Source organism: Peromyscus californicus, unplaced genomic scaffold, assembly GCF_007827085.1.
Source record: "Peromyscus californicus insignis strain IS unplaced genomic scaffold, ASM782708v3 Scaffold_11__1_contigs__length_118956290, whole genome shotgun sequence".
NCBI classification, from domain to species: Eukaryota; Metazoa; Chordata; class Mammalia; order Rodentia; family Cricetidae; genus Peromyscus; species Peromyscus californicus.
The window spans coordinates 67170580-67314758 of NW_026294402.1; the positions used below are offsets into that span (position 1 = coordinate 67170580).

The following is a 144179-nucleotide window of genomic DNA, read 5'->3' on the forward strand; positions in this document are numbered from 1 at the left end:
TAGATCCTAAATAAATAAGAATTAAAGACAATAAAAAGACACAGGGAAAAATGCATCAGTCACACTTCTGAGACAATAGTATTTGTAGGGAAAAATCTGATGGCATTCGATACAGAGTATAGTATGTTGGAGTCATTACAAGTTCTAAAAGTTTTTAACTGGACAAATGATTTTACTACCTTAATGCTTGGCTTGGTTATAGGTAAAAATCCTCAGAGAAACAGAACTCAGAGCAGCATGTGTATGACTGTACATATTGGTGAATATTCTTTCTCTTCATGCATAATGTATATATATATAATCTATAATGCATATCTATGTATATATACACATACTGTCTGTATGTCTGTATATATATTATATATATACACAGTGTATATCTACTATGTGTATAGTCTATATATTCTTTTTATCTTCTCCCTCTCAGCTTACTTACATTATGAAAGACAATGTGTTTTACTCAAAGGCTACTAATTTTAATGTTAATCTCATCTGAAAACCTATCTTCAAAGGGACATGTAGATTGGCATGAACTGAATGTCTAGATGGTATGCTTGTATTAGGATTTTCTAAAGCAGTGGTTCTCAACCTTCCTAATGCTGTGACCCTTTAATATGGTCCATCATGTTGTGATGACCCCCAACCATAAAACTGTTTTTGTTGCTACTTCATAACTGTAATTTTGCTACTGTTATGAATTGTAATGTAAATATCTGATGTGCAAGATATCTTATATGTGACCTCCAAAGGAATAGTAACACTCAGGTTGAGAACCACTGTGATACAAATAAATAAATAAAACAAAAAGAAGTTTTGAATCTAAAGGAACAGAACTGATAGAATATATAAATTCTTATATATGTATATATATATATATGTATGAGATTTATTTGAATGGCTTACAGGCTATATGGTCCAGCTAGTCCAACAATGGCTGTCTCCTAATGGAAAGTCCAAGAATCTAATTTTGACCTTGTTATTATTTTCATTTAGAAAAGAAGCTTGACATAAGGAGATATGATTGTGGTCTACTATTTCAGGATGGTGGGAAACACGGTAAGACCAATGGAGTGTCTTAGCCAAATTAATATATAACATTAACCATTACAATTAGCAATGTGTTCATCCAGCTAATTTTTTTCTCATTCCAGTTTGTCTCTAAGCAAAGAAAATGCTGTGTTCAGACAAGTTCTTTATTTCTCATCTTGGAATTATTTTTTTATGGAAGAAAAATTGATGTATGTTTACTACTATGTATTTGGAAAAACATCAAAAAAAATAAATAAAACAGAAATTGCCCTGGCCCTACCATTTTCAGTTACCCTTTTCAATTAAGGTTCATCTATGTTGTAGCATGTATCAGTATATTAGGACAGGTGTATAGGGTCTAGAAAATTGGCTCAAACCAGTTGCCCAGGCATGCACATAACATACTTCCTTATGAGCCAACCTGGAGTTTGCCTGAGGGCCTAGCAACAGGTGCTGTCAGAGTTCCTGATCGTGCCCAGTCAATGAAGGACAACCTTGCAATGTCACCAGATTGGGACACAGCTTGGGTGCTGGGAGGAAGGTATATAAGGTCTTCCCCATTATTGAATAAATGAGTCTGCTGTCTGCCTTCAGCTGACGCCTGGTGTCTGTGTCGTCGACACCAGGCTTTCTCACCCCCTCCCCCAAGGATCCAAGCTGTTAGGATCCAGCAACATCTGGTGCCTGAATGTTGGACTTCTGTTATTTTCTCTTTCTTGGTGCAGATTCTGATCTTCTCCCTCCCTTCGCTCACAGTTCTTGACAGCACCCCCAAGATGGTGTGTTTCAGTGAGAAGGCCCCCCAGTGTTGTTTCTTTTGGTTCCTCTGGCAGGTAAGCATTGGGATCCCCACTTCTTTCCTTCTTTTGTGTTGTCTGTCATGTTTGTCTGCCTGTCCTGTTAGGAAGGCACATTTTTTTTTCTGTTTTGGTTTGCCCAGCACCTCCACATAAGGATTGACCCCCAAAGAGGCAGAACCAAGGCTCAGCTCCCAAACGCCACCCTTCAGCCGGCGATACCATGTGGGCATACAGCCGTGGCCTAAAAAAAACCACAGAAGTCCCCCACTAAGCACATCTCCCACTAAGCACAAGACATAGGGGTACAATACAAACTTCAACCCCTGTTGGCTGTCATCTCTCTGACTGTTGTTTGCTTGCTGTTTCCCTCTAAAAGATGGGTAATCTTTTCATCACCCCCACCATTTCCATGTCAGACATCTCTATAATATCCGATGAGGAGGAGACAGACAGTTTGGGCCCTGCGAAATCTGTCAAGGAGAAGGCAGCTGTCAATAAGTCATGTGCTGCTCCCCGCTCTGCTCCACCACCACCATGGGTGGCTATGCCTCGGCTGTGGTATTCTTGGGGCAATCTATCCCAGTACCTGCCTGCCTCCAGAGGTGGCTACTCTCCCATGGCGCCAGGTATCCTATAATCCTCATAGCCTGTGCCACGTTCAGTCCATAGACCAATAGAAGCCTTTGCAGTCAATATGGGTCCAAATGCTGATGCCCAGCCCTAGATTCCCACACCCACAGCTGAACTCTCCCTCATCCGGAAGGAAGCCATTGAATCAGGCCCAGATTCCCCCTACTTTCAGCAGGTTCTTGCTCAATGCTCCATGCAGTTACAAACTTATTTCGATTGGTACCATTTGCTTAAAGCTGTGCTGGAGCCTGCAGTCTTACTCAGTTGGAGATTGGCCTATGATGATCAGGCAGAATCCCAGGCCCGGATGGACAACTTACTAACATCCTGGTGACCTATATGATATGCTCACAGGGTGTGGGGAATATGTCCATCCTGTGCACCAGACACAGATTGGCTTGAATGCCTATTTTCAACAGGTTTTGGACCTGGCCCTCAAGGCCCTCAGAGCCTGTACTCCCTGGGACCCCTCGGGTTACTTTCACAATCTCATCCAACAGCCAGGGGAGTTCTTTACTGACTTCCTGGCCTGTCAATGAGGCAGGCGAGCACAGAGTAGATGCTGGCCCCACTAGAGATACGTTGATTAAACAGTTAACTTGGGAGGGGCTCAACACCCAAACCCATAATGCAGTTGCAGCCATGCAAAATGAGGACACACATAAATGGGTTCAGGCAACCAGAGATCTCAACCCCCGCACCGCTCCCATTGCTGCTCTTACTGCCTCCCTGGATGCTCTCCTCGCTGTCAGGCAGCGTGCTAATGACACTCCCAAGGGTCCCCAAGTAGATAGAACTTGCTGGGCATGTGGCAAACCAGGCCATTTGCGGTGTGACTGCCCCCAGGCAAAACCTAGGACCCTATGCCCCAGATGCAATGAGGAATTTCATTGGGCAAAGGATTGCAGGTCACAGCCTGCCAAAACACCAGCCCTTTTAAACTCCAGGAGGGAGTGCTCCTCAGCCCCACCCATAAGAGGAGGCTCTGGTAATCCAAAAAATCTATTGGACAATGCCCATTTTTCCTCACTTCCCAATGCTGACCATCTATCTTGATGGACAAGCTGTCAAAGGCTTGACTGACATGGGTGTGGACACCATTTTAGCTGAGACTGAGGCACTTCGCTTTCCTCATTAGAAGTTTAAACTCGCTTCCCCCATCAGTGGTGTGGGAGGCCAACAAGATTCTAAGATGACCACCTGTCCAGTCCATTGGAAGGACCTTGATGGCAATCAGGGAGCCATCCACTCTATCATTTCCACTGTACCTAGGAACCTGCGGGGCAGAGATATTTTGCAGGATATGAGTGTAGTCCTAACTACAGATGACAAGGCCTTTTTTGATGACATTGGGGTCCATGAAAAGGTGGGTCTTGCAGTCCACAACCCTACATGAGATCCACACCCCCAATTCTAAGGGCCACTGTCCCCATAAGATCTACCACAATCGAGCCCCCTAGCCCCATTCCATTGATGTGGCTCTCAGATCAAGAAGTATGGGTGGAACAGTGACCTATAATTGAACCCAAGCTGTCAAGCCTAAAGGAATTAATTGCAGAACAGCTAAAGATGGGGGCACATAGAACCATCCACAAGTAAACACAATACCCCTATATTTGTTATCCCCAAGAATTTGGGATGCTACCCCCTCCTTCAGGATCTTTGTGTAGTTAATGGTCTAACGGAAAAAAAGGGGTCTACACAGCCAGGCCTCCTCCATTATAGCACTATTCTTCCATCTTATTATATATTAGCTTTAGATATTAAAGATTGCTTTTTTTCAGCCGGGCGGTGGTGGCGGCGCACGCCTTTAATCCCAGCACTCGGGAGGCAGAGGCAGGCGGATCTCTGTGAGTTCGAGGCCAGCCTGTTCTACAGAGCGAGATCCAGGAAAGGCGCAAAGATACACAGAGAAACCCTGTCTCGAAAAACCAAAAAAAAAAAAAAAAAACCAAAAAAAAGATTGCTTTTTTTCAAATTCCTCTGGCCCCATAGGATCAAGATCATTTTGCCTTTACTGTGTGGGAACCTAATATGCATAAACCAGCTACGAGATATCAATGGACTGTTTGCCCCAAGGAATGAAGAATAGCCCCACTATCTGCCAGTTATATGTTTCTCGAGCTTTGGTCAATGTCTCCAGGGATGTTCTTTTGATCCATTATATGGATGATCTCCTCCTGAAACACCCAGATGCAGCCTACCTGTAAAAGACTGCCAAGGGAGTATTAGAAGATCTTGCATCATTGCATCTGATGGTGGCTCCAGATAAGGTCCAAGTGGTACCCTTCTTTGCCTTTTTAGGATTTCCCGTTGCTAAGCAGGTCTGCCCCCTTTCTTTTAAATTGGAAATGAAGGAATTGTACTTACTATCAGAACTACAACAATTGTGTGGCACAGTTGATTGGCTTAAACCTTTCTTACTCATCCATGACCAAGAGATGAGACACCTCTTTTCACTGTTGGAGGGCCTCACCTGTCCTTCCACTAAGGTTAGACTTATCTGAGAAGCTAAAGATTTCCTACCAAAGGTTTTGGCCATTGTAGCCACCTCCAGCCTCAACACCATGATCCCCAAAGATCCTTATTGGCAATGATCCTCTGGACACCCAGGGGATTCTTGGGAGTGTTATGGCAATCTGGACCCCTTCTATGGATACATCAAGCACATTCTGACCTGCACAAGGTCACTTCTAAGTTTGACCAATCCTTCCAACTTGGCCTTAAGGCACAGATGCTGGCACAGAGAACATATGGATGAGAGCCAGAAAAGTTTGTCTCCCCCCCCCCTTTTTTAAAAGAATACCCAGTCCCTCTGCGCAGATTTTATCTCATTCCAGGAAATGGTTGCAGGATTCATAGGAACTATTGGCAATCATTTGCCAAAAAACAAGGTCTTAGCAGAACTCCCCACACTTCAAATATAGATACAGTCCCATGCAGTCCCCTCCTTCACTCCCATCCCTCACACCACCCTGGCCTTTTCAGATTCTAGTAAAAACACATATGGTATTCTTATCCAGTGTCCTGACTCCAAAGGTGTTACATATGTCATCCCTAACCCTGGTTCTGTTCATTTGGGTGAGTTATTGGCCCTCCTCAAGGTTCTAGTGGAGCGCCAGACCGAACCCATTAATATTTTTTTCTGACAGCCAGTACACTGTTTAGGCAGTTTGTGGGCTGGCCTTTTCTTGAGTCAAAGACTCACCGACCCCCATCGCCAGCACCATGGTGCTCATACAAGATGTCCTAAATCAGAGGACTGAGCATTGGTACCTGTCACATATTAGATCTCACTCCAAATTATCTGGAATATTAGCTCGAGGAAATGAGGTCACAGACACCATCATATTAACAGCCAGTATGGATCTCCTAGAGCAAGCCAGGGCTCTTCACCAGCAGTTTCATCAATCTTCACAGAATTTGCATAGACTTCTTCCAGAATTACCAGTTTCCCAATGCAAACATTTGTCCCAGGCATGTGCCACTTGTACTCCTCTGGCCCCCTTATCTTAGGACTGCTTCAACGTGCAGGGGTTAATCCCTGGGGCTTGTTGCCTAACGCCATCTGGCAGATGGATGTCACACATCATGCCCCCTTTGGCAGTCTTAAATATGTGCATGTGATAATAGATACATGTTCCTCCTTTATTTATTTCCTCACCCTTTCTGGGGAGAAGCTATCAATGTTATCAAGGCTCTTAAGTCAGCCGTGGTAGTTATGGGGGTACCTTGATCACTTAAGACTGACAATGGCCCTGCTTATGCCTCTCAACAATTCAATGACTTTCTTGGGTTCTGGAAGATTTCCCATACCACTGGCATCCCCTGCATGAATTGTGGAGAGGTACAAGCCATTGTGGAAAGGACCAACAGAGTTCTTAAGCAGCTGTTGACAAGGACTATCTTGACAAAGAATAGGAGAGATCCTCATCTGGCCTTAACAGGGGTCCTTTTCCATATGAACTTTCTCAGTTTTGATTACAAGGGGCTCAGCCTGGCTATAAGCACTGGGCATCTCTGCCAAAGAACATACCCCTGCCCCAACGAGATACAGAGATCCTGTCTCCCTCCAGTGGCAGCCACCAGCCCTCCTGCTAATCAGTGGAAAAGAGTATGCTTGTGTTTTCCCTCAGAGTGCCACTAAACCAATATGGGTCCCAACAAGAGATGTATGCCTGGCCACAGATCAGCCTGCTTCTACCAAGGAGGAAATAACCCAGGATGGGTAATGTGTGTTCTTCCCTTTCTTGTTCTCATTGCCCCTCTAAAGGCTGAAGACTTGTGGACCCTCACTTTTCCTCGTTTTGTATGATACCTTTTTTTTTTTTTTTTTTTGGTTTTTTTTGTTTTGGTTTTTCGAGACAGGGTTTCTCTGTGTAGCTTTGCGCCTTTCCTGGGACTCACTTGGTAGCCCAGGCTGGCCTCGAACTCACAGAGATCCGCCTGGCTCTGCCTCCCGAGTGCTGGGATTAAAGGCGTGCGCCACCACCGCCCGGCCTGTATGATGCCTTTTGAGATGAGGAGCATTGGCTTAGGAGGCTGGGAGCTACCTAAGTATATTAAGGTCCCACAGTCAGCTAAGTTTCTATATTATTCATTATGGCTAACACACAAAATTTTCCAATTAAATTAGAAAAGGGCAGAGGTTATGACCTTCGACTTTACTTTTTGAAAAGGTTTGGCATGATATAAAGAGGCTGTTTGATCCCTCCTAGATTTTCAGTTATGTTTTGATTGGCAGGGTGGTGCTTTTAATCTTTCTCCTTTTTAAGTGTCTCCTACATCACATCCAGCAACAACACGTGGCCACTAAGGTGACTCTACAGGTGTTAATGGCTCTTAGCATCCAATTCATAGCCCTTCACAGGAGGTTGTGCATGTATGGCTTTCTGAAATTCAAAAGGCTACTGCCTGGTCCTCCCTACCAGGGGTGACTCCCCAGGGATGAACACTCTTCAAGGGCTGATGGTCAATGACGGGTAAGATCTTGTTTGGCAAATCAACCTAAGACAGGCTACAATCCAGTTGCTGAGACTCCCTGAGGCTGGATCAACAAGGCCAGAGCAAAGAACTCCGACTCCCATGCTGAGTGCCCATGTAATAAAATAAAAGGGTGGATATATAGTACGACAGGTGTGGGGCGTTTACCCACCAACCCCACAGTTCCCTAGAGTTTTCTTGAGTGTGAGCAGCAGGAAATATTAGATAGAAGGATTTATTGTGGAGAATATTTCGGAGATAAACAGATAGAAAATAAAGGATAGCCTCGAGAGGGCCTGGAACCTTTTCCAATGGGCCCAGACTGTCTCTGCCCCAGGGTATTTATAGAGATGCCAAGGGGTGGAGCAAAAGACCTCCCCCCCAACACAGCCAAGTGCAGACCATCTCAGACACCTGCACTCAAGCTCGTGGTCCTAATCATCCTCTATGTGGACCTGCTGGGTAAAGCCATGAGGAACCCCAAAAACGGGCTCTCACAGACAGGTGTATAGGGTCAAGGAAATTGGCTCAAACCAGTTGCCCAGGCATGCACATAATGTACTTCCTTATGAGCCAACCCAGAGTCTGCCTGAGGGCCTAGCAACAGGCACTGTCAGAGTTCCTGATCATGCCCATCCAATGAGGGATGACCATGTTGTGCCACCAGATTGGGACACATCCTGGGTGCTGGGAGGAGGGTATAAAAGGCCTTCCCCATTATTGAATAAATGAATCTGCTGTTTGCTTTCAACTGACTCCTGATGTCTGTGTCATTGACGCCATGCCTTCTCACCCCCTCCTCCAAGGGAGCCGTTAGGATCTAGCAACATATCAGTACTTTGTTTCTTTTTGTTGCCAAGTATTATTCCATTGTATGACTATATCTCAGTTTATATCTGTCACCAGGTGATGGCCATCACATCTTTCTGAATTTGGTCACAGTTAATACTGCTGCTGGGAACATTCTCATACAAATGTTGGTATAGACACCATCATTTCATTTTTCTTGAGTATGTAGCCAATTTCAGGGGTCCTTGTAATCTCTTCTGATGTCAGGGAAATGATCTACATAAAGTAAGAAAGAAAATTCGGTTCAGCCTGACTTAGCTCGTTCTGAGTAAGAAACTTCTGGAATTTGACACCAGGCAGTTTACTATAAGCATATTTAAACACAGTACAATTTTGGAAAAAAGCTTCCTGGTGTAATACAGTCCCTGGTGCACAAGAAGGTATAATTACATTGAAACTAAACTCAAAAGTACATGTGACCATGAAAATGGGTTCAATAGCTTAAGGGCCTAGGATCTGGTATGGTCTCTGACTGCGATAGTGTAAAGGTCAACAAGCTATAAAGTACATGTGATTCTTCCCCTAAGGATGGGTTATTTTGACTAAGAAACAACGCTAAAAGCTGGGCAGTGGATCTCTAGGAGTTCGAGACCAGCCTGCTCTACAGAGTGAGTTCCAGGACAGCCAGGGCTACTCAGAGAAACCCTGTCTTGAAAAACAAAACAAAACAAAAAGAAACAAAGCTAAACACAAAGGTCTAATAGAGGAGAGTCTGGGATGAACATTACAGCAGATTTGAATGAGGTCTGGCTGGACAGATAGCCAAGGTCACCAGGTCATTAATAACATCCACTCCCAGCTTTCTGGGTGGAAAACAGGTATTTATATCCTACTTTGAGGAGAAAACCCTGTATGATTAACATTTCTACTTTGTCCAATGTGTATCTGTGAGCACTTGTGCCTCTTACAGCCAGTAGAGGAATTGATGAATTTTGTGGCAATTCTATGTTTAACTTTGAACAATGGCCAGATCATTTTCTTTTTCTGCCTTTGAAAAAATTATTTAGTGTGTGTGCACACCACAGTGGATGTATGGAGCTCAGAGGATAACCTAAAGAAATTAGTTCTTTCTTTCCATCATGTGGGTTCCAAAAATCACACTCAGGCCTTGGAGGACAGTACCTTTACCTGCTGGGCCACCTCGCTTGCCCTTGTTTTACTTTTTCTGAGTCAAGATCTCTCACAGCCTAGGCTGGCCTTAAACTCATTATGTAGTAGGGGCTTGCTTTGAACTCCTCCATTCCTGAGTACTGGAATTTTAGGCCTGTGCCATCCCACCCAGCCTAGAAGTTATATGTGGACTCTTAATTCTGATCCACTGGTCTACACGTCTATTTCCCATCAGTCCTCTGCTCCCTCCAGTGGATGTCTGTTTACTCATGTCTTAGTGTGCTCATTTCACTGCATGAACTCATGTTTTACCCAAAGCCATTTTATTTGCACGTGTTTATTCTAAAACTAACAAAATACAGCCATTTTCTCCATTTTGGATGAGGGAAGAGAATGTCTACAACTTCAAGTGAATGGAAACTCTTCTGAATACCAAAAGAAGAAACCGGATGGTTTCAACCAGAGGAACAGTCATACTGTAACTGTGACTGCTTCGTGTGGATCCCAGATCTCCTGCGAGGAAGAGGACAGGGAAAGTGAGACAAAGGGGTAAGAGTACTGGCTGTTCTTCCAGAAGACTAGAGTTCAATTCCCAGCATCCACACAGTGACTCACAACCCTCTGTGACTCCAGATCCAGGGGATTTGATGCTCCTTTCTGACACCCCTGGGCACTAGGCACACAAGTAGGTGTATAGACATCATGCAAGCAAAACATCCACCTACATAAAATGAAGTGAAATTAAATTAAATTTAAAAAATCCTGACCTGAGTTAGGGCAGAAGGAGGAGGCCACAGGCACAATATAACTAAAGTATTTAGAGACACATTACTTGGCAATATTAGTGAAAGGCTTTAATGCTTTGGTGAGAATCCAGCTCACTCATCTTCCTGCCTTTCCTACAGAATACTTCTTCCTGGGGATTGTTGTGCCCCATTTCACCAACACTCCTCCCACCCCCCCGACCATTCTCATATCGAAGGTCCCATATTAAAAATTTACAGTGATGAAAACAATTGCTTTCTGTTTTATCCAAAGAACATGATAAATCCTACACTTTTTTTTTTTTTTTTTTTTTTTGGTTTTTCGAGACAGGGTTTCTCTGTGTAGCTTTGCGCCTCTCCTGGAACTCACTCGGTAGCCCAGGCTGGCCTCGAACTCACAGAGATCCGCCTGGCTCTGCCTCCCGAGTGCTGGGATTAAAGGCGTGCGCCACCACCGCCCGGCTAATCCTACACTTTTTGAAACAGGAACGCCAAAAGTCCAATTAGATGCAGCCTTAGATATCATCCTAAATTTTATCAATCAATCAATGAATAAAAGTGAGTCTCACAGGAAATGCTGTGGCCATCCAGGGAGAACTCAACGGAGAGTCACCTGTCTTCTGAACAGGACCTGCCTCATTTCAGGAAGGACCATTCCTGTGTTCTGATTCAATAGTACACACTGTCTTCTAAACAGGACCTGCCTCATTTCAGGAAGGGCCATTCCTGTGTTCTGATTCAATAGTACATAAGAGATAATTTTTTCCAACTATATTTTCAGTTTTCAAAACCATGTGTTATTTACAGAAAATAGAATTCATGTGTTTTTGATTCATTTACACTTAACTCATTAAAAAATTCCTGCTAAACCACTTGGTATTCAAGGACTTTTCAGTTTTCTAAATAAGTTTCCAAAAGGATTCTTAAAGATATGAAATGGTGTTAAATAAATATGTACATGAGTTTCCAAATCATGTTCATAATTTTTCTTTAGAAGTCTGTGCCTTTAATTAGTAAGATGTGTATTTCTCTTAGCCAGAAAAAGATTAATGTGTGAAAATTAGCATTTGTCAATGCAAGAAAAACCTAAATTTATATCTAGGAAATAAAAAATATCATCAATAATTTTATTTACATATGTGCTACAAAATAAATGCCAGACAAACACCACAATTTTTAAAAAGATATTATTTTACTTTTATTAATGTGTATGTGCAACTGACAGGCTGTGTGTATGTTCAGGAGAGTGCCGGTGCCTGGGAGGCCAGAAGAGGGCATCAGATGCCTGGAGCTGGGCTTATAACTGCTTGGCAGCCACTGGACATGGATCTGGAACTGAATCCATGTCTTCTAGAAGAGCAGAAAATACTCTTAACTGCTGAGTTGTTCCACCAGCCCTAACAACGTAACTTCTTTTAGGAAGAAAGAAATGCATTTACTGAGCACATCTTGGGGATCATGTGACAAGCTTTGCTCTACATATATGTAGGATTCACTATTAGGGGATAGGTATTTTTTTTAAACCATGTTTTCATAGAAGAGAAATTGAGGTTCAGACAAGCTCAATGAATTTCTTAAAGTCACACAACTTACTTACAGACAAAGTCAGAATTGAAGATCATTATGATTCTTAAGTTCAAGTTATTTCTGCCTCCTCATAAGTCCCACTGGATTTGAACTAAAGAGACCTAGTTCAAAATTGTTTGTTACATAATACTAGTTGCACAGAAGTGAGTGAGCCTTCACTTCCTTAAGTATATGATAGAGACAGCAGTGCCACTGTATAACGCTTCTGCTAGAAGGAATGAGAAGATGTGGACTCAACTGAGTTATTTGCAGCTTCTAGCCTGCTCCCACTTCAACATATTTGATACAGTACAGCTCAGTTCTTTCAAATTACATGTTTCACTTGTATTTCACTTTGCAAATTTTCAATGATTCTCCAAGACCTTAGAATATAAAATTTTGCTGGGCGGTGGGGCGCACACTTTAATCCCAGCACTCGGGAGGCAGAGCCAGGTGGATCTATGTGAGTTCGAGGTCAGCCTGGTCTACAGAGCAAGATCTAGGACAGGCACCAAAACTACAGAGAAACCCTGTCTCAAAAAAAAAAAAGAATATAAAATTGTATATCAGTTTTGTTTTAAATTTACATATTCAGCTTCTCATAATAAAACTTTAGCTTTAGTCAAATTAATTTACTTCCATACCCACAAATCAACATGCACAATGTCTTGCTTTTAATTAAAATAAAATATGTATGTTACTATTTTAACTATTTTTATTTACAATTCAGTGACATTAGCTAGTAATACACTTACATTGCTGAATGACCATCATCCCACTTTTCCAAGCAACATTTCACAACGTATGTTGAACGTTTCTCACAACTTCTGCTTATGACTCTTGGTCTTGTCCTAGATCTGACTCAGAATTCCGCATCAATGAAATCTTCTTCTTCTTCTTCTTCTTTTTTTTTTTTAGCTGAGGATCGAACCCAGGGCCTTATGCTTGCTAGGCAAGCGCTCTACCACTGAGCTAAATCCCCAACCTGAAATCTTCCCATTTTTGTATCACAAGTAGAGAGGCAGTTTCCTACGGGTACAAGTACAGACTCTGGGTCAGGTTGTTGGAGTTCAGGTTCTATATAAGTTACTTCCTGGTTATATCACCTTGGTCAAGTGAATCAAACTTGTGGAGACCTAGGTATTTCTACAAGGGATTTTTAAAGTGTGTGTCCCCACACACACTTGCACATGAATGCTTACAGCAATTTTTTTCATAACCACCCCAGACTATTAGCAAACAAGATGTCTTCAATTGGTAACTAAGCAAACTATGGCACAATCATATAATAAAATGCTACTCAGTGATGACAATAAATGATCTTTCAAGCTATGAAAAAACATGAAGGAAACTCAAATGCATATTGTTGAGTGTATTAGTTACTTTTCTGTTGCTGTGTTAAAATGCCCTGACCAAAGCAAATTAAAGAAGAAAGGGTTTATTTTGGCTTACGGTTGCAGAAGGATGGTCCACGACAGTAGCAGGAACAGGGCAATGGCCCATCACATTTTCATTTGTACACAGGAACAGGAAATTCAATGAAGTTATAGGCCCTCAAAGCCTGCTCTGCAGTGAAGCAGTCTTTTAGTAAGGCTAGTCTAACTCCTAAAGCAGTGGTCCTCAACCTTCCTAATGCTGCGACCCTTCAATACAGTTCCTCATGTTGTCGTGACACCCCAACCATAAGATTATTTTTGTTGCTACTTCATAACTGTAATTTTGCTACAGTTATGAATCATGATGTAATATCTGTGTTTTCCAGTGGTCTTACATGACCCCTGTGAAAAGGTCATTTGATTCCCAAAGAGGTCATGACCCACAGGTTGAGAATCGTTGTCCTAAAGCTTCCATAACCTCCTCAAACAGTGCCATTAACTGGGGACAGTGTTCAAATACCCTATAGGGACATTTCTCATCTATACAACCACACTAAAGTACACGGGCCTGCCGGGCAGTGGTGGCGCATGCCTTTAATCCCAGCACTCGGGAGGCAGAGCCAGGTGGATCTCTGTGAGTTCGAGGCCAGCCTGGTCTACAGAGCGAGATCCAGGAAAGGTGCAAAGCTACACAGAGAAACCCTGTCTCGAAAAACCAAAAAAAAAAAAAAAAAAATAGTACACGGGCCTAAAAAGGCTGTAGTGCACATGACTCTAAGTATATCACATTCTGAAAAAGGCAAGACAATGAGATCAGTGGGTCCCAGAAGTTAAACTGGTTGGAGGGAGGAATGGCTAAATAGAGGAGAGGGAGGTTTTAGTATAAACCAGTCTTACTGACACTATAATGTTACATATAGGACCTTGTCCTGTGCTATTAATTACTAAGCCATTTCTCAGGTCCAAACTATTATGTTTTTAAAACACTAATATCTTCATGTTCTGAAAATAAGATTCATTTATGTGTTATTATCTGCCATTAAAAATGTCACTTTTGATGGGGCTGGAGAGATGGCTCAGTAGTTAAGAGCACTGGCTGCTCTTCCAGAGGTCCTGAGTTCAATCCCCAGCAACCATGTGGTGGCTCACAACCATCTGTAATGAGATCTGATGCCCTCTTCTGGCTGAAGGCATACATGCAGATAGAGCTCTCATATACATAAAATAATAGCCAGGCAGTGGTGGTACACACCTTTAATCCCAGCACTTGGAAGGCAGAGGCAGGTGGATCTCTGTGAGTTCAAGGCCAACTTGGTCTACAGAGCGAGATATAGGACAGGCACCAAAACTACACAGAGAAACCCTGTCTCGAAAAAAAAAAAGTCACTTTTGCCTGTGTATACAGAGTGTTAAACATGAACTTAACTCTGAACACTGGGTTCAACCCTTGGCTCAAAATGTGTGTGTGTGTGTGTGTGTGTGTGTGTGTGTGTGTGTGTGTGTGTGTGTGTAGTACTTTCACACTTGATAAATTGTATCCATAGCTCTCATTGGTTTCAGGTGGGTCACTCCAAAATAAATCTTGATCATCTTGATGCTCCATGGATACTTCTGGCATACAGACTTTAATGGAAAAGTATTATTTGATAGTTTCTAGACTAAACAATTGCTGCTCTGGTTTATGGTATTGAACTCTAGAACACTGGCAGCCTATTTGTAGTTTACAGTGGAACACAACTGACTCTCTGAAGACAACCTCATCCTTATTCCTAGCTTGACTACTCTGGCATGACTCCAAGCACCAGGTGGAGTGATTTTCTATCCAGCTAGCTTTTTGCATGTTTTAATATTCAGTAGAAAATGTCAGTGCTTCCTCTAGTTCTGCTGATTATTAGAACATAAAGCACTATATTCAATTAACAATAATGAATCTTTGTATTCTAGATTTTGGAGGGGGTGAATTTCAAATTCACAGCTGCTCACTATTTTCTCAACACTCAGTTAAAAGTAACCCTGAGGAGGGCTGCCTGCAGGATGGCAGTCATCCACTTGTCTGGTACACTAAAATCTACCTCTATGCGAAGAAACCACATAGAGACTCTTACCTAGAAAGGCCCACATTCAAGCAGCCGTGCCCCCCAAGAAATAGACAATAGGCCTGTATCTATGACCCAGTACCTGCACCTGCTTCGGGTGAGATTGTACTCAGGAAAGCAAAATGTAGGCATAGCTTTAATTCTGTTTTTGAAAAGATTTGCTTAATTTTTATTTTATGCATTTGGATGTTTTGCCAGCCTGTGCACCACATGTGTGCAGTACCTGTAGAGGCCAGAAGGGGGCGTTGGATCCCCTGGAACTGGTGTTAATAGCTGGTTATGAGATAGCCTATGTGGTGTTCTCTGGCCTCCAGACTTGTACACACACACACACACAAATATATACACTTCCCCCAACCCTGCCATATACAAATAAATACATTTTTAAAAGATATGGAATGCAAACGAGGCGGCCGAGCAGCAGACGCCAACATGCAGATCTTTGTGAAGACCCTGACGGGCAAGACCATCACTCGAGGTCGAGCCCAGTGACACCATTGAGAATGTCAAGGCCAAGATCCAAGATAAGGAAGGCATCCCGCCAGACCAGCAGAGGCTGATATTTGCCGGCAAGCAGCTGGAGGATGGCCGCACCCTGTCGGACTACAACATCCAGAAAGAGTCCACCTTGCACCTGGTGCTGCGCCTGCGTGGTGGAATCATCGAGCCGTCCCTTCGTCAGCTCGCCCAGTACAACTGTGACAAGACGATCTGCCGCAAGTGCTATGCACGCCTGCACCCCCGTGCGGTCAACTGCCGCAAGAAGGGCGGCCATACCATCAACCTGCGCCCCAAGAAGGTCAAATAAAGCTGGGGCCATACCTGGCCCGTGACCCCGGGACCAAATAAAGTCCCCTTCCATCGACTGGAGCAGTATAAATAAATAAATAAATAAATAAATAAATAAATAAATAAGTAAGTAAGTAAGTAAGTAAGTAAGTAAGTAAGTAAATAAATAAATAAATAAATAAATAAATAAATAAATAAATAAATAAATAAAATAAAAAATATGGAATGCTTTGTGCAAATCTGGTTTTCAGCCTTATACAAGGGCTAGGTTAGTCTTCTCTGTTTCATTTCAATTTTAGTATATGTGCTGTTGTACAGAACACCAACATCCACTATTCTGAACTTTATCTTTGGAGTTATACTTTACCAAGAGGGATATCTGCCTTCTGAGGTAGTGTAAGTAACAGGTTAGCCACTGCTTAATATCAGTCTTCAGTTGCCCAGTCTGCCACACCTGCTCTGAAGTCAGTGGGCTGCTATGTTGTGTTTATGTTGTGTGTGCACCACTTTTATCATTTACCAGGATTAGTAATTGTAGCTATCATAAAAAACAACTCTTAAATCTCAGTCTTATAAGCCAATAAGGATTATTTTTTGCTCTAGTAAATCCAATGAGGGTAAGTGATATGTTCAGTGTAATCATTCAGAGACCTAATGTCCTTCCATCTAGTGTTGCTAATGAGAAGGCCAGGCAAATACCATAACAGGCTCCTAATAACTCAGTTAAAAAGTAGGTCTCAGCTCCTGCCTCTTGAAATGAGGGGAACTGACTTACTAGGCTTGGGCCACCCCCACCTCTCACTCTCCCCCCCCCCCACAGGTAATAACTAAATAAGGACATAGCCTGAGACTTATTCAGACTTGCCCAAGAATGGAAAAGCTACAGCCTTAGCCCACCCCTCCTAGTCCTAACCAATTAGAAACGTACTAATATGATTGCCACTTGCATAAGCCAATCCTAGATAGAAAGATCTCATTGCCTTAGAAATTCCTTCAGCTGTATGTAAAAGGAGCCTGGGAGCTTCTCTCAGGGTTGCCATTTGCCAGTTTGTCAGATGGTTAGATCCCCAACAGGCTGGTAATTTTTAATAAATGCTCATGCTGATTGCATTGTGACTAGTGGTCTTTTATGGAACTTTTCATGGATACTAACACTGCCACCCCCCTAGCTTCCCAGGCTTTTTATCCTAGCTACATTAAAAAACAAACAGCAACTCTAAATAGGTTTACATTGGGTGAACCCTATATTTTTTGTTTGTTTGTTTTGAGACAGGGTTTCTCTGTGTAGCTTTGGTGCCTTTCCTGGAACTCACTCTGTAGCTCAGGCTGGCCTTGAACTCACAGAGATCTGCCTGGCTCTGCCTCCCGAGTGCTGGGATTAAAGGCGTGCACCACAACCACTGCCCGGAACCCTACATTTTTACTAGCTACATAGAGTCATAAGGCCTGAGATGGATCCAAGAGTAGTAGGGAATGAGTTTCATGGATGGAAGGAGGAAATAAGGTAGCCAAAATACACCATTGTCTTTGCTTTTCAGTTGCTGATGACAACTCAAAGTGGCTTTGTTGAAAGGAAAACCTTATTCTTTACCCTCTTAGGTTCAGTTATTGAGGGCATGAGTATTAGCCTGAAGGTTAGCAGGAGAAGATGCATATTTAAATTACTGTCTGTAAAGGAGTCCGAAAGAACTTGGGTCTTAGATAGTTCCCTAAGGGGAGGGAGAGAACAAATTGGAAAACAAAGGACTTCTTAGAGTTGGGGCACTGAAAGGGCACTTACAGGAGATAGATGATGTGATATGCAGGAAGGCTATGCTGGCCCTTTGGGAACAGAGACAGTATGAAGGTTTTGCCTTGATGTCTGTTTTGGTGTGGGGTCAATTCTCATGGTCTCTGATAACAGGAGCCAACCTTTTCCGTTGCTCTCTGGAAGGGACTCATAATGTGGGAGCCCCAAAATAGCTTGACACAGCTGCCATGACAGGCTTACTGGCAGGTACCACCTGGTCCCCAGAAAAAGCCATAAGCTAACCTCACCCCGGGAGGGCCAGCATCTAAGGGGAAATACCTGACATTCCAAACATTCCCAGCACACACCCCTAGGCAAATGTCAGCCAATCCTGAACCCTGGAAATGCCCTCACCCCAGCCTCTGTTATGATAAAAACCCCACCCCACGCCTGTTTGGGTCTCTCTGCTCTCTCTGACCATGCAGAGTCCAAGCTCAAGCTTGAATAAAGGCTTTTTGCTTTTGCATATGGTTGGTCTCTGTGGTGGTCTTTTGAGGGGTCCCCGAGATCTGGGCATAACAATAACAATTGGATTATTTGGGATTATTTTGAAAGGTTCCACTTTGGGATAGATACAAGATTCTGGGAGCTCAAATGCATTCAATTAAATACATGACAGCAACTTCTCTTGGAATTCTTCAGTCTGAATAACAGGGAGAATTTAACCCATATAACAAAGAACTCTAGAGGTATCACAGGATTTGCCTAACCATCCAGGGTATCGGTTAAATCACATGACTAAGAAGTCCAACGAGAGCAAGGGGTTCAGGCTGTGTTTGATCTTGAGGTTTATGAGGCTCTTTGGAATTGACTTCCTTTCCTTGATCTTTCTGGTCCTTCCCACTCCCTGTGCTAGCTTTATCAGCAGCTGGCTCTCTTCAGTGGCAGAAGAATAAACAAAGATTACACTGCTTCCTGTGCTCATCCTCTAATACTACACTATCCAGAGGAAGAAAAAAAAATCTTGTTTCCCTGCATTCAGACAAGAGTCCTGAGCTTCATGTTGACAGACTTCCATGTTAGGTCCAAAGGAAACTCCAGTTCCCCAAACTCTAAAAGGCAGTCCAGTGAGCTCAACCTGGGCTATAGGAAGATCTCTCATGGTTAGAAAAAAGCCAGCATTCCTCAGGAACTTGTCTAACCAGTTAGTTCCCATCTATCAAAAAACAGTCACTTCCCTTACTTCTGGCAGAAGGGACAATGCAACCCGAGGTGCCTATTAGCATATCAAAGCTCACTCTGGCCTCCAGGATCCTTCAGTATCACAAGTACCTGTTACACACTTCAAAGTCCATACAAGGGGTCTAGCCCTTCCCATCTCCTCCCCCACGCTAAACTCCCTCCTGTTCACAGCTTCCCTTCCCCCAGCTGCTCACTCTCCATATAACCCTGCTATTCTCGCTCTCTGCTCTGCTTGGCTTCTCTCTCTCTCTCTCTCTCTCTCTCTCTCTCTCTCTCTCTCTCTCTCTCTCTCCCCTTCTCTGTTTATGTTCTCTCTATTCTCTATCCCCTGCTGTTCTCCCCTCTCTCACAGTTAGCCCCGGCCAGGTCCAGTCTGCTGGCCATGTTCATTCTACTTCTTTCTCTCTCTGCTCTGGACTCTTCTAGATGCCTCTGGCTGTTCTCTCTCATGTCTACAATGAAACAATCCCCTTCACCATACCATGGAGTGGTCACGTTTCAACACCCTGAAACAAGAACTGTCATTGGCAGAGTGCCAGGTCAGTCTGACTCAAACAGGCACCCAGAAACTGCTAAAAAGCATGGATTTCTCACTTCTGTGCACAAGGAAACTAAATTCAGGGAAAAACCTAGCACCTTTGCCTTAATTTTGTGTGCTTGATTTATTTGGGGTCAACTGTTTACCTACCTGCAGGTCAGCTTGTTAACTACTTAAGGAGTATCTGTGTAACCTGGCTCATCCTTCTGTTAGAAATAATTCCAGAGTCACAAAGAAGGAGACTACTGTAATAGGCTCCAAGACCTAACATGGCTCAACTGATGCCATGTGAGAGGTACCATTCTGGCCTTAGAACCCAGCACATAGGCCCCAACACCTAAAGACCTATTCCATAGTTCCAGAAGTCTCTAAACGTACTCATCTCACTTCTCCATAACTGTTCTTGCTAACCTAAGTATGTCAACAAGATGTGGAATTTGTGCATAAAGGACACAGAATTGTGAGGCTCCGGACTGCATGATGTGGGCAAGTTCTCCATGCAGCTGCCAGCCGGCAATACAGATTTTCTGTTCAGCTTTAAGAGTGTCTGTGTGTTTTCTATCGCTCCCATCCTCCCACCCCACCCCACCCCCCTTTCCCCTGATTTATGTGTTTCAACAGGCAAAGCTTTACATCTCATCAGAAGGGTACACTCTGCTCTGCTCACAGAAAACAAACAACCAAACAAACAAAACAGGGGGCACTCTGGGACGGGAAGTTTACATGGTTTTTATTCTAATCCAAGTGGTAACTGTCTTTTTCCCACTGACTGGAGTACAACTTCACAGTCTTCCATGATTGGTTAGTTTTAGAAGAATCAGGGAAAAGAAAAAGAAGGAGAGTAGAAAGCAGTCCCTTACAAAAGTCACTTCAGTTAGGAGAACGCAGTAAACAAAAGTTTTAGCAGGTGGGGCAGAATTCAAACATTTGCACAAAGGTTTTACTAGGTGGGGGAAGATGAAAAGATTTGATTTGAAAAGTTTCATAGTGTTTCACAGAGACAGAAGAAAAACCCTAATGTTTACTGTTTCTTACTCTCCTTAAGGCTGAAGTCAGAGAGGTAAGTCATCGTTAAATTTCAGGGAGAACAAAGCCTCATTGGATGGACCCTCTGTAGATGACGATCATCTCCTGGAAAGTCAGCTTTTCCCTGCAAGCACTAAGAACTTCCTCAGACCAATTTACAGGAACTAGACAATGGTTCTCAACCTGTGTGTTTTGACCCCTTTGGGGTCAATTTAGGATATCTTGCATATCAGATATTTACATTACTATTCATAACAGCAGCAAAATTAAAGCTATGAAGTAGCAATGAAATTTAAAATAAATTTTTTTTTAAAGATTTATTTATTTATTACGTATCTCATTAAAGATGTTTGTGAGCTACCATGTGGGTGCTGGGAATTGAACTCAGGACCTCTGGAAGAACAGCCAGTGTTCTTAACCTCTGAGCCATCTCTCCAGCCCTAAAATAAACTGTTTTAAATGCATTGGTGTTTTGTGTGCATGTATGTCTGTATGAAAATGTTGGATCCACTGGAACTTGAGTTACAGACAGTTGTGAGGGGCCATGTGGGTGTTGGGAATTGAACCTGAGTCCTCTGGAAGAGCAGCCAGTGCTCTTAACTGATGAGCCATCTCTCCAGCTCACAACAAAATAATTTTATGGTTGGGGGCTGTGATAGCTATTCATCGTTGTCAACTTGACTCTATCTGGAATGAACTACAGTACAAAAATAGAGGGCACACTTGCGATCCGGAACTTGAGGCAGATAGACAACATGGCTTTTGTTCAGATCTTGATGCCGGAAGGCATACCTTTAATCTGGGCCACATCTTCTGCTGGAAGCCTATAGAAGGACAAAGGAAGAGGAAGGGATTATTAGTCTTCACCTGCTTGCCTGCCTTCCCCTTGTCAACACATCCATTCCTTCACTGGCACTGAAGACTACCTCTTTGGGATTCCAGCATATATAGAAGACCAGCTGAGACACCAGCCTTGTGGGACTAAGAAACTACTAGATTCTTGGATTTTCATTCATAGCTAGCCATTGTTGAACTGCAGCCTGTAAGTCATTATATGTATGTGTGTATTGTTAGTTATTTGGTGGCGCTCTTACCCTGTGAGGAAATGTCACAAAACACGACAGAATCCACTAAGGAGAGTTTTATTAAGATGAAAGGACAGACAAGTGCTCAGGCCTGCGGAAGAGACATGTGTGTGGAGAAGAAGAAGGAAGCCGGGAATATGGCGCCAGCTTATAAAGGCTGGGTGGCACACGCATACACAGGTCGATGTGGCTACTCTACGTATGTGCGTAGATCACATGGTTGCGTTATGTGCTCTTACGCAACCATGCAAAGCCATGAGGTCCTGGTCATGTGAGACGCCTTGGCCGGGAAATGGCTATTTTGACCCAGAACTGGCTAGGCGGAAGTGTCTAGGTCCGCTGGACGTGCCCAAATGTGGGGGCGTGTTGTGAATCTATCATATATATATATATATATATATATATATATATATATATATATACACACACATATATATTCATTCTATGCTATATATATACTATATATATATTCATTCTATAAGTTCCATGACTCTAGAGAACCCTGACTAATACAGGGGTCATGATAAAGTTAGGAACTGTATTAAAGGGTCACAGCATTAGGAAGGTTGAGACCCATTGAGCTAGACGGAACAGGACCAGTAAGACCATACCTAGGGCTGCTTAATTATGTATACACCTTGTCCTTGCTACAGTTCTTCCTCTATTTAAGAGTTCAAATTGTGAGACCAAAATGAGCCATCTTAGAAATAAGACCAAAATGCTTTCACCCTAAAATTAAGGCCTAAGATTTCTCCTTTTAGGAATAGGCCATTAGTTACTGAAACCAGTCAGTTCAGATTCCAGAAACCAGGAAGTGTAAAAGTATAGAGTCACAAGATAGTCATGAGGTAATGCCTGCCGGACTATGGAATGTCCTCTCCCTGGTTTCCAGGGTAACTGACCATAAAAATGCCCCCACCTGAGGGCAGCCAATGAGAAATGGTGGCGGGCAACCACTCCCTTAGAAGTAAGATTAAGTCATGATTTCTAGAAAGCCCCTAGAAGCAAGCCAATCAGAATTGCACCCATACTAGCACCCCTAAACGAAGTAACCTTGTGATTTTTCCCTTTAAAAGCTGAGCTTGCAGATAGGTGGGCACTCCTCCAGCCTCCACTGCGTTGGATGTATTGGACGAAGTCCCTGCCTAGGCTTGTATTGCTTTCAGATATCCAGAATTAAACCTTGCTTTTGCATTCCGGCATGCTCGTCTTTGGTGGTCTCTCTGGGGGTTGTGATCTGGGCACAACAAAATCATTTCAGTTCTACAAAGATAGACGTGGGGTTGGGTCACTGGACTCCTCCATCTGCTCCTCTTCCCAATGTGGCCACACAACAAATCTTTCTCAGTTTTTTTTCTCATCTCTTTGGTTGGCGTACTAGAGTGGGTGATTCAGCCTACCTTGTTGGGGTTACTAGATCCCAGCCAGGTTTTTACCCTAAAGACAGCAGGGCCATCTTTGAACCTGCTTTAGGAGGATATTAATTAATTCTGCCCCCAAACTACATGGGTAAAGACAGAAGAATTGTGGGATGGAAGCTGGAAAACTGTATCTGTCACAATCAGTTAGGGACCAGTGATCGGCATGACCTCATGCAAGGAGAGTGGGTAGTATGATGGTACCCAGAGCTGAATACATAGCATGTAAGAGAGGTTAGAGGAAGCAAAGCACTTAAAAACAAAAGGAAGGTGTGGGAAGTGAGTCAAGAGAGCCAAGAGAGAGATATTCTAGTGAAGCAAGATATAGGGGCATGAGGGGTGGGGAAGGACTTCAGAGTCTGAAGCTTCTCACCAACTGAGAATCAAGAATTCCACAAAATCAACAAAATTTTCTGTGAAGGCTGTCAACATAAATACAACATTCCTCTTATAGTAAGACATTTTCAGGTTAGGAATGTTGAAGTAGGAATTAGCCATACTCAAGGTCAAAGGCTGTTTGACCTTCGAGTGAGGGCTTACTCCTTTCCTAGGGATTTTCTGGCATCTCACAAACAAGTGTCATCCTTTATTTACAGTAAAAATATTTCAGCTTCCTACAAACCTGATGACCTGCTCACCTTATCAGCTGTGGTCCCACCCAATGTCTATTAGAAACGAAAAGAAGAAAGGTTCCTTAGCAAGCAAGCTCTTGAAAGCAACTTCACCAAAAATGGTACATATGGCTTCTGTAAAATGCTCATTGTCTGTGTGTTAGGAACAGAGGACTGTATAAGCCAGTTTATGTTTAGACCAAATAGCGCTGGTATAGATATTCAGTATGGGCCAAGATGGTGAATGCTACACTTTGGCAAGGGGTGTGAGGTGTGGGTGGTAGTGAGTCAGCACAAGATGACTCAAGTCGGATGTATGGGGAGCCCAAATGTAAACAGTACTGCAGTGATGTAATCTGTCATAACTATTCCTGGCAGAATGCCATTTTTGTGTGATTCTGCATAAATATTGTCTTGGTGTCTAAGCACTGGCCTTTGCCTAGACCAGCCTGTCTTCTGTCTTGTAGGCCTTTATGTAAGTCTGTGTGTGTGTGTGTGTGTGTGTGTGTGTGTGTGTCTGTCTGTCTGTCTGTGCTTGGCTCATATGTGCATTTGTGTGCCTGAGGGTTTGATGTATCTGCATATCTAGAGACCTGTGTGTTGGTAAACAAGCTGTCTTATTTGCCTGCAACTCCTCCTTTCAACCTCCCAGCTTCCAATAACACCCTTCCTTTCCTAGCATTGGAGTGTGGGGCTCATGAACATACATATTATGATACATACTACTGTAAGAAAGAGATTGTTATAGTCCGTTTCCAATATTACCCTCCTTCCATAGCTGCTGTTGTTTGTTTATTCTCTTTTGAAAGGCCCGCCACCCAGCTCCCAAATAAATTCACACACGGAGGCTTATTCTTAGTTAATGAATGCCTGGCCTCAGCTAGCCAGCTTTTCTTTATTTCTTTTTTTCGTCTTGACACAGAGTTTCTCTGTGTAGCTTTGGAGCCTTTCCTGGAACTCTCTCTGTAGACCAGGCTGGCCTCGAACTCACAGAGATCCACCTGCTTCTGCCTCCCAAGTGCTGGGATTAAAGGTGTGCCTTACCACTACCCCACTGTGGCAGGAAGATAAATAATTTATACATGCAAGTAAGAAGGCATCTCCATAGCTGGGCGGTGGTGGCCCACTCTTTTAATCCCAGCACTCGGGAGGCAGAGGCAGGTTCATCTCTGTGAGTTTGAGGCCAGCCTGGTCTACAGAGTGAGTTCCACGACAGCCAGAGCTGCACAGAGAAACCCTGTCTCAAAAAACCAACCAACCAAACAAACAAACAAACAAAAAAAGGCAGCTCCTATAAATTGGATTAGGAACATGTGGACAGATGAGCATATTAAAAGTCAAGAAAAAAAATACCAGTCCTGAGAATTTGTGGAACACAATCATGTCAATCGGAAGCAATATGGATCATGAAAGGAGGCAAACTGTGATGGCTTTCTTGGTTGTCAACTTGACTACATCTGTAATTAACTAAAACCTCTAAATGGAGGGCACATTTGTGAGGGGTTTTTGCTTAACTTCTACTCTGTATCTTTGAGATAGGAAGACACACCTTTAATCCAGATCATTTGAGTTGGAGAACCCCACCTCTACCCTGATCACATCTTCTGCTGGAAGCCTACGTAAGGACATGGAAGAAAAAAGCTTTTGCTCTTGGCCTGCTTGCCCTTGCCTTGCTAGCAATTCCATTCCTTCACTGGCATTAGAGTCTGCTTCTTCAGGGTATACCAAAGACCATCTGAGACATCCGGCCTGGACTGAATTCTTGGACTTTCTGTTCATAGCCAGCCATTGTTGGATTAGTTGGATTAGTATTAGATTCTATTAAAACCCCTTTCTTTGTACATAGATTCATTCTATAAGTTCTTTACTCTAGAGAACCCGGATTAATACAGGCACCTAACACTGAGATAGTGACTGCATTGGACACCTGTCACCTGACCACTTGGTGTCTGTTTCCAGGAAGTGACAGGCAGTCAACTCCTAACTATTCACACTGCTTGACTTCAAATGTCATCCTTATGTCTTTCTGATGGGTCTTGCTCCTTGCTTGCCTCTATGCCTCTGCAGACTGGTTCTGCAGCCCCGGCTCTGCGGGGTTCCTGCGGGGTTCCCAGATACCTTTTCTAACCACCGGCAGTGACTCAATTTGCATCGGTATCAGCTTTCTGCTTTTGTCTCCTTTGAAATCTGCTGTGGCCTCGTTAAACCTTCTGTAGCCATTCTCTATGTGTGAAATGTAATGTGTTAGTAATTAAGACCGGAATAAAAGAAGTTGTGATTGCCAACAGACCCCTACCTACGGAGAAATATAGGCTGCTTGGCAGAAAATAGCTAATGAAACCCTCATAGTATTTGCGTTTATGTGTGTTTGTGTTTTGCCTGCATAATGGTCTGTGCGCCACTCTAGTGCCTGGTGCCTGCCGAGGCCAGAAGAGGGCGTCAGATCCTCTGGAACGGGAGCTCCGGACAGTTGTGAGCAGCCACGTGGGTGCTGAGAACCCAACCTGGGCCCTCTGGAAGAGCAACAAGAGCAACACGGGCTCTTAACCCCTGAGCCTATCTCCAGCTCTCACGAATCTAGTGTTGTGTTAAAAAACGGACAGCGTGGAAACACACAGACGTCCATCTACGTTTCTGACAAGCTCGGAGTCAGTTTCCTCACAGATCTGACTTGCAAAGTGTCATAATAAATGCATCGGCCATTTTTTTTTTTTCTCTCTCTTTTCCAATCACAGGCTACCATTCCTACGACAGGAATGAAGAAGATATCCAAACAAAAGCGTACGTTAAAAAAAAAAAAATCTGTCAGCATCACAGAAACTGAATTCCTGTTCCTCTCAGGTTCCCTCTTCCGTGCCCTTTGAGCCTCGCTCGCCCACGGGCGTCCGGAATCCACGGCTGAGTGCCCACCGCTTCCAGGCCTGAGGTGGCCGAAGAGCGAGCAAGCACCACGGCCTACCTCAGCCCGCTCGCTCCCGGAGTGGCCTCTCCGGCTGCCCGGGTGGCCCGGCCGGCCCCGTGGCCTTCGAGGGCCCGCGACGCGGCGCCCACGCCCGCGCTCGCCTCCCGCCTCGGCGGGAACCCGGCGGGGAGCGCGGACGCGCGAGGCCGGCTCGGAGCCTACCCATGAGGCAGCGCGCCGCGGCTCGCGACGCCCCCTCCCCCCCGCTCGCGGCGCCCGGCAGCCAGCTCCGCCATGGGAGCCGCCGCGGCTGCGGCGCCCGGCCCCGCGCTCCTCCCTCGCCTCCTCCTCTTTCTCCTCCTCCTCAGGGCTCCAGTCAGGCCGAGCCGCTCCGCTCACGGTAAGCGCCCCCCGCCCCGCGCGGCCGCCCGCCCGCCCGCGAAGGCCCTCCCGCGCGGCCGCGCCGCCGCACTCCGGGGGCGCGGGGTGGGGGTCTCGGGCCGCGGCGCGTCGGCGGGAGCGCCCGGGCCGGGCAGGGGCCGGCTGCGCGTGGGGCCGGCCCGCCATCTTGCCGGGCCTGGCTGGCGCGGGAGGGATCCCGGCGCGACGAGGCGAGGCGGACGGCTGAGCGGCGCGGCCCACCGTCCAGGCCCGGCCGGCCTGCGCCTCGGCTCGCCCGCCGCCGCCGCCGCCGCGCAGCGCAGGCCCCCCGCGCGTCGCGCTCTCCTCAGCCGGGCTTGGCTCTCCGGAGACGGCTCCCCTCGGTCCTTTGTACCTTGTCCGCGGGGGTGTGTGTGGCGGAGACCCGAGCTCCTCACAGAAACAGTCCCCTCGACTCCTCACGCAAGAGCCGAACCCCCACGGCGTCCGCAGTAACAGCCGCCGAGGGCCGGCCTGGGCAGGCTCACAGCCTTCTCTGTTGTCAAAGGGATGTCCCCGCTCTGTCACCCAACTCCCGTTATTGTCTGCACGAGAAGGGCGCTGAGGAGCGAGTCGGACAGATTCCCCCACCCCACCCCCCCAGCCGAGCTTTGCAGGTTCCACTTGATAAACCACAAACGAGTGATTGCATTTTGAGGTTTTTAGGCTGCTCAAGAGATGGTGTTTTCACCACTCACCTGCAGTGCTTAAAACATTAGGAAATACTCTAGAGAGAAAAAAATGGACGTTAACCTGCTGCGAGCATGGAGACCTTTGACTTCGCCAAGATCAGGTTTTCCATTAAGTCTGCCATACTTAAACATTCGGCTTTGTTGTTTCCAAGTTTGGAATGAATCCTCTAAATAACGGGACGTCTTTTAGTGCCCTTAAGCAGAAAATCACGCGAGGGAAATAGAAAGTACAAAAGCCCCCTCTTGGCATTTGTAAGGTAGCCTGCTTTGGGAGATGGCTGTACCAACTCAGGCTGCTGGGATGTAAAGAATAGGACCGTGAAGGGATTGGTTTGAGCACCTTGTGCTTTTGATTGTCCAACGTCTGCACTAACGTCATTGTAATTTTTTCTTGCATTGGTATCTGCCATTGATGTCACTTGATGTATTCCTTTGGGCCCCTTTCCAATGGGGAGAGCTGTTTTGAAGGTCAGCCTCAGAGATGACTTCAATGGAAAACCTTGGCTCCCGGGGCCAATTTCAGTGCTCACCTCACTATTTGTGTGCCCCATTTTCGTTACAATGAGATGGGTGAGAATAGGCGAGGAGGCATAGGCCTCCATATTGAAGACATTCTCTTCACTTTACCATTCTTTCACATTTTAATTTTTGAGATCGTATATATCTTTGGATGTTACTAGTGATCATGTTGTTTCAAATGTAATGGAAATTTGAATATAGTGCATTCAGATGCCTACCACCTAGTGTGACTATTTGTAACCATCTTGCTACAGTTGCTTTGTCTGTCTGCTGAATATGTGAATGTTTGCAGATGTGACAGTTCACCCCTAAGTACTGGATGTGTATATCAGTGAATAAAAGATAAAAGCCATTTTCCTGTATACTATAACACAGTATGATCGTCATACCCAAGAAGGATAAGAATATTTGCTGTAATTTGATAAATGTTTGTAGTACATATTTTTTACACTGTTTCATAAATTATGAGGGATACTTAACGTGGGAGACTATTAGTAATCCTAGCTTTGGTCTCTTAGTTAAAATGTTGACTCTTGAAACTTTTTCTTTTGCAATTAGCATGTAATCTGTTTTAGTGCTTAGCATGAATTTACCTGCATCTGTCTGATAAAATGGAGACGTTCTCTAGGAATGAGGAGGCTCATGAAGAAGAGGAACAGTTTTGAAGAGTAGAATGTGCTCAGTTTAAGAAACTTGGAATTGGCTGGGCATGGTGGTGCAAGCCCTTAATCCCAGCACCCGGGAGGCAGAGGCAGGCGGATCTCTGAGTTCCAGGATAGGCTCCAAAGCTACACAGAGAAACCCTGTCTCAAAAAAACCAAAAAAAAAAAAGAAAAGAAAGAAAGAAAGAAACTTGAAATTGGCCAGATGTGGTGCGGCATGCTTTTAATCCCAGCACTCTGGGAAGCAGAAACAAGTGGATCTTCCTATGTGGACTAGGCCAGCACTGTGGTGTAGTGAGACATTCTCTCAAACAAACAAAATCCCTTGGAATTGTTTCTACCCTGTAAGAGGTAAGGAGAGAACAGTTGGAAAACATCTTTGAGAGTTTGGAGTTTTGAAGCAATAGTGAGCTATGATGAGTTAAAATCTAAGGAGATTTGTTGTGAGTGAACTATAGATCTTAGTATCTCATTTCTCTAGTTTAAGCCTAGTATGCACACCATTAGTGGAGTGTTTTTCTTCTCAACGTTACCTTGTTACCTTTTTTAGTAAAGAAGTGTAAGTAGAAGAATAAATAATTAGCATGCCTCTTGTATTTACTCAATAGAAAATTTATAACTATACATTTTTGTTGTTGTTTTTTGAGACAGGGTTTCCCTATAACAGCTCTGGCTGTCCTGGAACTGGTCCTGTAGACCAGGCTGGCCTTGAACTCACAGAGATCTGTCTGCCTCTGCCTCCCCAGTGCTGGGATTAAAGGCATTCACTACCAGCTCTTGGCATATTCTCCCTCGCTTAAAAACAAAAACAAGCTGGAGAGATGGCTCAGTGGTTAAGAGCACAGCTGCTCTTCCAGAGGACCCTGGTTCAATTCCCAGCACTCACATGGCAGCTCACAACTGTCTGTAACTCCAGTTCCAGGAGATCTGGCATCCTCACACAGACATACACGCAGGCAAAACACCAGTGCACATAAAATAAAAATAATTAAAAAACAAAACAAAACAACAAAAACAAGCCAGGTGGCAGTGGCACATGCCTTTGAGAAAAGAGACAAAACAAAAACAAATACTAACTTACTCATTGATAGTTAAGAGTTTGAGAAAGTTTATCTTGGATACCTCTTAAGAAGCCTCCAAGATTCCTTTATAAGGCACACTTACATATCATGGTCAGATTCTGTCTTGCTGCTATCTTTTCATTCATCTTCTGGTTTATGTAATTGTGAATTGTCAGTTTTTTCCCCATTATATAGACAAAGTAATAAAAAAAATCTGCAAATATTAACCACATTCAGTGAAAACTAAAAGCAGATGAAGTTCGAGACATACCATCACAAAATATGTCACTTTGATATAAAGAGTGTTTTGAGTTAAAGGCAATTGAGAATCAACAGATGGAGGAAGAATTCTTCTCTCTTTGCCTTAGGGCAGGACTTGAATTTCGCTATCTGAAAGAGGTTAATTTGCATAAACATACCTTGCTAAAATAGCTCTTTTTCTTTGTTAGTCTCCTTTCAGTCTTTTAGTTTTAGTTTTTGTTTTGTTTGACAGAATTTTATGTATCTCAGGCTGGTCTAGTACTGGTACTATGGCCAAGATGACCTTGCTTCCTGAGTTCTGAAATTTAAGGCATATGACTCCATATCCAGTTTCTAGTACTTTATTCTTGCTCAGATCCTAAGCTCGTTTCTGTTAAAATGATACGCAAATCTCCAAATTTAGCCACATTTGTGTGCCTTTTCTTTAAGTTTAATTCACAGGCCACTAGGTACTGAGTGTGAGTAGAAGGTTTGTGTTCCCTGACACAGACTACAAGGATGTCTGTCTTCTATACTGTTAAAAATCAGTGTAACATTTTGTGAAAACCCATAAGAAAGCTGGAAAGATCTTGCATTAGTCAGATTTACTTCACTCCTGTGTCCTTTTTCTAGGCAGTTGAATCATTCTTCAACTTTGGTTTTGTTTTTAGCATAGTTGAGAGTGAGCAATGGTAACCTAGAATGGTGGAAGTGGCGGGAAAAATTTCAGATGTAGGAATGATGGAAATCAGTAAGGTCCCACGATGTGTTTTAATATGTGAAAGGATACTTCTGCAGAGCCATGTAAGCTAGAGTGAGTTTGATTCTGTTTAAAGCAGTAAGGGCGATGAGATGGCTCAGGGGTAAAAGTGTTTGTTGCCAGGCCTGTTGATGTGAGTTGGATTCGTTGGGCCAACATGGTGGAAGGAGAGATCTGACCCTACACGTTGTCTTCTTGTATAATTTTAGCAGGACCAGACTTAATATTATACATCCCAGGGGCTCAGGAGAGAGAACTACTCACAGCAAGGACTATTTTAGGGAAATAGAATCTCAGCACACCGAGATCTCTAGTCTACTTGCTTTAATTCCTCTGGTATAACATCCTATATACACAGCTTCAGTTCTATTTTCGTGCCTAGCTCCTTTCTTGCCTGATTTCTCTCTGTTTATCTACCGCTCCCTCTTAAGTTCTATCTTAATTCTCTCATCTTAATTCTGCCTCATCTAGTTTTCACCTTGTTCTTACCCAGCTAGGACTTTCCTATCTGACTCTTCCTCATCTTTCATCTCGTTCCTCTAGTCCTCTCTTCTAGCCCTTCAATCTAGTTCTTCCCCATCTCAGTTGGTTCCCCTCAAGTTCTTACCCATCTAGTTCTTCCATTCTCTTTTCTCTGTGCCATGCCCTGGAAGTCCCAGTATATAAAGGGAGGGTCCGAGCTAAATTGTATAAAGCTATTACTTAATGTCCACCTCACCTAGGCGGTGTCTCCTTGTGGAATTTACCTTAAGTCAGGAGACTTGCATGTGGGCTGCTATCACTGTTAGTCATTGAAACTTGGGCGCCCACCTGGGCAATGTCTCCTGTTAGTCCTTGAAAGTGGCCAAGGGAGATAATCTGATTCCAGAGAAAGCCTTTCCTGAGGCTGTTCTCCAAATTCCTGGAATGTGTATGTCCAGAGAGTGATCAGTCCACACTGTTAGCCCTTCTAACGGAAAGGTCAATTGGGAAAACTATGAAGGCACACATGATTTTTATAACAGAATACAACTGATATATATCAAGCCAAATAACACCAAAAACTCCTTGGAATTTGGCTTCCTCTGGAGGAATTCCCTGATCCCTCCAGGTAGTGACTTTGCCATAACCATCTGAGTTCTTAGGATATATTCCTGCGGCCTGCAGCATCTTCTGACTTCCATGTGTGTGTTGTGATGCATGTACACAAACAATGTAATCAATTTTATTTTAAATCAGTAAGCAAATGTCCCCTGCTTGTTTGAAAATCTCTAGGAAACAGCAAAAGTCATGAATTGAAATGCTTGAAGAAGGAAAAAAATTAAAAGTGTTGTGTGGACACTAATAGTATGGGAATAATTAGTCGTTAGTTGTACAGAGTTCTACCTCTAATGCATGAATTAAACTTTAATTTAGTGAATTAAACTGTCTGACATTCTGTGTTAGCTTTTTTTTTTTTTTTAACTTACTGTCTTACATCTGTTAAATTTAGGCAGTATTAGAAAGTTGTTCTTGAGAGATCTGTTCTGAAGTATTTTTCTTGTTAGCAGTTCTTCCTTCCCTTCAGAGGTCCTCCATAGTGAAAGATGATTAACTGAAATCTTAGAATCAAGATGTTATATTTAGGTTTTTTGATTAATGAGACTAAGCCAAAATATCTTAAAAGTCATTTTTAGTTTAAACAATACTGTTCTTTGACTTAACATAAATGATGAACACAAGTGATTTGAATACACACACAGTTTTACACAGAAAATACTCAGTAAAGAGTATTGCTCTTACCATTTGAATGTCTTTGTTTATTTGAGAATTAACTAAATTTATGTACCCTTCTAATATTTAACAACTTTGTTGTTTTATTCCTTGGATTTTTGACCACTAACTACAGTAACTTAGCTCACTCTCTATTTCACAAAGGCTTTGACTTGTGTTTACATGGAGCAGGTGTGCAAGCTTGAGGCACTTGGAAGGGATTTGCTTTGTTTTCCTTTTCCTACTTGTATCTGTGACCAAACATTCAACAAGAACAAGACAGGAACGGTTGATTGTGGCTTACAGTTTCAGAGAGTTCAGTCCATCATGGCAGGGAGTGTAGCAGAGACTAACATTTCACTTCATGGCAGGCCAGGAAATTGTTCAAGTTCTCTTGCTCTGCTTTCCCCTTTTCTTCCCAGCACCTGGAATGTTGCCACCCACATCTTGGATAGGTCTTCCCTACTCTGCTAGTCCTGTCCGACACCAGACATACTTGGAGATTCTGAATCCAGTCAAGTTGACAATGAAGATTAACCATCATGCCCTCCATCTGTTTTATGAGGCTGGATTTTCTGCATTTCATCAGAACAGTCTAGTGGTCTAGTATAAATCACCTTTGAAAGTTTGGTCTTTTGGAGTTTGTGGTCTGTCCTTCCTCTCACTGCGCTCAGGAGACTTTATCTGTAAGATAGCCCAGCTGTGCCTGGGTTGGTGTAAAGTTATTCATGTTTGATACTGGTTAAGATTCTGTATTGAATGGCTGAAAGCTACACAGAGTGATCTGTATGTCAAGAGACAAAGTATAAAGTGAATCGTAGAAAGTAAATCCTGTTTACTTTTGATATAAAGATTCTAAGCACCTGAATATGACTGAGTGAATACAGATTTTGAAGGAAAGCTATGAGATTGAAGAATTGAAGCTGGGGGGCACACTTCTTTAATCCCAGCATTCAGAGGCAGGTGGATCTCTGAGTTCGAGGACAGCCAGGGTTACACAGGTTAAACCCTGTCTAAAAATAGAAAAATTACTAGATAGGCATAAAAGAGATACTTTGAGAAAAAGTAAAACTTCAGAGATTCATCATGACGTAGTAGTAGAAAAAGGGAAATGCAGAGGTGAAACTAACTGCTGCCAAGTGTAGTTAGATTCGCATAATACAAAACTAACCATTCTAAAACATGCAGGTCAGTGGCATTTAGTGTAGTCTTTATGTTATCCAGCAATTAATGCTATCTGATTCCAGAATATTTTCAAGTCCTCAAAAGGAAACTTGCTTCCCATTAAGCAATCTCCTTATTTCCCTCCCTCCCCCCATTTCCCCCCCCTTCTCCCATTCTTGAAAACCATTAATTGGCTTTTTGTCTCTGAAATTTCCCTAGTTTGAATATTTTAGGTAAATGGAATATATATCTCTGATAACTTTACTTAGTATGTTTTTTTTTCTTTTCTGTTCTCTGAAAATTCTTAGAGTATATTTTGATCGTATTCTTTTCCCTCCTCCAACTCCTCCTCGATTCTCCACCACGTCCTACCCAGCTACCTTCATGTTCTTTCTCTTATGGAAACAACCCCCACAAAAAAATTACATAAACACAAGGAGTCTGATTTTTGTTGGTTAATTACTGATCAGAGGGTCTTCCCAGGGGTGTTGATGATACACTGTGTCACTCCATTGATGAAAACTGATATTCCCTCTCCTAGTATCTATCAATTGCAATTCCTCGGTAGGACTCAGTCTTTAGTTCCCTTTCTCCAAGCTGGGATTTTGTTGGGTTTGCGTTTGTGTAGATCTTGTGAAAATTGTTGTTTCTGGAAAATGCTGTTTCTTGACATAGTCCGCTGCCTTTGGCTTTTACAGTCTTTCTGCCTCCTTTCCTCTTCTGCATAGATCCCTGAGCCTTAAGGGGAAAGGTGTGATAAAGATATCCCATTTACCACTGAGTATTGTAAAAGTTTCATTCTGTACAGTGTCAGCTATGGGTCTCTGTTAACTATCATCTACTAGAAGAAAAACCTCTGAGGGTTGAGCAATGCACTGATGTATGGGTATAGCAATATGTCCTTAGGAATCCTTTTATTCCTTAGCATGTTTTCAAAGTTTCATGTAGCCTATACCAGTACTTTTAAAAAAATTGCTGAGTGATAATAGATTGTATGGAATGCCACAGTTTTAGAAATCATCAGTTGAAAATTGGAGTTATCACTTATTTGATTATTATGAGTAAATAATGCAACAACAATAAAATTGACCTCAGACCTCAATTTTGAGGGAAGGATTTAGAAATATGGAATTCAAGTGAATTTAAATATCCAGATAACAAACCAGCAGGTGGTGGCATATGCCTTTAATCCCAGCACTTTAGGCAGAGGTAGGCGGATCTCTGAGTTCAAGGCCAGCCTGGTCTACAGAGTGTTCCAGAACAACACAGAGAAACTCTGAAACAAACAAACCAACAAAATCTAGATGGCATTTTTCAGTAGGGACTAAACCACAGGTGAGATGCCAGGGCTAGAGGTTCATACTTGATAATTTTTTTTTTTTTTTTTTTTTTTTTTTTGGTTTTTTTCGAGACAGGGTTTCTCTGTGTAGCTTTGCGCCTTTCCTGGAACTCGCTTTGGAGACCAGGCTGGCCTCGAACTCACAGAGATCCGCCTGGCTCTGCCTCCCGAGTGCTGGGATTAAAGGCGTGCGCCACCACCGCCTGGCCATACTTGATAATTTTATAGCTGAAGGTGTGGAATTTATTCACTGTCTTTTGGGGATCAGTCCGAGGTCTCAAATGTGACAGAAAACCCATTTCTACATGACATAAGAGGGGAAAGATATGGAGAATCTGTAAAGAGCTCAAAAGGAACAGCTGAATGAGAGCTGAGTACACTGTTTTCAAGAAATGGAGCTAAACTAGCTACAGATAAGACATGAGCATTAAAAGGTGGTTTGGCTGTTAGAGTTTTGGAGGTCTTCAGGTGGCTACTTTTAGCAGAGTAGTGTGCAGCAGAAAGCAGTGTTCAGTTCAGCTTGGCTGATAAGTGAGGAGCAATAAAGAACAAAATGGCTTATAGCCTAGATCAAGTTTGCGAGATTTTTTGTTGTTGTTGATGAGGTGATACAAAGATTTCCTGTTCTGTTGTGAAGAAGTTCCTGTGTAAAGCTTTGTTTTGGTTTGGTTTGGTTTTTTCCAGACAGGGTTTCTCTGTGTAGCTCTGGCTGTCCTGGAACTCTTAAAGACCAGGCTGGTATTGAATTCATAGAGATCTACCTACCTCTGCCTCCCGAGTGCTGGGATTAAAGGTGTGTGCCACCATGCCTGGCCTGATCTACCCTTGATGAAATAGATTATATATATAAAAAAAAGATAATTGGGTCTAATGTTACAATCCTGGAGTAGGTTATAGGCAGAGTATACTGCGAAGATGTGTCCCAGACCAGCCTGTCAAACTAAGACATAGCCTGCTTATATAGTTAGGGAAAGGGCATAGCTCAGATTGTAAGTTCATCAGATACAGTCTTGCATGTGCATTGATGCCAGTTCCACTAGGCACAAACCTCATGTTGCACCAACGATAGGCTTTTTATTGAATCACAGGAGTAGTACATCTCCATCCCAAGTGAGAATAACTGCAGAACAAGCAAGGTCTTCTAAAGCACACTGAGGTTTCTCTTTTCTGCAGTAGAAAATTCTAAATCTAGAGCAAATACCTGGGGTAGTCATGGCTGGAGCAAGTCTTAACATGAAGCACGTGTGGCTTCAGCAGCATTGAGACCTTGGTTATTGCTCTAGAATAGTTTTCTGTAAAGTGACTCAGGTTCAGATGGTTCACAGCCCTTAGAAGGGTCTTAGCACTTAACAACAAAAAAGGGGATGGGTGGCAGTAGAGAAGCATAAAGGAAGGATATGATGGCTGTCAGTAAGGGCTTAAGAGCTAACAGTTTTACTTGGAACCCCTACTTCCAACTCCCAAGTGGTACTTGCATCAGGACCTCGGAAACTAATATTCTGAAGTGTTTAATAAAGCCATTAATCCTAGCCACATGCCCTATGGAAGAATTCTCTGATCTACCTCTGTTTCTTTTGGGAGTTCTAATTTAAACCATCATGGAGCTTTGCTAAAATGAAATCTGTGCTGCTTATTTAAGATTGTGGATTATTGCCAGGTGGTGGAGTGCATGCCTTTAATCTTGGGAGGCAGAGGTAGGCGGATATCTGTGATACCAGCCTGATCTACAGAGCAAGTTCCAGGACAGATTCCAAAGCTACACAGAAAAACCCTGTCTCAAAACAAAAACAAAAACAAACAAACAAACAAAAAAGGATTATGAATTATTATTCTTTCCTCTTCACTAGGAATTTGCTTGTTTTGAATAGACTTAGGTATAGTGTTGGACTTCAACCCAACTTCTTCATTCATTATATTGTACCTAGAAGCTTCTAGAAAAAAAAAAAATTGAAGGTAATAGCTTGATAACCAAAATGTTTAAGTTCTAAGTAAGTATGGCATTAAAAAAAGTGATCAGGGGTTGGAGAGGTGGCTCAGAGGTTAAGAGCACTGCTTGCTCTTCCAAAGGTCCTGAGTTCAATTCCCAGCAACCACTTGGTGGCTCACAACCATCTGTAATGAGATTTGGTGCAGGGCCTGCCGGGATATGTGCAGACAGAACAATGTATACATAACAAATAAATAAATCTTTTTTTTAAAAAAAGTGTTCAAGCCAGGCGGTGGTGGCGCACGCCTTTAATCCCAGCACTCGGGAGGCAGAGGCCAGCGGATCTCTGTGAGTTCGAGGCTAGCCTGGGCTACCAAGTGAGTTCCAGGAAAGGCGCAAAGCTACACAGAGAAACCCTGTCTCGGAAAAAAAAAAAAAAAAAAAGTGTTCAAATGAAAGATCCTCCCTCATCTCCCAATTTAGGCAGAAATTTCTATTCCTGTAGGAGATTAGAATTGGCATGTTCCTTGAGGGGATCTTGAAAATGGCAATTTCCAATTCCATAATGGCTGAAATTTTCCATTTCTTTTCATTTGGTGATGTGTGTTCTTTAGAATTCATCTTTTTTGAAACCTCTTACATTTTGAAACTGTTACATTAGGATGAAATCTGCTTCCTTCCTGTAATTTTGGTCTTTTATTCCTCGTGAATATTGAAATAGTGCTGTGTTTGACATCTCTAGCCTCTGAAATGAATGGGCTTGAATTTTGTTTGTTTGTTTTTATTTATTTATTTGTGTGTGTGTGTGTGAGGGTCTATGTATACTCAGATGTATACTGAGGTTGATGTTGGTAATCTTCTAGCTTGCTCATCCACCTTATTTTCTGAGGAAGAGTCTCCCAACCAAACCAAGAGCTCATTGATTAAGCTAGTCCATGGTCAGCTTACTCAAAAATTACTGGTATGGGTTCTGGTGATTGGAATTCAGTTCTCCTGATTGCAAGACAAGTAAGTACCTTAACCACTGAGCAATTTCCCCAACCCTTCAATTTTCCCCCCATCACTTAGTTGTATTACTTTAGAGCAAATACTTACCTACCTGCCTCTATAACTCACTTTTCACAGTGATATGGTTTGAGCATTAGATGAAATGTTTTAATTAGGGCAACTCTAATTGTATAATGATTATAATTATTTTATAACTATTAATTACGATGATAATTTGTAGTAAAATATAATGAATGGAAGTAGTGTTGAAACTTGACATTAAGAATGTTGAAACTTGACATTAAGAATGAAACTGTATAGTTTACTCAAAGATGATAATGGTTTGTTGTTGAGATAGGACCTTCCTCTGTAGCTCAGGCTTGGCATTGAACTTAATTTGTAATTGTCTCAATCACATTTGAGAAATAAGAACAAATGACCCTCTCCTTTTTTCCCTCATACTGAATTTTAGAATACAGTGACTGTGGGGGTCATTCTGAGGAGTTTTATCGAGGCTGTTTGACCACTACTGTCAGTTATTTGATATGACTTTCCATGCACTTAAGGGATTTTTGTCAACACAGTTGCCGAACATTGGATGCTGTTTCATTCATGGCAAGTTTTTTGTTTTTTAAATAATAAGTAGAATATTCTAAAATAATGATTAAAAAAAGTCCATGTAGTAAATATACAAATGTACAAAAAGCCCATGCTGTAAATATATACAAATAAATATAACAGTGTTGCTTATTGTCATTGTCAAGTATTATGATAGTATATAATTGTATATATATGTATTCTGTCAGGACTAAGAATGTATAATCTTTTTAAAATGACATTTGTTTTTGGTTTGTTTAAAAATTTAAAACTATGATATTCTTTTTTTTTTTTAAATCAGTTTCTGTCTCCCATTTATTTGTTTGAAGCAGAGAGCAAGAGGACTCTGACAGCTTTTTTTTTTTTTTTTTTTTTTTTTGGTTTTTCAAGACAGGGTTTCTCTATAGTTTTGGAGCCTGTCCTGTAGACCAGGCTAGCCTCAAACTCACAGAGATCCGCCTGGCTCTGCCTCCTGAGTGCTGGGATTAAAGGCGTGCGCCACCGCAGCCCAGCGATATTCTTTTTTTTTTTTTTAATTAGTTGTTAGTGTGTGTGTACGATGTGTGCCTGCATGCCATAGCATGCATGTACTTTGTAGAGTCAGTTCTCTCTTTCACCTTTACATGAGTTCAAGGGTTTTAACTCAGGTTGCCAGTATTACATAGCAAGCACTCTGCTTTCTGAGGCACCTTGGAGGTTTAAAACTGTATTGAAGTGTACGGATTTCAAAATTTATCTTGCTATTAAAAGCTGAGAAGAAAGGAGGATGCAGGAGATCAAACACGAGGTCTTAAATATGCTAAGCATGCACTCTACCCTAAAGCTTTACTCTCAGCTACAATCAATAAAATTTTTCGTAACTCAATGTTTTTGGTAATTTTTCATAGTTAAGAGATTTGGTATTTTGATTTGATTGTATCCAGAACCACCTGCATGGTAGGCGAACATTCTACCCCTGAGCTATCTCTCTAGTTCAGAATTTCATAAATTGCCAAACATTAATAAGAAATTATATGTATTTAAATTTTCCATTGATTTCTAATAAAAAACTCTTTTAAGGTATAGTTTAATCTTATTTAGGTAAAAGCTAAAAATATTAATAAAATAGAAATTATGATTGTTTTTAATCTACAAAAGGTTAGATTGTATTTTGAAATCCTAGCTTTTATTTTATATTTTATTTATTTACGTGTGTGTGTGTGTGTGTGTGTGTGTGTGTGCGTGCCAGTGCACACATGTTGTTGAGGTAGGAGGACAACTTGTAGGACTCAGTTCTTTTCTTTGGGCATGTGGATTCCAGGGATCAAGTTCAAGTTTTTAGGCTCGCTCCAAGTCCCTTTATGCACCAAACCATCTACCACTTTGATGGCTACTGAAGGGTCTTCACTAAAACAGTTATTTGAATTCATTTTCCCAATAGAAACACTGTAATCAACATGAGCATGAAATCTGTGCCTGACTCAGTAGCTGAAGTAGAGTTTTCTTTTTCTGGCTATTTTAGAATCAGCTTGAAGAGGCAAGAAAACTTTTGGAGCTGTGAAATGCAAGCTGATCTCTTTGCTGAATATTTTGTTTCTCTTTCAGGTGATTTAGTTATTCATTGAATTATATACCTTCACTCCGAAGTTGTGAAGCATTTTTTCATGGAATTCATATGACCACTTAATATTAGTATATTAATCTGATAGTTGTAGCATACTTTCTTTTGGGCTGCCAATCAGCTCCCAACTCATGACATGGAGACTTAGTTTTAGTTATGAATGCTTGGCCTTAGCTTAGGCTTGTCCCACTAGCTCTTATAACTTAATTTAACCTGTTTTTTTAATCTACATTTTGCCTCAAGGCTTTTTGCCTTTCTTTCATTCTATGTCTGGCTTGTTGGCTGCTGCTTGGCAGGCCCTGGCATCATCATCTCTTTTCTCTTTCTCCCTTGTTCTCTTCCTGTTCTCCTCGTTCTAGATCCTCCTACTTATTCTCTCTGCCTGCTGGCCCCACCTATCCCTTTACTGCCTAGCTTTTGGCTGTTCAGTGTTTTATTAGACCAGTCAGGTGCCTTGTGCAGACAAAGCAACATATCTTTACATTGTAAACAAATGCAGCATAAACAAATGTAACACATCTTTGCCTAGCTAAAGTAATATTCCACAACAGATAGTAAAATTGTGATACTTAATATTAGTAAGTCCTTAATGTTGAACAAGAATTATCATGAGCATTACATAGATTGTAAGTGAGGGGCAAACTGCAACTATTTAAGTAATTGAGTTAGAGCCCAGGGTGCTGGTACACACCTTTGATCACAGCACCTAGTAGGGAGAGGTAGGTGGATCTCTGTGAGTTTGAGGCCAGCCTGGTCTACAGAGCTAGTTACAGGACAGATAGGGCTGGCTATACAGAGAAATCCTGTCTCAAAAACCAATAAATAATTGAATTAAAGAAGTTAAGAAACCATTCAGTTGTTTGTTCGGTTTTGATTTTATGAAACAGGTCTTGAAATGTTTGAAGTCCAAGCTAGTTGGAAATTTCTGTGTAATCCAGGGTGGCCTTGAACTTGATCTTCTTTTTGCCTTAGCCTTCTACACTTGATCTTAGCCAAAAGGCCAAGAAATGATTTGCCTTAGCCTTCTAAATGCTAGGATTATAAGCATGTGCTATCATTCCTGGCTAATTATGAATTTTTGGTAATGCTTCTTGTAACTTTTTTCTTGAAGACCAATGAGTTATAAAGTGTGGTTAATTATAAACTTCTTACAAATCTTTGTTTTCACCTAAAACTTCAACATATTGCCTTTCATGTAGCTGGCCAAGACTACCTATATTCTGAATGAATAAATCTCTGAGAAGCTATATCCAACTGTTTTTCTGTCTCTTTTTCGTTAGTTGATAAAATCAGAAAAATAATGAATTAAAATGTTGCAGGATATTTGATTGCATTGTGACACTCTGAGACTGTTAATAAAGTTAACCTTGAATCGGGGTGGAGCCAGTGACTAGCTGACCAGAATTAGCCATAGAAAACCCAGGAATTTGGATAGAAAAGGAAGGAAAGGGCAGGACTAGAGTTTGTCACTCTTAGTTTTTGGGATGAGTGAAGAGATGTGTCTCTTGCTGTCTCTCCAGCCAAAAATCACAGTCAGCTGGTTGCCTCTCAGCTTCTCTGATCTAGCAGGTTTTCACCCCAACATCTGACTCCCGAGTCTTTGTTGGTAAATAAAATGATAGAGACTTAGTTTACTGGGGCTGCCAGACTGGAAGGCCTTCCAGGCCATGGTCTGAGTGGCCTGTGGGTGCTGACTGGTGCTCAATCTGCTGATAAGTAAAATATCAGTAGATTCATGTACAGCCACTAAGTGGACAGAAAAACATCATTTGGTGCCCAAAATGGGGTGACAGATGTAGCAGGTCTTTCTTGTTGGACTTTTTTTGGAGTGCCAGCCCCCAAATAATGACACAGAGACCTTTTTATTATGAAAGATTGGCCTTTAGCTTAGGCTTGTTCCCAACTAGCTCTTATAACTTAAGATTATAAATTAACCTGCTTCTATTCTACATTCTGACATGTGGCTTTTTACCTTTCTTGCATTCTGTATGTCCAGCTTCCTCCGCATCTTGCTGGTGTCTCCTCTCTTCCTCCCAGTGTTCCTATCTCTGCCTGGAAGACCTGCCTATTTTCTTCTGCCTAGCCATTGGACATTCAGCTCTTTATTAAACCAATCACAACACATCTTCACACAGTGCACAAATATCCTGCAGCACAAAAATATATTTTAAATTATGTCTTAGTACTGAAATATATTTTTGAGTGTGAATAGGTAACAGATTAGTGTCATTTAGCATTTGAGAAGTGACATTTACTAAAACAGTGCATTATGAGGAAATTATTCCTTTTTATGAAAGGATGTTACTTGTGCATATATTTTGTTGTGTGTTTGTTTGAGATATTGTCTCACTGTGTATTCTAGGCATCAAACTTTGCCTCAGCCTCCCAAGCTTCTGGATTACAGATATGTTTCACATGCTTGTCACAAATAACTTAGTTTAATTTACTAATTTATCGGATTTATTGAAATTGGAAGTACTTGATATAATTTTATTTCTGAAATTTGAAATTATTCAGGAATGAACCTGTTATTTTAAATAAATTATATGCATAACAGACATCCATCTTAAACTTTTTTATTAAAAAGGGTAAATTGTATATACATTGATAAAATTTGCCCTAATAGTTGATATCTTTATTTTGTAGAAAGGCAAACTGAGATATAACTTGCTGCTTTTTGTGGTCACATGGTAAGTTTAAATATTTAAATTTGATTCAAGAATTACTTCTTTTTTCTGTATTTTTTTGTGTTGTGTGAGTGCAGGTGCATGCTCTGTACATTTGGGCAGAGGTCAGAGACTGACATGTGATCCTGTTCTGTCACTCTCTGCCCTACTCCCTGTGTACAGGGCCTCACTGGCCCTGAAGCTCACTGTTTTGGCTAGACTGCCTGGCTAGCAAGCTACTGGGATATACCTGTCTTTGTCCCCTAACACTGAGGGTACAAGCACATACTTCCATGCCTGGCTTTCTGTGTAAGTGCTGGGGATCCAAACTGATGTCTTCCTGTTTGTGCAACAAATGTTCTTAGCCATTGTTCCATCTCCTTCATCAAGAATTTCTTTCTTTCTTTTTTTTTTTTTTTTTTTAGGGGTGGGAGTATATGTGGTGGCTTTTCAAGACAGGGTTTCTCTGTGTAGCTCTGGCTATCCTGGAACTCACTTTAGACCAGGCTGGCTTCAAACTCAGAGATCCACCTGCCTCTGCCTCCTGAGTGCTGGGATTAAAGGTGTGTGCCATTACTGCCTGGCTAAGAGTTTCTTAATTCCAAGTTTTATATCTCAATATTTGCAGTTAAAATGACTAAAAATTGACTGATGTCATATATCAATACTTAGGTGACAACTTATAGAAAGTCAGATCTGCAACTTGATGGGTGACAGTTCCTTTCAACCAACAGGTAAGCATTGCTTCAATAACTGATACTCATATGCAGCTGATGTATAATTCTACTTTATGATAAAGGGTGAGAAGTGGGGCACATCTTAAAACCTTGGAATGGTTGAAGTAGCAGATGAACTAACAAGTCAAGTAGAAATGAAGTATTTTATCTCTACTAACAGAAATAGCTACTATTTATCAGTTTGGTGTACATTATCACATATTTCTTCTATGCTTTTATGAGCATTTATAAAAAATTATATAAAAGAATTATAGCTTTTTCTTAACAATCTTTCATATTAACAATGGCAGAGCCTTGTTATTTATACACACACACACACACACACACACGTATATATATGCTTGCATGTGCTGTATACTCTTAGTTTACAAGGGCTGTCATAACAAAATATTATAAACTAGCTGGTTCAATTTCGTAGAAATTTATTTTTGGACATTTTTTTAAAGGTTTATTTATTTATTATGTATATAGTGTTCTGCTTGCATGTATGCCTTCAGGCCAGAAGAGGGCACCAGATCTCATTACAGATGGTTGTGAGCCACCATGTAGTTGCTGGGAATTGAACTCAGGACCTTTGGAAGATTAGCCAGTGCTCTTAACCTCTGAGCCATCTCTCCAGCCCAAAAATTTTTGAGTGTAGAAAGTCAGGACCAGAGTATTGGTAGACTTGATGTCTTCTGAGAGTGGTGGGAGAAAAGCTCCAGGCCTCTTACAAATGGCCACATTAAATTTGTGACTGATTATGACCCTATTATTAAGAACATGGTAGAATATTGTCCTAATATTGAGTTAAAAGTAGAAATGACACTTTTTTGGTATAATAGAAAAAAATACTTAGAAATGATAAAGATTCTATTTAAAGTATAACCTCAGATTATTACTGTCTTCATGTCTGGACAAGCTCCACTGATGTTCATGTACATAGCTGTTCTATTAGTTGAGGCTCTTAATACTGTTTTCCTTCCCCACCTTGCCTCCCTCTGTTCTTGGCATTCCATCTTTCTCCATTACAATGTGAATCAATATGCATGTATGTAATTTAAAGAGTCAAACAGTCTGAAAAAGGCTTTAATTGACTCTGCCAAAGTTTCATGAAGTTTTGTGTGCATGTATGTGTGTATACTATTGCATCAATTTTACTAACAATGTTAGATAATTCAAGATGGATGTTTTAGCTTTTTAAAAAAAGTATCCTTTTCATTTCTTATTTATGTGTATGTGTGTGTCTGAGTTTATATCTTGTGTATGTAGTGCTTGTAGAGACCAAAAGAGGACATTGAATTTTCCTGGAGCTGGAGTTACAGGGAATTGTGAGCCACCCAGTGTGGATATTCAGAATAGAGCTTGGAGTACTCTGGAAGAGCAGCAAGTGCTCTTAACTATAGAGCCATTTCTCCAGCCCCTGATTTAGCTTTCTTTTTATATATGTACTTATTTTATTGTTTTTAATTATGTGTAGTGTGTGTGTGTGAGGGGGGTTATGTTCATGTGTGAATGTAGGTGCTCACAAATTCCAGAGGAAGGTGCCAGATCTGTTGGGCCATCTTCAAGAGCAGTACATGCTGCTCTTAACTGCTGAACAACCTCTCCAGCCTGTTTTATTTTTTATATTTTTCGTTTTGTTTTCCAGAGACAGGGTTTGTCTATGTAGCCCTGGCTGTCATGAAACTTGCTCTCTAGACCAGGTGGGCCTTGAATTCAAAGATCACCTGCTTCTGCCTCTGGGATTAAAGTTGTGTACCACTACCACCTGGCCTGTGAGGTGATCTTGAAGTTAACTTTTGTTGTTGTTGTTTTTTTGAGACAGGATTTCTCAGTGTAGTTTTGGTGCCTGTCCAGGATCTCACTCTGTAGCCCAGGCTGGCCTCGAACTCACAGAGATCTGCCTGCCTCTGTCTACAGAGTGCTGGGATTAAAGGCGTGCGCCACCACTGCCCGGCTTGAAGTTAACTTTTTAATCCTGTCATTTCCTGGAGAAGTCCTCTTAAAGTGCTGCTGTCCTGCATCTATCCTATTAGTTGTTGTTCTCTAGACCTACTGACTTACTGTCTTCTGGGACTTCCTTTTGTATCCAGTGCTATGTCCTGTGCTCCTTATGTCTTACTTTTTGTTCAGTATGTGTGTGTGTGTCTGTGTCTGTGTGTGTACGTGTGTGCATGTTCACGACTGTGCATATGTACTGAGATGTATGGGGAGGGAAGTCAGAGGACATTTGTGGGAGTTGGTTCTATTCCACTACTTAGGGACTGGGGATCAAACTCAGGTCATCAGACTTGACAGCAAGCGTCTTTACCCACTAAGCCCTATCGGTTTTATTTCTATTCAAACATTAATTTCTTTGTTTGGTACCTCTGTTTCTTTTCTCTACTTTTCTTGCTTTTTTTTTTTTTTTTTTTTGGTTTTTCGAGACAGGGTTTCTCTATGTAGCTTTGCGCCTTTCCTGGAACTCACTTGGTAGCCCAGGCTGGCCTCGAACTCACAGAGATCCGCCTGGCTCTACCTCCCGAGTGCTGGGATTAAAGGCGTGCGCCACCACCGCCCGGCTCTTTTTCTTGCTTTTTGTTATCTCTTTCTTAGAATCCTTTTAGTTTGTTTTACTATCTTTTGATCTTTTACATAGGAAATTTTCCTTCCTAAAATTCCTGGTGCTTATCCATCCACCTTTAAGAGAGAGGTGTTACTTGGTCAGAATTTCTAAGTAGTTTTTTCTGTATGCATTGCTTTATTGAATTTCTTTAGGGAGAAATGTGTAATTTATTCTACTTGAGATAAGCTTCAGGCCTTTCCTCTGTTTTTCTCTAGCACCATATCCCTTTTTTTTTGCTCTTATGCCTTGCATTTGTAAGTCTGGCTCATTAATTATAATTTGTTTCCCATCTGTGGCTTCTTATTACAGTCTACCTCCCTTTTGTTAAGTCTTTTTTTTTTTTTAGGCAATGGATAGGATATAATCCTTTTTGTGGAGATAATCATTCTATATGTATGACTGAAACTCATTTTGACTGGATTTTCTAGCTGCTGTAAATAAATAACCATTGTCTGTCTGAAGTCTACTAGTTTATTAGAGCTTAGAAAGTAAGATCTCAGTTTCTTACTGTTATCATGTACTCATCACAAACACCAATTTAGAAATTGTTACTAGGGTTATTAAAGTAGATTTCTAATATGTTATGTATAGCAAATAACTTTTTTAATTAAAAGAAAATTGCTTCTTTTAAAAATTAGATTATTTAAAAATGGCAGAACTCTTCATGGAGTGTGAAGAAGAGGAGCTAGAACCGTGGCAGAGGAAAGTGAAGGAAGTCGAAGAGGATGACGACGACGAGCCCATCTTTGTTGCAGAGATAGCAAGTTCAAAACCAGCAATTTCAAGTAAGTATTTGCTTTGAGTAAAGGCAGCTGGATAAGGTCATTTCTTAGGGTTGTTGTGAAAATGTCCTCATCCCACCGTTAGAAGTTAGGAATGAGATACCTCCTGAAGACTGGTCAGGGTTGACTCTGACTGGAGCTTTAAGAAGGGGTAGATGCCAAGTACCAGCAGAGCAAACAGGGAAATGCACGGGATTTGCTGGTGGCATTGGAGCTCTTCTGAGAGCAGGAATTAAAATTTTAGTGGTGCTGAATAAACTAGTTTATCTGCTTCTTTTTCTTTTTTCTCTCTTAAACCCAGAGTAGCTTAAAGAGAAAATTTAGAATGCTTAGCTTTAATTTTTGAGTTGTACTAAATAAATAAATTTTGTGTTAATTTGAGATGAGAATCTCATGTCCAGGCCCCACTGTACTGTCATCTCCACTCGGCTACAAAATGCAGAGAGAGTGTGTGATAGCGGCTTATGGCTTCTGACCACAGCTGTCTTTCAGCAGCACCTTATGTATGTGATACTGAGGGTGTTGCCTCCAGCCATTGTGGTTTTCTTGTGTCACAGTTAGTACACTCCCATCTCAGGCTTTTTAGTAGAATAGCCTTTGGATTATTAGCTTTCAGTTAGAATGTTTGGACCTAACATTGTCACAGTGTTAAGGTAAGAAACTGATAGTTGTTAAGCTGTCTACTCCGAAATGTCTAAACGGAGCCAGGCATGGTAGCTTCACAGCACTAGGGAGATACTTGGGGAGGCAGGTGAATCTCTATGGCTTTCAGGCCAGCCAGGGCTAGATGGTGAGACCTGTCTCAATGGAAAAAAATCCAAAATGTATAAACTTCAAAGATAAAAAGATTCTTTCTCATTTTAATTACATGTTTAAGCCAGAAAAATTGATCAAAGATTGCTAATGTGTCCACATGTTAGTATTTCTTATTTTACCTTAGTTAACAGTGAGAGAGTACTATGAAATTTTCTGAAAGCGTACTTCTTGCTTCTCTTGGATAGGATTGGATTGGTACTTTTATACAGTTTTATAATAGAATAATTTAACCAAATGAAATGTCAGTATCATTTCCTGTGATAGATAGGTAATTTCCCATGGAATGCTAAGTGAGATGCTATTTGGATTATAAAATAAGTTTAGTATGATAGTGTGCATGTGACTAATATCAGAATGGTCTGTTTTCTTATTTATCGTTTCCTAGGTATTGATTGTCTTACACTTGAATGTTACTATATTGCAAAATTATTATTCAAAATCTCAATGAAAATATGACAGGATTCAAGTTGAATTTATACTGATTAGAGATGACTGTTAACTGTACTCAACTATAACAATGTATATTAGTTTTAAGATGATTCTGTAAGAAAGAGATTGACATTAAATTTTTTTTCTGAACTGTGAAGATGAAAAATTAAAATGATTGTATTATTTTATCTGGAGGCCATAGGAGTTTCAACATATGAAATATGAATTAGATGTGTAAGAATTTGTCTTTTATAGATCACAACCACTAAAATAGTATAGCAATAGTTATTTGATAGTTTTTTTTGTTTGTTTGTTTTGTTTTTTTTTTAAGTTTTGGGTTTTTTGAGACAGGGTTTTTCTGTATAGCTTTGGAGCCTGACCTGGAATTTGCTCTGTAGACCAGACTAGCCTTAAACTCACAGGGATCCACCTGCATCTGCCTTCCGAGTGCTGGGATTAAAGGTGTGCCACCACTGACTGGTGATAGTTTAAATATTAATCTTGGTTTTCTGATTGAAAAAAGTCAAGTTGTTTGAGTAGCTTCTTTTTCTTATAAATTAATGTAGTACTTGATTAGTAAGCACTGTGTTAACATTACTGAAAAAATACTAGCTAGTTTAACTATTTTAAAAAGATCTGTTTAGTTTTATTCTATATGTATATGTATTTGCCTGCATGTATGTATGTATTTAATGAGTACCTGATGCTCACAGAGGTCAGAAGAGGTTATTGTATCCCTTCAAACTGACATTACAGGTGGTTGTGAGATACCATGTCAGTGCTGGGACTTGAATCTGTGTACTGTGCAAGAGCAAATTTTCATTCTTTCAAGTTTTTGTTTAGTTACTGAGTAAGCTAGATATTAAAAACTTTGCACATTCATATGTATGTAAGAGTACAAACTGTAAATCAGTCCCTCAAAGTCATGTCAATTTTAACTTCTGATATGATGATAGATTTGAATCCTCTTAACTTATAAGATATTCCGGTAAACTTTAGATTCATTTTAGTCTGTAACTTCTAGTAGTTTCCCTTTTGGAACTCAAAGATAATGATAAATAGTCCATGGAAATTTTCCTTTATACAACTTCAGTGCTTTTAGAACTGCGAATAGAATATGGAGAATGGATCGGGGTTTAATTTTAAGTCATTGGAACCCAAATATATATATAATTCTGTCACCATACCAAGGAAAGTATAGACTTCAACTCCATGCAACCATATTTAAATATGTTTTTAGATGGTTGGTTTTTTGTTTTGTTTTGTTTTTTGTTTGTTTGTTTGTTTTTGGCTTTTTGAGACAAGTTTTCTCTGTGACATCCCTGGCTGTCCTGGAACTCTAGATCAGGCTGGCCTCAAATTCACAGAGATCAGCTTGCTTCTGCTTCCCGAGTGCTGGGATTAAAGGCGTGTACCACCAGGTCTGGCTTTTGGAAGATTTTATAGGGACAAAAATTTCTTTGCCTTGCAGAATGTTTGGCTTATATGCATTTGGATTTATCATTTGGTTTTATTATACTTCTGGCCTTTGGACATTTAGTTATAATGAGAAAGATTGTGCTTATTTTATAAAACAGTTAATGCTGATAAAATATTTTCAAATTAGTGGTAATATTCCTTCTAATATTTGTTTTCAGTTCATAATTTTAATATCTCTATTTCACTCAAACAAATTTAAAATATCTATGTATTTTTTTAGATATTTTGAACAGAGTTAATCCCAGCTCCCACTCACGAGGACTGAAGAATGGTGCACTTAATCGAGGTATAATACTATTGTGTTACTTTAATTTTAAACTAAAATATTTTGAAAAAGTTGATTATATAGAAATGCATTCACTGTTTTGTGTGATTTTAAAATACAGGTTTTACTTCTTCATTCAAGCCTACAAGTCAACGCTTCCCGAATCCAGCATCAAATCCTGTGGCTGCCTTGCCAGTCAATTTTCATCCTGAATCTAGATCTTCAGATAGCTCTGTTATTGTTCAACCATTTTCTAAACCTGTAAGTGTTTTCAAAACTATTTAGTCGGTTTGGAATATTAACAGTACCCAATTAAAATTATAGATTATCAACAAGAAATCACCTATTATCATAATGGGTACCAGAAAAGGTTACCATCTTTATGACCATTTAGTCAGATGGGGAATATGCTTAAACTGGTTAGGTATAGCTTTGAAAACGAAGACTCTCAAAATGTGAATAAAAAGATAATAATGAAGCTCACATGATAGCAAAATATTTATGCTTGCAAACTGGGCCAGGTACTTTTAATTTTGAAAAATTATTGAGAAGCCTTGATAGCATTTTATTCTGAGAAATGTACCTTCATATTTTAGTTAAAAATCTTTAGTAAAAAGTAATAGATAATGGTAATAATTAAATTTATTAAGCTACTAATAGACAAATATTTGTACTAAATGCCATACATAATCTCATTTAATTCTTAAATATACCTAGGAAGCAGGTATTGTTACTTCCTCCATTTTATAGTTAAATAAATACTGAGGTTTATAGTGATTAAATGATTCACTCAGGACTCATAGCTGAGTAGATCTCGGATCTCAGTATAGGCTAATCCATAGTTTATCTGTATATGCATATATATACATGTGTATATATTGTATATGAGTGTATAGTTTGAAAAATGGAAGTATTGCCTCAGCTCAGCAGTTCTAAGGATGGTGTGCAATTCTAGAGGGTTCCTTAAGACACTTTCAGGTGTTTGATTTCAACACCATTGTCAAGGTAATTGAAGACACTTTCTTTTTCACTGTTTGACATTTGCATTGACGACACAAAAACAATGCTGACCAAACTGCTGATGGCTTATTGTGAGTCAAAAAAAGCACTCATCTGCACCAAAGTTTGCGGGTTAGCCACTCACCATGCACGCCCAGTGAAGTACTCCAGTTATAGCCAGTTTTTCAACAAAGTTTTGCAATGTATTAAACATGTTATTTTGTTAACTATACCCTTGAATATGTGTCTTTTTAAATGTTCTGTGTGGCGAAGTGAGTAGTGTACATAAAGCATTTCTGTGTCTGAAATATCTTGATGATTGTCTTTAGGAAAAGCATTAGCGTGATTAGCAAGCTGAAATACCTGATGCATTTTAATTGAATGCATTTTTTTTTTTTTTTTTTTGGTTTTTCGAGACAGGGTTTCTCTGTGCAGCTTTGCGCCTTTCCTGGGAGTCACTTGGTAGCCCAGGCTGGCCTCGAACTCACAGAGATCCGCCTGGCTCTGCCTCCCGAGTGCTGGGATTAAAGGCGTGCGCCACCACCGCCCGGCTAATTGAATGCATTTTTACTTGAAATAATGACTGACAAGTTGTGGTATATTATTTCCTCATATTGCCATAAACTAACATATATTAATTATCTTATAGTCTTACAGTTTGTGTTGGTGGGAGGCAGATCGTGGCTTAACTGGATCCTCTGCTTTAGGGCCTAATAGGACTGCCATTCAAGAATCGGTCCTCAAAGCAGTCTCATCAAAAGCGTTACTGGGGAAGTGTCTTCCAAGTTCAGATGCTTGTTGGTAGCATTGGTTTCCTAAAAGATTGTCAGAGTGAGTCTCAGGATCCTTCTAGGTTTTGACTATTCCTGCCATGTCGGTCTTCCCAACATGACTACTTGGCTCCTGAAAGTAAGGGAGAGTTCTTTGTTGTTGTTGGTGGTGGTGGTGGTGGTGGTGTTTTGTTTTTAGTCAGCTTTTCTCTGTGTAGCCCTCTGGAACTCACTCTGTAGACCAGGCTGCCCTCAAACTCAGAGACTTGCCTCCCGAGTGTTGAGACTACTGCCTGACTTGATTTTCTTAGTCTTAAGAAACAATTATGTTTATAAAATGATGTTATATACTTTGTCATCTTTACCGTATTATTTTGTTAAGAATCAAGTCAGCTGTCCTAGCCACATTAAAAGGAAGGGAATCATACAGGATATGAATATCAGGAGATGGTACCATGGAGTCCACTTTAGAATGAAGTTATTCAGTCCTCAGTTTGGTACAAATTTCATCAATATTGAACATAGTGCGCCTTCCATTTACGGGAAATGGCTGATAGTTGTGTTCTTTCTTACCAAGGATAAAATTTGAGCTGTCAAGAAAAAAATTAAAATGTTGGAAATCTTTAATCTGCCATTTTGATCTTGACAGCTCCCTAGTATTTCAAGACTTTTCTGATGGGTGGTATAAATAAATGGATTTTTTTGATGATGTATAGTGAACTTTTTCAATATTTAAAATAGTTTAATGAAACCAATAGTTTGTAACTAACCAAAGTATTTATGTTACTGAAATGTCTGAATAAAAGTATATTGTAGGCTAACAATTTTAATGGCACAGGGTATCAAAAGTTCACAGATGAAAATTTCGGATTTCATCGTGATATACCTTTAAGAAAGTACTGCCTGATGAGTTTTGATAGGATCAAAGTAGTATATCAACAGTGGTAATTCACACTACTGAAATGCTCCTTTCCATTACATGTTGTCATGAGTCCATATTCTCTTTTGAGCATTTAGCTTAGTTATTAGAGAAGAGAGCTTGCCTAGTACACACAAAGCTCTGGGTTCAAGCACATACAACTAATCCCAACACTTGGAGAGGTAGAAGCAGGAGGATCAGGTGTATAAGGCCATCCTTGACTACATAGTGAATTTGAGGCTAACCTGGGATAATGGAGACCCTGGCTCCCAAAGTGAAAATAAAAATTGCAGAGATATAAAATACTACTTTTTTTTATGTATCTGCAAGTAATTTTTATAAAAATACTACTCATGCTGATCCATAATGCACTTAATGTAATTTAAAAATAAAGTAATATTTAATATATTTCTGTTTTAAATTCTAGTTTGGTAAATATTTATAGATTTATCAATGTGAAAAGTGTTTTGGGGTTTAGTTATTTTTAAATGTTTAAGATCAATTTGATGCTGGAAAGTTAGGTTAGTACTGCCTTAGTGAATAGTAATAGTTCTTCTTTAGACAAAAAACGGGAGAGACTGCTGACTTTCTATCTTGGATCCTGTAAGGTTCCAAAGGCTCTTCTTCATGTTCTTCAAAAATACAGTAAATGTTATAGTGAATGTGTTTTCTTATACTTGTCATTAGTTGTTCGACATTTAGAGGAGAAAACTAGAGAAGGACAAGCTGACTAACACAGTTAGAGAAACAAACCCCACTCTGAGGAAGAAAGCAGCAAAGGGTGGCATTTCAGCTCTAGAAAAGTAAGAGACTGGAGTCCTTTCACTTCAGAGTGTTTCCTGTCTGTGAACAGAAGACACCTTAACTGACGGTTTGTACTGGAATCCTGTGGGGAAAGAGCAGATTGGCCAGTTGGTTTGTATGGTGCCTAGAAATCATACATTTAAGTCTCAGTTATCTGTGTGGTCAAAGCTAAAATCACAGACTTGTGTTCTGGAATGAGTCGTCTTATTTTAGGGGCTTTCCCCATGAATGTTGGAAGCTACATTGGCCTTAATAAATTATTATTTTTATTGGTTTTTAATTTTTAATTTAATAAATTATAATTAATAGTTTAACATTTTATGTCATATTTTTAATTTTTCATGGAATATCTTCGTATCTCAATACTTTTCAGGCAGGTATGGAATATATTACTGTTAATATCATCAATAAAGTTAATATGTATGACTAATGGGCATGAATATCATTGATAAAGTCAATATGATATATGACTATTGAGTATGAATTACTTTGTTTCATTTATTTACTTATTTATTTATTTAATTTTAGTTTTTTGAGACAAGATTTTTCTGTCTAGTCTTGGATGTCCTAGAGCTCACTTTGTAGACCAGATTGGCCTTGAATTTGTAGAGATCCACCTGCATCTGCCTCCCGAGTGCTGTGATTAAAGGTGTGTGCCACCACCGCCCTGCTCTGAGTATGAATTTTATGTCTTCATTTAGACTTGGATTATACTTTCAATACCATCAGTAACAAATGATGCTGTTTTGAGAGCCTTCCTGTCTATATATTGGGAAAGAATGTTAGGTCTTCATTAATACCACTGTGATAACTAATCGATATACATTTACTGTGACGAGCAGGTGAACTTAATGTATACGATGTGACATTTTAGTTTGATAGGTTAAGTGGTTGAATAAATGTTGGTTATCCTAATTCTATTGTACTATCTGCTTTAATCTTATTACTGCATTTAGCAAACAGTTTTCAGGTAGTCCATTTTTTAGTTATTCTGAACTTTCATAAGACACTAAAAAGTCTCTGTTTGAAAATTCTTTTTAGCTAGTTATTTGTTGACTAATATGTTGCCTTCTTTGTAATACTAAAGATACTTAATAAGTTACTTTTTAGGGATGTGTTTAGTAGGAATAGCTATTACAGTTTTGTTAAAGAGAGTTTTGGTTTTTCATTTTGTTTTTGACAGAGCAAGTGAATATTTAATATTTGAAAGTACAAATATTTGGAGAAAGTGTTTGCTTTAATGAAGTAAGATTGTACTTGGTTACTGTTAGGTCATGGAATTAATGAATTTTTTATTTTTCTTTACACTACATCTTAGGTTCAGATGCTCATGTCTGCCTCAAATTCTAAGTATGGTGTTGCTTTAGGATTATAAATTATTCCTATGATCTTATAACAATCCCATGTCAGTAAAGTTAGTAATAAAATGAAATTCTTAATTATCCTTTAATTTATAAGCACAAAACAAAACCTACATGTTTTTGAAAGATAAGCATATCTGAGGGGAGTTTAGAAAAGACAGAAGAATTTATTGATAAAGTCAGTTTATGTGCCATAAGGAGCTAAATTGTGCAGGTCAGCACTTTTACTTTTTCACTAAACAGTCTATGAGGAACATGTCCTATTTTTCGAAAGCTTGATAGTAATGGTTATATGATAATTCATGAGTTTAACTTTTTTATCTATTATTGAAAATATAGGGTTAAATCTTCGTTAAACTTTCTTTACCATAAATTCTTGAAAGTAGAATAAAGGACACTTTCGAGACTTTTATAATTAACTGATGAAGTGTTTATGTAAAGTCATCCCAAAATATAACCTAGCTTGCCAATAGTGAATATTATCCTTCCTTTAACTTTATTAAAATTAATATTAGTCTTGCAGAAAAGGTAGGAGAGTGTTCCTATATTTTTCTCATCTAGCTTCCCTCATGTTAACATCTTACCTGTTATGACTAACAATTAATGTTAACCAAACTTCAGATTCATAATTAGAATGTGACCAAATTTCTACTGATGTCCTTAGATCTTGTTTTTGAGTCCACCTTGCAGTTACTCTTAACTCTTCATAGTTTCTACAGTTACACTTTTCTGTTCATGACTCTGACAACTAAACATTGTAAGTTATTTTTTAGTAGACATCATTTTTAAACAATACTAGTTTGTAATTGTTAAATATTTTTATTTGCATTTTTCTGTCCAGTAAATTAAAAAAGAGGGTATATCAAATATATTAGTCTTTAGCGTTTTGTTTTTGAACCAGTATATATCCTTTAATTTTTTTGTTGTTAAAACAGCTCTTTTTGAGACAAGGTTGCCCAGGCAATCCTTGAGCTGACTATGTAGCCAAGGAATGCTTTCAATTCCAGATCTTCCTCTTTTCACTTCCTGAGTGCTGGGATTCCAGGTGTGCACCTTGGTGCCTGACTTTTTTTTCCCCCATGGGAGGGGTCATTTTTATATTTAAGCATTGTTTAACTTAAAACCCATTTTATCATGTGGAAGGTCCAAAAATCAGTCAGAACTTACTTTGCAGAGTGATTATTGTTCCTTATGAGTCATATTGGATTATATTTGTGTGTGCACATACATTAGTAAACTTGTTATATAGTATTGGAGCTTATATCTCTAGTTGTATTGACCACTTCATAATTATACTGAATATGTATACAGTTACATAGAAACTTATATTGCTCTATTCTTGACCACATTACAGTCCATCTCATACTTTTTACTATGCTCTTAAGATTTTGTTAGCTTGGCTAAAAATTCCTTTGAACTCTAGTGTATGTAGTTGGTTGTTTTTACTCTTTGATCTATGGCTCTTTGTCCCTTTGGGGGGCCCGCCACCCAGCTCCCAAATAAATATACACAGAGGCTTATTCTTTTTTATGAATGCCTGGCCTTAGCTTGGCTTATTTCTAGGGAGCTTTTCTTAACTATCCCTTCTACCTTTTGCCTCTGGGCTTTTACCTTTCTCTATTTCTGTATATCTTTTCTTTCCTTTATTCCATGTCTGGCTATGTGGATGGTGCCTCATGTCCTCCTCTTTATTTTCTCATTCCTAGATCTCTCTCTCCCCAGATTTCTCCTCCTCCTTATTCTCTCTTCCTGCCAGCCCAGCTTATCCTTTCTCCTGCTTTGCTTTTGGCCATTCAGCACTTTATTAGCTGAGTCAGTTGTTTTAGACAAAGTAACATAGCTTCACAGGTTTAAATGCAACATAAAAGAATGCAACACATCTTTGCATCATTAAACAAATGTTCCACAGCATAAACAAATGTAACACATCTTAAAATAATATTCTACAACACTCTTGGAGCAGGCACATGGGCTGAGGTATTTTATCAGCTGCTTCTATCCTAATCTCTTTCTGATTGGCACTGGTACTTCATTCTATGGCCCAAGTTGCTTTGGTTTTTTTCCCTGTGACATTTGACATTCCTTGGCTTAGGATAAGTTTCTGTGGAACAATTAGAAAAGTAAGGATGCATTATTTTTCTTTATGACTACATAGTTATAAAGTTCTCCAAATCATCACTTGAAATTCATTTCATATAAAAAAAAATTCACCCTCAACAGTGATTTTTGAGAGTTGGATATAAGAGTTACTGAAGCTTTTAATTTTTTTACATTCATGCCACTATGTTTTCATTTTTCCTTTGTTTATGCAGAGTTTTTACTGAGTTCTGTTATTTACTTCTTGATGATATATTGCAATTTTAGAACCTCTAAGCATGTGTTGGTCTTACAGATATAAAGTAAGTTTGCATTTCTTTTACTTTGAAAAGAATGGATTAGAACTTGCTGCCCAGGTTAGGTGATCAGTTTTAGCTGGGCACACAGGAATAAATGAGCTCTGTTAGCTTGCTTTCAATTTTGAGAGTTGATAATTTTGTCCAACTACTTTTGTGTTTTTCTAACTTGTTGAATCATCAAAGGTTTTTATCTTAATGATATAGGTATGTCATTAAATTGCTTTTATACATGTGTTTAAAACAATAGTTTTATGTCCAGTTCATGTAATATTCTTTCTTTGGATTTAACAGGGTTATTTAACAAACTCTCCACGAGTTCTGTCTAATAACTCTTCAGAGTTACTGTTTGACCTGACCCAGGATACAGGATTATCACATTACCAAGGGGGACCAGCACTTTCTATTGCAGGTTGGTGTCGTTACTTTTTTCTTTAAAATAGTTAAAAGAAAGTTGATGGATAACCATATGGAATTAACGTTGTGTTTTGAAGCCCGTACCTTTGTGTGAAAGTACTTGTATATTGTAATATGGACTGCTGTGAATAGTTTTTAGTGTCTTTTTGAGGCAGTTTTATGTAAAATCTTCACTAAACCACATTGTACTCTTTTTTCCCCCCACTGTGGATTCAACCTTAAAAATGCTTAAAAAAATCAGTGAATTAGAGATAGCTTGAGATACTATAAACATTGTTAAGAAAAATTAGTTTCTGTGGTCACTAGTGTAAAAAGGTATATGGTTGTAATTGAATTCTTAATTAGGTTAATGCCTCTAGTTCAATAAGTGATTTCAGTATATAGTTAAGTATGACTTTATGGTGCTATAAAGTGGCCACAATTAAATAGTTTTTAGACTAGTGACGTGACTCAGCAGGCAAAAGGACTTGCTTCCAAGCATAATGACCTGAACTCCATCGCTGGGACCCACATAGTGGGATGAGAGAACTGACTCCTAGCAAGTTGTCCTCTGACCTCCACATGTGTGTTTCTACCATCCTTCCTTTGCCCTCCCCTCCTCTCATAAATAAAAGGTCATTAAAGAAGTAGTTCTTGAATGTGGTGGTGTACACCTGCAATCTCATCATTTGAGGCTGTGGCAGAGGATTATTGTCAGTTTGAGGTCAACCTGGACTATGTAATGATATCAAGGCCATTCTGTGCTACATAGTGGGACTGTGTCCCCAAAACAGACAAATTATTAGTAACTTAAACATAGTAAAAATGGTCTTTAGAGTGAGAGGGCCGTGGAGCCAGAGCAGATCCATGACAGGTTTCTAAAAGCCCTGCCAGGGACCAGACCTTAGTTTCCATTTACTGGATCTGGCTGGAGCTGAGCAAGCAGTTCTCGGGGAGATCACAACTCAGGGGCAACCAATCAGCAGGTGTCCCACAGCCTTCTGCTGACTCAGTAGGTGCCCCCCCCCCCAACTCCTAACATTCTGCTAGCTAAAGATAGCTTTTCCTATCCTCCCTTCAACAAGGCCCTAACCACTCCCACCAATCAGCCCCCAGACTAATCTTTCCTCCACCAATCAGCACCAGATTAATCCCTCCTCCCTGGAGTTCCCCTAACTCCACTTAAAAGAAGCTTGCCACCTCCCATCTGGGGCGCTATTTGCCACCCCAGCATGTTGGAAATAATAAATGCTCTTGCTGATTGCATATGTGACTGATGGTCTTTCTTGGGGGCTTCTCTCGGACCCTAACAAGAGTAATGAAATTTACCTATTGAAGATTTAAAGTTCCTTTAGTGCATATGATAAGTATTCTTCATTAATTTAAAATATATTAGTGTACCATGGAGGAATTTTGTCTTTTGAAAATTCCTCATAATTAAGGCAAGTTAATTCTTGAATGGTAGCAATTTGTATTTATTCAAGTATTTTAACTAAGATGTGCAAGGTATTTTGGAATGTTTACATTGTTTACTAGATACATTAATGAGGTATTTACCCGATTTCCTGTACTTTGTTTTTTCATAATAGGGCTTAAAGTGCTTTTCCATTTTAAAAATACCTTATTTGATAAACACGTCTCTGAATGTCACTTACATACATAGTTTACTAAAATGTTTACTAATATCTTGTTAATAAAATAGGTACAAGCGAAAAGAAACGGAGAAAAAAATATTTGTATTAAATCTGGCATTAGGAAGCTCATAGACTTTACTCATAGGAAAAGTCTTCAGTCTTGAAACTTCTGGGAAGAAAGAACCAATAAAGACTCCTATTCTCCCTCTCAGCTTTCTACTACAGTGAGTGAAACTTCATTAAGTGGGATAACTAGGAAGTTGTAGGTTTGAACCTCTGCTCTTAGGAATGTTTAATTTTTATCAGATCAGTTGACCTCTTCATACTTTCAATTTTTCATATTAAGAGATGGGGCTATTCATTTATCTTTTGTAATTCATTCAGTTCTCCACACCTGGAGCAAGGCACCTGAAGATATCATTTTGACTCTTGCTCTAGTTCACACAGGACTTTTTTGATGCCCAAACAAAATAAGTGAAATGTGAAAATAAATTTATAAGGTTCAAAGGATTTGATAACAAATACCAGTAGCGTGATTGACAGACTACTGTCTGGAGATTATGAGGTTTGAGTTGGACTGTGAAAGAAAGTAGCATTTTTTATTGGCAGCGCTAGAATTGTTTGGGGATAGGGAGTAGCACAAGCCTGACAAAACAGATAAAGGGTCAGCTTTAAAACACATGCAGGACCAGTTGACATGGCTCAGTTGGTAAAAGCATTTGCTTCCAAGTCTGACAACTTGAGTTTGATCCCTGGAGCCTACATGGTAGAAGGAGAGAACAGACTCACAGATTGTTCCGAGTTTCACTGAAATTCCATAACTTGTGCATTCCTTCACTCATATGCACAGAGATAAATAAGTGTAAAAAAGATTGGAATGAATGCAAAGTGGTTTTATTTAATGTTGAGATTTCTCATGTTAAATTTTTACATTGAAGACATCTATTTTTACCATCCAGTCTGTTTTGTAATTATTTGATTAATTAAAAATGCTATCACTCATTTGTTTTCCAAGTAACATAAACATGTTAATATGATTACACTTCCAGAGATCTTTTTCATGTACCTGCAGTGTGTCTGTCTCTGATCAAGTGTTTTTTTGTTTTGTTTTGTTTTTTGTTTTGTTTTTTTTTTCAAGACAGGGTTTCTCTGTGTAGTTTTGTTCTCTGTCCTGTATCTTGGTCTGTAGACCAGGCTGACCTCAAACTCACAGAGATCCGCTTGGCTCTGCCTCCCAAGTGCTGGGATTAAAGGCGTGCGCCACCACCACCCAGCCTTCAAGTGTTTTGAAGATAAAGAAAAATCATTACTTTGTCTTGAAAGATGAAACAGTGAAGTGAGCTAGTTTAACATTCTTATTTCTTGGCAAGTTTGTCCTCATTAAAAATAATAATAGGCAAATCTTTTGGAATAATTTTACCCTTTAAAGCAAGTTAAGGTATAAAGTGTTTTGTTAGTAATGATAATTGTTATTTATTATTTTTCTATGTACCAAGTATTTTTTTTTTTTTTTTTTTGGTTTTTCGAGACAGGGTTTCTCTGTGTAGCTTTGCGCCTTTCCTGGTACTCGCTTTGGAGACCAGGCTGGCCTCGAACTCACAGAGATCCACCTGGCTCTGCCTCCCGAGTGCTGGGATTAAAGGCGTGCGCCACCACCGCCCGGCTGTACCAAGTATTTTAAGGTTCTTTGAATACACTGTTTGACCTTAAAGTAACTGTAAAATAAGGTATAATGTACTTTACAAAATGGAAAATGAAACTCAGAGAAGTTAAATAAAAATACATAAAGAGAAACTGACAGAGGTCTGGGTTTGAACTCAAGTTATCTAACTTAAATGCCTGGAATATCTTTAACATTTGTTGTTTTTACATTTAATGTACAGATGGGACTATTTAATACACAGTTAGGGAGTTCTTTGTACAATTTACATTATGTGTTATTTAAAAAAAATACTTTGTTTGGCATAGTTATAGTCTAACTGCCCCTCAATCTCTTGCTAATACTCTACTGTTTAATCTTTTAGCTTTATGGTGATTTTTTTTTCAAATGGAAAATTATTTTTAAGAATGAAATCTCTATGTAAACAAAGATTCATGCAAAAGTCTAGTAAATCAAATGGAAGAGTTTTTTGTTTGTTTGTTTTTGGTCAGGCACTCTTTAATATATTCCCTAAAATGGGACACAACTCCTGCTCTTATATGCCCTTTCATTTGAGTGAGTAAAATATTATTCAGGCATAAAAGTTTCTATTTTGTATGTAGCAGTAATGTGTAATGTCACAAGCTATAAAAAGATCAGTTTGTTCATTAGATGGAAAAGGACTAATATCACATTAGGCATTTTAAGTAGTTATAAAATTTTAGCTGGACATGATAGTGCATGCCTTTAATCCCGTCATCACTCAGGAGGCAGAGGCAGGCAGATCTCCAAGTTCATGGCCAGCTAGGTCTACAGAATGAGTTCCAGGACATCTAGGGATTCACAGAGAAACTCTGTCTTGGAAAAAAAAAAATGAAAGAAATTTTAGAATCTATAAATGTTTGGAACAAATTATTGTGTGTGTGTGTGTGCGTGTGCGTGTGTGTGTGTGTGTGTGTGTGTGTTGTATGCGTGAGTGTAGTACAAACTTAAATGTATTTAAGCATCTGAAGATTACTGGTTCTTAGGAACTTCAGAATATCTTTCAACAGTTTTTTTTTTCAAGCCATATTGAGAATGTTCTTGCATAGAAAGGTAATTTCACAGATTGATCAAATAAATGTAGTCCTTCGTAAGTTTTTATGCTTTTTCTTTATACTCTTTAGTTTGTATCATTTAATTTGTTTGCTTTTTTTGAGACAGGGTCTTACTATGTAGCCCTGCTTGGCTTGGAACTGGTTAGGTAGATCAGGCTGGTCTCAGATTCATAGAGCTCTGCCTACCTCTGCCTCCCAAATACTGGGATTAAAGGTGTGTGACACTATGCCCAGCATTATCATTTAATTTTTATCATTGATAATTATGTATTTTAGTTCCCACACATAGACTTAACTAGTTATGAGCAGTATTTTATAATATTTTAAAATCTTTTCCCCACTATTTAAATCATTTTAGGTTTGAATGAAAGTTCATTTTCATCAAAACGTCTTTCTGGTTCTGACATAAGCAGTGTTAACCCAAAAAAGCCTAAAGCCAGTGACAGTATTCCTGGAGCAGATGCCTCTTCTGTAGTCCCAGAAAAGCCCCCATCAGTGTCGTCTCTGCAGGTGGTGACATCGCAAGGTAAACGAGGACAAAATACTGTGGTAGTTAAAGATAAGGTTTGCAGATTGTTACAGATTTAGAAACTAATAGTGGTTATTTACAGTGAAAAAGTGCTGAATTGATGGCTTATTGGTAAAGAGCCTTAAAACTCTTGCAGAGAACCCCAGCACCCACACTGAGTGGCTACTAACACCAGCTAACTCGAGCTCCACGAGGCCTGACATTCTCATCTGGCTCCATAGCCACCAACAGAAATGTGGCATTCTTGTACACGTGTGTGTACACCGAGTAATAATTAAAAATAATTCGTTTAAAAAAAAAACCCTGAAAAGTGCTTTTTGTTTCATAATTGATTTGAATTTATTTTTAGGTGTAAATTGCTCATCAAATCAATCTAAAAATGGAACAACTTTTCCAAGAGCGTGTCCTAAATGTAATATTCACTTCAATCTTTTGGATCCTCTGAAAAATCACATGACGGTAAAATTTTTAAGATCTAATTTTAAAAAGTTTGAAAATCTCTAAAAATGTTAATGACTGGTTTATAGTAAAGGATGGTTTGTTCTAACGAGATAAGTATGAAATCTCATATTGGATATATCCATAGTGCTTAGGTAAAAGTTTATATTCAAAATGGTTCTATAAGGTAGTGAAATTCTGCCGGGCATGGTGGCACATGCCTTTAATCCCAGTACTTGCAAAGCATAGGCAGGCGGATCTCTGTGAGTTCGAGGCCAGCCTAGTCTATAGGACAGTCACAGCTATACAGAGAAACCCTGTCTCAAAAAACCAAAAAAGAAGACAGTGAAATTCCTTAGTCCATATATTTTACAATATTTGCTTATTGTATTCTGGTTTTAAACAATATATTGATTAAATCATATTCAGATTTGTAAAACATTTTAGTGTAAATTTAATCTTTTTATAACTTAAAAATTCTATAGTGTATATATATATATGGTAATGAGTGCATTCCTCATTAGATAATGATCTAAGATATACATATTGTCAGTATTCAGATATAAACTTCAAATGGTCATGTTTTTCATATGAAATAATTGTTTTGATAATGCCCAGAATATAGTTTGTGCAACTATTACAAATTAGTTTAAAGTTTTTTATTGGGGTAAGAAGCTTTTGGTTTAGATTTTAAGAAAATTTCAAAGTATTTATGAAGTATGAAGGTTAGCTAACACATTCCTTCAAATATTAACTTTTACTGTGCTCTGCTGTGCCTTTATAAAAATGTTCTGTGATCTTGTTCCTTCTATAAATGGCAAGAAGGCGGGAGAAGATAAGAAAAAGAGCAATATAAAAGGAAGAGAATGAAAGAAAAGAATTAAGTAGCTATTGCTATTTCAGAGACTGACTTTTTTTTAACTCATCATTTTCAAAAACGAAAACAGGAGGAACTCACTGGCAGTTTATGGAGAAAGGGGAGACATTTCTGTCAGTGGTGTTGCCACTGGTTAAGTTGTCCATACTCTTGTAAATAACCCTTCACTCATCAAAGTAATCACAGTCAAACTGGTTGAGCTTAAAAAAAAAAAAGAGAAAACAAGCTGAAGACAGGAGGATTACTACTTCTTGGGAGCAGGCAGAATAGGAACAAGGGACAAGAGAGGATAGTGAAGGTTGAATGTGATCAAAATATATTATGTACAGATATGAAAATGTCATAGTGGAACCATGCTTATGAATAATTAATATAGACAAAAAAAACTTTGAAAAATTCCAAACCTAGTCTCTTTATTCAGAATTGTATTTGATTTATACTACTTGTAGCTCCCAGAGTGTAGCCTTGAGAACTGAACTTTGTGCTTTGCTCATACAGGAAAATTATCCTGTTCAAGTGATTTCCACTTTCTTTGTAATGTTTTAATGAGACTTACGATGGTTTATATGTTTGACATTAGAGATAGAGGGGCAAAAGGGAATACATTAGTTGACTTACTCATTTTTTGATTAAGTGTTGTAACCACATGATTCATAAAAGCCTACACAGGGATGCAAATGAGGAGTCTGGCCCCAATTCATATCTACCTGATTCCTAAGGTGACTCTCAAAGTGAATACTTCATATTAGTTTGCTTTATGTACTCTCTGGTTTTCTTTTTGTGTTTATAGATAAATATGAATGTTCTTATTTTCCCTCTTATGTGTACAATTTGTATTATATTGTCTTCTTGGCCTAATTGACTTTCTATTGCTGTGATAGAAACATCATAACCAAAAGCAATGTAGAAAGGAAAGGTTTTATGTCAGCTTACAGTCAGTGCATCATGAAGGGAAGTCAGGGCAGGAACTCAAGGCAGGAACCTGGAGGCAGGAACTGAAGCAGAGTCCTTGGAAGAATGCTGCTTACTGGCTTGCCTCTCATGGTTTGCTCAGCTGGCTTTCTTATACAACACAGGACTGCTTGCACAGGTATGGCACTGACCCTAGTTGACTAGCCCCTCTCACATCAGGCATTAATAAAAAAAAATTGCCTCACAGACTTGTCTATAGTCAATGTGATTGAGGCATTTTCTCAACTGAGGTTCCCTTTTCCCAGATGACTCTAGTTTGTGTCAAGTTTACAAAAAACTGATCAGGACACTTTTGCACTTGGAGAGATTGGTGACCTCTGTCCTTAATGTGGGTTGTTTTTTGTTTTTTGTTTTTTTTATATATATCTTTAAGCATTATTTATGATTACTTTTATTGGAAATTGCCAAAATGTTATATAATATTCAAATAGTAGATCCCCATACCATTTTCTGAAAATAACATAATTCATATGTGAATGTATGTATTTCATTCTTGTATATAATCTCTATTTCATAGTGGATATATATACACAGTAATCAAATTTAGGAAGGGTAATTTTAAAACCATTGGGCAATTCTTTAGGTACAGAAAGACAAACACTCGATGATCTAAAAAAAGTAAAATATTTTATTTGAGGCTAAGGAGGTTAAGGAAGAAGAGGATGGAGAGGTTAACAATACTGTGTTATATAGCTGGATAGGAGGTTCTTAGGTTGTACAAGAACATAACATGGTAGGATGAATATAATTAAAAGGAACACATTTTATCAAAAAGAGGAAAGGCTTTTTAAATGTGCTAATAAGGATATGATAAAAGTTAAGGTAATGGTTATAATTATTACTGTTACTTGATCATTACCCAATGTAAACATGAGTCAAAACATTACACTAAACTTTATAAAAGTTCCAGTTCTAGTACCCACTTTAAGAAAAAGGATTAGGGGCTGGAGAGAGAGGTCAGTGGTTAAAGCATTTGCTCTCTTGCAGAGGACCTGGATTTGGTTCCCACACCCGCACAGCTGCTCAGAACTGTGTGTAACTCCAGTCCCATAAGGACCCTGACACTAGTCTGGCCCCTAGGGGGACTCACACATGTGTACATACATAAACGCAGGCAAAGAATACACATACAATAAAAATAAATCTTTTAATAAACATTTCAGTTACAGGAACTTTTAACTGTCTCGCTTGACAAGAACGAAGTATAAATTGTGTCTGGTAACTTGTTAAACTACAAACTACAGCACTGAAGGTGTTTAATGTCTACAGGAGGGCTTAACTCATCAAAAGAAGGCATAAGTGTAAGACTGTAGAACAGGACTCAGAGCCAGAGTCATTTTATGGTCAAATAAAGTTGGGTAGTTGATTTTGGATCCTAGTATTGTGCCTTCCATATCTTACTATCTTTGACATTAAAACCAAAATCTAAACTTAATCCTTGTTTTTAACATTGTACTTGCATTTTGAATGTTTTAGGATATTTTGATTTTGCTCAAGAACAATCCCCTACTCCTTTCACTATACCTTGTCTGTTTTTACTTGTCATGTGTTTTTCATCTGTTTATTTCTCCTGGGCACCTAAATCTAAAATATTATGGGATAGGTATTGTGAACAAGGATTTTGTGCTAACTTTAAAACTCTGATCCTGTCTTCTGATAGAAAATATTATAGCAAGTAGTTTATCATCTGTTATGTATATCATAATTTCTGAGTATGTTAGTGTGACCATTAACTTTCATAAATAGTGAAGTAGACATTTTTGGAGAACACAAACCTTGCACCACACCTTTCTGTGAGTCTTTTCATAGGTTCAGAAGAGAATCCCATACCAAGTAGAACATGGAGTGGCTTCCGCTGAAAGCCAGACCTAACATTTAGGCCGTAACATTAGCCTATAATACATTAGAAGACGCTGCATTAAAGAATTTTATAAATTCCAATTTTCCTGTGATTTTTGTGATTTTCTTTCCACATAGGAGGGTTTTAAATAAGGATAATGCTTTGTCTGTTAAAATAATGCCATTGATGCACATACATAATACATAAATTTTAAGTAATTTCATTCCTCCAATCTCCCTCCGGACACCTGTCTTTCTTTGATTGAATCCAGGGCCTTGTGTATGCTGGGCAAGTGCTCTACCACTGACATGCCATGGATCTGGAGTGATTTTCTATAGTAGAGTGGTTTTGCTCCATACCATGCTTTTCTTCCTTAAAATTAGGAGTAGCATTATTTCTACTAGTCTTATAAAAGTCCTTAGAAATAGCTTGATTTTCCTAATTTTGAGTTCATATATGTTAACACATACCGCAGGAAAAAAATCTAGAAATAAGGCTGGACCTTTAATCCCAGCACTCAGAAGCAGAGACAGGCAAATCTTTGTGAGATCAAGGCCAGACTGGTCTACTTAGCAAATTACCAGCCAGCTCTGTTTCAAAAAAGGAAAACAAAAGAGCAACAACAACAAAAACCAACTGGGTCGGGGGGCTGTAGTTCCATTTTATCAGAGGGAAAAAGATCATCTTATTAGGATACTAATATGCATATCCTTCAAAATAAGGTCTAACTATATAGCCCTGGCTGATCTGGAACTCACTCTGTAGACCAGACTGGCCTTGAACTCACAGAAATCCACCTGCCTCTGCTCTCTGAGTGCTGGAATTGAAGGTGTGAGCTACCATGCCCAGCTAACACTTACTTTAATTGTTTATGAGTGCAACCTCAACTGAAAATGTAAGTTAGTTATGTTCCTCTCTTATGAGTCAGATTTACTCAGTATTTTTTCTACTTCCATGATATATTTTAAATGTTGTTGATGTTTTTACTTTTGTGGGTTTAGAAATTGAAAAGTGGGCTATGAAAAGAGTTTAAGCAATCAGCTCCTTACAGGAGTACCTAATCTCAGAACCCACATTAAAAAAGTCAGGGTACACCTTTAATCCCAGCATTTGGGAGACAGGGGCAGGCAGATCTCTGTGAGTTCAAGGCCAGCCTGGTCTGCAGATTGAGTTCCAGGACAGGCTCCAAAGCTACACAGAGAAACCCTGTCTCAAAAAAAAAAAAACAAAACAAAAAGGTCGGGATGGTGTTCCTGCTGTAGTACAAGCTAGGTGGCTGGTGCTTGAGGGATGGCAAGAGGCTTGGTGTTTGGCTTCCATAGACATGTGCATGTAAGTGTGCTCACACCCATATGTGCACACCTGCATTTACATAACATACACACAGTATAAAAGATAAAAGTTGAAGGCCAGGCGGTGGTGGCGCACGCCTTTAATCCCAGCACTCGGGAGGCAGAGCCAGGCGGATCTCTGTGAGTTCGAGGCCAGCCTGGGCTACCAAGTGAGTTCCAGGAAAAGGCGCAAAGCTACACAGAGAAACCCTGTCTCGAAAAACCAAAAAAAAAAAAAAAAAGATAAAAGTTGAAAATAAAATGTAGTAGGAATAATGTAACCTTGCAGAAAATGCTGTACATCTGTCTTCTATCACAGGCCTGGCACCTCATGTTGAACTGAATGTTTCGTGAATGCTAATGATCTAGAGACTCACTTGTGGTAAAAGAGGAAGTGGGTGTTTTAACCATAGCATGGAATAATTGTGTTAAGATTTTCAGATGCTGATTTAATAGCATACTTAAGAAACATTTACATTATAAAACAATTACCTGTGTTTCTTGTCAAAAAAAAAAAAAGCCAATAAAACTTCTTAGGCATTGCAGTTTAGGTGGTTGGAAGTAGTCCCAGGAATTTCTCTCTCTCTTTCTCTCTCTCTCTCTCTCTCTCTCTGTGTATATATATATATATATGTATATGTATGTATGTGTGTATATACGTGTGTGTGTGTGTATAAAATCTCTCTCCTTCTCTCTCTCCCTCCCTCCCTTTCTTCCTTCCTTCCAGTCATTTAGTTATTCATTGGATTTTTGGAGACAGGGTTTCTCTTTGTAGCCCTGGCTATCCTGGAACTCACTTTGTAGACCAGGCTGGCCTTGAACTCTGTGATCTACCTGCCTCAGCCTTCCATGTGCTGGGATTAAAGGCGTGTGCCACCACTACCTGGAAGGAATTGCCATTTTAATAAGCACTTCTGAATTTTTTTAATGTAGATTTTTCTAGGTTTGCCCTCGAAGAAAAACTTACTAAAAAAGCCCTACAACTATACATCATGTACAATAAATACATTACTTATATATTTATTTACAAAGTGCATATATGGAAAATTTCATGCTACAACCAGTTTGTGACAACTTGATTTTATTACTGAGAAGTAAATTTCTTCTTCAAATGTTTAAGCATTCTGGATTCCAAGATGTACCAGATGCATTTGTCTTTGTATCCCAAATGTTTTTTAGTACCATGAATCTAGGGAATGGTGTTTAGCTGTATAAAAGTCTAGTTTTCAATGGCTTAGGAAGTTGTGGCTTTTTTGGTTTTTTGAGACAGGGTTTCTGTGTGTATCCTTGGCTGTCCTGGAACTCACTCTGTAGACCAGGATTGACCTCTGCCTCCTAAGTGCTGGGATTAAAGAGGTGTGCACCACTACCATCCAGCAGGAAGTTTTCATGTAGCCTGATACATCAAAGCATGTAACACTAACCTTTCTCCTGTATTATTGACATGGTTATGAAATGAATGATTTTTGGTTAAGAAACAAATGACTATTAAACATGTATCTAAGCAGGCAAATTGCATGGGAAAAGTTTATAGCCAAGTCCTAGTCTTAAGGTTTTTTTCATCTCTTTTTAAATTTTTGTTTTGTTAAGATAATGTTTATGGGCTGGCGAGATGGCTCAGCTGTTAAAGGTGCTTGCCGCCAAACCTGACGACTTGAGTTTGATCCCTGGAACCCACATGGTGGAAGGAAAGAACCGACGTCCGCAGGTTGTCCTCTGACCTCCACAAGTGCACTGTAGCACTTACACGCCCATACATAACACATACTCTAAACAAATAAATAATCCACTTAAAAAAGATGTGTACTTTTCTAAACTTTTTAGAATATCCACCATAGAATTTCACTATTTCTCCTAGATGTCTTATCAAGCATAGTTTTATGTGGTTTAACTTTAGTTGAAAACATAATTGTTTTTGCTATTATTTTGTAATAAATAAGGCATCTTTTTTTTTTCTCTTCTAGTATTGTTGTCCAGACATGATAAATAACTTTTGGGGATTGTCTAAAATAGAAATTTCAAATACAGCAAACGAAGCCAAGACTATTGATTCAGAGAAAGGAAAATTGATTATGTTAGTTAATGACTTTTATTATGGAAAACATGAAGGAGATGTTCAGGAAGAACAGAAGACTCACACAACCTTTAAGTGCTTCAGTTGTTTGAAAGTTCTCAAAAATAACATTAGGTATGTAAATATGTATTTTTACTTAAGAAAAGTTGAAATAGGAGAGCTGTGACCATTGTGTCTTTATCATACACTGTCTTGCCATTCCAGAGAAGCAATTCCAGGACTTTCTCTTTTGTTGTGTTTCCATATTCTCCTCTTAAATCTGCTGATTCTCTTTCTTTCATATGGCTTAAGAAAGGACAAAGATTAGTTTAATTTGGAGCAAAATGAATCTATTAGTTTTCTAGATATTTGTGTATTTTTAATTTTCTAATGTCTCTGAATACTATAATTTCTTCACAATACTAGAAGTACTTCTTTAAAAGTTCCCGGATTGATTTCCTCCTTACTATTACTATTTGATGCTGAAATCTTCCATTTTATATTTATCTTTTGTTGTTGTTGTTGTAGTTTTGTTTTTCGAGACAGGGTTTCTCTGTGTAGGTTTGGAGCCCGTCCTGGAACTCGCTCTGTAAACCAGGCTGGCTTTGAATTCACAGAGATCCACCTGCCTCAGCCTCCCGAGTGCTGGGATTATATTTGTCATCTTTATAATATATATCTTATGGGAATTGTCATCTTTTTAGAGATGTACTAATCACAGAAGACATGTCTGTTTTAATTTCAAATTTAAATAAAAATTAGGTATTTCATTCTTAATGGAACTTAAAAATTTTTATATATAAATGTTTTAAATTTTTTTTTTTTTTTTTTTTGGTTTTTCGAGACAGGGTTTCTCTGTGTAGCTTTGCGCCTTTCCTGGAACTCACTTGGTAGTCCAGGCTGGCCTCGAACTCACATAGATCCGCCTGGCTCTGCCTCCCGAGTGCTGGGATTAAAGGCGTGCGCCACCACCGCCCGGCAAATGTTTTAAATTTTAAGAATTTATACTTCTAATGTTTGAGAGACATATATTATAAAAATACCACCTTTGCCAGGCTTGGTGTTGCACCCTAAGATGCCTGTGGCTTATAATAAGTTTTGGTTTTGCCTAATCATTGGGCATGCTTTAGTGAAACATTTCACTATTTGATAAGAATTTGTAACGTGTCAAGCTGATGAAAGAATATGCTGGCTGTACTTTCAGGAGGGGAGGCTAAAATCTTTTTAGATTATGGATTAGCCTATAGAAAAATGTCTGCCGTAAATCAAACAGTGAAGGGTAAGATGAATAGGAATCTCACTTACACAACTTAAGTAAAACATAGCTCTCTGAACAGGTGAAGATAGGTGTCTTCTGTATCCCAGAATCTAATCAATATTTATGTGTATAATTCAGCTAACATTTGGTTTAAAAGGGCTTATTGGGAAATGTTACCATTTTTACTATTTTCTACAGAGAAAATATTTTCCAAATTCAAATAACTCTGGACTTTGGAATTATAACCTGTTTTTATGTTGAAAAAAACAAAAACAAAAAACATTTAAGTGGAAAATGCTGAAGGTCACTGAACTCAATGTTGTATTTACATATCTATATCTGTATAAAATAATGATTTTAAATGTTTGTTTAAAAAGGTGAAATGCGAATTTAACAAGAAGTTACAGATTTTCAACACTGTACACAAACTCCTTTGTTACAAATAAATATTTATGCTTCTAAAAAAAAGAAAATAACAAGAAGATATACTGAATGATAGTTTTCATTTGTTATATAGTCTAAAATTTTTATTAGGTAAGAGTTTTTTACTCTTTTTAATAAAAACTTTAAAATAAATTCATCAAAAATTTTCAAGTTTTACATTGGACACTTGCCATCTTTTTTCTACCCGTATTTATTATACTTGTTTTGTTATTTTTCTCTATCCTTCTTTTAAACAATCTGATTTTTTAAAATTAAGCTGTTGATAAAAATGGATTTTTCTTTTTATGTACATTTCTAAATAAGTTACAGACATGAGTGTACTTTTTTTTAGTTGTACTTCAGGAGTGGATGTGGGACAAAGTTGGAGAGAGATGAGAATATAATAAAAACATATACAAAACTCAACTCTCAAATTAAAAGAAGATATTGTATACCAACATACACACATCTTTTACATTTGCTAAAGATCTTGTGGAATTAGCATTTTGTACACCAACAATTACCTCTTAGGCTCCAGAGTTCATTCATTTCTCTGCCTTCTGTGGCTTGCCTCTACAATGATGCTCACAGGTTTCTTTGAGATAATGGTTTGTACATTCCCCAAGCTCTTACAGTACACTACTTCACCTCCTTCAAGAGCTAGTGGTCCCGGTGGTTTAACAGGGAAACTGCTTTGGAGGTAATTCTGAGGCAGTATTGAAGTAGAGCTCCACCACTTAGTTCCATTCCATAGTCTTACCATTACAAGAGTCAGTTAGGCGATAGGTCATAAAGCGTACAAGTGTGATTCACTGTCTTCATTCCCTGCTAAATATGATAATACATGCTGCAATTTATTTAACAGAGTGTTTTTTAAGATTAGCCCATTTAATATTCAACATGAAAAGTAACTTTTTCTAGAAATTATTTCAGGACATTAGTTCCATATATTTATATCATTAGAATATTTAGAAAATTTAAGCCTATTACCTTTACTAACGAACAGAAACTGAACATTGAGAACTATTAATTAGGAAATGTAACCTTAATGGTAAATACCTCATGATCAAAGGAATTAAACACATAGTATTTTGCCCCAATTTTTCTCTCTGAAATCTGGGAAGGCGAAGTAGCTTTTTGTTATTTTGTTTTTGTTTTTGAGATAAAAGCTTGCTAAATACCCCTGGCAGGCCCAAAACTCACAGACATCTGCCTTTTGGCTCCCAAGTGCTAGGATAGGTATGTGTCACCATGCCTGTGGCCTTGCGGTTGTTTATAATTTCTATAATGGTAAGAAACACATCAAGATTTCTGTCCTGACTTGTTATTACAGGTTTCCATTACTGTTTTGTCTCCTGTTGGGTGTCACTAAAAACAGGTCATTGTAAGAAGTTTGCCTTTTTCCCCTGTTTCCATACATTGATCAAGAACTATGCATTCCAGTTAGGTCTTAGGTAAACATTAAGAGAAATTAACCAGCTAGTTAATGCGTTACTTTATATAAATATACTTTAGTGTATTTAGCTTCAAGGTGTGAGCTGAAAGTTTACTGGCTGGCGGTATTTTGCCTATATGTAAATATTTAACCAAGATTAGGGTTTTCTGTGGGGTTTTGTAGAGCTAGTATTAAAACCAAAGGAAAAAAGGGCATTTCAAAGTGTATTACAACCTGCTTTGCAGAGATGTTCTTTAGAGATAGGAAAAAGATAGATGTCACAGCCTTCATGATGGCTGTTCTCTGGATTGATAACATTATTATATAGTTTCATGATCATTTCCTTTGAGCCTCCAACTGAATAATTTTATTAATAGTTGACCCAGTCTAAAAATTATTTGATCAAGTGATACTACTTTCTAATTCAGCCAAAAGCTTCAGTAAGTTCCTTTAAATAGGTATTCCCATTTAAATCATACTGAGCTGAGGGTTATAGTTCTGCTCATAAGAAGCTTTGTAGGGATGCTGAAATAGCAAAGTGTAAAACTGAAAAATGGAGATTGCCTTCCAAAGGGTATAGTCTGCAAATTAAAGTTTATGCTAACAGTAAACAGTGTCAGTAAATAAAATGAAAAGTTCTTGTAATTGTTGGCATTAAAACTGCTATTATACTCGGGAGGCAGAGGCAGGCGAATCTCTGTGAGTTCGAGGCCAGCCTGGTCTCCAAAGCGAGTACCAGGAAAGGCGCAAAGCTACACAGAGAAACCCTGTCTCGAAAAACCAAAAAAAAAAAAAAAAATGCTATTATATGTATTTAAAAACATAGATACAAGTAAAAAATACTAGTAGCTGGAATTTATTGTGTATCTTCAAGGTCTTAAAGGATTTTTCCCATGACTAGCTGCTTTTGCTGATAGGATTCTCTTCCAGTATTAAATTTTACAATGTTAATAGTACTTCTCATGGCAAAGAAGCCTGTTGTTTTATCTAAAAACAGTCAACTAAAACTTGCCATTTGAAAACAAACATGAAAAAAGGGGTCTACTTAGCCACTTCAGGTCATTATTTAAAACATGCACTTTTTTAGAGATATTGAAGACTCCAGATTTTGAGTAATGGTCACTATTTATAGTGGGGTTTGGGATTTTCTTTGAGTGTTTTTTTTTTTTTTTTTTTTTTTTTTTTTTTTTTTTTTTTTTGGGTTTTCGAGACAGAGTTTCTCTGTGCAGCTTTGCGCCTTTCCTGGAACTCACTTGGTAGCCCAGGCTGGCCTCGAACTCACAGAGATCCGCCTGGCTCTGCCTCCCGAGTGCTGGGATTAAAGGCGTGCGCCACCACCGCCCGGCTCTTTGAGTGTTTTAATTGGAATCTTCGCACCTGTTGACAATCTTTCCAGGTTTATGAACCACATGAAACACCATTTAGAACTTGAGAAGCAGAGCAGCGAGAGCTGGGAGAAGCACACCACTTGCCAGCACTGCTACCGCCAGTTCCCCACCCCCTTCCAGCTGCAGTGCCACATTGAGAGCACGCACACGCTCCTGGACTTTTCTAGTAAGTTCCAGCTGCGGTTCAGTGTGAATGCTCCTGCTTTTGACTGCTGAAGCTGAGCAGATCTTGAGAAAATTGTTACAGAAATAAGAACAAGAAACAGACTTTGAATTTGGGGGGCAAAATTGAAAAAGTTAACTTACTCCAACCTCTTCAGTTCAAATCACAGCTGTGTGTCTTGGTATAGCTACATGAATTCAGGCGGGTTATTTGGTACTGAGACATTAGGATGATGAACATGCATTTGCGGTAGTGCTAGACGAGGAATTAGAGGAATTGCCCTGAGCTATGTATGTGTGTGACTGCTCACGATCTCTGACTGCTGCTGCTTCTGCTGATACACTTGTTGATACTGTTACCCAAAACGAACCTTTCTATTTATGTGTTAAAGTGTTGTAATAACTTTCTTCCTCCGATTTATAGCCATTTGTAAAATCTGTGAGCTATCGTTTGAAACTGAACAGATTCTTTTACAACATATGAAGGATAATCATAAACCTGGTGAAATGCCATACATCTGCCAGGTAATCCATGCTTTACAATGTTATTAACTCTTTGTTGTTTTGGTGTTAAGATTTGTAAGCATTAGATAAGTTATTAGAATTTTTTTTCTTTTAGTTAAGGGGCCAAATGGTAAACTTGAGTTTTAGAGGGATTACAGTCTCTGTCACAGCCAGTCAACTCTCCCTTTGTGGCAAGTCAGCAATGAGAGTGAGAAAATGAATGGATATGTTTGTATTCCAACAAAACTTTAGGAATTCTGATTTTTGAATTTCATATAATTTTCATGTGTGGTGAAATATATTGGTCTTTTTTGCCATTTAGGTAAAATGGTAGCTAAAATTAAAGTCCCTCCTACTTAATTTACTAGTGTAAAGTTTCTTGGCATAACCAATACATTATATGAGGGGAAGGTAGTGAACTAGATTTAGCTAGAGGCTGCTGTTTGCTCCTAAGCACTAGAAAGAGAGGAACCCTGCCAGAAAAATAAATGTGGATTTACCTTTCCCTAGAGGGAATAATGCACCCATATGACCAGTGTGCAAATGCTTAGTTATACAGAGCTCTGTCAAGTGCTTGGGAAAAGTATTTCTTCAGAATTGGAAGGAATAATAAAGCACGAGAAAGACGAATTGCCACTGTCACAGCTTGGAGGCTGTGTTTATAATCTGATGGCGAGTACTGTTTTATGTAGAGAGAAAGTATTTTATAGAACTCAAACCTCCAGAAGGTTTCAGAGCTTCAAAATTCAAGATAAATAGGGCGATAGAGAATGATCTAATAAAAATGAAGGTACCTATTATTTTGGGAAGCAGTCTTGAGCTCTGAAGGGTCACCTTTTTCTGATTTTTGGTGCCTTCATTAGTGTGCTTCTTGCATGCATAGGCATCAGAGCTGAATTGGTAGTACATAATCTAACAAATGATTCATCATTGCCGCATGGTGGTGGCACATGCCTTTAATCCCAGCACTCGAGTGGCAGAGCCAGGCGGATCTCTGTGAATTCGAGGCCAGCCTGGTGTACAGAGCGAGATCCAGGACAGGCACCAAACTACACAGAGAAACTGTCTTGAAAAATTAAAAAAAAAAAAAAGATTCATCATTGTTACTTTGTAGTTGCAAATTGGTTACAAATTTTCTATTTTAACATAACATTTTTATTTCTAGGTTTGCAATTACAGATCATCATTATTTTCTGATGTAGAATCTCATTTTAGAACATCGCATGAAAACACTAAGAATTTGCTATGTCCTTTCTGCCTCAAAGTTATTAAAATTGCCACACCCTATATGCATCATTACATGAAGCATCAGGTGAGTTTAATAATTCTTATTTTTTCATGTTACCTGATTATCACTCAGAATATTAAGTTTGTTCTTCAAAGGGAGTGAAGTTGTTCCACATATACAGATGATTCTTAGTGTGTACAGAATCACTTGTAAAACTTCTACTTCTTTCCTTGCTTCATTTCTAGTGATTCTTGGCATGTAAATAGTGATGAGTCTCAAAGATAACAAGAAATGGAATACAGGAAAGATTGACTATCTCAGGGTCTTGGTAGATATGGGAATGATTTTGAAGTGCACTCTCAAGAGGAGGAGAAAAATGAGTTAGAATTGAGAAAGACTCAAGATAGAGAACTCTTAATCTTGTTTCCTCTTTGTCTTGTGTCCCCCACTGTCCAGACCCCTGGTGTTAATAAGACATGTTGTCATTGTTGACCTAGAGTAATGTTTTATAGTTACATGTCAGAGGAAACAAGTGCTCAGCCAGTATTTGAACTGCCCGAGCATAGCTTGTTTCCTGAATGACTTCTGCTAGCTTTAGTTTCTGGAACTCTTAGTAGTTGTTGGATCCTTCCTTGGATTTCTGATGTGATGCTTATTGGTTCTTTTCCTGGAACAATTAAACCATCCTTTGAGCTAAAAATGTTGCTGCAACACTGAAACCTGTCTTTAGCACAATGCCTTTGTTGGAATCAGAAACCCATGTCTACACTAGATCTGTTGGTGTGGTTAGGTTTTGCCAGCTCACTACAAAGCTCAGTGTGTTTGCACTTGATTAAGTCTGCACATCACATATTTCCCATTGTTATTGACTTGTTTGTCAGGTTCAGTTAGATAAAGCATGAAATTAACTTGTGTTTTTATTTGGTAGAGAATATAAAAGTCGAATTTTCCAATAAATTTTGGTGCAGCTGTGTTGTGGCTGAGATTCTACACATCCTTGAAAAGTCCCAGCAAGTTCTTCTATTCTAGAATCTTCTCAACATTGTTCCATTGGTTTTTCCTCAAATACTGAGGAACTGGTAAATTTGACAAATGCCAGGTTTACAAAATTAAAGAGTTTTGTCTTTTAAAATAGGATTTTTCAGAACTTAAAAAAAAGTATAGTATGTATCATTCTCCAATTTACCTGACCACTGGATTCTTTATTTGAGGAATAGCTATTATTGAATCTTCATAAACAGAGATACTATTCTTGATACTCTATTTCATCTTTGAGTTTTAATTTTTAAAAGGAGAATAGATTTGAAGAAATCTCTTATTTCATTATAAGGCTTTTAATTGTATTTGCTCAAATACTTCACCTAGTTCTGGAGTGCTAATTTGGTACAATTATACAGTGTGCAATAAGCAGGTCAGAGTAATGCCTTTTCCCCCAGACGTTTAATGTTACCACTTCTTTGTACTCAGTAATCATGGGTGACTAACGGTAATCATTGTGGACAGCACAGCCACAGAATGTTTTCTGAATGCAGGAAGTTTATTGAATAACACTGCTTTCATATCTTAGAAGTGGCCAGTTAAATTTGGTTTTAGAGAGGTAATTTTACCCGTGTATAGACCAATGGGAAATAGCAAAATTTTAAAAATAACATTTAAAAAATGATGTATGTGTGTGGGTATGTGCACATGGTAGGAATTAAACTTGGGTCCTCTGGAAGAGCAGTATGAGCACTTAACTGCTGAGTTATCTCTCCAGCCTCCAAATAACATTTTTCTACATAAAAACATAGAATAACTAATTTTTACAGTGTCAGATCTTTAAATGTTTGGCTTATGACTAAAAGACATTTCATATCACAATTTTTAAGATTCTCCCTTTAGGGTGGTGGTGTTGTTTGTTTTTGAGACAGCGTTTCACTTTGTAGCTCTGGCTGTCCTAGGACTCACTCTCTATGTAAACCAGGTTGGCCTCAAACTCAGTGATCCACCTGCCTCTGCCTTCTGAGTGTTGGGATGAAAGGTGTGCCCCACCACACCTGACTAGGATTCTCATCAGAACCTGTTTATACAACTTCCATAATTTTGTTTTAAAGATTTATTTATTTTTTTTATATGTATCAGTGTTTTGCTCTCATGTATGTTTATGCACCACATGCGGAGGCCATAAAGGATGTTGGGTTCCCTGGAACTGGAGTTAACAGACAATTGCTAGCCACCATTTGTGTGCTAGCAGTCAAACCCACGTCCTCTGGAAGAGCAGCCAGTCAGCTAGTGCTTTTAACCACGGAGCTGTTTCTTGAACTCTCACGTTTGATTGCTGTGTAACAGATGCTCTTGAGATCCAGTTGGAAATGAGATGATTCTTTGATATTATTTATTGTAGTAAAGTATCACTAAAACCAAGAGTTTCAGAATAGAATTTGTGGCTATAGAAACTATTTTCTTTTTTCTAATAGAAAAAGGGAATACATCGTTGTACCAAATGCAGATTACAGTTTTTGACATGCAAGGAGAAAATGGATCACAAGACGCAACATCACCGAACATTTGTAAAACCCAAGCAGCTAGAAGGACTGCCCCCTGGAACAAAAGTATGTTCAAATGAGTGGTATTATTTCATTTGTATACTAAAAACTAACTCCTGCCTAGTTTTATTTATGGAACAAAATACGTTAGAAAATGACTTCTGATTTTTATTAAGACTAATTTTACATTTTACTGCTTTTATGCTTAGAAACACATCTAGCCATTTTTTTGAGTTTAGTGGTGGGAGTATTCCTTCATAAAAAGTGCAACTGAATAAACTGCTCCCTTGATCAATGGGTTATTTCAATACTGTGTGGCTATTTGAGCTTTTCTAGTTAGTAGTATATGTATTAGTTTTAATAGCTGTACACCAAGGCATTTGATATCAGGAATCATACTCTTTCATTTATCTTTGTATCTCCAGCATCTTTTAGAGTGCCTAATGCTTCAGGTTCTCAGATATTTGTTGAAGTTGTTATTGCTGAGTCTGCTCTCAAAGAAGCAAATTCTGCTGCTGGACAGCATTGTGAACAAACACTTGTCTGACTGTAAATTGATGATTGTAATTTTCTGTTCCCTTTTTGCCTTATATACATCTGTTTTTTCTGACTTCTTTATATACAGTCAGCTCTTGAATATTTGCTCCAGTGGAGGGAAAACAGAGGCATGGATAATCCAAAGTGAAACAATCCCCAAAACATTTATATTTGCCTTTGGGTACTTACCTTTGAATGTGGGTATGTCTTTTATTTGAATTGACTAAATAATATAAAGCCATGCTCTGAAGACTTAGAGCAAGAGGAGCTAGCCAGCATCCTTCCCTGCAGTCCATTCATTTCATGCTGGGACTACACATGCAGAATACTAATGTAAGCAGTGCAGTCCTCTCATTTCTTCCCATATTAATAGTAATAATATTAATGATACTAAATGTTTTTCTAGCACCTTAGAATTACCTAATTCTAAGTGTACTTTTTCATATATTTTATTACTTACTTCATACAGCGTAAATGATGTACATAAAGCCAGTATTACCCTTTGTAACAGATATGAAAAGGCTTAAGATTCAGTTACTTTTGCAAGGCCATATAGCTAGGAAGGCAGATTTAACTTCAGGTCTTTTGATTCTTGGTCTAGTGTTCTTGCACATCACACAAGCATGTGTTAATAGGACTTCATCATTGGCTGTCCCTCAGATATGAGGAGACTATAGTCAAATGATTAATGAAAATGTTGGTAGATGATTGCATTTTCATTGTCAACCAACAGATGTAACAGAATATGTTGTTTCTGAACAGGAAATAATAAGCCTTATTAGTTCTTTTAAAGAATTTTAAATGTTTTATTTTTCCTTACAGTATGATGAATTGATACAACCACTTGCATAAATCCTAGGCAGTGTGATCCAGAAAGAACAAGTCGATATTTGTTTGATACTAATAATTTCAAAGGGTAACAGACCTTTCTAGAGTTACTTTTTTCAGTCTTTGTTACTTAAGTTTTGGGTTCTTGTGTTTGGAAATTACTTTTAGTTACATCAGAGCATAAAAATAGCAATGAAAGGTGATCTTCTTAGAGTCATACAATTTGTATTAATCTTATTAATTAATACAACGTTAACATACAACTGATTATAATATGAAGCATACAACTGATTATAATTTGAAATATGTGAATCGATAATTTAAGTGAATTGAATTAATTTAACTGGTTGAATATTTAAAGCAAATAGATGACTAAACCTAGTTAGTTATCTGTGCTTTTTAAAAACGACTTGAGATTGAGTTTATTTTATATGGTGGTTAATTTTTTTAAGTAAATATTTTCTTCATTTTTGTAGGTTACTATTCGAGCTTCAGTTGGACCTCTTCAGTCAGGATCTTCAACTACACCTTTCATCAGTGCAAGCACTTCTACCCTCCAGCTCTCACCTTCAAGGACTGACAATGTCACTTCTAAAAACCCCACTAAATTGAATACAAGTACACCGAATACAGCTGTATCTGACTCCAGTAAACCTAACGAAAGCAAGCCTAATGGAAGTAAATCTAAGAACAAGTCCAAAGTCTGTACCACGCAGAAGAGACAGAGCACGGTGGCTAATAGTAATAGAAAAAGCCAAGTGAATACAGCACTGAGGAACTTAAGGTAATGCTGTACTCCTGGTAGACACTCCCAGTTTAAACTCAGTATAGCAACAATATGTTTAGTAATAGCCCTCTCTGACTATTTTTGTTTTAAAATATCTTTTTTATGTCTCCACAAGGTTACGTCGAGGTGTTCACGAGTGTATTGAGTGTTGTTCTGAAATAAAAGATTTTGCAAACCATTTTCCTACATATGTCCACTGTAGTTTTTGCAGATACAACACTAGCTGTAGCAAAGCCTATGTAAATCATATGATGAGGTAAGATGAGTTCAGTCAGTGTTTTGCCTATTATAATTACAATTGACGAAGCTTTTGTTTTGTTCTAATATAGACAAAACAAATTGTCTGTATTAGAAACCTAGTAGTCTTTTCTGTTATAACAAAGCAAATCAAGAAATTACTGTATGAATTCCCTGAAAATGTTTAAAATGGTTATTTTCAAACATAAATTTAAATGTTTTAAGTATGTTTAACTGACAAATCCATGTACTCTTGTGACTGTCCTCCTCAAAGCAGTCAGAGACTTGAGAATTTTCAGTGATGCTAGGAACTTCATTGGGTTTGTTCCCTGACATCTTTCTCTGTAGTTCATTTGTCTGTCAGCCATGTGTCCATCTCTGAAGCGTTATGTGCTTACCTCTGTTCAGTGAATGTCACGATGCCACTGTTGGCATTCTTTCCAATAGTGTATCCGTTCTGCGCCTGTCATTTGTGCTCTGATAGATGAATTCTCAGGAGTCGCATTTGGATATTACTGTTATTGAACTCATTCTTCTTTCTGGGTAGATTTTTAAAGTATGTATCTTTTAAGATTGTGTTTTTATTTATGCATATGTGTGTTTGTCTTTGTCAGTGTATGTCACTTGTATATGGTGCCTGTGGTTACCAGAGAGGGTGTCTGGAACTAGAGTTATAGGCAGTTGTGAGCTGCCTTTATGGGTATTGGGAACCTAACCTGGGTCCTCTGAAGAGAAAGAAGCACCATGGATTTTTATTTTTAAAGAACAGTCATGGTTGTCTCCATATAAATAAACCTGATATATTGCTTATCCAAAATGATACTGTTCTGAGGTTTTTTGGATAAAATTCATGTATAACTGAGTTTAAGTCATAGTCTGGCTTTCTTGTTGCTTTTTGATTATTGCCAGATATTGCTTTCAAGTGTCATCCTACCTTGAAGGTGGCTTCAGTGCTTTTCCCAGTTCTCTGTCCTTGGTGACCAGCCTGGCCTCCTGGTGCCCTATCGTATACAGTCCCTGCGCTGGCATCAGTGTTGAAGTCCTCTTTCTCACCTACTAGAACCATTTGAATACCTGCCTGTGCATCATTCCTTTGAATGCCTATGAACCTGTGGTGTGCAGTCTCTGTTAAGCTCTGTTGTCTCTGTTATCATCAGGGTCATTATTTTCAGTCCTATTTTGTTTTCTCATTTACTCTTTGGTCATGTTCATTGTCATAAAGAACAACATCACTTTGAATCTATTCTCCTTTCCCCTTTCTTTATATTATGTTCAGTTCTGAAATGTGTCATTCATACCACTCTTACTTCATAATAGAAAATCTTAATTATTGTGTGTGTGTGTGTATGCACACACACATGCATGGGTGTATTAGGGGTGTACTAAGGTTGTACACAGGAGCATGGATGAGGGTATAGTGATACAGTCAGCCTTTCTATTTTTGTTCAGCATTATTTGACTCTATGTGGTTATCTGTGTTTTCAAATGTATCTTAAGTTTTTTTTGTTTTTTTTTTTAGTTTCTCTGAAGAATGGTATTGGGATTTTTTATTGGGATTGCATTGAATCTGTATATTGTTTTTGGTAAAATGGCCATTTCACAATATTAATTTTTCCAATTCATTAGCATGGAAAGTCTTTCCATCTTCAGGTTTCTTCCTCAGCTGCTTATGTGTTTCAAAGTTTTCATTGGAGAGGTCTTTCAGTTCCTTTGTTATGGTTATTCCAAGATTTTTGTTAGTTTCTTTAAGGCTGTTATTTCTGCTTGATTTCTTTCTTTCTCAGCATGTTTTCCTTTTTTTATTTTTTTTTAATTTAAGGCAGGTGTTTCACTGTTTAGCCCACATGGGCCTTGAACTTAAAATTCTCTTGTTTCAGCCTCCCAAGTACTAGAATTACAGGTGTGTGTCACCACATCTGACTTTCCCCCCTTTTTTATTAATATACAAAATTGTAGAATTTGTTTTAAATCTAGATAATACAAAGAGAGGCAATATAAATTCTTTTATTTGTAGCTAGGGGGTCAGATAACTTAAAAATTGTTATCAATATTTTAATGATGCAAATTGTAGGCATATTTGAAAGTCATCCAGAAGACCTTAAAGACCTTAAGGTGTAATTTAATCTCACTTTCCTAATAGGTAATAAAACAAAAATGGTATTCTTAGCTGAAGAAAGATCATTTTTGAATTTTATTTTTAAGATACTATTTGAGCCGGGCGGTGGTGGCGCACGCCTTTAATCCCAGCACTCGGGAGGCAGAGCCAGGCGGATCTCTGTGAGTTCGAGGCCAGCCTGGGCTACCAAGTGAGTTCCAGGACAGGCGCAAAGCTACACAGAGAAACCCTGTCTCGAAAAACCAAAAAAAAAAAAAAAAAAAAAAAAAAAAAAGATAATATTTGATTTATGTATTTTATGAATCAGACAGAATCTTAGACTAGTTCCTCAAAGGACAGTCATATTTGCAAATTTTTCAAAATAATTTTGATTCTTCTCAACTTACTGATATTAAAAAAAAGCTGTTTTTGTGATACTGTCATACAGATACACGTAAATTCTTTACTAATACTTTTACTCAAATTGAAGAAATAACCATTTGAACTCTTCTGAGAATATGAAATCTTTGAAGAATATTTTCCAAGTTTGCAGCTAGCCAGAATAGTTGTTTTTCTGTATACACAGCCTATTTTATATATAACCATTTACCTGAGTGTGCATTATAATCAAACTTTGTTAAAGCCCCTACTGCCAGAGATTAATTCAGTAGGTTTGTGGGTAACCTGAGACTTTACATTTCTAGATAAGTACTCAGGTGATGCTGGTACTGTTGTGTGTGACTTCACTTTTAGAAATAACTGTGCTAAATGAGCCCTGGCTTCTAGTACAAGACAGAGTTAAAGAACATATAAGACCTGTGATCATGGGGCTAAAAGTGTAGTTAGTGACCTTTTCTGTTCTGTGTAGAGAGGAGGCATCATTTTAACTTAGAAGGCCTTATTTTCATTTTGTTTTTTAAACTGCTGCTGGTAAATCTCAAAGATATCTATTGAAATGTTTGACTTTAAAAATATAAACAGTATCCTTAAGTTCAAGTAGTAATTACTTCTGTATCTTCTAAATTTTTTGAAATTCATTTGAATATTCTTCCATCTATGTAAGCATGCTAAGACTTCAAAGTGGTAAATTATTACTGATAATCATTCATATTATAGTGAAAATATATCATTAGCAGAAACTTAAAATTGTTTTCAATGTTTAATAGAAAAAAATTTAGTTTAATGATCTGTACTTTTTTATTTCCCTTTTTCTATAACAATGAGGTATTGATTGGGAATATGATTAGTGAAAATAGATGTCCATAGAGAAAACACAAGGATGTCACCCACATTATTGGGACGACATCTCAGCAGTTAGGAGCACTCACTGCTCTTTCAGAATGCTAGGATTCTGTTCCCAGTATCCATGCGGCAGTTACAACCCTCCATGGGCAACAGGCACACACATACTTTACAAACATACACATGGGCCAAATGTCCATATACATAAACTAAAATAAAAATTTAAAGTGAAACAAAGGTTATAGTCACACATGGTGGTACACACCTTTAGTTCCAGTTACTCAGAGGTCAAAGTAGGAAACGCCCTTGGCCCATAAATTTGAGACCAGTGTATAAAGGTCCCATCTTGAGAGGAAGGGGCGATAATGACTTAAACAGAAATGAAAGTGGTATTCTCATCATGCTATTTTGTTTAAAAATAGAACCTTAAGTATAGGCTTTAAATGTATTTATAAATCAGTGTGACTTTCTGTCCAGTAAAAGTATTGTGATCATTTTTGTCTTTCCAGCTTTCATAGTAACCGTCCAAGTAAAAGGTTTTGTATATTTAAGAAGCATTCAGAAAATCTCAGGTAAATGAGTGACTTCTGTAAAGTCTTTCTGTTGAACAATGATTGTAACTTTTGCCTTATGTGGTAACTTTTTAAAGCTAGAATTCACATACTGTATTAGTTACTTTCCTGTTGCTATGATATGAACACCTGTAACACCTTAAAGAAGGAAGGGTTTATTTTTGACTCAATTTGAAGGTACAGTTTGTCATGGGGAGGTGGAGTGACTGGTTACATTGTGTCTGCAGTCAGGAAGCAGAGTCTGATGAGTACTACCACTTGGCTCCTTCCTTTTTATTCTGTCCAAGATCCAACCTGTGGGATAGTATATCTATATTTAGAAGTGGGTCATCCGAGTTCACTTAACCTAGAAACTCCCTCACAGAGATGCCGGAGGTTTGTTCATTTGTTCGTTTGTTTTCTTTTCTTTCTTTCTTTCTTTTTTTTTTTTTCCTTTTTGGTTTTCTAAGACAGGGTTTCTCTGTGTAGTTTTGGTTCCTGTCCTGGAACTCACTCTGTAGACCAGGCTGGCCTTGAACTCACAGAGATCCGCCTGGCTGTTTTCTTAAACCTTTCAGATTAATAATCAAGATTAAGCATTACACATGCCATATTCTTCATGTGTTTAACAATAATCTTAATAAATTTTAATATGTTGTTTATCAGTCATCATAATTATGTGTACATTTTCAGTACTTAAAAACTGATCCCAGCCGGGCGGTGGTGGCGCACGCCTTTAATCCCAGCACTCGGGAGGCAGAGCCAGGCGGATCTCTGTGAGTTCGAGGCCAGCCTGGGCTACCAAGTGAGTTCCAGGAAAGGCACAAAGCTACACAGAGAAACCCTGTCTCGAAAAACCAAAAAAAAAAAAAAAAAAAAACTGATCCTATTTATTAGTAATCATTCCAATTTCCTTTCAGTTCTGCCCATCCCCAAGCAACTGTAAATGTACTTTGTGTTGGTATAAACTCCTCCATTCTGAGTGTTTTGTAAATAAAGGGGTGGTCATTAGTGACTGCCTATCAAGGTTCTTCCATGGTGTAGAATAAAGCAGTACTTACTTAAATTGATGAGTAGTATTTTATTTAACTTTATGGATATAGCATAGGTTATTCATTTGGTTAGTTTTGTATTTTGAGGTCATTATAGATATGATGCTCTGTATAAAGTTTCACAAACACCCATTTCTCTTTTGTGTGTAAATAGGATTAGGTTTGCTTGGTTACATTCTCATTCCCTGGTAAGCCTTTGAGAAACTGATAGATTGTTTTCATCATAGTTTCATTATTTTACATACTCACTAGTACTGTATAAGAGTTACAGTTTTCTCTATCATTCCTAGCACTTGTTACTTTTTTTTTTTTTTTTTGTTTTTTTTGTTTTTTTTGTTTTTCGAGACAGGGTTTCTCTGTGTAGCTTTGCGCCTTTTCCTGGAACTCACTTGGTAGCCCAGGCTGGCCTCGAACTCACAGAGATCCGCCTGGCTCTGCCTCCCGAGTGCTGGGATTAAAGGCGTGCGCCACCACCGCCCGGCTGTTACTTATTTTTTATTACAGGCATTCTACACTTGAAATTAGCCAAAAGGCCAAGAATTGATATTACAGGCATTCTAATAGATACAAAGTGCTTTGTCATTGTGGTTTGCTATATCTTTTTAATTAACCCAGTGTTTTGTTGTGACCAGATGTCTCAGGGTTGTGTTATCATTAGGTCAGAGGAATGTCATAGTACTCATGGTAAGTTCATTGTAGTAGTGACAGATGGGGACCAGATGAAGTACATTTGCATTGTGTGATGAGAACAAAAATAAAGCTTTCCAATAGTTGAATATTGCAGTATCAGCTAAGATATGTAGGAAAGTTTGAGCACAGTGATGGTGGTGTACACCTTTAATCCCAGCACTTCGAGGCAAAGGCAGGTGGATCTCTGTAAGTTCCAGGCCAGCTTGGTCTACAGAGTGAGTTCCAGGAAAACCAAGGCTATACAAAGAAACCCTGTCTCAAAAAACCAAAAAACAAACAACAACAACAACAAAAAAACATATATAGGAAAGTAAATAATACAAGTTTTTTTTTTTAATTTTATGTATTATTGTGTGTGTTTGCATGCACAAATACTATAGCACATATGTAGAGGTCAGAGGACAACTTTCAGAAGTTGGTTTTCTCCTTCTGTTGTGGGTTCCAGGGGTTGACTTTAGGTCATCAGCTTTGCATGGCAAATGCTCTTCCTTGCTAAACTATCTCATCAACCCCCTTCAATTTTTAGTAATTTTAAAGCACTGGAATGCTTTACATCAATACATAGTCTTCTTACTTTTCTTACTCAAATACTGAAGGAAGTTGAGTTCAACTGTATATGAGGTGAGTTGTAACCATGTAGCTTGGGCTGTCATGATATGAATTAATGCACTGAATATGGGCTTTATTTAAAATCTAATTTTGACCCTTACCAGCTTTGTCTTTGGTAGACTATTAAGCTAATATTAGCTAAAGAGATGGTAATTATAGCATCTAATTATTCAAGTTGTAAAATTGAGATGAGATAACATGTCTGTAACCAGCTGAAGTGCTTCACAGAAAATATCTTAGGACAGCCGAGAGTCAGAGACTAGTTGGAGCCTCAATGTCAGGTGAAATGACCTTAAAACGACCAGTCAGGAAGAACTAATTGGGGTTTTTAGTTTGTGTTACCAGTGCAGCCTGTAGGTGGAATGCACAGTATGTTAGAATTTCAGGGGAGACAGTGTGACCTATTTTCACATTCAAAAAATTAATATATTATGTGTATGGATGTTTTACCCTCATATTTCTATGCACCATGTTCATACTTGGTACCTGCAGAGGCCAGAAGATGGTTTCTGCTCCTCTGAAACTGGTTTTACAGGTGGTTGTGAGCCTCCATATGGGTGTTGGGAATTGAATCCAGGTCCTCCAGAAGAGTAGCTTTGCTGAGCTATCTCTCCTGCCTCCTACCCCTAGCTTCACTTTTTTTTTTTGTTTGTTTGTTTTCGCAGGCGTCCAAATTCTTGTTCTGCCTTATCTTGTGTCAGATTCATATGGCTTAACATACCTTTTTCCCTCTGTGTGGCCCTGGCTGTCCTGGAGTTCACTCTGTAGACCTGGCTGACCCCAAACTCACATCTGGCTGCCTCTGCCTCCTGAGTGCTGGGACTGAAGGCGTGCACTCCCGCACCTGGCTAGTTTCACATTATAAAACATTATGCTGTGACAAACTTCAAATAAGCATGCTTTGTTGTTTAACCAACAGTAATAATGACCACATTGCATGATCATTTCTTTTTCACCTAAGCAAAAATAATTTATTAAGGAGATTCTAAAGAATCTTACAGTTGGCTGGGCATGGTTGCGCATTCCTTTAGTCCCAGCACTCAGGAGGGAGAGGCAGACCTGGTCTATAGAGTGAGTTCCAAGACAGCCAAGACTGTGTTACACAGAGGAACTCTGTCTCAAAAAACCAAAAAGAACCTTACAGCCCCCTCAAAGCAGAAGAATTACAACCAGAACTAATAAAAGAAAGTCATTAGGAACCAACTTTAGTCTTCTCTAGTTTGACCTACTGAGTATCGTCTTGCTTTCTCTGTACCTAGATTTTCTTTACCTTCAGCATACCAACTTTCTCTATTAAAGACCCAAATGTAACATTTCAAACCTCCCATGCTTTCCCAAATCAAGAAATTTGTTTATACATTAAAAATTTATAATTATCACACATTTCATTAATGACTTCGGCAGATAGGCAGGTGGGCTAGTTAATGATGCTGCCATGAAAAGATATTCAGGCCTGCACACTCCAGTGTCTTATTAGCTACTTTAGTTAATTCAGTGGTAAGTGAAGATAGCACCAAGTGTGGTGAGAACATTAATGCATAGCATGCATTTGATAGTAACTGTCATGTGATCCATTTTTAGCGCCTTTGCATTGTTTTTCTAATTTTGTCTTTGACTAAATGAAACCCTAGATTGTAAATTCCATTAGAACATGAACTACACTTGTTTTTTGTTCACCATTATATATGCATAACACCTAGTGGTGTAGTATGTAAAAGAGCCTTATTCAGTGTATATTAAGTGAATGAATGCTATATCCTCACTTTTGATGTCAAAGAAACAGTATGGCTTAACTATATTAATGCAAGCTGTTAGCGGAGCCATGACTACCTATTGGTAGCTTTTTTCAGCTGATACAAAAGGTGAATGTTCCTAAAACAAATATTTTTTGGGGAAGAGGTGGTACTGGGTATTCTAGGCCTGCACTCTAGCACTAAGCCTTATCTCTATCTTTTAAACATGAATACTTTATATAAATAAATGACATTATAATTTGGATGTGACTATACCACTTTCTAAAGGTTATATCAAATTTATATAACAAAATGTAAGTTATGACAAAAAATGGAAATAGTATTGAACCTGTGTATGGTTTCATAAAAAATAAAACCCTTTATTTTATTGCTTTTTTTTTTTTTTTTAATAGGGGCATTTCTCTAGTGTGCCTTAATTGTGATTTCCTAACTGATGTTTCTGGCTTAGATAATATGGCTACACACTTAAGTCAACATGAAACTCATACTTGCCAAGTTCTAATAGAGAAAGGTATGTTTACATAACTACTATTTATAATATTTTGTATTTGTTACTATTTTGGTCAGCTAAAATAGGGGCTCTTTACTAAGTAATTTGATTTCACTGATCATTGTTCATATACTCTTATAAATGTGAACCTTTTCTTCTGATTTCAGTTTCTGTTTGTATCCCAGCTTCTGAACATCTTTCCGAGTAAGTGTAATTTTTATTAAGTGTGTTTTTCTTTGGTGGATTTTAGCACAATTGCATTCTAAGTATTCCTTTAACAGGAGTGAAAAAACACTGAAGGTTTTTTGTTTTTATTGTTAAGCTGCTTGTTGAAATTGGTTCCTGCTCTATGGAGCTCATGACCTGGTGCAAGAGAAGTTGGAATTTCCCAAGTTCAAAGTTCTGAGATGTTTCTTACACAAGGCAGTTACACAGTCCATGACACCAGTGCTCGTTACTCAGCTCTTTCCAGCTTTTGCAGGCGTCCAAATTCTTGTTCTGCCTTATCTTATGTCAGATTCACATGGCTTAACATACCTTTTCCCTCCAGTTGGCTCTCTAAAAATAACTGTTGTTACTGTGCTCTTTTCTTTGCTTAAAATAATTTGTGTTTTCTCTGCTGTACTTGCCTCCAGAGTAATGTATTCCAAATAATATGGCTTTTTGTTTTGTCTGCTCTCTTCATACCGTATGCCTTGAGTTTTTAGGCCAGATGGTTGTGTTTTCCCTCATTCGTTGTCTGTCATTGTGCTGTTTTTCTATTATTTTTCAGATGCAGAAGCAGCCCAGAGATTTCAAAACATGTCCAGGGTGTATCTGGACAGTGTCCCCTTCGATGGACACAAGTGCTGCCTGTTCTCTCTTTCCCAGGAATGAGAATGAACTGACTGTGTGACTTGCTCTAGGCTCTGGCCTGCCATCGGGCTGAGGCTGATTCGGCCAGAGGCAACCTCAAAGCCCACCAAATTGAGCATGGTTCCCATTGGTGGCTTTGGCTCTTGATCTTAATCTTGTGGGCCACTTGTGAACAAGAAAAGCCCATCAAATTAATGTTTTGATACCCAAATTAAAATTGGGTCATTTTGGCTGCTGCCCTTAAATGTTCCTCTAGCACAAAGGCAGGCAATCCAGGACACTGAGACACCCTGGTAGCTGGGAGATGATGGCAGTGTCTAGTCCTCAGACAACATTTCTCAGTGACATGTTCTAAAATTGCAGTTATTTTTTACTGTCACTAAAAATCTGTTGTCCCATGTTAACTATAATTTTAATATAATTCTCAGGTTCTTTTTTTAAAATTTAAGTTAATTCTGATAGCTTGATTTTCTGTTCTCTGAATTTATTGATGTCTGTCTTTCTATTCTCTAAAAATACTTGAATGTTTGTTTCATTTTGTCCAGAACTTCAAAAGTTCATGTAGGCTGCTTGTTTGTAGCTTTTTAATTAAGGTGTTGCTTAGACCACTATGTCTTCTTCCCTAGTTGAGGGTTATTAATCTAAGTAATTGTGAGTTTTAAGGTGTAACAAACTGGTGAGACTTCTTGAAGATTCTAAAAACAAGTTTTAAAGTAACATTTAATTGAATTGCTGCTGAGTCATTAACATCTTATCCCTTTGGGTAAAAGTAAGATTATTTAAAAGTGTAACCAGTATCCATGAGCTTCTTCCTACTTAACCTTGTAACTTTTTATCTTAGTTATATTGAGTTCAAATCAACTGTTTTGATCTATTATTTTAGTAAATCTTATATTAGTCTCAGAAATTATTTCCTAATGAATAATTTCACATAAAACTAAATTTTATCCTGCAAATAGAAGCATTAACTTCTGTATGGAGTCTGGTTGATTGACTTGTCTACTGAGAGTATATCCACTTAGTACATTTGTGTTCCCCTCAGCCCAACTAAAAGGCCTCTGTTCTTGCAGCACTGATTTCGTGGATTTTGGAAACAAATGAAGTGCTTGTTGTGGTCTTAACAGTTAGAATCAGCAGGCTCTGAAAGGCTTATTTTTCTTGCATTTTAAAAATAAGAAACCCACCCCAATAGCAGAGCTTTATATGTGCTTTTAGAGCAGAGATAAAGCCATTTTCAGATGACTACTTTTTGTTTTCTGTTTCCTTGCAAGTAACAATAAAGAGGTGAATTCCATATTAGTTTTAAGCTTCTGAACAATTTTATACTATACATGAAAGCATTTCTAAAATCCCTAACAACAGTTTGTTGTTTTGTGGTAGATTTGATACAATAGTCTTTATTGCTTTATAATTTCTTTTAAAAATTGACCAGGAAAAAAAATGTCTTGTTTTCATTTAACAATAATTGTCTGTCATTTTCAGACCAGAGAATCTGTTCTCCCTTGGTCATGATTGAGTATTTGCATATTATCTCCTCTTTCACAGAACTGTTTTTTATAATGTGCACCAAGTTCACTTTATCTGCCTTTTTTCTTTTTCTTCCCATTTTCCCCAATTTTAAATGAGACAGTTTTGCTGTGTAGTTTATTGGAACTCATGGTCCTGCCTCAGCCTTCCAAGTGCTGGTATTACAGGCATGGCCATAATACCCTGCAACATTTTTCTCTCAAAGTTCTGACAAATGTAACTTAAAAAAAATGCTTTAAAGCAACACAAAACTTTATAGGCAGTTAATAAATTTGTTTAGTACTTGTCAGCTCTTTAATTCTAACCTGACTTTACTGTTAAGTTTTAAAAAGTAGTTATATACTGGTCACATAAAGCCATCTCATGCCTATGTGCTTTGGGGTTACTACTGAATAAAACGTAGTTTGTACACTGAATCCATTGCCACACTTAGATTTGTATAGTTCTGAATTCTTAACGTTTCTGGAACAGCCTCCTATCTCTTATACTTCATTTATTCATTCATAAAATATTTATTGAATATGTACTTTATGCCTGGCTCTTCTCTGTGTGCTAGAAACAGAAACTGGAATTGCTGCTCTCATGGAGTTTACACTTTAGTGGTAAAAACAGACAATTAAAAAGTAAAATAAACAACATGCTAGAATGTGCTTAGTATTCGGAAGAAAAGTGAAGTAGGATAGAGGGGAGAAAGGAAATAATATAAAGTGGGGTTTGGAAGGGGGTGCCATTTTAGTTTTGATGATCAGAAAAGACCCTACTGAGAGACAATATTTGAGTAAAGACACAAAGTGGGTGAGGAAGTATAAGGTCTGGGCATTAACTTGGTTATGCCTACATGTCTTTTTTTTTTTTCTTAAGAGGAGTTGAATTCAGAATCCAACATATCCCTCTTCCCACAAATAGTAACAGGATGCTTGATGTTGAAAAATTAAATGCTTATTTTAATCTTGGATCAGTTCAATACTACATGTATTTTTATAAAAAGTATCCTCTTATATATTTATAAAAGGTGACTGGTTCCATATGTGAACTGTATAACCATAATTTATACATGATCTGGGGGAAAATCATCATAGAGTCAAATAAATCAAGGCAATGTAGGTTAAAATTAGCTTAGTGTGATGGCACATATCTTTAGTACCAGCACTTGGGAAACAGAAGCAAATAGATCTCTGTGAGTTCCAGGACCTTGTCTCAAAAAGAAATGAAAGAGAAAAGGGGCGGGAGTGGGTGGGTGGAGATTAATTAATGTATTGTTTTTAATTCTATAGTGAATGTCTTAGAGAATATTGGCCCACTTTTCCTTCAATATTTATTTGACATTAATCTCTAGATGTTGAAATCTAATAAATCATGTAAAATCCTAATGTATAGAATTATCATTTTTCTTAATTGAATCTAAAAAATAATTTGTATAAATAGTTGGCTTAGGATTCCTAGAAAATGTTCCTGAATCACATAAAGTGTAGTGTATAATTAAATACTAGCAAGTACATGTGCACTCTCCCACTTATATCAGGAAAAATGATATCCTCATTTATAAAATCAAAGTAGTACATAACAGAGGCAGAGCAATTATTAACTAATTCTGCCTCTGATTGTAGGCACAAAGGATGCTGTTATTCCAGAGCATGGTTACCTTAGTAACCATTTGAGACTATTATTATTTCGAGACTTTACATCATCTGTTAAGAAGTTTCTTTAATATTTTTTTTTTTTGATTATAAAGTTCTGCTTCCTCCCTAAATGGCTTCCAGAATTGGTGCCCAGCTCCATATTAAACTTTCTCAGACCATCAAACAGATTCTGTGATGTAAGAGTGTAGGCTTTGTAGTAGATTGCAGAGTTTGGAATTCTTGCCTTGTTTACTAGATATGAGTGTCTCTAGTTAAGTTACCTGACCTCTCTGCCCCAATTCCTCATTCTTAAAATGTAAATCACAAAAGAGGCTATGTTCAAAGGTTGAGGGATTTAAAGGAATTAGTATATGCTTATGGTCTCTGCAAGTGCCGAGTACACAGGAGACAGTGTGAAAGTGACTGTGTGGTTGTTACTGTTGTTATGTTAGCATCCATAGTTTTATCTCTGTCTACGTTTTACTGAAAGATAATCACCCTGATTTTCAACCCGTTTTTCATTCTAGCCCACTCATATCATTTCACAAAACATTGCTGCTAATTCTCTTTTCTTACCTTGTGTACAGAGTTAATGCTGCAGAATGTGTCAGCCACACCATCAGATTCTGGTATTTAAGTGCACTACATTATATTTTGAGGGAATATTTATGAATATCCTAGGTTCGTTTTGATAATACTGTCTTTTTAAATTTTATCACAGTCTTCCACTAAACTATACTGCCTTGTAACTTAATACTTTATAGCCCATCTCATACATTCAGTGCACTTGTAATTTTTGAGATCCTTCAGCCTTACTCTTACCAACTTGGTATTTGACTACTTGGAGAGGCTTACTGTTCCTTTTTGTATCTATGACTGAAATAGGAGACCCTAGTGATTTTAATCTTCCACACTGAAAATCTGTTTATCCACACCACTATGACGGATGGTGCTAATGACAGGAATGTCTGCCTGAAATAGACAGATACAGGCTTAGATCCTTGTTAAATAGACTGTAGCTCCAGTAAAATTTAACCCTTGCAAATCTTCAGGTTTCTCATCACTAAAAGAAACAGTATTTCTTTGTAGGACAGCTATAACAATGTGTGGAAATCAGTGGATCGTGTTACTAACTCAAATAATTTACTTAAACATTTCAATTCTTTGGCACAGCCTGGGGAAACTAGGCACTTAGTAAATGTACAATGCTGCCACTGCCACCTCTGCTGCTGCTGTCTCTGCTTCTGCTCCTGCTGCTGCTCCAGCTGTTTCTTCTGCTGGTGCCATTATTTCTTAATGACAGGAGACCCTGGCAACTGGAGATCTGTGTGTGGAATCTCATGGTTGAGAGTTTTAGTGACAGTCCATCTGTACTGTAGTTATTTACAGTTTTGACTTACAGTTCAGTCTTGCAATATGTTCTTCTCAACTACTGTTGAATGCTATCACAGTGCTTTAATTAAATATTATGAAATTTTCTAACACCAGAATTGAGTGTGATTCTGCCTGCTTTGTCTGAAGACTATGGAACAACATTGCCTTATTGAAATCTAGTACAGAGCCCTCTCTGCTTAGAAAGACAACAGTCCTTTTAAACTGACATTTCTTTCTTAAAGACAACCTTTTTATTAATTGATTTCAAGTAGGCATTTTCAAAATTCTCTGGCTGTTTATACAACCCAGTTTTATAAAAATACATTCATTGTACTAGTTAGCAGTACTGTTGTTCTTTCTTTTGTAGCACTGAAGTAATTTTGGAAAGTAGTACGTGTTTTTCTAGTGTTAGGTCATGCTGAACTTAGGCGTGAAGTTGCTGTTCCCCTTTTCTCTGTCTCCTCCTCCTGTGTTCTCCAGTGTGCCTATATAGACTCACTATAAAACAGAACTGAAGTCAACTATTGTTTTTTCTGTGATGCTTGTCCTCCTGAAAAAGTTAAGAATAGAAAGATGAGTCTCTTACCGGGTGTGGTGGCACATGCCTTTAATCCCAGTACTCAAGAAGCAGAGGCAGACAGATCGCTGAATTTGAGGCCAGTCTGGTCTACATAGCGAGTTCTAGGCAAGCCAGGACTGCATGGTGAGATTCTTTCTCAAAAACAGGAAAAGAGAGAAAGTCTCTTAGCCTTCTTCATAGCAGAAGAACCTGTAGTAAAATATTATCTATAACTCAAGCTTGTAAAGAGAATCTAGTTCAGTGAATAAAATATCCTACAGAGTACCTTTTGAAATAGTTTTCAGTGCTTGCTTAGTTCTGAGCATGGTTACTAAGTCTGTGGTAAGTATAAAGCCCCGCCGCTGTCTTATGCTGTGGGAAGGCTACTCTAGTTTCTTCAAATTAGGTTGAAAGTTGTCTTTGTTTTGAAGATTTAAATGATGTAAAATGCATTTTCAGATACAAATATGTTTATTATACTTTATTAACCCCTCAAATATAAAGACTACGAGGAAGGAATGAAAATTGAAAACTGACTTTTCTTCAATTCCTTTCTCTGTTTTCAGAATTACTGAGTACTGAGTTTTATGCTTAGCACCAGTGGTACTCAGTAACTCTTTCATGGTATGATATAGGTAATTTCCTGTATACTCATGACACTGATGCTAATGGCCCCCAAGACTGTGTCAGGAATTGGACTTAGAAACATAACTGAAGGGTATGCTCTGTGGCACCAAGGTAATATAGAAAAAGGGAGCCAGAACAGTAAACAGGAAGTCTGCAATGAATCCATGTCCTCACAGGGACACATGGTCAGCTGATTTCATAATTACTTAAATACTTCATACCACATATAAGTCACATTGTATAATTTTTGTGTAATACTACATCAGAAGGAACCCAAAGTGAAATGCCATTTTGTTATATTACTGTCAGCTAAATCAGTTATCATCATTTTTCATGTGTGCAAATAGTAAGTAAACTTTTATTGGTGGAGGCAACCTTTTTCTTTAAGCCTTACATTTGAAAATACTGTTTTTGGTTAAAAAGCACTCTTACTGAATCTGTAAGTGTTGAATAATATGTAAGGAGCTAGTCCATTATTTCTTGTTAATTTCTAATCTCAGTTAGAGGTCTGACTCTGGTCATAATCCAAGTTGTAAAGTTAAATGTCCTATTCATTTCCTGTATTTAGATTAGTGTGGGGGTAAAGTGCAAACCAGGCTTGTCTGTGAGGTCGTTTGGGGCTCTTCTCTTCTGTGAACCTCTGGGTGGTGACTGTGATTGGAGATACTGGAACATCTTCCTCCTGGATCTCCGTCATTAAGATCTCAAACCAAGGGGTAGAGCGCTTGCCTAGCAAGCACAAGGCCCTGGGTCAGGTCCTCAGCTCTGGAAAATTTAAAAAAAATAAATAAATAAAAAAAAAAGATCTCAAACCAAATCTTCAGGAACTCAAGCTATGTTTCCTTATCAGAGTAGGTATAATGTATATGGGCTTCACATGGAATAGTATGAAACATACATGAACATAAAATGGTTTCTGCAGCTTAGTTTTCTGCCATGGCATCCTGTGATAAGCAGGGAAGAGTGAGATGCCAAGTGAGATGGAAAGATAAATTAACTTCCTTGTAGTCAGTCTGTTTTAGACAGTCTGTACCAGTCTCTACCATAGATTCTGAGGTCAGTGCCATTCTTTCAGCCTTCTGATAGAGGACTTTGTTATAGATGATAAATGGGATATCAACAGTGGGAAAAAATAATTTGGAGCTGTGCCTACAGTGGTGATCTTAATTTTTTACATTTTTGTGCACATTTTGTTTTGTTTGTTCCTTATGTCACTTACTTTAAAAAAATGTATCTAAGCTGGGCGGTGGTGGCGCACGCCTTTAATCCCAGCACTTGGGAGGCAGAGCCAGGCGGATCTCTGTGAGTTCGAGGCCAGCCTGGTCTCCAAAGCGAGTTCCAGGAAAGGCGCAAAGCTACACAGAAAAACCCTGTCTCGAAAAACAAAAACAAAAACAAAAAAAAATGTATCTAGAATGATATTTCTGCTCCTTAACATGTATTTATTTCTGTGCTGGGGGTCAAACCTAGAGTTTGGAACATGCTGGCTACTTCTCCAACTGTTTTCCCAGCCAAGTACCAAAGCCGTGTCTCTACTACTGAACAGTAGCCTCAGCCCAGCACATGCTAGAGAAAGTGTCCCACCACTGACCATGTTCCCTGCCTTCTGAATAGCTGAGGTGATGGTCTAACTTTCGATAACCAGATCAAACCCTCATGTTGAGAATGGATGGATCATTTTGTACTAGAGGAAATAAGACTAGTCCTAGGGAATATCAGTCAAAATGAATGCCTGCTGTGTTTGAGGGTGTGGTGGGAGCATGGCAGAAGAATCAACCAGTGAAGATAAAGTAGCCCTTGTAGTACACTCAGGCTCTGAGCCAGAAAAGTCGTTTTAGACTGTTTCCATGGCAATAATAATAGGTAACATTTATTGATGGCATTAGGTATGCAAGGCAGTCTTTTTTTTTTTTTTTTTAGATTTATTTATTTATTTATTTATTATGTATATAGTGTTCTGCCTCCATGTATCCCTGCAGGCCCAAAGAGGGAACCAGATCTCATTACAGATGGTTTTCAGCCACCATGTGGTTGCTGGGAATTGAACTCAGGACCTTTGGAAGAACAACCAGTGTTCTTAACCTCTGAGCCATCTCTCCAGCCCACAAGGCAGTCTTTTAAGTATTTTGCATTTATTTATTCATTCATTCTGAGAAATCGTTAAGTGCTCTCATTATCCTGAGCTTATAGAAAACTGGGGAATAGTAAGCCAAATAGTTTGCCATAGGTCATGTGACTTCTAAGTAGATGATCTCATTTCAGTTTTGACTGTTTACTTCAGAATTAAAACTACTAAGTACTGTTATTTATTTGGTTGTACCTATGATTACAGGTGCATTTCTCCTGTCTTGGTTGATTACCCAAGGAACTGGATAAGGCAGACCCAGCTTCTCTTTCAACAGAAGGGCAGGCGACAAGTGACGCATTCATAGCACTGGGACATTAATGTATCCCCCAGGTTGAGGGTAGCATTTCTGATGCATAGCAACAAAACAGAGCAAAGATCACATGGAGTCAGTCTTTTGGCAAGATTAATCTGACAGCCACACTCATGTTTTAGGGTTGAAAACATTCTGAGGCAGAGAAATTATCTTTTCGTTTTTCCTGGCATGGTCATAAGAGAGCCTAATTATCATGAACAGGGCGGGATTGCTGGGAGCAGTGCAGTAGGAGTGGGGTGTGTTTAACCTGCCTTTGTGGCTTCGCAGCTTAGCATTCAGGCCTCAGATTCTTTCATCTGTAAGATTAAGGCAGTTGTATAATGAAATCTTAGGACTCCAGGGGAATAGCCTGTATTTTTTAATTGAATTATCAGCTGATTGGAAAACTAAGAAAAATAGAGGCATCTTGCTCTGGATGTTGATTTTGAAGTTACCTGGATAGAAATAATGTTGGGAGTGACTGATAGTTGCACATGGATGTTCTGCAGGCATCACAACTTCTCTGTGCCCCAAACTGAATTTATCTTCTGCAGAAATGGTTCATATCCTCTGAATTTCTTTTTTCTCTTTTTCTTTTTGGTTTTTCGAGACAGGGTTTCTCTGTGTAGCTTTGGTGCCTGTCCTGGATCTCTATAGAGAGATGATCTGTAGACCAGGCTGGCCTCGAACTCACAGAGATCCACCTGGCTCTGCCTTCCGAGTGCTGGGATTAAAGGTGTGCGCCACTACCGCCCAGCCTGAATTTCTTATCTTAGTGAATGCCTGTGTCATTGTTCTGATTAGTCCAAGGATGTATTTCTTTTTCCTCATATACCTCTGTCTGGAAGACTTAAATTCTGTTGTTTCCAATTTACTTATTGTGTCCTAAAGTCTTAGGTTTAATATGGACACTTAACTGTCATGGTCTTCCCTGAAGTGAGTGGCCTCTGCTGTCTCCAGGGTTTTGTCTTTTGACTGCTGTTTTTTTTTTATTTGTGTTTTGTCCCATGCTTCTGTGAGACGAGTCCGTACTGTTTCGGTTCTGTCACTGCTAGCTCGTTTCATGGTATTATTATTTTTTTAATCTTTTTGCTTCCTCTCTTTTGGGTTGGTCTTCTGCTTTGCTAACTTCTGTTCCTCCTAAAGAGCCAAATTTCATTGTGCTCTTTGCTGCCCCTTTCCTGTCTCCTGATCATAGTGTCTCAGTCCTTTAAGAAGCCAGCATAGACACAGATGTTTCTTTTCTAATACTTCACAGTTTTCTAAGTATTTCTTTCAGTAGATTTCCTTGACAATGACCTCTCAAGAGGAGAGACTGTTTCTTGGGACCAGAACACTTACCACACAGGTTTATGCAGAATATGGTAAATGTCTAGTTCAGGCATCTAGTTCATACATCAGTTTGTTGACATCTCAAAGAAAATGGTCAGAAAGATGTTCTTGCTGTTTCGCTGTTCATCCCTAGTCTGATGCTTTCCTATTTAGTCCTGACTGTCTGACGTGCTTCACTTTACTACTGATGTGTGTTTCTTTGCTTTTATCATAGTGCTGGAAATCTGAGTTCAGTTCCCTCATGCTTGGGCAGAAACATCTTCCCCACTGAGCCATCTCCACAGCCCTCTTTAAAAAATCCTTACATTGAAATTTACATTGTATAAAACTAGCATAGAAGTCGTGGGTTTTTAAATGTCCTTAGAAACAGAGTGTGGCCCACCTAAAATGAACCTGAGGGTTCGTGTCCTTGTAGGCCCTCCCTTGCCTCCTGGCATGTTTATAGTATGAATAAATCTCAGAGGAGCACAGTACTATAATTGAACCAGAATATTCCCTTCATGTATAGCCTTGTGTTGAGCACATGCTCTGCAGAAAATAGAGAAAGGAGGTTAACCTGTAGAAATCTATCACAGATCTTTTTCAGTGGGTTTCCATGGAGAATAAAAATTACTTATTTGCAAATCTGGTTACTGGTGTTGAAATCAACACTCTGTTCCTTGTAGTGAAATCTTAATGTTTATTTAAAATACTATACTACATTCTATAAAAACATAGTACACATTCATAGCTGAGCCATGTAACTGCCTAGTAGCAGGTCATTAGCTCCGAACTTTGAGCTTAGGAAAATGACTACATCTCAAATTACAGCTGTTTCAGCAAGTATCTTTAATATATTTAATTTAGGTACAATTCTTTTTCTATACGTATGAATAATGTATTAGTATGTATTTAAGTTTATGAATCTTAAAGTATGCTTTTGTTGTAAAATCATAGTGTGCTTTTCATTTGTAAGTTTATAGTGATGAAATTTACAGTGTACATTTCTAATTTATTTTAGAGTTGGTTTTCTGAATCCTAATGATTATTACAATTTTGTCCTATAAAGAGTCTACTAGTATGGTAAAGGCACAAAACAGGATTGAGATAATAAGCCTCTTAGTGCTAGTTATTTCAATAACTTCTTATATTCTGACCTCTTAGTCTCTTAGTGAATGAATAGTGAAAGTCTTTCACCAGCCTCGTGTTTCAGAGGTATTGAGAGGACTCACTTGACCTAGTGAAATGCTAGAGACATGTCAATGTGGTTAACAGTGGGATTTGCTAGCATTTTCAATAGTAGAGTAAAATGGAAAAAAAAAATCTTAGTATTTTTAAATACTTTCTGAGTGGTTTGTTACAGTTTTTCAGACTGAATTCAAGATGTTTAAGTGCTTAGAAATGGAAATCAGTTGCAATAGACAAATTTAATTTCAAAATTTCATAAACATAATTTTTGCTTTTTCAGGCAACTATTTTATTTTCTTACTTATACATAGTATTCTTAAAGCTTTTAAATTCTCCTATGTGCTTCATTAAAACAATGAAGTTGCACTATATAGTTTACGTAATATCTTTGTGCATGTTGTTGCTAACGGTTAAATATTTAAAACAATTAAATAATCTTAACCCAAAAAAAGAATAGAAATTTAAGTTCTCAGTTTTTTGTGCAAATTTTATTTTTTCAATTTTGAACTAATTATAAATTGTTATAATATACTTCTACTTAAAAAATTTCATTATCCATTTTGTTACAATTTTATCTATTAAGTACAATATAGATAAGTAATCTCAATACTTGATTACTAATGTCTAGGGAAACAATTACAGCTTTCTCTCTCCCTTTTTTTTTTTTTTTTTTTTTGGTGGACTATGGATTAAGTGCAGAGATTTGTGTATGTGAGGTAGATTATTTAGCACTTAGCTATACCCATCTGCATATACTTGGTTGTTAAATTGTAGCCTTACAAAGGAGGGTGTATGCTAACTCCATGTGTCATTGACTAACCGTGGAAAAGGCCATTAGGGTAGTTGATAGTTCTGTTAGATATCTTCATTTTTACACATGAAATTTGTCATAATAGCTTTATGTTAAGTATATTATACATTTTGTGTAACTAGTTAGTCTTTATAAAATTACAAATCACTTAACTCTTCATAATGTATTTCAGGTCAGTAGGTACCCTACTCATGCAATTTAAAATCAAATTCAGTGTCCTCAGAGTTTCTAAAACAAAGGTCCTTTAGAAAAACTTACTTTATATTAAGTTGTTTGTTTGTTTGTTTGTTTTCAAGCATGGTTTCTCTGTGTAGCACTGGTTGTCCTGGAACTTGCTCTGTAGATCAGGCTGGCCTTGAACTCACAAAGATCTGCCTGCCTCTGCCTTCCAATAAGTTGATTTTTTAGATGATAGAGATGTCACGAGTCTTCGTTAAAATTAGAATGATTAACATTTTTAGCAGTCAGGAATTTTAAAAATGTGTTTTGAATGGCGATTTTTATGAGATTTACCCTCAAAATTCTTTTTTTCTTTGTTTTTTTTTCTGCCTTCAGAATAAGTTGTTATAATATATTTTGCAGTAGGTTTGTCACATTGAGTTTTGTAATAGATCAAAATCATCTCTATTTTTATGCCCTAAGATCTGTAAACACTACTGCAAATTATGCATACAGGTCTTTTGCTTGCTTTTCATTCTTAGAGTATTTCTTAGAAATTGTTTTACTAATGTTTTATTTTCTTTCCTTTTGTAACTATACTTAGCAAAGAAACCGTTTCTTAAATTCTGTTGTTCCTAGAGAGGAAGGAAATACATGCCTTTCTTCTAGTTCTGGGGATCACACCAGAGGGCCTCACATGTGGCTTGGCGAGCACTCTCCCCTGAGCCAGGGTCCTGTCCTGAAGTACACGCCATTCATCTACTTTGTACACCCATTCAGCCTCTTACTGGTTCTCAGGACTTTATTTTTACATTAAGTACTTACAATATCATTCAGGTCTACTATAGACTGTACATTGCTTTAGATTTACATTTTAATTAAGCATGCCAAAAACCTATTTCATATTTTCTAATTGTAAGTATAATATAAAATAATCAATACTTATTTTGTTTTTAAGATTAAAAACTGAAGCTCCCACTAAGGGACAAGAATCTGTGTCTAAGGTAAAGTTTGTTTTATTTCATAACTTCATAATTTTTTTTATTTGAAAGAATTGTTGCCACAATTTTTCAAAAATTTCAACTGCAAATGAATATCAGTAACAATTATTACTGTTAGTAGGATGAAAATAATTGAGACTAAAAAGTCTCATTTAAAGTAAATTGTAAGGTGTTTCTGTTTTGACAAAGATCATATGTTTTGATTTTGTCTATTGCTTAATTTTACTATTGAGTGAAGGTGATAAATTCGTATGAAATCCCAACATCAGGAAAACCTTAGGCATTTGAAACCATGAAAATTAATATTTCCAGCTGACTTAATATTTTGAGACATTTAAATCGGCAATAGCATGTAACACATTTTTAGAATAAAAGTATCTTGCGTACCTATATATGATATTAAATTAAAGCATAAATATATATTGAAAAAAAGTATCTTGCGTGTATATTATGTTTTTAGTATGGATAGAAGCCTGGAATCATCATGTAAGCACCACTTGCTAGATAAGACAGTCTGGATCTTCCTGATCATCTAAAGGCAGTTCTGAGCTAGCCTTTGCTTTTTTTAATGGTGGTTTGTTTTAATCCTTTAATGATTTTGCCTCTTTATGAGTAGAATGAAGAAAGCCATGTTGAAGATTTGTTTGAACAGCATTTTTTTTTAAACCATAGAAAGTGTTCTTTGGCTTAAAAGTTATTTTGCTACAAATATGTTTCTTTATTGGACAGGAGATTTTTAAATTGACTTCTTGAGTGACTTTCTGTATTGTGGTTTTCAAGGAATTGGTACATTTTTACCTAAGATGCTGAACAATGTTGAATACAGTGTTACCTGTGGTGTTTCTGTTTGTCTTTTTTAATATTTGTGGGGGTACAGTGATGTTTCGTCTTTGCTCTTCATAGTAAAATTAACCCTCCATTGTCATGGTTTACATTTCTATATGCCGTAAATACAAAGAATGAAATTTTGTGCTTTACGTGATTAATCTTTTAGAGTTATTGAAAACTTAAAAGTCAGTTTATGTTTTTCTTTATTTTACCATTTCTAATGTTTTTCATTTCTTTGTAAACCTTTTTGTTTCTCTCTTTGACTTGAAGACCTTTCTTCCTTTCATACATCTCATGTCATACAGCTTTTTGCTGTTTTTGTTTGTAGAAAAGTTTTCATTTTGGAAGATATTTTTGTTGGGTATAGATTTCTGAATGGAGAGTTCTGTCATTTTCTTCAGTTGTTTAAAGGATTTGTTACCTCCTGTTTCTTGACAAGATGTCTGATCATTTCTGCATATGTAATTTGTCATTTTTCTTTTGTTTGCCTCAAAATTTTATCTTCATTTGTCACCTGTTAGAATTTGATGTGCCGGAGTCTGTTTGATGAATTTGCTTATTTATGGGCTGATGTGTATCTTCAATTATTTTTGGCATTTATGCTAACTGGTATTTTTTCGACTGTCCCTTACCTACTAGCTTCCAGTTTTATATCTATTAAAGCCATTTGATGTTAGTCCCTACTCTTAAAAGCCTTGTTCTGCTTTCCACTACCCAACTTCTTCTTCTTTTCATTTTGTTTTCCAGTTTGGTGTTCTCTGTGTCCTGACCACCCACAATCGTGCAACTGAGTTTTCAGTTGTGCCATTTTACTGACGAGCCCATCAATGCACTTTTAGCTATAAAAACTTTCAGTGTTTGATTTAAGTATTTTCTGATTTTCATTTATGATTCTCTACTGAAATTCATAGTCTGCTCATGCATGCTGTACCCTTTTCAGTTAAAGCATTTAACCCATTCATTGTAGTAATTTAAACTTTTCTTGCTGCTCTTGGAGAAGACCCAGGTTCAGTTTCCAGCAGCTACATGGTGTCTTACAATCGTCTATGACTCTAGTTTTAGGGAATCCGATATCCTCTTCTGGCCTCCGTGGGTACCAGGCATGCATGTAGTACACAGACATACAATCAGGCAAAATACCTATACACGTAAATATTTTAAGTTTTAAAGGGGGGTGGTGAATGAAGAGATGGCTCAGTGCTTAAAAGCACTTACTGCTCTTGCAGAAGATCTGGGTCTGTTGCCCAGCGTCCACCTTGTAGCTTACAACTGTCTGACCTCTGTGGATACTAAGCCTGCATGTGTTCGATATACATACATGCAGGCAAAATATTCATGTACTAAAAAATTAAAGAAGAAATCTCGAATGAATATAATTTTCTGTCTGAAGTACTGGGAAGCTAGCTCAGCTGGTAGTGTTTGTCAGGCTTGCATGAGAATCAGAGTCTAATCCACAGCCACATAAAGAGCCAGTTGTAGTGGCTCACACTTCGGATCTCAGCTCCACGCAGGGAGGAACAGTAAGATCCCTGGGATTTGTTTTGAGCCTCCTCAGTAAGCCCCAGGTCACAAAGAAAGACCCCGTCTCAAAAAAGTACAGTAGAGAACATCTGAGGAAAACCCTTGATGTTGACTCCTGCCTCCACATGTTGGCTCATATATACCTTCCTCCAGGAGTGTGCTCGTGCATGCAAGTAGAATTTGTCCCTCTGGTAATCCTGTATCTGGATTATACGGAGTCTAGTTCTTTGTTTCCTGATAGTGCACCCCCTCCCCTTGTTTTTCAGTTACATAGTTGGTTGAAAGACATTATGTTTAGGACTGAAGAAAACAGTCTGTGTATTACATGTCTTTTTTTCTGTTTTAGGCCGTTTGTATCAGGCCTGGGTCCTTCTAGTCAAGGATTGACCTCAATTTGAGTTTTCCTCATTGCTGTGATTACTGCAAGGCCATACTAGATTCAATTATTAGTAGGTCCTGGCATTGAGGGTAAGAGTTACATTGCTATAGAATTTCTTTGCTCACATACTCAGCTCTTAGCTTCTGGGAAACTGAGCCTCCTGGAGTGTCTGTCTATATTCTATTACTTTTATAGCAGTACCTACCACCTTTGTTAGCCTGGTGGTGGGTGGCAGGGATTGCCATGAGTTCTTATTTTATCATGTTTTTCATTTCTAATGTTGCCTTCTTTTTCACGTTACTTGTGTTTCTGAGTTGTGGCTTGTGTGTCCGTTGGGATGGATGGATATCTTTCCCAGTTTTACTTAGAAGTAGGCAGCCTTCTCTTTGAGGGCTCAGTATGTAGTACTACTCCAAGAAAACAAAACAAACTGCCTTAAAAGCAAACAAAACCAGGCCTGGAAATATAATTTAAATCAACTAAAGCCAACCGCTATGCCACAAGTAACTAGTAGAAAATAAAATGGCACAGGCCAGCAAGGTGGCTTAGGAAGTAAAGGCTCTTGCCACCCAAGCCCAAATGACCTGAATTTAGTCCATGGGTCTTTGGTCCATGGACTTAGACCTGCAAATTGTCCTCAGACTTCAACACATGCATCATGGTACACACATGCATGCACATACACACAAATAAACAATGAAATGAAATAAAATAAAATAATAGAAATAGTATTGAGTAGGCCTTGAACTTAGAATTTATAGTTGGTTAATAAGAATAAACAAATGAGCCGGGCAGTGGTGGCGCACGCCTTTAATCCCAGCACTTGGGAGGCAGAGCCAGGCGGATGTCTGTGAGTTCGAGGCCAGCCTGGGCTACCAAGTGAGTCCCAGGAAAGGCGCAAAACTACACAGAGAAACCCTGTCTCGAAAAACCAAAAAAAAAAAAAAAAAGAATAAACAAATGAAATAAAAGAATCAGGCAAGTAAAGGGATAAATAAAAAATAGACAGGTAAAAGGATAAATAAAAGAAGCGGTAGGCTTAAGTAAAGAGAAAAAAAGATGAAAGAATGTAAAGAAAAAGCAAAAAGAGCACAAAATAAAGAGAATCTGATTACACAGCAAAAAATAAAACAAAGATGTAAATACAGTTGGGTGACTGTAAAAGAAGAATAAAAAAAGAACGTAGAATGCAATAAAAGAAGACAAGTGTTTTAAAGGATGAAGACTTTTAGAGCCTTCTTTCTGGGTCCTCCAACACTGGAGACTGTAGCTGTGGTGTGGATCTGGAGTCCCTTCTCTTTCTGCAGTCTGTCCTGAGCCCAGTGTTGCCCAGGCCTTCATTCTCCGTGGAAGCTTCCTTTCTTTGTGTACTCAGAACCACTGCTGGCTACTTCTTACCTTTGTGGACTGAAGGCTAGGAAGGTTCTTACTTGCTCCAGAGATTTTCCAGCATGTGTGCTTGTGGATGAGGAATTCCAAGTCATGGAATTCTCTCAAGGGCATCAAAGAGTAGAGGAAACAATCAAACTGATCTGTGCTGAAGAGATCTGAGGGAACCCAACAGTCTCAGAGCCTGTGAGGTGCCACCCTGGGCATGGGAAGGCCTTAAGTTTCTCATTCTTGCTAGATCAGACCTCACATAGCAATGGGGCATCTCTAGAGTCTGAGCAATCTGCCAACCGCAGGTGGAGGACTATTACCTCCCCAGTAATTGCAGGTTCCCGAATTTGTTGTAGGGGGCAGGGTGGGTCACTGACCTTTGTCCCTTCCTAACATGAGCTCCCTGATGCCTAAACTGCTTAGCATGTCCATCTTTTATCCTCTTCTCTGTGGCAGTGTCTCTTTACCCTGACTTGTGATTGTCCCATGTTTTAGTTCTTCAGAATAGCTCGGGCCCAAAAAGTAGGTTCCCTCTCAAGATGGCTCTATTGTGATACAATATGGGGTGTAGTCAATGGACTTCTCCATATACTGCTGGTCTGCCACACAGTAGGAGTCATTATCCTACCAATTACCATCCTGGACTTAAGGCCTGTGAGGATTGTGGACTTCTCCTGTGGCTGGGCCATCCTGTCTTCAACAAAATGCCTGCCTGTCTGCCTGCCTGGCTTTGTGGATAGAGCTTCTGCTTCCTTCCCTGAGGGATGTACTACTGCTGGGGCATGTCTGCTCCTGTCCCTTATGTGGCCTTTCGTGTCTCCAGCACTACAGCTATCTATCTTTCTTAATTCCTAATGCTCGCCTCTTTGTCTCTTTAGAGTAAAATCCACTTGTCATTTATGTAGTCAGGGGTAGGTTTTTCTAAGAACTCTGCCATTTGTAACCCAGATATCCCATATTATATTTTGACTTTATCTGTGTGTAAATTTTGTACTGCTGATTGTTGGCTCACTGAGTTAGACCTTCAGAGTGTTGACGTGCTAACACTCTATAACGTCGGTCTCATTCCTTGACACCGACACGACGTTTAGCTGCCATGCAGAGGACTCTGCCACAAGCAGGAGGTTTTTGCTTGTTGGTTTATTGCTAGCAGTAAATACGTGATTCTCCCTTTGTATGACAAACTCACTTTGCTATGCTAGCAGTAAATACGTGATTCTCCCTTTGTATGACAAACTCACTTTGCTATGCTAGCAGTAAATACGTGATTCTCCCTTTGTATGACAAACTCACTTTACTATGCTAGCAGTAAATACGTGATTCTCCCTTTGTATGACAAACTCACTTTACTATGCTAGCAGTAAATACGTGATTTTCCCTTTGTATGACAAACTCACTTTACTATGCTAGCAGTAAATACGTGATTTTCCCTTTGTATGACAAACTCACTTTACTATGGAAACATCTACTGAATATCAAAATGTGCATAGTTTGGCTTTCTTTATAAGAAAAGTGATATTCTATGGGGGGAAACGTCTGTGTTCAGTTCACAGCTGTCTTAGACCCTGGTGCTTTAAACGTATGCACAGAAGATTAACAAGACATGAGTTTAGAGATTGACCCCTAAGGCTCTGGGGTGTAGCTCAGTAGCGCACCACCCTCCACTTGACAGTACACATAGCCGTGGTTCATCCTCAGCAGTAATCAGCAAGTTCTGCTTGTGTGTGTGGTACTGGAGAATGCAGTGACTTCTGGGCCAGTTTGGGTGTTTGTCCTGATTTGTTGTAGTGCCAGCACTTTTAGTCCCCACTGCTCTTGAAGCAGTTGAACTTCACTTACTTCCTGAAAAGTGACGTGGACTCCCTGAGGGTGAGTGACCACACTCAGACCCGCTGATACAAGTTTGAATGCGAGTTTGCCTCCTTCCTAGCTTTGTGTGCACACAATCTTCACACTGTGCATGGATAGTGTTTAGACTTCGTTGTAGTAAAGTGAGGTGTGCTGAGTTGAGGGAGTCTCTGAAGAGATTTTTCCCACAGTCTTTATGAGAAATGTTTCTTTGGGACTGATTATTTTCTACAAGGAGAAATCCAGATCTTTCTTTTTGTTTGTTTGTTTTCTCGGTCCCTCATGTTGGCCCTGGCTGTTCCTGGTACTCACTAGTCTTGACTAGGTAGTTCAGAGAGCTGCTGTTGGTCTCTGTGGTAAGAGAAGAAATCACTACCTTTTGTGTGTGCTGGAGAAAGAGCAGCTGCTCCCAGCAGTTCTTGTGCTTCAGTTTTCCCTTTTACAAGCTCAACGTTAGACCAGATTTCTCTAAAAGAAAATGGGTCTTGGGTGCTCCGTCCAAAGGGACTCGCTTCTTGCACTGTCCTGCTGCAGACACCTCCTTGTCACCGCTACCATCCTAAGTCTTTCCACCACTTCAGCCACTTTCCATCTTCTAAAACCTGGTCGAAATGCATGTTTGGTATTTTGTTTTTTATGAGTGAAGATCTGTTATTTCTTTGCTCCAATTTTTGCAGAATTGGGGGAGAATAAGGACTTAATTGTGTCTGACTAGTTAGTCCATTATTCTTGTCACGATCTGCTGTGGGTTTACAAGACCAAGACCTAGACTTACCTCCGTCACTTGCTGTATCGCTTGGGCTTTGTGCTTTCTGCAGTTAGTTCTCATTTGTACAGATATCATTTGTGATCTCTCGCCTGTGGACTCAATGAAACTAACTGTAAAGTTCTTAGTGCACTCCACACAGCATATGTGCTTGGGAAGTGGTGGTTGTTAGGGAATGCTGAGCAGCTTCTAGTAGACGGAGGTTTTTTAGTATTCCTTCCTCAGCATTTGAAATAAGCAAAATATTTCTTCAATTTTGGCTTGACAGTAGAAGATTATCATATTTTTATCATAATTCTTAAATTTGAAGTAAAAATTTCAAAGGTGTTTTTTCTAAGTATCAGAATTTTATGTAAGATGCTAGGGGCATCTTCTTGTTATTTATATTCAGGTTTCAACTAGTTTTCTGCCCAAGTAACTATGGTCCACATTTGGAAAACTTGGTGAGGGAAATAGGCAGCATCTCACTATGTAGTCTTTAGTGTCCTGGAACTCACTCTGTAGACCAGGCTGGCCTCAAACTCACAGAGATCCACCTGCTTCTGCCTCCCGAGCACTAGGATTAAAGATGTGAGTCACCACATTTAGCTGAGAAGTAGCTCTTAGTAAAGTTAGGTTCAGCTTCTTGACTTTGATTCAAAACTTTTTTGGTACACTGAAATTGTTATGGATTTGAAAAAAATGCCTATTATATATTACAAGAATTACTCTAGTGTACACTTAAGATCAAAAAGGTCATTTCCTGTTCCTTTAGGGTACTAGCTTGTACATATAAGTTCCTCCTATCCAGGATGTTTAGTGTTATTATAATAATACTTACGTTTAGCCATGAATGTAAAAGTGTTATTGTTTCAGGAAACAGCAAGACATAATACAGCTGAAGGAGAAACAGGAGCATCACATTCTGAAGGGTAAGAATAAGAGATAAATGAGTCTCTTGATCCAGTTTACTGAAATAAATGAATACTTGGCCTAAATTACATTTCACTGGCAACTGGAAGAGTTATTTGAATTTTTGTATATGATACTGCTTTAGTAATGACTTTTAATTGAAATTTCAAACTTAGCAAGATTCATGATTTTACAATCTTTAAAATATGTCAGTGATATTTTATAAATTTTAAGTTCTTCAACTATTTATTATAAGTAAAATGTTAACGTTTAAATAGTATGTCTGTTAAATAATGGCCTCTGTTAAATGAAAATAGTCATAGGATACTACAGATTATGAGGTTAGACAGTTAAATTATGTAAGTTTCTCATTTCTATCTTTATATTTTATAGTGGGTTACTTGTTAATCTGTTGAGAATAATCTTCCTCCCTCCCAAAAATAAATAATGAGTAAAGTCCTCATCATAATGTTGTTTGAGCTTTCAATGGTAAGATAATCTAGCCTCCTTACACCTTTGTCCTAGAGTTCTGAACAGTCCGGAAGTAAGTGCATCATCTGAGCATTACTCAGATTTTCTATGAATTCTAGTCTGTCCAATGTGAGCTGAGCAAAAAATTAATTTTACAAATATGAAAGGAGAAAAGGGGTAGATTTTTATCTGTGACTAGTAAACATAAGAAAATGAGCTCAGAGCGGGTAATTGGGTTTTAATTAAGATGGTTGGATGTAAAAATCAAAGTCTTTCTGAGAGACTAATAACATGTAATTGCATGATGTATGGACAAAAAAATCCTTCACAGTAGCAACACAAATGAGACATTTGTGGAGACAAGCAGATGTTTACTAAGCTAGCTTTCATGGTAGACATTTTTCAAAGGAATTTTTTCATTTAATCGATGTTCAGTTGAAAATCTCAGTGGGGCGTGGTTTGGAAACTAACAGAATTGCCCCAAGATCAGTCTGAATGCAGATCAATAAAACAAAGTAAACTGCAAAGAAATTGGCTGTATACTCAGTGGTTTCATAGTAGATGGCACTTGAGAGCCTCACACATGGAGAAAGAGTAAACTCCAGACAGATTATTACTACAGACAGGAATATATGCTGATTTATTGTTGATAGAGCAATCATCTATAGTTGGTTGTTTTTTCACTCTTTACTCTCTGGGGCCACCACCCAGCTCCCAAGTAAGTCACATACAGAGGCTTATTCTTACTTATGAATGCCTGGCCTTAGCTTGGCTTGTTTCTTGCCAGCTTTCCTTAACTTAAATGATCACATCTACCTTTTGCCTCTGGACTTTTATCTTTCTCTATTTCTGTACTTTTCTTTACTTCTTACTCTGTGGCTTGCTATGTAGCTGAGTAGCTGTCCCCTGATATCCTCCTCTCCTTCTCTTCTTTTTCTTCTCAATCTTTTTTCCCAGATTTCTTCTTTATTTTATTCTCTCTGCCTGCCAGCCCCACCTATCCTTTCTCCTGCCTGACTAGTGGCCACTCAGCACTTTCTTAGACCATTAGGTGTTTTAGACAGGCAAAGTAACACAGCTTCACAGAGTTAAACAAATGCAACATAAAAGAATGCAACACATCTTTGCATCATTAAACAAATGTTCCACAGCATAAACAAATGTAAGACATCTTCAAATAATATTCCACAACAATCATCCTTATCACAAAGCTGTTTCTACCACTTTAGGAGTCATTGAATTATTCCAATTTACACACCAAAGTCAGAGAAAACATTTCTAAATATGTATGTAGATAGACATGTACTCATGCATATATGTATGCTTTGCATGTTTTCAAGTATATGAGGTTATCAAAAATCAGGGAAATGTTTGTGAGTGCTGATTTGATTTTTATATAGGAAAGACATTTGATTTTATATAGGAAAGCATGGGGTGTATAAAACAGAAGAAATTAACTTTTCCATAGATCCATTATTACTTACTTCATACTGTTAGGGACATTTAAATGTGACTTAGACACAGGCAGAGCTTTGAGCAGACAACAGTCACAGCTATGACAAAGTAGGCACTCAGGTTCCAGTTCCTTTTGATTTGTGCCTTCAGCATTTCTTACAGTTTTGCTAGCAAACAGCTCTCCCCCAAGTTGTAAGAGAATAGCCAGGGCTCAGGGTTGTATCTTTTGGGGCAGGCAAGTCTCTTTAACTTGTTTTACTTCTTAGAGTATGGCTGTGTTTTGAATTACATTGTTTTATGAATGGATAATAAATGGCTTTGTTTTTCAGTAAGCAAGATAAAGCTCCTTCATCAGAAGAAGACGCTGGGCGTGATGCAAGTGTACGTGAAACTCCAGCAGCAGCAAACTGTGAAGGAAACGTAACGGTTTCAGATACAGAAAATGAAAGCGGGTCAAAGAACATCTTCAGTCACGATTCAGATGTTGGAGCAGATAATATGGGAAAGGAAGAACAGAGACAGCACACCTGTCAGGAACTGGAGCTGAAGATGCACCAGCATTCAGAAAGTACAGATCCATGTGATCAGAGTAAAGAGCATGACTCCCCTGCCGCCAAGTTTTCTTCAGAGACTGGTCAGGATTTGCAATTAACGTCAGGGGACATCAGCATTGATGAGTTTCTGAGGCAAAAAGACAAACCTGAATCTGTGAGTTCTGATACTAGTGAGCAAGGCAGTGTTCGCTTGGAACCTTTGACACCGTCAGAGCTACTTGAGCATGAGGCCACAGAGATTCTTCACCAGGGTGATGATTCTTCAGCCAGTGCCAGTGACACGGTGTCTGATCTGATAGGTGGCAGTCCTGGAGGACGTGGAGCAGAGACAGCAGTAGACCTGGAGACGGGGAAGAAAGAATCTGAAGTGATGTAGTCATTCCAAGTTTAGTTCCCAACAGAGAGCGAGCACTTAGAGCAGTGCTGTGTGGTGAGCTCAGTGGTGCCGTGGTAGAGGTCAGCAGTGAGATCTGAGGGAGGTCCTGCACACACTTCATCTGTGTGTGCAGTCTTACAAGTCAGTTTGCCACGAATAGCATGATTGATACGGATTTCCAAGTTTTTAAAAACCACAACAGAACTTTAGCGAAAACTGAGTTTGCCATCCAAAGGTCTCTTAGCACTTTTTGAAGAAATCTTGTACACCAGTATGAAATTATTATAAGAATGTTAGCTATGTTAATCAGACTTTTCAAACTTTCATTAGTCCTGAACTTAAAATCCTTATCACTTGTATATTCCCTTTAATAAACTTAAAGGAAGAGATTTGAAACCATGCATTTTTTGAAAACACCTTTAAACTGCCAATCAATTGTTACTGTTAATGAAGGCTTTATTTTTTAATATGATCCTGGTAATGAAGCATGCCTAGAGTGCTAAATTGACCTGTTGAGAATTTGGATGAATATAAACTTAAGTTTGGATTTACTATAACATTCCAGTCTGTCGGAAGCATGCAAACAGAACTTTAGAATCTGTGCACCTCCATACAAGTGTTAGCCGGCCAGACTGTCAGCTTACCTATCTAAAACTTTCAGTGAAAGTGAAATGATGGAAATGTAAGTTTATATTTGTGCTTTTAGTCAGTGTATAAGCTGTGCAGAACCCCACCCTGCCCCCATGGGCTAGTTGTATAAAGTAGAAATCCGTTATTGAAACTCTTGTAGCTACTATGCTTTTAATATTGTTTCAATGATTTTTAGCAGTAGACCCATAAAAATGGTCTGGGAGCCAAACCAAAGTATGGTAGAGTGTAGGTGAAAAGCATTGAACTGAAAACATGCCTCTGCATGTACTCGACCGTGTTTAAGGGATTTTTTTTCTTAATTATAAAAGTAGAAAATTCAAATTGGACCCTAAAGCAGATTTTTTAAAAATGGTTGTGGAAATTAGCCTAATTCATCCCTAAGTCAGCTACTAAATTGATTTTTCAGATATAGAAATGAATGTAACAAACAATAATTTGCTTTGAAGTACTAATAATTTTTTATTTTAAATGCTGCATTTTTACTTCTTAAAATGTGCTTTGAATTCTTAAACTGTTTCACTGAATGTTAAATGTTTTCAACGCCTGTTAAAATTCTGTTGTATATAGTAGTTTTTGAGTAAACCTTTGCAATAAAAGCCTGTCTTTGGATCATTTTATTTTCAGATCCCTGCTTGGTCAGTCTGTCTTTGGCGTGGTTTATGTATACCATATGCAGTAGTTCTGTGTACAGCAGGTACCATCCCACACTCTTCACTCAGTGGAGAACTGAAAATACAAGGGATGTACTGCCAATAATTAGAGAATTCTTTTTAAAAAAATAATTCATTTATTTGTATTTTATGTACATTGGTGTTTTACCTGCATTTATGTTTGTATGAGCATCCCCTGGAACAGGAGTTACAGACAGTTGTGAGCTGCAATATGGGTACTGGGATTGAACCCGGGTCCTCGGGAAGAACAGCCAGTGCTCTTAACCTCTGAGAGTATTTCTTTAGCATCAAGAGAAACAATACATTGTCTTCTCATCAACTTAAAAGAGGTTAAATAAGAAAAACATATAATAGAATTGTTTTCTTGAATATTTGAAGAGAGCTGCTCTTTTCTTTCCTGCTTCCCAGGCAAACTGTAACACAAATCTGCTCCAGGGAATGACCTTGGAACTATGTAAACCTTTAGAAGAGCCAGGCCATAGAAGGAAGTTCCTCGATTTGAAGACCACTTTCTCAGTAGCACTCAGTTTCTTGTCAAACCTGTATCCCTATGCTATACAACTCTAGTGTACAAAACACTTAGAACCAAAGTAAGGCTCCGGATTACCCAACCCCTTGAGTCTTGTAGAGTTTGTGCCTCCGTCCCATTACACCTTTAGAGCAGTGGTAGTCAAAGTCACTGATGAGTGAACTGTTCGTGCTTGCCCTAGATGAGAGTGAACTGGTGCTGGACTCTTAGGTGCTTCCTTGAGAAAGTAAAGCAGCCAGGGAAGGAAGGTAATGAAATAAGTTTTGTACTTGGTAAGACAAATGCTGTACATTCTTATACAACCTCCTTCCCTCCTTCCCAGTCAGGAACTAACAATTCAGATAGACAGAACAAGCCTTGGAGGAGTAGTGAGCAATCAAGAAGCAAACTGGGACACAGGAGGTACTGTGTGGCCTATAGCATGAAGACAGTGGTGGAGATGTGTCTGTGATCCAGTCTGATTTTTACATAGGAAGACACTGGTTGGATGCAGGCGGTAAGTTCGCATGGACCTGCTCTGAGTTTGGGTAAAGACTGGCGATGCACTCAAGTGACTTTACCTCAGAAGGTCCTTTTGCCTTGTAGGTACAGTGCAATGACCCTAAGAAGCATTCCATTGTTTTGTGGGGTTTTCTTTTTAATTTATATTAAAACTGAATACCTTGTGTTATTTCTCCCCCTTTGCACCCATTCAAGCATTCATTGTTTTCGGGAAGACCTTGTAAGGTTTTCACCCTGTGAATATAAAATAAAATATTTATTGTGTGCATGATGCAGGGTTCGGGCATGTCAGTGTGCTGGTGGGTTTGTGGAAGTCAGAGGAAAACTCAAATCTCTCTACTTTCATGCAGGTTCTGGAGATCAACTCAGGTCACCAGGCTTGTGCGGCAAGCCTGTCTACTTGATGAAGCATCTCTCCAATTCTTATTCCATGAAAATGTAAAGAATTATTCTAGACATTTGTTAAAAGAAACTAATGAGCTATGTTACCTTAGCTATGCACCCAAAAGAAGAAACCAGTGCCCCAGGCAGTTACTGTGTCGGGTCACAATGCTAGGACTTGGCCAAATGACCTGGTTCAAAAGCTGGTATTTCCAACCACGCCTACGATTACTAACACTAAAGATTAAGGAGCTTTTATTTTTCAGATAACTTACTGGTGATTAATTACAGTTTTGTTTATCATTCTTCAGTAGTTATACGTATGAAATCAAAGATTTAACCAGCCATGCATGGTAGCACAGGCCTTATAAGCTAGCTTCTCCAATACAGGAGGATCAAGTTCCAGGCCAGCCTAACTCCAGGGTGAGACGAACAAAACAGCAGCAGCAGGTCTTCAAGAAAGGGGCCTGGTGGTATTTCCTGTTGATAGCAATTGAGGGCTTTACCTCAGGGGGTGAGGTTAGCATATAATTGTATACTTAGAAAAGGAAGTATTTCATTTAAAGATCCATTTTTTATAACTTGTTGAAATTTTAACATACTACACTTTTATAGCCATCTGTTAAGTAGTTATTTTTGTGGTTAACATGATTATTTCTGTTCCTCTGGGGCTCCATGGGAAAGCATCTGATGCCTGAGGATGAGGACCAGAGTACAGAGTTCCACCAGCTGCATAAATGCAGGGTGGGCATGGTCGCAGCCTAGAATTCCAGCTCTTAGGATGGAGTACCAGAGATGGAATCCCCAGAGTGAGCTGGCTAGGTGGACTAGCCAAATCAGCAAGCTCTGGGCTCAGTTGAAAGGCCCTTTGGCCTCCCACACATGCACACACCCACACCACAGTTGTTACTTCAAGACTATTTCCTTTTATTAACTATAAAGCAGGCATATGTATGTTACAGGAGATACAAAGGGATTACAAACACCTGTCTTTACTAGATTATTACAATGCCAGTGCCTTTTCAACTGAAAAATGAAACGCCAATTCCTAAAATTCAGAAAAACGTGTGTGTGTGTGTGTGTGTGTGTGTGAGAGAGAGAGAGAGAGAGAGAGAGATTCCCCAGAGGCCAGAAGAGGGGCATTGGATCCATGGATCTGGAATTTACAGGTGGTAAGTAAGCTGCATGATGTGGGTGCTAAGGATCAAACTGGGTCCTCTGAAATAGTTGGACATATGCACACATTTACCACTTTGGAGGGAAAGACTTCTGTTGAGTAATTTTTGACCTATGAGCCATGCAAGGCCAGAAAAGACGTCAGAGTGCTTGCCCCACCAGCCCCTTGAATTGATGTGTGGGCATTTGATTATGACAGTTATATAGGTGTGCTCCTTCATCACTTGGAGGTAATGAACCAGGAGCGATGAAGCAATAATCTTTTGACAATGACACATCACTATTATTTTGGGGTAGCCCTGCCTATGCACACTCTGCAAGCTCAGCTCTATCTCACAACAACATGAGTGGCATTCAAAATTTGTTAAGGTGAAGGCTGAAGAAATGGCTTGCTTAATGGTCAAGCACGTATACTGCTCCTGCAGAGGACCTGAGTTCTGTTTCTTTCACTCATGTTGGGTGGTTTACAGTTGCCTGTTAACTCCAGCTCCAGGGAATCCTGTGCCTCTTATCTCCAAGAGCATTTATACTCGCACACACCTACACATACAGAGTTTTAAATTTTTTTTTGTGGTTGTTTTTGTTTGTTTGTTCTTTGAGATGGCATTTCTCTGTGTATCCCTGGCTGTCCTGGAACTCAATCTGTAGGCTAGGTTGGCCTAGAACTCAGAGATCCTCCTGCCTCTGCCTCCCGAGTGCTGGGGATTAAAGGCATGCACCACCATTTCCTGGCTGTGTTTTTAATTTAAAAAAATAAAAAATCTGTTACAAAATTTTAGGGAATTAAGCATTTTAAGGTGAGCGATGGAAACATGGAAATAGCACTTAGTGTGTTTACTGGGTTGTGCAACCCTACCTCTGTCTAGTTCCCAACCTTTCTAGCCAAAGTGAAACTGTCTTGCCAACTAAGCAACTTCTCCCCTTTGCCCACTTCCCTCAGTCTTGGAAACCACTAGTATCTCTTCTGGGTATTTGGTAATACCATACAGTAAGTGACATTTTGGAGTTACTGGGCTACATCTGCAGCCTACAAACACAAATAACTGGAAAGGTATCCAGTACCTATTTGTTCGCCAATAGTTAATGCTATCAAAACCTTCATGCCTCCCAAACAGATTTAATGAAATCTCTGGCCAAATCACAGTGACATTAAAAACAAATAGATCAATATCATTTAAAAATCTATAGAACCACAAACATCACTGAGTAGTCAAGGCAGTTTGGGGCAAGAATAACACTAGAAACATTATACTCCCTAAGTTTAGAAAATATTACAGCAATCAAAATACTTGTGTAAAAGTAAACCTACAGACCAAAGGAATGAGAACTCAAAAATAAACATGCCATGTACAGTTAGCTGATCTTCCCCCAAGAATACACAAGAGGGAAAAGATTGTCTCTTCAGTAAGCTGTGCTTGGAAGAGTGGACACCCATGTGCAAAGGCATGACTCTTGACCTGACCTCACGCTGAGTGCGAGCTCCCACACCTCGTTGAGAGTGGTGGCTTCTTTGAGAGGGTCTGTTTTCAAGGGTGTATGCCCTAGCAAATCAAACACACTCCAGTAGGTGGCCCCACAACCAGAATGATGTGGACAGCATAAATTGGAGTTAATGGGTTTTACCTTTTAAAAAGACACAAAGTTGTTGCCAGGATGGAGATAGGGCAGTGGGTGGATAAGGGAGAAGTTGGGGGTGGCTATTATCAAAATACATTGTAAGAAATATTCAGAGAATTAATATATTCAAAAACATATGAATACAAGATCTGAAACTATTAAAGTAGATGATGTAAGGCAAAAAATTTCTTGACATTGTTTTTGACAGTGATTTCTTGGGTATGATACCAAAAGCACAGACAACAAATAAAAAGCAGCCAAGTGAAATTACATCAGACTGAAAATCTAAACAGCACAAGAAACAGTGAAATGAAAAAGGACACTGAGACTGGGCGGTGGTGGCACACGCCTTTAATCCCAGCACTCAGGAGGCAGAGTTAGGCAGATCTCTGTGAGTTCGAGGCCAGCCTGGTCTACAGAGCAAGATCTAGGACAGGCTCCAAAACTACATGGAGAAACCCTGTCTTGTGGGGGGAGAAAGAAAAAGAAAAAGACACAAAAAATATAGTAGTCAAAAAGTTGATGCAACTCAATAGTGGAGCACTAATACTATTAACTGAAAGTTAAAATTCCTTTTTGTTTTATTGTTTTATATGTATTGTGGTGGTATTTTACTTGTACTGAAATGTGATTTTAATTGTATGTTAATAAATAAAGTTGTCTGGGGGTCAGAGCTATTAGAGCCATAGCAAGTGCATGGCGGCGGTGGTGCATGCCTTCAAGGACCTGGAGGGCGGTACATTCAGGCAGTGACGAGGCAGTCACATGTTTGGGTTTACAACCAATGAGAAGGCAGAACAGGAAGACTTTAAAGACAGACACACAGGAAGTAGGTCCTTTTGGGAGAGCTCTCTTGGCTGAAGAGGATCCCTGAATCAGGAAGGATGAGGCTCTTAGCTCTGACCTCTTGGCTTTCTTCTCTGAATCGGCTCTGTGTTTCTTATTTAATAAGACCGTTGGTTACAACTACAATGTATGGGTACTTTGCCTGCATGTGTCTGTGCACTGCATAGATGCGGAGCTCACTGAGGTCAGAAGAGGGCACTGGATCCCCTGGAACTGGAGTTAGAACTGTAAGCTCCCATGTGGGTGCTAGGAATAAAGCCTGGGTCCTTTGGAAGAGCACCAAGTGTTCTTAACTGCTGAACCATCTCTTCAGCCCCTGTGACCAAAAATTACACAAAGGAACTGAATAGAAAGTTTGTCAACAAAGACATCTGATTGATCAGTAGGTAAATGAAAAGATACTCAATATCACTGGTTGTGATGGTTAGTTTGCCAACTTGAGACAATCTAGAATCATGGGGGAGGGGAAGGAGTCCATGAGAGACTGTCCAGGTTTGGATGACCTGTGGATGTGTCTGTGGGGATGATCTTGATTAGTGGAAAGGCTTGCCCACTGTGGGTGACACCATTCCCACAGTGGGTAACGGATCTTGCACTATATGATTGGAGAAAACCAGCTGAGCACAAGCATGCCTGCATTAATTCATAGCTTTCTGCTATTGACTATGGTTGTAACATGACTAACTGCCATCTTGACTAACCTAAAATGATTTACTGTAACCTTGAATTGTGAGCCAAAAAAGCCATATTTCCCTTAAGTAGCTTTTTGTCAGAGTGCTTTATCAATGTAACAGGAAATACAAGTAAGATATTATCAGGGAATTGCAAGTCAAAGCCACATGAGGTAGCTCCTCACATCTGTTGGGGGAGGGGTAAGTACTGACAAAGTCGTAGAGAAATGAAAAAGGGTTCTTTGTACACTGTTGGATGTGAATATTCTACAGCCTTTATGGAAGACAGTATGATGCTTCTTCAAAACATCAAAAACATAACCACCACGTGACCCAACGCTCACTTCTGGGCATACACACAAGGCAATCAAAGCCACGTCTTAGAACTAACTTCACTCCCACGTTCATTTCAACACTATTCACAGTAGAGAGGACATGGCGGCGACCTAAATGCCCACTGACAGATGAACAGACGAAAAATGTGAATATAAATACAATGGTATATTATTGAGCCTTTAAAAGAAAGACCTCTTGGGCTAGGGAGATGTCAGCAGGTAAAGGCACTTGCTTTGAAAGCTTGATGACTCCAGTTCCATGTCTAGAACCCATGTAGTGGTGGAAAGAGAGAACTGACTTTACAGAAGTTATCTTCTGATACCATATCCTTACTATTGCATGTGTGTGCATGTGTGCGCACGCGCACGTGCGTGCACACACACCATGATAATTTTTTGTTTTCAAAATTAAACAACTTAGCCAAGTGGCACATGCCTGTAATCCCAGCACTCAGGAGGCAAAGGCAGGCAGATCTCCAAGTTCCAGGCCAGCCTCGTCTACATAGCGAGTTCTGGGTCAGGGCACAGCATGGTTTTCCAGGCACCCCCAAAGGATAAAAGACCTCCTGGTTCCATCAGCTGCAATATGCTATTATTTTTATTTTTATTTATTAAATGTATAGGTGAGCAAAATAGTGTATAAAATTACCCTCAGCCAATGCATGTAAGGTATATACAAAGCATAAATGAATTTCATATGTAGAATTTGGCCTCATCTTCCAGATATCTCATGTTTATGCAAATATTTTGAAAGCTTTTTGTGTCCTAAGCATTTCAGATAAGGGATACACATCCTTCGTAAGGAATCTAAAATAAGGGAATTCATAGTCACACAGAGAAGAAAAGAGGTCTCCCAGGTGGGTACAAAGATGTTAAAATGTGCTGATACTGCCCAAAGTGTATAAAGTTTCAGAAATGCTAGACTTTAGACGAGTAAGAGAGTAAACACCTGGACAGAATAGCAAGGTAGAGTTGCAAACTTAAATTTTTTTCCTAGGATGTATGCTTATCACACACAAACCAGTTCCAATAAAGAGAGGAACATTGATTGCGGTGGTTTCATGAGTAAACACCTTCAACCTCACTAAATTGTAAACATGGTTATATCTTGGTATGTGTTAATTGTACCTCAATGAAGTGATTTCTAAGGTCTGTTTTCTTACTAATTGTGTGTGTGAGTGTGTGTGTATGTGTGTGTCTGTGCGTGCACATGCATGCATGCACAAGAGCGCAATACCTGCACAGAGAAGAGAGTGTTGGGTGACCTGGAGCTGGAGTTGCAGACCATGAGCACATGGGCACTGAGAAGCAAGATCTGGACCTCGGCAAGGACGTGAACACTCTCAGGCATTCAGCCTCCTCTCCAGCACCCACAACGGGATTTTTTTAATGAAAAATGAAATTTAAGAAGGAAATTCTGGCACATCTGCAACATGGACTCAGTGAAATAAGTCAGTGCAGTGATTTGAATGAAAATGGCTCCCATACAGCCAATGTGGTGGTGCATGCCTTTAACCCTAGCACCTGAGAGGCAGGGGCAGGCGGATCTCTGTGAGTTCGAGGCCATCCTGGTCTACAGAGTGAGTTCTAGGACAGATCAGGCTGTTAGTTACACAGAGAAACCCTGTCTCAAAGAAAGAAAAAGAGAAAGAAGAAAAGGAGGAAGGGAGGGAGGGAAGGAGGGAGAGAGAGAGAGAGAGAGAGAGAGAGAGAGAGAGAGAGAGAGAGAGAGAGAGAAATGGTTCCCAGAGGCTCATATATTTGAATATTTGGTTCCCAGTTGTGGAACTGTTTAGGAAGGACTAGGAGGTGTGGCCTTGGGAGTCTGTCACTGGGGGCAGGCTTTCAGGTTTCAAAAGCCCACACTAGGCCCAGAGTGTCTCTGTCTGTCTCCCTCTCTCTCTGTGTCTCTCTGTCTGTGAATCAGGACATAAGCTCTCAGCTACTGCTCCAATGTCAAGCCATGCCTGCCTGCCCACCACCATGCTCCCCACCATGATGATTATGGACTATCTCTGAAACTGTAAGCAAGCCTGCAATTAAATGCTTGCTTTTATAAGCAGCCTTGGTCCTGGTGTCTCTTTGCAGCAAAAGGATAGTAATTAAGACAGTCAGTCACAAAGATACAAATATTCTATGGGTCTGTATGAGGCACATAGTATTAAAATTCATAGAGGGAGTGTGTAAAATGGTGGTGTCAAGAAGCTTAGGAAGAAGAACAGCAAGGAACATTAATTTTTTGTAATTAATGTGTGTGTGTGTGTGTGTGTGTGTGTGTGTGTGTGTGTGTGTGTGTGTGTTCACTTACCCATGCAGCCAAGTGGGGAAGCCAGAGGCTGGCGTCACATGCTTTTCCTTCATCACATTTCCGCCATCTGTTTTGAGACAGTATCACTTACTGAAACTACAGATTGACTGATCAATGAGCCTCTATGATCTGTCTGCCTGTCTCCACAGCCCCGGCCCTGTGGTTACACCCCGAGGGTACAGGCAGGTACTACTGCGCCTGGCTTTTCACGTCTCTTCTGGGGGTCTAAACTCGGTTCCTCATGTTAGTACAGAAGACACTTGCTAGACACACTAAGACATCTCCCACCCTCTGGAATTATTGTTTAAAGGGTACTAAGGTTCAGCTTTGCAAAGCTGAAAGGAATTCTAAAGATAAATCTTGTGAAACTTCAACAACAATAAATGTTGTGGACTTTATACCTCAAGATGGTGAATTTGTGTTATATATATGTATTTAACCACAATTTGAAAATTGAAAATAATCAAAGATATATGGCTTACTTCTGAACTTACAATTCATTCCCTTGGTCCATATGTTTATCCTTATATTAGTATCACAATGAAAACTTTTCTTAGTGCTTGGGCTTGAACCCGGGACCTGGTCCAGTGCACGTTAGACAAATAATCTACCACAAACTACACCTAGTGTCCCTGTTTGATTTTATATTCCTGATGGTACCAGGAATATAGTGCTCACCGTCATCTGCCACTCTTTTTTCTTTTCTTCCCATCTTCTCAACTCCATCCATCCGTCCGTCCATCCATCCATCCATCCATCCATCCAGTCACACACACACACACACACACACACACACACACACACACACACACACCCCAAGAGGCAATGATGCGGTGTACATCTGAAGGATGAGAACCAGGGAGCTAAGGGAGAAGTCTCCAGTCTGATCTGAGTCGAGGGGAACAGGAGGGAGAACATCTTCTTATTCCGTTTCTTCTGTTCACGCCTTCACTGGATCGAATGAGACCTACCCACCTTCAAACTACCTGCTCTCCTTGTTCTAATCCAAATGCAGATCATATCCAGACACACTCTCATAGACTCAGTCAGAAATAATGTGTAGCCAAGGTTCTTGGTACCTCATGGGTAGTAAAGTTGACATCTAAAATTAACTAGTTCTCTTTACTAGTTCTTGCCATCAGCCATGCCGAGAACCACCATTAAGGCTCTGACAAGGATGTGCTTAAAGCTTTGAACTGCCTTCAAGGGGCCAACAATTATCCAAATGGTCAGGTGCACGTTTTTAAAGTATTTTTATTATTTTTAAATGTGTATATATGTGTGTAGGGGATGTGTGCATTGAGTGTAGGTGCCCAGCAGAGTCAAGAAGGATTCAGATTCTCCAGAGCTGGAGTTACCCCAGGGTTGTAAGCCAGCTGCCAGCTGTGGGTGCTGGGACTGGAACTCACAAGGAGAACAGTGTGCACTTTTAACCAGTAAGCCATCTCTCCAACCCTGATTGGGTTTCTTTAAAAATAGAAATTAGGCCGGGCGGTGGTGGCGCACGCCTTTAATCCCAGCACTCGGGAGGCAGAGCCAGGCGGATCTCTGTGAGTTCGAGGCCAGCCTGGGCTACCAAGTGAGTTCCAGGAAAGGCGCAAAGCTACACAGAGAAACCCTGTCTTGAAAAACAAAAAAAAACAAAACAAAAAAAATAGAAATTAAAGGATGACTGAATAGATCATTTGGGCTGAGGAAATCAGAGGAAAGTGAAACTCTAGGAAACTTTCACTGTACTTGAATCTAGAGGCATAGCCTCATGAAAGGAAAGATTCCAAAAACATAACAAAAAAAACCACTTCAAAATTCTAATGCAGGTTTGTTACAGGAAACAAGAGAGATGACTTTAATTTTCCAGCACAATTTGAAAACTTGCCATTCGATTACTAAATATTTAAAAAACTTTTCAGTATGTTCCCGCTTGCATGCTTATAAATCTTTGATGAGTTGGGGGGAGAACTCGGTGTAGCATTCATGAATAAGTAAGCACCAGGTCTGGATTGATGCAAACCCGATGATCATTACCGTTTTGTCTGTCGTTTGGCAACAAGAATAAACTCAACACACAAACACAGTTACTGAATTTGTGATGTTTTGTTCTACAGCCTAAATTTCAAAATACAGAATTTATATCTGCTTCTCATCTGTGTTAAGGTAAGAGCCAAAGTCAAGCTGTTGAGTGAATCCTGGTTCCTGCTGGTCAAGTATAGACCTGCTTCATCATAGTAACTGAGAAGATGGATGCGACAAAATGGGAACTGGACATTCTCATCTCAACCAAAGACAGATGCCACACGTGTCTTTGGTTCTAACCAAGCGCCATCCACTCAGAACTGACCACTCCAGGCAGGACGGGAGCATCAGAGCACACCAACCAGGTACAGTTTGAAGTGTTTTCTCACTCTGTTTGAATTAGCGAATTTTGAGAATTATTAAGGCTTTCATAGTTGTATATATCACATATTATAAATAATATATAATACACAGTATGTGTGTATAATATATAAATTATATGTGATATATATATATATATATATATATATATACATACATACATACACACACACACATATTAGGGTTATCACAAATATTACATGGCAGAACCTGTGTATTCCAGAGTGGGTTTGTGAAGCTGAAGATGACCTTGAATTTCTGACCTTCCCGCTTCCACTTCCCAAATGCTGGAGTTACAGGTGTGATCCACAAAACCCAGTTTTATGTGGTGCTAGGGCTAGAACCCAGGACTTCATGCATATGAGGTAAGCTCTCTGCCAACTGAGACACATGTAGAGCCCTCTTTTGAGAAGGGATCAGTTTGCTTGGTTTCTTCCTTGTGGCTGACAATTTCGTGCCATGTCCTCTCCTTTCCCGAATTTCCTTTGTCATATTCGAAACCTATAGGTTGGGCAATAATGGATACTAATCGGAACCTGAGGTTGAACTATATTTGGCAAAGAAAAATAATCCTAACCAAATTCCGACACTGAAAGGAAGTGAAGGCAGGGTGCAGTAAGTCAGAGAACTCTAGACTCATGCTGTTCAAGTTCTTAAAACTGGGTGGTCGGTGCACGCAGTTAAAGAATCTTATTAATAAAATCAAACCTGAAGCCAGGTATTGGAGTGAATGCTGGAAGATCAGAGAGACAGAACAAGCCACAGCCACCTCACCTTGCCAGTTCCTCAGCTGATCCTGTTTCCTCAGACTGGAAGCCTCTGAGTCCTCATCCAGAATGAATCTCAGCTGAACTGCTGCTAGAAGCCTAAAAGCTTAACCCCTAGTTCCTGGTCCTCACACCTTATAGACCTTTCTGTTTCTTGCCATCACTTCCTGGGATTAAAGGCGTGAGTCACCATGCCTGGCTGTTTCCAGTATGGCTTTAAACTCACAGAGATCTGGACAGATCTCTGCCTCCAGAAGGCTAGGATTAAAGATGTGAGTGCCACCATTTTCTGGCCTCTATGTCTGTCTAGTGACTGTTCTGTTCTCTGACCCCAGATAAATTTATTAGGGTGCACGATATATTGGGGAACACAATATCACCACAGGCAGTTTTGTGGCTGCTCAAGAGAGACGTCTTGGTAGTAATGGAGAAATAAGAACTGCCTGTTGTTTCCTTAGCCTGGCCAGGGTTGACCTGAAATAGAAGTCCCTGTGGGCAGCTGTTTTAGCCTAGTTTCATGCCAAACTAGCCAACTACCCTTGTGGTCAGAGTTATTTGAATCCTCCAATAGAAAGTAATCCTGAGAAATTAAGACCCAACCCAATGGACCCTTCAATGGGAACGTCCTCTGCCAGATGCACACAGTTGCTCTTGTTGCACTGGACCTGGAACAGGGGATTTCTGCTTGTCCCTTTCTGTATGCCCAGCCTCAATTCCAGATCTGTAGGTAATGAAAGCTCTGAAATTCACATTGTGATCATGTTACTGAAGCCCTTACAATGAAACCACTCCATAGGGACCCAGGTATCTGCAGATGCTCTTCTATCTGGGCCTTTGGTGCCTACTGGGAATGGTATTTGACAGCTAAATTATAGGCAATTTGAGTTTTGTTCAAAATAAGCAAAGCAGGAGGGCTGTGGGTGAGGTATCCTTGATACATAAAAATTTAATTTGAAAATATTCTTAAAGGCCATATGGCCAATTACCTGATTCCAATATATCCTAACTGACCCTCCTCCTTGTACATTCAAATTTGTCAGTGTTCATTCCAAAAGTAGGTCCCCATTGTCATCAGGCTTTTCTGATCCTACCATATTGTTCACACATTGGTAGATCTCTAAGGAAAATAAAAATTAAGCCTGTGATCTTCTATACTTTAACTTCGTATTTTGCCTTCCTTCCAGAATGCCATTCCAGCTACAGTAAAGGAATAAAATGACAACGAATGGACACACCTCTTCCTAACTGAAACCCTTTTCTACCCCTCCAAAAGGTTAATTGTTAAGCTCAACATTTAAAAATAAGTCACGGTCGATACTCATATCACATTGATCATTTGACTGTAGAATTTAGTAGCACTAACCACATTACCGTGGTGTGACCAATCTCCAGAATGCTTTCCACCATGGGGAACTGAAACATCAAACGACTACCCATCCCCATCATCTCCCCCGGCCCTGAATCCTGTTCTCTTTACAATTCTAAGGGTAACTGCACCCAGGCCCTCTTACCAGTATGTACCTTTTAGACTGGCTTGTTTCATTACCTATAACTTCTGTCTTAGTTACTTTTCTGTGCTGTGAAGAAACATCATGACCAAGACTATGCATAAAAGAAAGCATTTATCTGGGGGCTTGCTTAACAGTTTAGAGGGTGAGTCCATGACCATCATGGGGTGGGGGAGCGTGGCCGCAGACAGGCAGGCGTGGCACTGGACAGTAGCTGAGAGCTTATGTCTTATCCACAAGTTGGAGGAAGAGAGAAAGAGAGGAGAGGGAGGAAAGGGACAGGGAAAGAATGGCCTGGTGTGGGCTTTTGAAACCTCAAAGCCCACCCCCAGTGACACACCTCCTCCAACAAAGACACACCTCCTAATCCTTCCCAGACAGTCCCACCAACTGGGGACCAAGCATTCAAATATGTGAGCCTATAGGGGGGTCGCTCATCCAAAACACCACAGATGCCTTACTCAGCACGTGACAGGACATTGTATACGCATACTACAATTTGTTTATTTTATTCACCCAATGGTGGATGTTTGAGTGGCTTTTGCTTTTCAGCTGTTGTCAATGATGTTGCTGTTTTTTCAGTAGTGGCTGTCCTAGTGAGTAAGGATATCCCACGCTGCTGACTTCCCTGACCATTAATGATGTTGAACATCTTTTCAGTATCTCCTGGCCACTTTTATATCTTCTTTAGGGATGTGCCTACTCAAGTCTGTTTCCATTTTTAATTTACTATTTCTAAATTATAGTTATTACTACTTTATCACATAACTTATTTAAAATATTCTCTCCTGCCGGGCGGTGGTGGCGCACGCCTTTAATCCCAGCACTCGGGAGGCAGAGGCAGGCGGATCTCTGTGAGTTCGAGGCCAGCCTGGGCTACCAAGTGAGTCCCAGGAAAGGCGCAAAGCTACACAGAGAAACCCTGTCTCGAAAAACCAAAATAAATAAATAAATAAATAAATAAAATAAAATAAAATAAAATAAAATATTCTCTCCTATTATATGGGCTGGGTTTTTTGTTTTGTTTCATTTTTTACTTTGCTGATTGTGTTTTTGGATGACTAGAAAATTTAAATTTTGGTAGTTCAATTTGTCTATCTTTATTTCTGTTGCCTGTGTTTTTGATGTCTTATCCTTGTCAAATCTGGTATCATAACCTTTTTTTTTCCCTAAGAGTTTTATAGTTTTAACTCAAGGATGGAGGGACACCTCAGTAGTTAAGTGCACCTGCTGCTCTTGCAGAAGATCTTGGTTCAGTACCCCCAGCACCTCAGGGTGACTCACACATGCCTATAACTCTATTACCAGGGCATCTGATACTCTTTTGGCCTCCTTGGGCACTTCATACATGGCACACATACATCTATGCAGGCAAACACTCGGACACATACAATAAAAGTATTTTTGTTTGTTTGTTTTTTTTAGTTCCAGTTTCCTGTTTAACTTCCTTTTTCTCCCATGGATTTTTATTGTTGAAGAAACCAGATTGGCTGGAGTTATACTGAGTTTCTTAAATTGTGAAATTATTCCACCCCAATAGTGTTAATGAACACATTACTCTGTTTCTTGTTTTCCCTAAAATTTGGTAGTGCAGTCTAGGTCCTTCGTCAGATTTGCTTTTAACTCAATAATGTGGTTTTTTTTTATGTGTGTGATAAAATATATGCAGTACAAACTTTACCACTGTGAGCATTAAGCAAAATTAACAAAGACTTTCAGGGTCCAGCCCCTAAATAGCCTTTTCCCAGAGTTCCAGAAGAGATGCTACCAGTGGCGAATTAATTAATCTGAGGGATACTCAAATGAATCTAAGTACACCGAGCTCTTTAATCCATTCACTTTACTTTTCTAAGTCGAAACCTCTCTGCACAGCTTCAGTTCTGTCCTCACACTTAGCTCCTCTCCTGTCCTCTCGTTGTTCAAGTTCCTCCCATCTCCGGTCCCCTTCCCTCTCCCCAGTCTAGTTTTTACACACATACAATCTGAAGTTCTCTGGCTCCGCCCCTTTCTGCTCGGGTGGGGCAAGTCTGCTCCGTAGCTAGGAAGCCTGTGTCACAGCTTGAGGCACCTGGTATGTGAAAGCCCTTTTGTTCTGAGTTAATTGTTAAAGGGGAAGTCTAGAGATACCGTTTGGGCCATGAGAGAAAGGAGGGTTAAGCTAATGCACAAGAAACAAAGGTTTGTCCCTAACATCTGCCTGGCCTTGGCGGTTGTCTCTATATGGATATTTACCTTATTTCAGGAGACTAGCAGGTGGTCCGGATGCTTACCTTACCTGCAGTCTGTCCTTAGAAAGTCTGGAAGGTATCTCAGATAAAATAGTTTTGTCTGGAGATGGTCCTAGCCAGGGGTTGCTAATGATGACAATTACAGAAAGGCCTGAAATCAGGGGTCTGGCTGTGTGACTGCTTTTAGCACAGTTGGGCGATATTATCCAAATACTTTAATTGTATAGGGGAAATTGTGCCCAATGAATGATCAAACACACTGTTCTAGGAATGGAAAAGCTACAATAGCACACAAGAAATTGATTGCAGGAAACGGCTAATATTCAAAAACCAATATCACCAAGACTCCTTAAGCCTTGGCTTTACTCTCTGGAAAGGCCCTTGGCTTCTTCTAGGTATAGCTTTGTCATAGTCAGCTGAACTCCTACTTCATATTTCTGTATCCCACAGCACAAAATCTTATTCAGTGGCAATGATTACATTTACAGGGTTTGTATCCGTTGCCCTGACCATTATCTCTAAGAGGAATCCTGTGCTGAGTACATCCTCCCTCTGGCTCCCTTGATGTCCCAACAGTGGCTCTCTCTTCCTGTTAGGGAACATATTCTAAGTTACACAATGGATGCCTGAAACCACAAAGGTTTAGTACCCAATCCTACTTACTCCTCTTCTGCCTCATGAGTAGATGGCGATGATAAATTTAATTAGTACATGGAGCACAGTAAGATTTTGATAACCAACAATGAAATAGATTATAACAATATCATAAAACTTACTCAGACATTAAAAATTGTAGTTTTAGCTGTAAAGTCTTAAGACCCACCAACAGTGACCCATGTCCTCTAACAAGGCTCTAACTCCTACAATTTCCACAGCCTTCCACAGACCGGCAGCTGGGACCAAGGGTACAAACAGTGAGTTTATAGGATCATTCATACTTAAACTGCAGCACGGTCTTCCATTGTTAAAAGGCTACAGTGAGGGCCTGGAGAGATGGTCAGCAGTGAGGCACACAGGCTGCTCCTCCAGAGGACCAAGTTCCCAGCACCCACAGGGCAGCTCACAACCACACATAACTCCAGCTCCAGGGATCTGATGCTCTCTTCTGACCTCTAATGTCACCAGGCACACAGATGGTGCATGTACATAAATGCAGGCAAGATATTCATCCTCATGAAAACAAATGCACAAACAAACAAAAAACCAAAACACCTAAATCAACCTAAAATAATTTAAAAGGAGGAAATAGTTGACTGATTCTAGTTTTCCTTCTTTTTATTTTTTATTTATTTTTCTTTTAGAAAATAGGGTTTCTTTCTTTAGGGTTTCTCTGAGGAGCCCTGGCTCTCCTGGAACTCATTCAGTAGACCAGGCTGGCCTGGAACTTGGAGATTCACCTGCCTCTGCCTCCCAAGTGCCGGGATTAAAGGTGTGCTCCACCACTGCCCAACTGACTTTAGTCTTTCAATCATGTATAGCTCAATAACTTGAAATCAGTAAAAGAAGAAAAAGTAAATCTCAAGCAATTAAAACAACAAACAAACCAATAGACAAATAAAATAGAAAATAGTATGATTGTGGTAGGAAAATTTAAGACATGAACAATCAAAAGAAATGAAGATTTAAAATGATTTTTGAAATACAAAGATTGACAAATGAATTTCAAAATGTAATCTAGTTATATGTTTTATAAAAATAACCCACAGAACACAGGATGACACAGGACAATAGGACTTCAGGTGGATACTGGGATTATCTACAGTGGCACCATGGTGGTAAGGCCATGGGAAACAGTCCACTCAGTGATAGATCTAGGGCTGGGGGCATGGCTTCCTTGGGAAAGTACTTGCCTAACAAGCAAGAAGCCTTGGGTTCTACTATGCCCAGCACTGCACAAGACAGGTGTGGTCATTCATGTCTTAATCCCAGTGCTCAAGAGGTGCATCCAGGAGAATCAGTAGTTCAAGATTAGCTACAGTTAGTTCAAGACCAGCCCAGGCTACATGAGACTCTGTCTTAAAAAAAAAAAAAAAAAAAAAAAAAAAAAATCCACCAGTCAAGTGGTGGTGGCGCATGCCTTTAATCCCCGCACTCAGGAGGCAGAAGCAGGTGGATCTCTGTGAGTTTGAGGCCAGCCTGGTCTACAGAGTGAGTTCCAGGACAAGCTCCAAAAGCTACACAGAGAAACCCTGTCTCAAAAAAATGAAACAAAAAAAGCCAAAACAAAAACAAGAAACACCCACCACCACAATTAAAAACAATAACAAATCCCAAACAGCAGCTCTGCAGACAAAGAATTCATGTATTCTGACCCCATTGTTAAAAAACAAGATTCTTTTCTCCTGCATTCCCATTTTTACATCTTCTCTTTCTCAAGGACAGAGGTATGGCTAATCTTTTGGTATGTAAAGGAGCAGTTCTGGACAAAGGCGACTTTGCGTTTTCACACACCCATCTGGAAAAGGTGCCAAGGTTCACTTACTTGAATGCATACTTCCAGAGTAATTCAAAGCATGTGAGCTTGCCCTAGCCCCGTCCTGATGACCCAGAGCGGCAAAGCAATCAGAGAAGCCCCATTTGCCGCACGAAACATAATCACCACTCATCCCTTGGAGGGAACCATAAAAAAAACGACAAAAAGATTTGGTTATGTTCGAGGTCTTAAGTAATTAGTCTAAATAAAGTCTATGCCGCCAGCTCCTTTGCTGACATTGGGCGTTAAAGTACTTGCCCACTGCCCGGGCTTTTACAGCTTGTGCTGTTAGAGTTTTAACTTTCATCTCCTGTGAACATTGCTATAATTATGGATGGAGTAGGACATTTCAAAGGCTGTTTCTTTGATTTGAGTTTATTAAAATATTAAGCTAGGCCAAGAGTGGTGGCTCACACCTTTAATTCTAGCTGCTCCAGAGGCAGGGCCAGGTGGATCTCTATGAGATCGAATCTAGCCTTCTCTGCATAGTGAGTTCCAGGCCATCCAGGGTTACAAACTGAGACCATGTCTCAAAAAATTAAAAAAGAAGGGGGGGGCAGTTAAGCTGAGAAATTCCTCATTGTCTCATGAGATATGAGCGGAAGATATATAGAGGCATGCTCATTTATCAATGCTTGGAAGTAATACCCAAACAGAAGCTAAATGGGATAGGAAGAAATCCTTCAAAAAGGTCCCACAAATACAGGAATTTAGTATAGGATGAGTGTGGGTTATAAGGAAAAGACAGGGTCTCCAGTACGTCAGACAACCTATGCCAAAGTAAACTATGTATGCAGCAAAACGTAATGAAGGTAACAACTCCATAAGCACAGGAAGAAACAGGTCATTCCATGCCCTCTTGGAGTAATCTTTTTTGTTTGTTTGTTTTTCCAGACAGGGTTTCTCTGTGCAGTTTTGGTGCCTGTCCTGGATCTCGCTCTGTAGACCAGGCTGGCCTCGAACTCATGGAGATCCACCTGGCTCTGCCTCCCACGTACTGGGATTAAAGGTGAGCGCCACCACTGCCCAGCTTGGAGTAATCTTAATGTGTTTTATAAAACCAGATTTTTACACAAGAAAGATTAATTCAAGTGTAAGAAAAAGTTTAAAAAGCCCTGTAAGAACCTCCCAGTTACACTCTGGTTTCTCTTCAGATGGTAGAAATCTTCCCCCTCTTACTAAAGATTTTTGTGGTGAGGAGTGGCTCTTATTCTGAACCCCATTTTTTTTTTTTTCAGTCCTTTCGATAGCAGGACTGGTAACACGAGGAAGAAGGCTCAGCGCTGGGCAGCTCATGGCTGCCTCAACTCCAGCTCCAGGGATAACGTACCACCTCCGACCTCTGCGGGCCACAGACAGACACATACACATAATTAAAAGTAAAGTAAATCTTGAGGCTGGAGAGATGACTGAGCATTTAAGAGCACTGGCTGCTCTTCCAGAGGGCCTGGTTTCAGTTCTTGTCACCCATGTGGTGGCTCACAGCTATTTGTAACTCCAGTTCCAGGGGACCCAACGTCCTCTTCTTATCTGCATAAGCACAGGCATGCACATGGTACACAGACACACACTCAGTCACACACACACACATGTTTCTTAAAGAAACATGGGAAGTAACATATTTTATATGTAAAAATGGCATGAATAAAAATGTGTTTATCCAACACATAAAGTATGAAATTTTAGAAGGACAATAGTGTGGTGATATATTGTGTACCCTAATAAAATTTGCCTGAAGATCAGAGCACAGAACAAGCCACTAGATTAACCATAGAGGCTAGGCAGTGGTTGTAGTGATATATATATTGTGTTTAATCCTAGCTCTAGGAGGCAGAGATCCAGAGCAGAGATCTGTCTGGATCTCTGTGAGTTCAAAGCCACACTGGACTACATGAGATTGATTAGGAGAGAAAAACAGAGCCAGGCAGTGGTGGCACACGCCTTTAACCCCAGTACTTGGGAATCACACGCCTTTAATCCCAGTACTTGAGATCTCATTCCTTTGCTTGGGAAGCACACACGCCTTTAATCCTAGGAAGTGATGGCTGGGCAGAGAAAGGTATATAAGGCATGAGGAGGCAGGAACCAGAGGCTTTTCGACAGAAGCATCCCTTTTAGCTAGAGGCTTTTTCAGCTGAAGCCTTTTTGGCTGAGAAAGCTCATTCGGCTAGAGGCCTATCGGTTGAGGACTTTTCAGGCTGAGGTGTCTAAGAGGTAAGACGTGGCAGTGGCTTGTTCCTTTGTCTCTCTGATCTTTCAGCATTTACCCCAATATCTGGCTCAGGTTTTATTATTATTATTATTATAAGACCTTTTAAAATTCGAACAACACAATGGGATACTTTTTTTTAAAACCTATTAGTGTAACAAAAATTAAAAGTTTACTTAATGGTATCTATTGTTGGTGGGATGCATACACGGGTATCTTTATCCCCTCAAGTGCTAATATGTGAGATCAATAAAGTTTTGGAATATCAACAAATTAGCTATTTTTATGCTCCAAAAATGAACATGTAAACACCAAATTTAAGTTTTATTTACAACCACAGGAAAAATACGTGGAATCCCAACAAAGTATATATAGAACTTAGAGGCTGAAAATTAGAAAATGCTGAAGAATGATGAGCAAGTTTGCAATCCCTGACTTGAAGAGGTAACCCAGTCCATCCTCCAAGGGTTCCTGTGCAGGTGTACCTGGTCCTTATCTGTCCTCCTGAGGTCTGTGTGCAGGTGTCCCCAGTCCTTATCCATCCTCCTGGGGTCTGTGTGCAGGTGTACCCAGTCCTTATCCATCCTCCTGGGGTCTGTGTGCAGGTGTACCTGGTCCTTATCTGTCCTCCTGGGGTCTGTGTGCAGGTGTACCCAGTCCTTACCCATTCTCCAAGGATCTGTGTACAGGTGTACCTGGTCCTTATCCATCCTCCTGGGGTCTGTGTGCAGGTGTACCCGGTCCTTATCCATCCTCCTGGGGTCTGTGTGCAGGTGTACCTGGTCCTTATCTGTCCTCCTGGGGTCTGTGTGCAGGTGTACCCAGTCCTTATCCATTCTCCTGGGGTCTGTGTGCAGGTGTACCCTGTCTTTACCCATCCTCTGGGGGTCTGTGTGCAGGTGTATCCAGTCCTTATCCATCCTCCTGGGGTCTGTGTGCAGGTGTACCTGCTCGTTATCTGTCCTCCAAGGATTTGTGTACAGGTGTACCCGGTCCTTATCAGCAAGACATGTTTTAGAAGCAGGGAAAATTCTTCTGAAATTATGTGGAAAGAAAGGCTGGATTAGTGAAAACAACCAAGACATCATGGCATTGCTGCATGGTAGTCATCTAGATTAAGAGGAAAGAAAAGGATGCCCAGCTATATAGACCCATACAAATAGATCCCTCAAGGTTCTGACTAATGCGCGAAGCTGACTCGATGAACGCATTATCAGCCCTTTAAATAGTGATGGGACAAATGAACACCCAAGGTTTAAACAATGAACCTTGGCCTCCGATTCACAATGTATGCGAATTCAGTCAGAATGGCTCGCATCTTAAACATGAAGCACAGTGTAAAAGAGTTTTAGGAAAAATAGGAGAACCCTTCAGCATGTAGGATAGATGAAAGAGTTCCTCGATTTGTCACCCAAAGTATTCTCCATGATGGGAAAATTAGCCTAGTCTCATTAAAATGCAAAAGTTTTATTCTTAGGAATCTCTTAAGAGGAGGAAATGACAGCCGAGGAGAGTCATTTTCAGAGCTCGTGTCCCTCCAAGTACCCGTACCTAAAATGTGTAAAGAATGCTCCAGTGTCCAACGTGTCTAATCAGAAATGGCCAAAACACATAAGGAAACACTTCGGGATTTTTGTTTTGTTTTCTCCTCATTTTATTCTTCAATACTTTAGCACATGTCTATAACATATCCTGGTCACATCCCTCTGTCCTCCCACCCTCCTCCCTCTCCAGCAGCCCATCCCCCGAGTCCCCATTCTATCTGTCCTGTTTTTGGTTTTTGCTCAGTGACCTGCTGGGTTTAACCAGAACCACCCACAGTGGCGTGGGTGTGGAACTACCCACCCGAGCAGGAGTAACTCAGCAGAGGCTACATCACTAAAGAAAAGGGCTTCCTCTCTTCCAGCAGCCCACCTCAGCTGATAAGCTCCCCCAACCATGACTAAAAGCTTACGGACTCATTCTTAAATAAGCAGCTGTCGCTGCTGTGAATTCATGAGGCCGCAGCCTTGTCATATCCATATAAGGATCCATTTCACTCGAGAGACACGTACATGGATGACGGAAAGCACAGGGCCATGGGCTCAGCACCGTTCATTGTCAGGGACTGCAAATTCCAACCACAATAAAGCATTACAGTGCGCCTGATCAGAACAGCTAAAAAATGCCCAGGACAAACCCCGGCCCCTCCAGTGGGAATAGCTCCGTGGGAAGTGTGATGGAGCCCCTCTGGAAAGCAGCCAGGCAGCATCTCAACAGACGGAACATGCACGGAGATACAACTCAGTGATTGTAGTCCTGGCCATTTATCCCAGAGAAATGAAGAACTGTGTCCCTTCTGCCTCCATAACACAACCCCACTGCCATCTATAAATAAGCAGCAGGGCCACGCAGGGCAGAGTCCCAGTATTACCACTGCCGTCCACGAATGTGCATGAGGGCGTGGTGGAGATTCCAAGGCTTGCTGACCTTAACATCAAAGAAGTCCAAAGGGCTGGGGCACCACTGAGACCACCCTCGGGAGCCTGGGAAGCCAGCTGGGAATAACACTTGGGTTACACAGCCACTTGGCCTGACCTGTGTGGTGTCTGTCCATGTGACCTTTCCTAACAGTATAATTAGGCAGCCTTTTACCCTTTCCATTGTTTTTCCAATATGATATAAGAAAAACGAGAAAGCTACATTATTCTCTTCTGTCAATTTGCATAACTCTGAATAGTTGTCTTTGCCAAGAATTAATACTCAGAATGAGAATGGGGACGAGACAGTACAATTTGGTTCACTCCCTTCTTTTGTATACTTATGTTTTACTTTATTTTGCTTTGGTATTGTTTATTTTAAGCCACAGATCAAACTCACTCAGGGGTTCTGAGACCAGTTTTTCTCCTCATCTGCAAGATAAAAGGACAAGCAGGTAAAACTCCTTTAATCCCAGCACTCAGGAGTAAGGGATGGTAAATCTCTGTGAGTTTGGGGCCAGCCTGGTCTACACGGTGAGTTCTAGGTCTACTAAGGCTACATTGAGAGATGTTCCCTCAAAAACAAAGAAACAAATGGGAAAATAGATTATTTGTATTCAAATTATTTCTAAAACAGAATCTCAGCATATAACAAAGATTAAACTCAGGGTTGATGATGTAGCTAGTTGGCTGCGTCTGTCTAGCTTGCAGGTTCAACCTCCAGCACTGTACGTAAACCAGAAGTGTATACATACCTGTCGTTCCAGCACATGGCAGGTGAGGCAGGAGGATCAAAGCTCATCCTCCTTCTAGGCCAGCCTAGGCTACATGAGACTCCGGGTTGATTTTGTTGTTATTTAGAGGATTTTTTGTTTGTTTTTTTTTCAAGCTGTTATGGTTGACATTGTGATAGAGAGGGCTGTTTGTTTGTTTGTTTGTTTGTTTTCTCGCAGAAGAATCTTAATTCTCTTTCACCTTTGAAAGAGCCCTAGGGAATCTATTAAAAACAAAACAAAAATATGAGCAAGAAGCAAGGTTAGCACGACCACAGAATATAAGGTCATTCTAACAGTCCTTCCACGGGGGTGGGCATGAGGCATGTGTATGTAAGGCCACAGAATATAAGGTATTTCTAACAGTCCTTCCATGTGGGTGTGTGTGTATGAGGCCTGTGTATGTAAGGCCACAGAATATAAGGTCATTCTAACAGTCCTTCCATGTGGGTGTGTGTGTATGAGGCCTGTGTATGTAAGGCCACAGAATATAAGGTCATTCTAACAGTCCTTCCACGGGGGTGTGTGTGTATGAGGCCTACCCATGAGGCTCAGCAAACTTGTGAAGGTCAGAGGGCAACTTGGAGGAACTCGTTATATCTTTTCACTGCGTGGGTCTCAAGGCTCAAACTTCGGTCATCAGGCTTGGTGGCAAAGTGCTTTGAACAGCTGAGCCGTCTCTTTGCCCCCCCCACTTTTAGTTTTCAATGTATTTATCTATTTTTTTTCCAATGTGACAATTTAATAATGAAACTAAGAAGCCCTTCCCGTTCACAATAGCATTTGAAGAATAAAATATTTAGGAATCAATGAAGGAATAAGGTCATCACACTGAAAACTTTAAACCCCTGTCAGGAGAAATTAGTGAGCGACAGCGTGGAGTTATAAACCACATTATGAATGGGAAGCGTTAGCTGTGTTTGGATGGCAATACTCCCCAAATTAAAAACTAGAGTCAACAAAGTTCCCATGAAGAGTCCAGTAGGCTATTTGTAGTCGTTGGCAAACTGATTTTAAAATGTAGAAGAAAATAAAGAACACTTAAAATAGCAAACAGGACAACAAACAAAAATAAGTAAATAAAATGTCCCAAAGAAGAGCAAAACTGGGGAGGGGGGGATCATACTGCCTGATTTCCTGACTTACTACAAGATTTCAGAAATCAGTGCAGTATAGTACTGGTAGACATTTAAATCAATGTGAAGGAAGAGAGAGTCCAGACATAGATATGTGTATCTGTTGTCTGTCGATTATGGAGCAGCTCTATAAAATGCTTCTCTGAAGAAAGGGTGGTCTTTTGTCCTTAGGAAATGGACTGGAGCTGGTTACCTGTTGCCTGTATTCATCGACCTCCTTCCTTGGCTAAAGAACTTGAGCCCTTACCTTCCTCACACCACACACAAAACTCATCTTAAAGGAATCAGAGGCCTACATGCAAAACTAACGCTGTGTGATTCTAGAAGGAAGCTCAGGCAGAACTCTTGTGACTTTGAGTTAGGCAAAGACTTACCAGGTCATGTGGGCCATGCTTTAAGCTTTTCTTCTTTAAGAAACACTATTTGAAAAACAAAAAGTCTTCCTACAAGCTGGGCAAAGTACTTCTAAATAATACATGTAAAATGAACCAAATTTTACAGCTCAATATCGAAATGCAACATGGACATATTTATTAAAAAATATAAGCAAAGGAGATGTGCAAATGGATCCTAAGTGTATGAAAAAAGTGTTCAAGAGGCAGCATTTGGGTAAGACATGAACTGTCTTAGACATCATCACCCCGTTCACATAAGGAAAAAAGCCCTAGACAAACTGAAACCCAGCAGCTCTTTTAAATAACGGATGTATGTGTTTTGTGTGTGTGTGTGTGTGTGTGTGTGTGTGTGTATGTATGTGTATAGCCAGTGCCTCACACTCACTGTGTAGTGGAAGCCAGCCTTGAACTTGTGATCTTTCTGCCTCAGCCTCCTGGGTGATGGGATTTCAAGCATGAGCCACCACACTTGGCTTTAATTTATTGAACACACAAAATTGATAGGATTTATGGGGTACCACGTGGTGCTTCAACATTTGTGTGCATTGTATAACATTCAAAGCAGGGCACACATCTGTGTCCGGAAGGACTCCTTGTTCTCTTGTGATGAAAACACTCAATTTTTTATTTTATTAATGTTTTATATTTTTATGCATATGAGTGTTTTGCCTGCATGGTTGTATGTGTACCACATGTGTGCCCGATGCCCACAGAGGACAGAAGACGGCATTGGATCCCTTGGGATGGGAGTTAGAGACGGTTGTGAGCCTCCATGTTGAGTGCTGGGAATTGAACCTGGGTCCTCTGCAGGAGCAGCCAGTTCCCCAAACCACCGAGCATCGCTCCAGCCCCATCTTTTAGGTTGTTTTCATTTTAAATATACAGCACACCGTCATTTCCTTATGATCACTCTATGCCACAGAATACCAGAGCCCATTTCTCCTGTCTGTACTAACACCCACTGGCCAGCCCTGCATGCCTATAGTAACTGGAGATCCTACATGATTTTCCATGTACCCACTGGACATTTGCATACCTTCTTTTGAGAAGTATCTATTTAGTTCTACATAATTATTTATTCATTCTGGTTATTTATTGTTTTTATTTTTGCTATTGATTACAGTTCATGCTATATATTGGCCCTCTATCTAGTGTATAGCCTGAAGGTATTTTCTCCCATTCTGCCAAACAGAAAGTGTTTTAGCTTGATAAAGAATTTCATTTGTGTGGTTTCGCCTTTGGTATCTGTGACTATGGGGTCTTATCCAAAACAATTCTTAATCATTCCAATGTCCTTGTTTTTTCTGGTAGTTCCATTTACTTAGGTATTAACTCTAAGTCTTTAAAACTTTTTTAAAGTGATTTTTACTTGTGATGAGATAGACACCTAATTTTATTCTTCTCCATGTAGATTAGATACCCAATTCTTCCAGCACACAGCTTGAAGAGACTGCCCTTCTTAAAGTGTACATTCCTAACACCTTAGCTGAAGATCCGTGGGTGGCAGGTGTCTGGGATTCCTTCCGTCGGCCCAATCGTGTTTGTACACCAGCACCACGCTGTCACGAGTTCCATACCTTTTTTTTGAGACAGGGTTTCTCTGTGTAGTTTTGGAGCCTGTCCTGGATCTTGCTCAGTAGACCAGGCTGGCCTCGAACTCACAGAGATCCACCTGCCTCTGCCTCCCGAGTGCTGGGATTAAAGGTGTGCGCCACTGCAGCCCAGCACAATTTCCATATCTTGTAGTAAGTATATTTTGAAATCAGATAGTGCAATGGCTTCTTTATTTTGACTCCAGATTGCTTTAATTGTTTGGGGGTGCTCTGTGATGCCATACAATTTTTAGCGATTATTTCTAGCTCTGAGAAGAATGTAGTTGGTATTTTGATAGAGATCTCATTGAATTTGTAGATCACTTGGAGTGGTACGAATGTTAATAATATTGCCAACCCATGAACACAAGAGGTCTTTCCATGTTTTCATGCATATTCTTAATAATCATCAGTGTTTTTGTAGACATCTTTTACCTTATTGGTTAAATTTAAAGCTGGATATATTTTGTAGATGTTGGAAATGGGACTGCTTTTCTTATTTCTTTTCCAGATAGTCCACTCTTAGCAATGTTGCTGTGTATCAGTTCTGTAGGCCTTTGGTGGGGTTCTGAGAGTTCTCATCAACTACAGCAGTGACAGCGTGACTTCTTATTTCCCGTTTTCCTGATTGCTCTGGCTTGCACTTCCGGTTCTGTTTTGCATGAGATGTGAAAGCGGGCATCCCTATCAGTTCCGTGTAGCTAGATTTGTCCTGACTGTGGGCCAGGCAGGAAAGGCTTCACTGAGAAGGTCTTCCGGTTTTTGCTGCGTTCAGTATGATGCTGACTTATCAGATGTGGCCCTTTTTAAAACAACAAGCTGCATTCCTGCTTTGCTTCCTTTTTGCCATACAGAAATGTTAAATCTTACCAAACGCTTTCTCTGCCATGTTGAGATGATCACATGCCTTTGTCTTTCATTCTATTGATATGAGTAGTCAATAATCAAGAGCGATTGTTTCCAGGGCAAAGCGAAAAATAAAGTAACAAAAGACAATCTGCCATACGGGAGGAATGAAGAGTTATTATAGTTTCAACAAACAACTCTCAGGACATTTCCATTCATTCATTCATTCATTCATTCATTCATTCATTCATTCTTCCTTCCTCCTTCCAATGTCAGCACTGGTCAGTGTGAGAGGGAAAAAAAAGCTGGATAGGGCTCGATGCCTCCCTCACACAGTTTGCGGTCCAGGAGGGAGAGGCGCGCATAAGTGACTGATGAAGTGTGATGAAGCATCCCAGGCGAAGAATGAACGAAGAGGGAGGGAGACATCTGCCGCACTGAGGGCCGTGTGCCCCTGTACCTGGGATGGCGGCCAGCAGCGCAGCTGCAAAGCTGTGGTTAGACCATCGCAGCAACAGTCAGAGCAAGATGAGGCCCAGACAGGAACCGCACCCTTGTGGTCAACAGGTGCTGCAGCCTGTACCAAGGAGATCTGAGCCGGAGCCGCAGCCAGGTGCGACAGGCAGCCGCGCCATCAAACGCACGAAGAAGCAACGTGAGCTAGCAGTATTGCGGCCCTGTTGGTTTAAATTCTCCTCCGAACTGTCAGGGTCTCGAGCCTTTTCCCAGGGTTTTGCCAGGCTGTGGCACTTAACCGGGGTTAGAGCTCTGACATGGAAGTGGAAGGAAGTGTTGAGAATCACCAGTCTGGAGGGAAACACTGAACTTCTGAAACAAAGAAGCTGGCGCTTGGATTGGCACCTTAGCAACGCGTTCTCATGTGTTAATATCTGTCTCTTAAAAAGGGCAGCGTGGGGGCTGGAGGGATGACTCAGTCAGTAAGCACGCTGTCACAAGGACCAGATTTGAGGACCCCAGCACTCCCACGAAGCCTGGCAGTGCACACCTGTAGTTGCAACACGTTGGAGGCCAAGCTAGGTGGGTGTCTGGGGTTTGATGGCCAGCCAGACTAGCCAAATCAACAAGCTCCGGGTTCAGTGAGACCTCTGTCCCACTCTGCTTTCCTTCCATCCATCCCAAGTGGATCCTCTGTCTCCCATCTACCTTCCTGGTCCTTTTATTCTGTGGTCTGAGTCAGCCAGCGGCAGACTCCCCCGCCCGGCTTCCCTGGCTTTCCATTGCTCTGGAAGAAACGAATCTGGTAAGCGCATTAAGAAGCACAGTGCCACCATGTGGTTGCTGGGAATTGAACTCAGGACCTCTGGAAGAGCAATCAGTGCTCTTATCCTCTGAGCCATCTCTCCGCACGCCTTTAATCCCAGCACTCGGGAGGCAGAGGCTGGCGGATCTCTGTGAGTTCGAGGCCAGCCTGGGCTACCAAGTGAGTTCCAGGAAAGGCGCAAAGCTACACAGAGAAACCCTGTCTCGAAAAACCAAAAAAAAAAAAAAAAAAAGAAGCACAGTGCCTTCACCATGCTACTTCTGAAGCCAGTATATCTGAATCTTAGCAGAAGTGTTCACTGCTTTGCGTAAAACTTTGGATCTGGTTCTTAGGTGCATGCGTGTTTGTGTGCGTGGCTAGGCAGATATTCTGGGGACAGGAAAACAGACACTTCTTGGTCTGAATCCATCACTTGGATTTGCATGCCACAGTGAGGAGCTGGCTGTCTTCTAAGCTCTGCCACCTTGATGTCCAATTTGGCTGTAGCCCAGTCACCTGTGGACTGTCCGGCTGTAAATAGCTGTGCTCGAACGGAGTTTTGACATACAAGGTTCTTGTCTCTGAAATCCCTGATGGGCTCTATTCAAGCTGTAGGAAAGCTCTGGAGAGATGGGTTCATGGGTAAATGTGCTGGCTATGCAAGCATGAGGACCTGGGGCTG

At 39.4% G+C, this 144179-nt stretch overlaps 1 protein-coding gene, 1 long non-coding RNA gene, 1 other non-coding gene and 1 pseudogene across 6 annotated transcripts; 2 read left to right on the forward strand and 2 right to left on the reverse strand.

The window, feature by feature from the left end:
- Nucleotides 1-15581: 15581 nt before the first annotated feature.
- Nucleotides 15582-16011, forward strand: LOC128104407 (ubiquitin-like; annotated as a pseudogene).
- Nucleotides 16012-16206: 195 nt separating this feature from the next.
- Nucleotides 16207-16315, reverse strand: LOC128105633 (U6 spliceosomal RNA). The gene has a single exon (XR_008216429.1). It is a non-coding gene; the product is annotated as a U6 spliceosomal RNA (small nuclear RNA).
- A 3900-nt stretch (nucleotides 16316-20215) lies between these two features.
- On the reverse strand, nucleotides 20216-26733 carry LOC128095168 (uncharacterized). Its single transcript, XR_008213175.1, has 2 exons — nucleotides 26601-26733; nucleotides 20216-21351 (listed from the first exon to the last, which is right to left on the reverse strand). It is a non-coding gene; the product is annotated as an uncharacterized LOC128095168 (long non-coding RNA).
- An 85-nt stretch (nucleotides 26734-26818) lies between these two features.
- On the forward strand, nucleotides 26819-115038 carry Znf280d (zinc finger protein 280D). 4 transcript variants are annotated; one of them, XM_052713913.1, is made up of 23 exons: nucleotides 26819-26943; nucleotides 40144-40226; nucleotides 42889-42932; nucleotides 43581-43642; nucleotides 46871-47017; nucleotides 49959-50024; nucleotides 50125-50264; nucleotides 57544-57661; nucleotides 62374-62541; nucleotides 62894-63003; nucleotides 69967-70190; nucleotides 74568-74725; nucleotides 75146-75246; nucleotides 76391-76537; nucleotides 78910-79044; nucleotides 80820-81127; nucleotides 81246-81386; nucleotides 85214-85276; nucleotides 89753-89871; nucleotides 90018-90054; nucleotides 103259-103304; nucleotides 110879-110934; nucleotides 113170-115038. In XM_052713913.1, exons 4-23 carry the CDS (start codon nucleotides 43615-43617, stop codon nucleotides 113768-113770), a joined length of 2913 nt encoding a protein of 970 aa, XP_052569873.1. In that variant the 5' UTR covers nucleotides 26819-26943; nucleotides 40144-40226; nucleotides 42889-42932; nucleotides 43581-43614; the 3' UTR covers nucleotides 113771-115038. The 4 variants fall into 4 exon arrangements, with proteins under 4 accessions (XP_052569873.1, XP_052569862.1, XP_052569884.1 ...); XM_052713902.1 differs by lacking the exon at nucleotides 40144-40226 and having other exon boundaries at nucleotides 26827-26943; XM_052713924.1 differs by lacking the exons at nucleotides 40144-40226; nucleotides 81246-81386 and having other exon boundaries at nucleotides 26827-26943.
- Nucleotides 115039-144179: the final 29141 nt, after the last annotated feature.

Coding starts and splice junctions, on each gene's coding strand:
- Znf280d (XM_052713913.1), top strand. CDS start 43,615: ATGGGTGACAGTTCCTTTCAACCAACAG. Junction 50,265..57,543: donor TTCAACCATTTTCTAAACCT/GTAAGTGTTTTC, acceptor TGGATTTAACAG/GGTTATTTAACAAACTCTCC. Junction 81,128..81,245: donor ACAGCACTGAGGAACTTAAG/GTAATGCTGTAC, acceptor TGTCTCCACAAG/GTTACGTCGAGGTGTTCACG.